The 137,145-nt window shown below is 40.8% G+C and overlaps 1 protein-coding gene across 4 annotated transcripts; it reads left to right on the top strand.

The window, feature by feature from the left end:
• The first annotated feature begins 43,090 nt into the window (after positions 1 to 43,090).
• Positions 43,091 to 133,875, top strand: EYA2 (EYA transcriptional coactivator and phosphatase 2). Of its 4 annotated transcripts, none has more exons than XM_042883705.1 (17): positions 43,091 to 43,159; positions 80,334 to 80,452; positions 82,276 to 82,320; positions 85,184 to 85,232; positions 85,834 to 85,976; positions 88,794 to 88,910; positions 102,688 to 102,755; positions 104,620 to 104,797; positions 106,381 to 106,508; positions 107,014 to 107,097; positions 119,758 to 119,847; positions 126,328 to 126,386; positions 127,932 to 128,092; positions 129,073 to 129,187; positions 129,803 to 129,924; positions 130,717 to 130,817; positions 133,370 to 133,875. In XM_042883705.1, the coding sequence occupies exons 2-17, from the start codon at positions 80,344 to 80,346 to the stop codon at positions 133,448 to 133,450; spliced, it is 1,650 nt and encodes a 549-aa protein (XP_042739639.1). In that variant the 5' UTR covers positions 43,091 to 43,159; positions 80,334 to 80,343; the 3' UTR covers positions 133,451 to 133,875. The 4 variants fall into 4 exon arrangements, with proteins under 4 accessions (XP_042739639.1, XP_042739638.1, XP_042739642.1 ...); XM_042883704.1 differs by lacking the exon at positions 43,091 to 43,159 and adding an exon at positions 43,822 to 43,867; XM_042883707.1 differs by lacking the exon at positions 43,091 to 43,159 and adding an exon at positions 55,031 to 55,051.
• Positions 133,876 to 137,145: the final 3,270 nt, after the last annotated feature.

The following is a 137,145-nucleotide window of genomic DNA, read 5'->3' as shown; positions in this document are numbered from 1 at the left end:
TTCTCTTCTCTTCTCTTCTCTTCTCTTCTCTTCTCTTCTCTTCTCTTTTCTCTTCTTTTCTTCCCTTTCTTTCTCTTCCTTTCTTTTCCTTATTTTATTTCTTACAACTTCCTGATCTTCCTTTCAAGCCCCCATTTGCACACAGCCGCTCAGCAGCCATTGCTGCTCAAGTCAATGGTGTTACACTCACAGAGCACAGAGAGTTCTGATCCCCAGGCTCTACATGAGCAACCTCCTTCCATACCAAGGCTTAGAAGCATGTGCTGAGTTGCAATGTTTTCCACATGTTCCCATCACTGTGCACCAAAGTGCTAATTTCTTAACACCTTTTTCTCCTTGGGATTTTTACAGGGTTACCAACCCCCCTGTACCTAAGTAGAAGAGCCCATCAGCCAACAAATCCACGCACCTTATTTTCATGGCTTCAGCTTCTCTCTTCATTCTTCATGTGAGCTCTGAGTGCAAATGTCAGAAACCTCAAGCTGATACATATGTTATTTCATCCAAAGTAAATGTGGGCACATTAGGGTTCTCTGATACTTTTATTTCTTAAATATATCAATACAAGCTAACTGTTGATGGTGCTGTCCAGAAATGAAAATAAGAAGCAAAAATAACCAAATAGCACAAATTATTTTGGGATAACATTTTTACAACTTGTGTTTACAATGTTTTGATAATCAATAGCGTGGAAGATATGACAAAGGATATCCAATGCATCCTCAAAGTGCAGCTGAACACCAAGTCTTCCCCCTCCACCAGAGGCTCAGAGCTAAAGCTCTCAGTAGTCTTAACAGCAGATTTCCAAGCCACTCTGGTGAAAGCAAAGAATTTTCTCGCATGTGCAAACATACCTGACAATTGGCATAATCCCAATGAACACACATTAGGTCAGTTGAAATATTCCAGTGTATTGACATTAATTCCACAGCTCAGGCCCAGGATCATGTTCTCATCCGTCTGAATAACAGAGCATTTAGATATTTCAAATGCAAGGACTTTCAGCTTCTATGTGGATGGAGGGGAGGAATCTAAGGGGGACAAAATTTTTCCTCATAGCATGCACTGCACTGATTTCCAACCCTTGGCAGCCATGAGCAAGACAAAGCCACTGCATAAACCTGGCCAAGACAAATCCATAAAACTTACACCATATATAGAGTCCCTCCACTGCATGGTGGCCTAATAGGCCCAGATAGTTTCTGCTATTCCAAACAGTTGAACTCCAGAGGTTTCCCAATAGGGTCTAATGGGGCCAGAAGCAGTGAGACTTTATTATGTAACAACCCACATTATTTAGGAAAAATCTGGAATACACTTCTTTATTTGGGTCTATTTGGTCAGGAAATACCTCCAGACAAATGTGATGACACAGGCATTTTTAATTTGCCATTTCACATTCATAGCAAATTAGGTGATTTTACTCGTTATTCCCTCCATTAAAAATGACAGGTTGCAAGGTTAGCAGTTTCCCTCAGAAGCTCTTGATGACATTGCAGACACACATAGAAAGCACAAGTACATCAGAACGAATTAGGATCACCTCTGCTGCCTATAATCCAAAACACTCCATGTGGTCTCTCTTAACATCAGCCCTCAGTGCCAGCACACTGGAGCAGCATGTGCAAGTGTTTGGAAGCAAGGAAAGGGAGAGGTCAAACCCTGCGTGCTCCGCACGATCAAATTTGTGGTATAAAACCAACAATTACCAGCCCAGCGGTGAGTGAACAACAAACGCCCTGTCTATTACCCAATTTAGAGTACCAGCACGATGCCCTCAGGACTCTCAGTCTTCAGTTATTTTTTGTAATGTATTTGGTAATGTGTCAAGTCTTAGTACCTGCTATCAGATGCGGTTGGGCTTCGCCCTCTGTGACACTAAAGTAGCTTTCATCTCAGAGTGGACACAGAAAAAGGACAGTGAAGTTGTTGAAGTACAGTTAAAGTACAGTTTGAGTCCAATAGGAAAAGATGTAGCAGAAATAAAGTTAGGTGCAAAACACTCAATCTTATCTGGATATCACCAAACTAACTCAACACAAACCCAAAGGAAGCATGGATAAAGGAAAAGGAAAAAGAAGACAGGAAAAAGTTTTCTGTACTATGAGGATTAGGAACTGAAATGAGGTCAGCAGAGAAACATGCGATTTTGATGGACTTTGGTCCAGATAATACGAAAAAAATGACAGAATATGTGGAGCTGAGTCATAAACAAGTTGAGAGCCAGGTGGACTCTAGGTAGCTACGGTGAATCTGGTACTGCGTGTTTTTGGCTGCGGGTTGAGTGATCAAAACAAGTGCCAGCAATGGGCCAGGTGAATGTGGTCAGTGTTCAGTCAGTGCACGGTCATTGGGTACGCTGATCGTTGCAGGTGCTGCTGGCTCACCAGCCTCAACCAGCAAAAAGCCTTCTCAGAATTCACTGCAATCTCAAAGAGGTGATACCACCATGGAAGCACCGTGTCCCCAGCACAGCACACCTCCCTGGCAGCCACTGTGCAGAGGAGAGCCGGGCATTTTGCAGACACTATCCCTCATGTGGGGTTTGCAGGGCAGAGAGGTGCGAGCACACTGTGCTTGCTTCTGCTGCTCCTAAGCTCAGAGTATTTCTTGTATTTATTTTTTCGAGCTTCAGATGAATAACCTTTGTTTTGAAGCAAGAAGTGCCAGCTGTATTTTCAGACATACCTGCCTGGCCGTGACCGTGCCTCGCCTTCCCAATCCCCCCTGCTTTGCTAATCAGCACACAGCAAGTACGCTCCGTTTAATTTGTCTGCACTATTGTGTTTTAAGTCCATGTTTAATTGCTGAGGAAACTTCTCTACCTAACAGTCAGAGGAGACTCTTTCTTTATGTTTCTTTTTGCTCAGAAGGGGCTGAAGCAGCAATCTTGACTTAAAGGCTGACTCTGATTGGAAAATAAACAACTATAAAGTACAATAAATCCCATTGAAGAGTCCAGTCAAAACATCCCAATGAACAGCTAATGCTCTGCTAACCAACTCCAGATGTCACTGCCTTGTCTGGCACTAATTGGTTGACTGGAGAGTAAAGTAACTGTGTAACCTGAAGGAAATCTCTACTTCTTGCACTCGGGATGAGTTGCTAAGGCAGAAAATGGTTCGGCTTTGTTGTGTTTCTCAATTTTCTAACCGCAGAGGCACTGCAGGCACCTGCACTTATCAGGAGCGCTGCTGACCCCCTTCCAGCAGCCAGGCACCTCCTTTTCCAAGCACTGCATTGAAAGTTCCTCTGGAGCTGACAGCCGGTGTTCCTTCACTCATAAACATCCCTGGGTTTATTTGTTTAACCAGAGGACATGCCCTAGCAGATGGCAGCAAGGTTCTTAGATAAAGGTAGCTGCAAATTCCAGTTGGAAACACGCGAAACACCAAAGAGCACCAAAAGAAGTAACTGCTTTCAAATATAATTTAAAAAAAAAAAACATTAAAAAAAATCAGAAGACTGGAGATGAGTTTGGAAATACAAAGTTGATTTGGAAAGCAAGATTCATCTGGTGCACCTGAATTCCTGCAGCCTGGAAATTCCATGTCTGCCTGCACAGCTCTGCATGGGCTGATGATACACAAGGTAACTAACCAGGATTTTCCAGTGACATTATTTTTAGGCATATTTGACAGGCTGATGTTTTAGAACCAATCCTATGCAATATTACAAAGCAACTATGTGCCTGGAAGGATCTCTGTTTTACCAGGACAGCTGTCAGTGCTGTGATTCTGCACACATTACTCAACATCACTTAACTTCAAAGACGTCTCGTTGGCTGCAGGAGCTACCATGCACTTAGCGCATAAAAAGACGTTCTGTGAAAGACATTCCTGAAAGTTAATTAAATTCTGAAAATTAAAAAAAAAAAAGCCTATCCATACTCCTTATCATTTTAGATTACCATGTGTAATCATTTTATCAAATAACATATCAACATGAATTTTAATAAGCACGTGTTGTTTGTACTTCATAAGAGCATTTTAGAACTATTTTGCACACCAAAATCTAAGCTCCTGCTGACTTGCATACAAATGGTTTTTGTAGTGCAAAGCCATTTTCTCAGTGGAGCACTGTACAGTGCAGCATCTGTCCAGACACATCCAGCCGTATCTTTCGTTCAGCATCTACAAGTGAATAACTCAGGATTTAAAATACAGTAGACGGTTGTGCAGAGCATGAACAATGAAAATTATATCCAGCCTTTAATCCAGGGGATTCTGGGCTGAGCTCAGCCTCTGTGGATATACTTATCCATTCTGCATTTAGTTCCACTTATTCCAAAACTGGATGTTCCCCCAGCAGCATCACATGGGAGCAGAAGTGGGATTAAGAAGCTTTCTCTCAATGTTTTGTTATTAGTATTATATATATGTAATATGCAGTCACATGTGCAACTGTGCTGCACAATCTTCAGCAAAGCAATTCATTTCTTTCAAGACACCAGAAAGTTTCACATTTCATGTATTGCCTTGATTTTGTTCTTGGGAGAGAAAGGATGGAAAAGAAGTGGGAAGTTATTTGAACTCCATACAATTGGAATCAGAACATTTTGCTAAGTCTTCATCCTTCAAAGCAGTGTGGAGGAGTATCTCTTGCCAGCAGGACCCCAAGTGCAGAACCAGCTCCTTCCCCAGGCCTCTGGTTCCGTGCTGCCAGAAGTGGATTTGGCTTTGGCAGTGGTGATACTATGGAGGGTTCTTCCGCTGTTGATGCGGGATAGATGTCAACACAAAGCTACCCTGTGGGTACACCTGGCTCCCACCAACAGCCTCACAAGAATGGGACATGGGTCCTCTGAGGACCATCCCCTCTGCTTGGCTTTTTCCTCTCAGTGCTCACCAGTAGAAATTGGATGCATAGCTTGAACAACAACGGGAATTTTTTAGGATGAAAGTACCAAATTTAACCAGGCAAATGTCAAACTGTTTGCTGCAGGGTTGGAGAATCACATTTTCAGTTCAATTTTATGGCAAAAGTTCCTACAAAGACAGTATGGGCTGTTGGGGAGAAAAAAAACCAAACTTACAGGAGTTAAAATTCTGTTTCCACTGAGTTGTGTTAATTAGGTAAAATGGATGCATTCTGAAATGGGTTCTTAACAGCAGTGCAGCGCATCAATGTTTACTGGCATTTAACATGGAATATCTCTTTATCTGTAACCACTTTAGACGGTCTTTAAAACTCTTTAAAAAAAAGACCCTTCAGATTTGGCAGCAGAGTCAACTGCTGAAAGAAACCGTTAACATTCAGTGAGTGGCATGTGGAGGAAACCCGGCAAAGTAAACTCAAGGGTTAATGAAAGTAAATGAGATAATCCTCATTGATCCCCCATAATCCCCACGGTCTGAGTGCAGCTGTCAATCACGGGGAGAAACTTTTTTCAAAGCTGTCCCTCTGCGAGTAGGTCATTCCAAGCTGCGTATACTTTATATACACACATATATTAAAACACACACACATATGCTGAACACATAACAAAAATCACAGCAGTGTAAATTCCAAAATGAAGGGGAAAATAAAGCATCACTAAAAAATATGGTGTGTAAATTTCAAAAATACAAAGTTCTTTCTAGCAGTTGAAATATACTCAAGCTGTCTGCTTCCCACGTAAGCCGGTAGCAAGTAATGGATCTATTGAACCTCTTCCCCCCAAAAGCAGAGAGACTGTTCCCATAAAATTACAACTTACCGTTAAACAGGTCGACCTAAAAAAATATGGTCTGGAGCATAACATAAATTATTTCAGTCCTTCTCCGAGCACTACTGACTTAAGAACTGCATTAAATCAAGTGACAGCATGCCAGGGGTTACAGGTCTGCTGCAGCATTCTCATGGGCACCGAGGTAGTGGGGCAGAGGGGAAAAGGCTTGATGGCTCTGCCCAGAACTGGGTGTGAAGGCAGCTGGGGCACCAGTCTCATCTAACTCACCTCACTTTGTTCTCTGCTGTCTGAGATGTGCTGTGTGCTGCTGGCAGAGCCTGGTGAGGAGGAATGTGCGGGAACAGGGCAGGAGCTGGCTGGGGAAATGGGTGACATGGGGATGTGAATGCAGAGGGGTAATGTTGGGACAGGAGCCCGGCAGGGTGACAAGGGCTGTGCAGCTCAGGCTTTGCCAAAAGGCACTGTTCTAAATGTGTGCTTGGTTTTGTGAGAACTGTGTTCAGGATGCTCAGTGGGTGGAGATGCTGTTCTGCATGACATCTTTAAGTTCCTGATCCTTCTGAGAGATTTCCATGTAGTGCTCTGCTTGATGTTATAGCAATCACCTACAGAGAAAGTCTGTAGGGTTCAAGAGAAAGACAATCTCTATAGAGTCCTCAAAACTGCCTGTAATAATGTTATTATACTCTGCAGAGGAAAAGGAAATTGTCTGTCAAAGGCCAGGAATAGAAATGCCTCACACTACCCAAAGGTACCTCTTGGCAGCCCGGGACAAGAGCCGTTTTCCACCTGTAAGCACTCAGAGCAAACCCTTCTGCCTCAGCCACCTCCTCCCAGCCGAGGCTGAGCGGAAACGTTCGCCCCGCTCAGCTCTGAGGTGAACCTGCTTGGTAGCACCTGGCCTGCAGCCAGGATTAACGTGTCAGCTCCACGTCTGTCAAGCTGTCACTTAAACATTTACTGAACTACTGACCACTTCTATTAAAAGACCATTAAACCGGGATTAAGCTTTTCCAGGGTTAAGCTGATGTAAAAATGCAAGGAATGTCACACTAAGGACTCATTTAGTTTGTAAACAGGCAGAAGGTTGAGGATAAAATGTTACGTATTTATTATATATGAGAATTTTGCATTCTCCCTTCTTGCAACTTCCTACACCCAGATCCCATTACTCAGTATCCTGACAGTTGCAGAGCATCACACAGTGATTTAGTTCAGTACAGCAGGTCAGTGCTGCTCTACCTGGAGGAGCTGTATCATAGCACAGGGAATGGCCACAGTTATCAACACAGCCTTAGGTCAGTGTGTAACCAGAGACCAACCGTGCCAAAAGGACAGGCTCAGCAGTAGGAGTGTCCTCAGCAGAGTGCAAATTTGGTTTGTAATGGTGTTTGCAGAGAGGAAGCTTGCGTATAGGCAAGGTGCTGCAGCTTCTTCCAGATTGCTTTATTATCTGAAAGTAAATCTTACAGGAAAAGATGCATAACCCTACAAATCATTGTTTTATCATCTACAGAGAGTGTTCACATAAGCACAAAGCCCTGGAGGACAGCATGACACCGTTCTCTACCCACAGTGAGGACAGATGCCCTGCCTTCTTGCCCCTGATCTGTGGGCTCACCGATGCTGTTCAAAACTGAGGCAGATATGTTTCTCCACCCAGGCCAACAAACATACACATATGCAGGATCAGAAAGCAATGTTTGGATTGTGCAAATCTAGTGGATCTGTAGATGGCATTTTTGAGAAATACATAAGACTACAAAGGGCTGCCCACAGATTACATGTGAGCTAAGTAAACAGTTCTACAGATAGTTGCAAACTAAAAATTTTAACAAGGAGAATCAGGAAGCTCACACAAATCCCAGTTATCCTTGCTAACATTTCATAGAATTATAGAGCCATTAAGGCTGGAAAACCCACTAACATCACCTAGTCCATCCATCAACCCTTCTCCATGTACCATAACCCGTGTTCCTCAGTGCCACATCCCCGTGGTTCTTGAACATCTCCAGGGACAGTGACTCCCCCACCTCTGTGGGCAGCTGTGCCACTGCATCACTGCTATTTCAGAGATTTTTTATTCTAATATCCAATCTAGACCTCCCCATTTAATGAGATTCCTCCCCTTTCACCTAGACGACCTCCTCTTCTAGCCTCTGTTGGCCACATTAAATATAATTTTACTTTCAGGAAGTATCTATGACACCTCCATCTGAAGCAGGGCTTCCAGTATTTACAGATATCAAAGAACTGGTCTTAATTTCATCTGATACTTTAAAAAGCCTTTTATTCTAAAATAAATTATTGAAATGTGGTATGGTAAAATGGGTTGCTCCAGTAATGGATTTACTGTGATGGTGCAATCAATTTCAGAGATTGCATTTCAGGAGAGGAACTATTCATCACTCTTCATGTCAGCGCAAGGTTTACCTTCACACTGCGGTCAGCCACCATAGTTTGCAGATACCAAGGGCAGAAGAGGATCTATGGCAGGAAAACTCTTTTTGGAGGCTTTATTTCCTGTTGTTGCTGATGTCAGAAGCTCAGGAGATTTCAGCATCATGGTTCCATCTGGGGAGACCCGTGCAGAGGGACCCATCCCTGTGCCATAGCAAGCATGCCTCAGCATCCTATTTACCTGCTCTCCCACCATTTAAATGCAGGCCTTGATCCATGTGTGCATACGCATTCACAGTCTTGTTATTCCCTCTTTCTCCTTGCTCCGTGCCCACCAGAACCCCTCCAGCCCTGCCTGGGCCACAGCCCATGGAGCCTCCATGAAGCACCACAGAACATCTCACCTGCAGGGTCCAGGGCCAGTGGTGCATCAACAAGTGGCGCATCTAAGCCTTGTGGCATGAAAAACATGAAAGCTATTCTTCCACCCTCATCTCTAACAAATCTTGTTCTTAGTTCCTAGAAAGCAAAGTCAGCTCCATAAATCAAGAAGTCTGTGGATTTGGGGTTTTACATTAACACCTTCATTCATACTTTACTGTGACCTCCTGGATTGGGGCGAGCTATTCTGCTGTGCTGGGAAATGGCAGCTCTGGAGCCAAACTTAGCACCTAGAAAATTTCCCTTGGCTCCTAGGTGCCATAATTTTAAACCTGACTCCCTGCTTAAAGACAAAGTCATGTCTACGTTTGATTTCAGGTGTTGCATACAATAATTTAAGAAGCTAAATGGGGATCTGGCAAGACTCTGACTGTGGAAGGGGTTGGAAAATGTTATTTGGAGCCAGAAATGCAGCTTTCTTGGCTATGGGCTGCACTGCCTACCAGCCTTAGCTTTGCATTTATTCTTTCACTGACCTACCCAAGAGATACAAACAGTGAAATTTTACTCAGCTGCAGAATCACCATCAATAAATACAGCTGGACTGGAATACTTAGTGAGGGCTGAAAAACTGGGCTTTTGACAGTTATTTCTTGTGCCATTTAAGACACTTAAAAATAACTGAAAAATCCCTGGAGTTCTAGAGCTCTCTTCCCGATCTATTTCACTGATTCCACTCCTTTTGCTCTGTTTCTTTCATATTAAGAATTATTTTACAACAATCAAAAGTTACAAAAGGCACTTTGCAACAGTTGAGCCCCAGCAAGAGAGCTACTGAGGATGTCAACCCACTGCCTGCAAAGGAAGGGCTCCTGGGAGAGCAGGGTCACCCAGAGGTAGCTAACCCTAGCTCTGGTCACAGCAAATGAGTATTTAAGTTTCTCTGCATGCCTCATTTGCATGTTTTCATATTGTTCCATTTACTGATGTCCAGCCCTCAGCTCACAGGCATCCGAACTCATTTCTTTGTTCCACCTCTTCTAGCAGACCCTTCCTGACCCAAACTGTTTCAGAGTCACCACACCTGGTGCTGACAGCACTTTGCCCAAACTGTCTCTGCAGAGGACAGAAAGATTCTGTCTCAGTGCCACAGACCCTTTCAGCCATCCCATACAGAACTTGTGCTTTCTTGAACAGCTGCCGTTGGCCACAGGGAGCCTATAGCAAAATAAATTCAGTTCTCAAGTCCTTAGTTGCTGTTTGGAGCTCTCAATTTTGCTTAGGGGTGAGATTAGGGTGCTGTATCTGTGCCAGTCTCATATTTTCTAGTATCAGCAGTTACACTTGAAGCATTAACTGGTCCAGAAGCACTTCCCCTTTTGCATAAAGCACTGATGAGAGCAGGTCAGCATAGCTCTGCAGTCACCAATATATGTACCTCCGCTTCTGAGGTGCTTTTGGGATGGGAGGTGCTGGAAGAGTGCAGAAAGAAGAGGCTACAACAAAAGGAGACTGAAACTATATCATAAATGAGACTCTTACCCAGAATTTCTAAACTCAAAATGGCAGTAATTCCAGTGGTAAATGAAGAAAGAGATCCAGCAATTCCCACTGCTCAAATAAGATGTAAGGACTTCAAGTTGTATAGGTTATATATATTAAAAAAAAAAAAAAAAAAACAACTACTTACAAAACTAACCATTGAGCCACAAAGGATTGTTCACATCACTGTTTTCTGTTGCTTAATTTAGAAATAGCAACAGACAGAAAACAAATTAAACCTGTAAAATTCTTGCAGCTTCATAATCAACAGTAAAAAGGGGCAGAAAAATAAATAAATAAATAAAGCCAGCCATTGAGCTGGTTTTATAACCTGCAGAAGCCAACATACACACATGACATAAACACATGTAAGCAGAATCAAACGCTGTTCAAGGAAGATTTAAGATCCACAGATCTAGGGTTACTATCTACCTATGGTGCAGTGTTCCTTGGGAGGGGGAGGTCTTGTGACCCCACACCTGGCTTACCAATGTGGGGATGAGATCCTTCACCTCTGCTCATCCCATAGCAAAACAGCAGTGCCTCCTGCTGTACTGCTGGCTGCATTTATTCCTGCACTTACAGCTTTCCTTGTCTGAATTCAGGCAGAAATAAAGGCACAGCTAACAAGGAGAGAAGTGAGGTGATTAACAGCAGGTGTGCAGCTGGGGTCAGCACCTTTGGAAGCTCCATCTGTGTCGCAGAGATGCACCTCTCAATGCAGCATGAGGCAGCAGTGGGGCTGTGCAGGCTGTGAAGGTGCCAGAAATACTCACAGGGTACTGTGTTCATAAACCAGTGCTTAATGTACTTCGGGGTGTGTTTAAGTGTCACAGAACCCACAGGGTTTCAGCCTCCCCTCTCTTTCTTTGACACATTTCAGCATTAATCTGCTGAAGCACCACGACCTTCTGCTGAGCAGACTTTCGCTTGTGTTGACCCATGACAAAGTGCTGCAGCTGGGGAATGCTGACTGTATCGCAGCCCATGTGAGTGCCAAGTCTGGCTTAATCCAAAAACAGCAGAAAAAGGAACTTGGGGTCAATTTTACTTGAGGAATGTGCCAAGCTTCCTGGAGGTCACAGTGAGAGAAAAAGCCCAATGTTTCACCTCTGAAATGGAGAGATAGGGAGGTTTTAAATCCCTCTGAGCCATCAGCCCACATAGCAGGTAGGCTGGCAAAATAAAAGCAGGATTGTCCCTGCTCTGGGCTGTGCTGGAGAGCCTGTCACCGGGAGGGCTCTTCCTCCCCCTCGGGCTGGCTGCATATCGGAGAGAAAATCTCTTTGAAAAACAACAAGCCCAAACTTTCAAAACAATCATTATGACAATGAAGAATAATAACGTTAAAGACTACTCTGCCACTGTGACTTCCACCCAGAAAGTTTCTCAAGGCTTTGTGGAGTTTATCAGATCTCAGCTCTGGGGGGAACACCACTACCACCCCCAACATGGTTGATCACTGTGGTGGGATGCAACCTCCGTGAGGCCTCCCCGGCTGCAGCATGAGGCAAAGGGCAGAATTCCCATTTCCAGGCAAGTTTTAGACAATCAGTGAACTTCACAGCATGTCAGAGAAACTTCTCTATCTTAAATTTGGAGAAACTGAGGCAGGAAGTGGAGATATGCTTTCTGAAGTTCACTCAGTGGAACTGAGGGAGTGCCGAGAATGAGGCTTAGCTAACCAAACCTCTTCAAATGGCTTCTTCTATCAGCTGAATGTCCCTCCTAGTCCTTTTCCATTAAGGTCTGAGGAACATCCTAATACTCCAGAAGGTAGAAAAAGGCATTTAAGCCCTGCTTATCAAGGAGCAGAGATGCCAAACAGTCTTCAGCGACAAAGCAGCAGGGGTTGTGGGGCTGTCCCATGCCAGGACCGGGTGCCACCACAGCACTTCTGTCCATCTCCAGAGCTCGTGCCATGTCCAGCTCAGTTGTGTAATCCCCTGTCATCAAGATTGCCAGGAAAAATGTGGTCTGTAAGATGTAATGCCAATGTTCCTGCAGTGATGAGCCCTAGAAAAGAGTGCCAGAATGAATGTTCTCTCTTCTGTAGCCAGAAGTTGTAGTTGGGCCTAGATGAGCTGTTGTGCAAGGCTCTGTGAGGATGGAGCTGATGAGAAGGTAAAAAAAAAAATCAAAGAGGTTTGGAGGCAAGGAGTTCACTGTGAACACTTCCAGAGTCACTCTGGATTTATTCTGAGGTAAATAAGAAAAAAAAATATCTTGTGCACATGCAGTCGAAGTGTTTGCAAAGCCTGAGCAGCAGGGGCAGTTTCCTCCTCTCCCCTCCTTAACCTTAAAATACCTCTTTTTTCTTCTTCATCCCCATTAGATGAAATCCACGTGCCAATTCAAACTCTTCTCAGAAACATTTTCCTCAGAAATTTTTCTGCTCCCTCTGCAGTCCAAAGAGAGCATCTTCTTCCAAGCATCTATGTAGACTGAGTCAAACATCTGAGTCAAACCTCGTTGGCAGTTTAAAAATCACAGCATAGAACTGGGGGATTCAAGGAGCTCTTTGTAGCTCTGTAACTGAATTCCTAGGGTGAGCAAATGCTGCACTTGGGCAGCCATGCAAAAATACCAATTTGCATTATTAAGGCAGTTTTCTTGAGCTTTGCTGACTGTCTTCTTTCAAAACTATTGTTGAGAGTTAGTAAAAGTAATCAGAAGAGCAGTTCTTCTGACATCAATTGGGAGGTGAGCATCTGACCTCCTTTCTGAAATTAGGAGGTTGATGCTTATTGTTTTCAAGAGGAAGATGTGGCCCATAGCACCTATCCACATTCCTATTGTAGGTATTTTGTACACAGTGGCAAGAAACACTTGAGGGGAAATATCCCACAAGGAACCTTTGAAGAAAGAGAATTTTGAATTCATTCAGGAAGAGTTTGTGAAGAAAACATGATGTGACGTTCCTGTGCAAAGCACCTAGTGCCAGGCTCAGCCATCTCACCTGTTCACCATTGTACTCACAAGTGACAGAAGGAACTGTAACCGTAAGGCTGCTACAAGACAGTTCAAAAATACAATCTGGAACACGCTGACTTAATTTTGTGATATGCTTTATCTGTTCACCTTCTTTTTGTTTAATTGTTTCTTACTTGCTTGTCGAACTAAAGCATCCCAGCTTCACTTCCCATGCCTCCAGTTAGATGAATTTTCTGGGGTTGTGAGTAGGTTCCTTAGTTTTTAACCATCATTAAGACAGGTTTGGGTATGATTGCAGAACCTCATGTTTCACACTGCACAGCCTTCCTGGCCGCTGCAAGCATCCCGGAGCCTCCCCACCCTGCAGAGCAGCAGCTTCCATACTAACCTGAGCAGGCTCTGCCAGACAGCCAACAGCTCAAACTTTCTATCATCTCTTGCATTTTTTTAAGATGAAATAGCCTGGTTTTGACTTTCTCTGCAGAAAAGACCCTTTCTAAATCTTTTTTCTTTCATATGTATTCTCAGCTTTGTGCCAGGATCTAATGAGACTCTGAACCGAAGCTGACATAGTCAGTCTCAGACAGAATAATCTCTTCTCACAGTGCACGTAAGTGCTTTTTGGACTGGTTTCCTTTCTCTCAGGCAATTATAGGTGATTTTAAAGAGACAGATGTTGTCAGATTTCTCCTTTGTCTGACAGGCTTTTTTTTTTTTTCTCCCCTTGGCTTTCTCTTTTCTGAATAATAATCAAAAGTTGGTATTTCTATGTGACTTCCCAAATTTCTGACCACGCTCACCGCAGGGTCACATTCCAGCACTAAATCCCAGCCATTTCCTGTTTTTCTGCCACAACTAGCAAACAAACACCCCCAGAAGATCAGCATTTCTAGGGAAGAGCTGTGGGTAGTCCACTTGGGAATGAATGCAGTTAAGAATAAGCTTATATTTATCTCTTCTTATGATAAAAGAACAAAGGTATTTTTCCCACTTAGCATACACTCAAGAACTACATCTAACTGAGCATTTTATTACAGCCTGATTGCCTGAAATATCCTTGGAAGGATAAATTTGCCTATTCCAGACCCTGTCAGGAGCTTGGCCATTGGAAGCAATGAAGATGCCCATTAGCCTTACACAGCTCTCCCCAGGCCGCTTGCTCCAGCTTCCTGCCCACCTTGGGGGTCCTTTAGTCTGTGCACTCCAGCGGTTTGAGCTGGGGAGCCAGGAGGCATGGAGCAGAGCAAAATAATCACTTTCTACAACTTGACAGCTGCCATGTTATTAATGCAGCCCCATCACCTCTGTATTCATCTTTCCTTCTCACGTGTTCTCTCTGTGAATAAATGAACAAATTCCTTCAATCAAAAATCTTTATCTCGTGTTGCACCAAAAAGAATAAGGCTATTACAGTTTTTCAGTAACCTAACAGTTTTTTGCAAAATTGTAAGTTTACTTTAGCCTGCTTTGTAGACGTACTGGTTCTAGGAAAGCCTGGTGGAATTGAAGTGGGGCCCAAAATTGAGAGCTTGAGCAAATGTTGGACAGCTGTGTGCATCCATCCAAAGTAAAACAGATACTGAATGTAGCTGCTTGGAAATGAGAATTTTCTGCTTCTGCTATGCTTGTCATATTGGAAGTTCTTGTTTTATTTATCAGTTTGGATGCACCTGACCTTGTCTGTTCCATCATTAAAACCTCCTTGTGTGGGGACAGCAGCTGGGCAACTGTCCCTCTCACAGTCTGGAGTGAAGCAATGAAATAACACAACAGGTTTGGAGATGTGTTTGTTTCAGACCTTGTTTAAATAAGAAGAAAGAAAAGAGCCCATTGAGGATAAATGCCCATCGTTCAGTGGAGGGCTCACTGTCCCTTCAGTCTGCCTGCAGAGATCTAGAGGCTATCTTCATTCCGTTTAAGTTATGAGAGACACAAAAGTCCACTGGATGCAAACACACCTGAGCACTGCAGACCTGCCCGCTCCTTCTGCTATTCTCTCTGTGTGACACAATCTGAGCAACACCACGTGTGGTCCTTGTCTTGCACACTGCCTTCCAGATGTACTTGACAGTGATATTAAGGACTTGACTTGCCTGTTTCTGTCCCTAGTAGGAACAACAGTGCTTGCTGCCCTACTGTGAGCCCAGTCCTTTGCACCAGGAAGTGTAAAATGCCTTTAAACCAGAGCAAGAAAAACCCACATTCACATCCCATGAATAAAAATGGAAATGTTGAGGAAACTGAGGATCAGACCTCTTGTGCTCACAACCACAGTAAATACTTCCCCACCTCCAAAATCATTTCTTGCTTCCTCTCTCTTTAAATCATCGATGTCACGGTGGAAAACAGAAAGGCTTTAAGTCCCTGAAAGCTCTTTCCTCTTTTTGCCTATCGTTTAATTAAATTATCCTATAATGAAATCTTTCCCTAATGAGTCAGTGTTTAATAATTTATTAGACACCAAAGCCCTGCTTGGAGTCTCATCAATTATGTATCACAGCACCAGGCACTTTCAAGCTCTTTCTTTTTTTTCATTTCTCACTCACTCACTTCACTAAAAGCCCCAGCCTTGCTGGGTTTCGGCACAGTTGCCCAGCCTCAGGGGTCAGCTTGCTGATACCTGCTTTGCTCAGAGCTCACCAACAGATGTGTGTGTGCATATGCTGGGTGTTCTAAAATTACACATGGCATCTGTTTGTGCACACATGTGCTAGGGCCTGAGTACATGTCTGTGAGCAAGAATATGTATATATCACTTTTTTAATGCAGATGGGCACATAGGTTCGTGTAGATATTTGTAGACTTGTAAAATCTGTGTATAGGTGTGTTTCTGTTAGCATTCGTGTACCTGCACCTATCAGGTGCTTTTACCTCCATGCAGCCGTTTAATTCCTGCCCACCTCAGTGTGCCAGCACTCCCTTCTAACTGCAGTAAAGGAGTCAGTCTTTTCTCATAGTCTTTTTCTGCTTTTGCTTAAAACAGTAGCGCATATATCCTGTAGGAATTGGTCAGGAAATATACATGTATGCTTTAAAGATAATTAATTTGTGTCTATGTAAGTGATGAAGAGAGTAGTACAAATACACATTGCTGCAGTCCTCACCAGCCTTCCCACAGTAATTTGAGAAAGGGGAGCTGACTTTTCACTGCATTTCCCATCTCAGCCACTATCAGCCCTCTGCCACCTACAGAGCACTAAGCCTTTGTTTTCGACCTGCCCTCTCAGTCACCTGGATGCAGTTCTTGGAATCAGCAGCTCTGTTGAATACCTGTACTGAGAGCATTTTGCCATAAAGACTTTTGTAAAGCATACTGCTTTAAAAAGCCAGTCTAGAGAATGGTTTCCCAAAGAAACTGCTGAGTTTGGAAGAGTTACTCTAAAACTTCACCCATTTGCTCCAGCTCATTTCATCAAGGCTGGGGCAAATTTTCTCAGTCACCACAGAAACACAGTTAGTTTAATCTCCATTTTGGGAGTGCAGATAATGCTCAATTGTTGCTAACTCACATGATGTCCTGGTGATGGTGATGTTGGTACCCAGGAGAGCTGCAGGGCCAGGGAGCACACACCAGTGGGATGCCACCAGCCACAGCAGAGCAGATGTCATGTTGTAGAGGTAAAGAGTTTTTCATTTTCATTTCCTGAGCAAAACAATGGGTAGTCCATACCTGAATTTAGACTTTCAGAAGTACCAGATTTATCCCATTTTAAGGTCTCCTACGTCTTAAGGCAGAGATTCTCAAGCTGCTGGAAGTCTGCTTCTTCTGTTGAAAATTATGCTCTTACAGTGGCTAGTTTGGGGACCAAGAAATAAGACAGTGGAGAAACGCTGGTGCTGACTTCATTTCACAAGGGTCAAATTCTGACTTTGAGTCACTTTCCAGCTATTCCAAGAAAGAAATCAAGACCCACAGGACATGCACTGGATCACTGCATGCTCTCAGTAACCAGATTCAGATTGAGCAGGAGGAACCTGGGCACAAGGGATCCCTATGCCTCCTCTGGGCAGCCAGCACAGCTTTAGCCCAGCCTGGTGTTGTTCCACTTTCTGGGTCCAGGTGCTCCTGTCTCTGTTGACACCACACAGGGTTGGCATTGGTCCACTCTGCTCCTGCTGGCTGCTACCAATGCTTCCAAGAACAGGGAAATCACACTAATTCCCATGCTCATGCATTTGCATTTTGAATACTTAACTAGACACATGTGCATGGGAAACATTTTTTGTTGAACAGTTTATACCCCAAAGCACAAAATTTGACTTTCCTTGTAATGATCTCATCAAGCAATTCTAAAGGAGTTATTAGCTGTAACGTTCTCATCAAGACTCAAAAATCTGCTATGGTTATAGAAGCTCTTTCGTTAGTTCAGATTGTTTCCTTCAAAGTGAACACTTCCCCAAACCCATAGAAAGAGATTTCGTAGCAGACACAATAATATGCATTTTTCCAAACATATGATGATTTTTTTCTTATTTCTTTTTCATTCTTTGTTCTTTTCAGAAAAAGGCGTGCAGCCTTCCTAAACAACCCCATACTGGCATTCTTATGTTGCTCATCAATAAATATTCTGTGTCAATAGGCCATTAACTATTAATCCCAGTGCTGGCCACTTGAGAACTTTACATCAACATTGTTATTTTACACATTGCTTCTCATCTTATTAAGTGATTTGCTCATATGGACACAAGAACAATCTCACAAACGAGCTCAGGTCAATAATACACAGGACTCCACCTCTGACAAGAAGAGGGAGAATAACACGAAAATGAATATGTCTGGGGCTATGATGGGTATTTATTTACATTGAGAAGAAAGAGAACACTCTCTAGAAGAGCTTACTGCATTACCTAAGCTGAACTTCCAACATATGTTCACTCTCAGCCACATTCAAGCTTCATTTTTTTATCCTTTAAGAAAATTTGGTGTTAGTGAAAGATACCAGACTGACGAGCAGAGCACAGCACTCACAGCACAGACTTCTGCCCAAGCAAACTTCTCTCAGGCTCAGCTCTCTGCTGTTCCTACATGTAGACAGATGATTTCCAGGCTGAAAATCGAGCTCACTGATCCAACACTACAAGGCTGTCAAAGTGTATCACTTCCAGGAATGCCTTCTCTAGAATAACTGAGAAAACCAGGGGAGGGCTTCGTAGTTTTGATTCTCAACCTTTTCTTCAACAGCACCTTGCAGGTAGAATGTAAGAAATGCAAAAAGCAGGAGCAGTGCTTGATTTTAGTAGTGAAAAACGGTGCATCAATATTCAGCGTTTGTGGAAATGAACTCAAAATGCTGAACACTGTTCCTCCCAAGAAATTCCCTCCAAGGACCTAATTTATGATGTTCAATCAAACCCTGACCTGTTGATTTTAACCTGATTCTTCTGTAAGTTACCCTAGAAATATTTAGATTCCCCAGCTGGCTTTTCTCTTCCTTCCAAGTAACTGTTGCACAAGCCCACAGTGCTACTGCAAGCAATTACTCAACTGGACAAACTAAGAAATACAATATCCTGTATCCAGCTACTAGAGATGTCCCTACAGTATTCCTCAGGCTGTTATAGAAGGTGGCTGACAAAGTTTTGAAAAGTCTTATTACTGACATATATAGTGAGATTGAAGGGGAAAAATGCTCACTTCTTGCTTTAGCTCTAGCAAAGAAATAGAAGTAAATGGGTAAGCAAGGGACAGATTTGCAGTGGGTGTCAGGAGCATGCAGCAATGCAGTAGCCAGACAAGCACACACACACACATAATCGAATAATATTGAAGTGGCAAGTGCTATTCTGCAATTGCATGGCTCTAATTCCTGGCATTTGGCTGGCTGGAGTTCATCAGGAATTGCTGTGTCTTCGATGGACAGAAATAAAGACAGTGCAACAGCTGTGCTGCCTGGCAAACTGCACAATATTAAGCCTTTATGGCTCTCTGGTTTAATTCCCACTAGCAACCACCCTATTATCCATAGTCGAGACAGGTTAGCACCTGCTAAAAGCAATTTCTCATAAATTAGTTCATGTCAGCTTTTGAATGGCTGCTACTTAAGCCTGAGGTCTGCCCATGGCATGCACAGCCACTCCTCCTCGTACAGATGGCCATGGTCCCACAGCTGTGCATTGCAGTGGGGCTGCCCGAGGAACAATTAGGGCAGTGTGTGAGGGTGCCGGGTTGTGTGGGGTGCCGACATGGGGACCCACACTTGTGCTGGGCAGATGGCTGATGCGCTCCTTCCCTTTGGGGTATTGTGAGGGCTTGGAGGAGGAGGAGAACATGATGTTACTGTTCGTATCTGATCCTGGGAATCCCTTCAGGAGATGGGCCAGCAGGGCAGCTCACTGAAAGAGGCAGAGCCCCATGCCCTGCTCTAAATCCCTCAGCAGCCAATGGGAACCATTGCACTTTGCTCTGGAAAAGGTGTCTTCCATCAGGAGTCAGAACGTCTGTGGCTCAGAACTGACTGATGCGCAAATTCTCACACAGGTCAGTCAGGTACACACGGAGCACTGGCCATTATTTTTACATACCATATTTCCAATGCAATGCTTGGGCTCTACTGAGCATCTCAGACTAGATTCAGCTGTAAGTTGCTGCCACTGTGAAGATAAGGATGGTCCTTGAGAGCCAAGTGTGAATCACACCTATAAGGATTCAGGTTCCTCTCCAAATTCTGTTGTCACTCAGCTGCTGGTTGCGCCCAATCTGCATGCATCCCCAGGAAGCCTACAGAGTGACATGAACACCCATGAGTGATAGCTTTGCAGGCTGAGCCACTGCCATTGACCTTGACACAATCGAGATGTTTCCAGGGCTGCACACACAGATGGAACATTTCCTTGACACAGACAGACCTTACATTACATGGAGTCCGGCAGGTCACTGTAAGTGCTTTGAATCAATAAGGCATCTCATGAGAGCCTGTGCAGCCCCTGAACTGGAACGAAATCTGATCTCAAAGCTCAATGTGTTACAACAATTTTTCAACTGCATTGAAAACAAGGGGCTTCAGGGCAAGCAGTCGTCTCTCCTGAGGAAATAGCTAGAAAAGGATGAGGTTTACGCAAGGCGTGATCAGCATCATCAAGCTATTATGTGAAAAGACCATTTGGAAAAGATCAAAAGTAACAGTTGTGAATGGGGAGTGGCAACAAACATGATGCTGGTTTGTTGACCAACAGTGGTCAGAGCACAATGATAGCAGGACACGTTTGCTGGTTGTGGAGATTTCACATCTACTGCAGGTGTCACACTGCAGACCACGTGTCTTCATATGTGCTACTGAGCCCCCATCCTTGCCTTCCTCCAGACAAAGCCCCATCCCAAAGGCTCTGGTCCCAAACAGCCTGCCAGCACACCTATTTTTACTCATTTTGTCACTCCAGATTTCCTTCTTTGCAGATGGGTTTGTTACTGCCTCGGTTTTCATCTCCAGAGAAAAATTTTCTCCATTTTAACTTACTTAAAGTTAATTATTCTCTATTTTTTGTTCTTCTATTCTTCTATCCTTTTCTATTCTTTATGCTTCTATTTTTATTGTAACACAGCTCCTTCTTTGGCTGTTGGAGAGTGTAGCTAATATTGCTCAAAGTCTTAGGTTTCCACCTGAAGGGAGGCTGAGCAGACCTTGTATCCTTCCCCAGGGGTGAGGAGAAGGCAATGTATTTTTCCAGGAAAAACATGAACAGGAACTGTGCTGAACATTTTCAAACTGACATTTAGCTAAGAACCAAACTGGACTAATCAGTGGTAATTCTGTAGATAAGAGCAGGAAGACCCTGGCTTGTGGCACTAGAAAGGGTTAAAACAAAGAGGAAAACTTACTAGAGCCAACTTCATCTGTCATAGGCAAGCTGATTACAATCAATAGACACTTAATGGTCTCTCAGAGTCCCAGCTGGGCAATCAGCAATAGCATTAAGCAAAGACGTGCTGTAAGCCCGCTTCTTCAGTGGAAGTGACAGAAGAGAGAAATAAGAAACCAAATTGTATTTTTAGATCCAAATTCTTTTCTCATTAATACTGCATGAATTCTACTGCCACTGCTAAAAACTGAACACGTGTCACAGAGTTTTTCGTTTCTTTCTGCAATTTTCTTTTTTTTTTCAATTAAGATAAATTTTTTCTTGGTTTCAAACTGTAATAAAACCTGCTGAATTCAGGAGGTAAATGCAAGTGTCAGCAACAGAGAGAGTGGCTGTTGGAGAATTCCTCTAACAATGAAATAAACCAAAAATAATTATTTTGAATGCCCCGACTTCATCATGACTCAGATTTTCACTTTCTCACTCCTAAAATACAGCAGGCCTTATCCCAGACTTTCTAAAATCATTAAAGTCGTTAAAAATAATGGGAAAAAAAAGGAATTTTTTCTGTATATCACTTATTTTGTTCATGTTATAATTCCTGAATGAGAATATATTAATCTGAGATAAGTTCTCTGTTTCATTAAGTAAGTATGACACTGCTGCATTAGGAATGACAGTATTATACAGTGGCTGTCTTTACAGTGAGCTCAGAACACTTTTCTTGGGAGCTGGAGTAACTCCACTGTCCTGCACAAATTTAGTTGATTGTCCTATTTTTTTCCCACAGTTTGTGACCTGCTATTGGGCAAGTCTTGACCCGCAATTTTGTATAAAATAAAGACTAAAAATGGGGATTATATTCCCAATAATACACTTTAAACCTGCACTGCTACTGATTTTCTTATCTTTGATCTACAGCATAAAGTAATTTAAAATCTGTCCCAAGCAAGCTTAGTTTCAAAACATTTTAGCTATTGAACTGGTGGTGAGCTCTGAAAAGCAGGAACAACAACTCACCAGTAAATACCTAGTAAATCACTTTATCTGAAATAGCTGTCAGTGAGTTAGAGGCCGTGTTTCTCTGCAAAATCTTATCTAAGAAAGAGGTCTTTATAATGGCTTTATTAAATACCGTAGAAAATGGAGAGTCCTCCAAACTGACGGGCCACAAACAGACATTGGGTGCCAGGCCACTGATGCAATTCTGTTTGACAGTATGGGTTGCTGCAATTCTTCTAGCCATTGCATTTCTCCTCTAAAACCCCTTTGCTTCCTCTGCCATAATGAGTTTTGCAAATAAGCATAAAAGATGGCACTGAAACAGCTTCTAACATATTGACTGTGTTAACCAGGTCTGCCTAGAAATGTTTTAGGTATGAAAGTGATATCAAAAGCAATCCTGAATGCTGCCCCCTTGCTCTTAATTGATTTACATATGAGTTTATATGATTCCAATTTGATAAACATTACATGAAATGCAGAAGGATTCATAGGAAAGATTTTTACAGATCTCCATCTGCTCCTCATTTATCAGCAGAGTCAGAGATCAGACAGAAGCCCAGAAGGAGAGGCAGTGAAGGACCAGGAGATCCAGGGTCAGAAGTACTGAGCATCAGATCAAGTTTATAATTTCTGATAGGCTGTTCTCGAAGGTTTCTCTGCTTCCCAGTACAACAGACATGGGAAAACTGGAACAAGTCTGGCAAAGGGCAGCAAGTATGATTGAGGGAGTGGAGCATCTCACTTATTAAAAGAGGCTGAGAGCTGGGGCTGCTTGTCATGGTGAAAAGAAGACTCCTGGGGGAGTGGCCAAACACTGACCCAGCTTTCCCAGAGAGAACTGTGAGTCTTCCATCCTTGAAGATGCTCAAAACTCAACTGGATGTGGCCTTGGGCAACCTGCTTTGGGCAGGCCCGCTCTGAGCAGGGTCTGAGCTAGGCAATCCCCTGACATCCCTTTCAACCTCACAGTCTCATGATTCTGTCATACAGTTGGGGTCTCAGCAGCAGCAAGTAGCCATGTTACTTTGACTTATTCCATCTGAAAGGATGGACTGTAGCAAGACACTGAAGGCAGAAGATAGAAGTGCTTTTTGTTACGTTCTTGAGTCTCCAGATCTACGTGATGGTACTGAAAATACGTTGATAAATTATCAGTTGTTCCTAACTGTTAAACACAGTGACAGCATGATAGAGAAGAATTTTCATTCTAAGCATGCTATGGGTGTCTGTATGCTAATGACGATAACCTTCATCTGGGTATAATTGCCATTATTAATACTAATGTGAATGAAACATTAATTCTTGTTAAGAGATTAAGCTACGAAATGGTTTCAGAGCAGAATTGCTACAATAAAAGCACTTGGGTTATTTCTTTGTAGCTCAAAGTCTCACAGAAGTACAGAAACATATCTTATGGCTTTACAAATCTGTGATAATTTCCTTCAACTTTTACTTTTATTGCCTTGTCATTAAATTCACATTGAGTTCTTAAAACAAAAATGTTTAAAACAGATGTGGCTATTAAAGTTACAATATGAATTTTACAACCCTAAATTTTATGACACTGAAAAAAAATTTCAGCCACCAAAGTCAGAGACAAGAACAGACGCAGAAGGCAATTCTGAATGTGACAGATTTCTGTAATTACCAAAAACTTAAGCTAACATAACGCACAAAGAATGTGCTGTGGAAGTCGGTGCTCAGAAAGCAAACAACTGAAAACAATCATGAATCACCAAAATTGAATAGCAAACAAACAAGAAAAACAGCAAAGGGGAAAGGTCTTAGTAGTACTTTGGTTCTTTACAATTTTGCTCTGCGGATGTGCTGTCCCGATCTAGCTAGTTTGCAGCTCAGTGATCTACACAACGGCTTTGAAGCAGCCCTAAGGCAAAGATTCATTCTACCAAAAACAATAATTTTCATTATGTTTTTGAGAAGAGATTACAGATCCATCTAAGCTTACTATCTAAAAGAATACAGCAGCTGACTTTTGTTTCACCAGAAGTCCCACTGTGTAGAGAAACAGATAGAAACATAGACATAGTCTCTTTATGTCTTAAAATAATTCGTATCAAGAGTAGGAATAATCCCTTGCAGCATATTATTCCACACGTCTTTTCTGATCGTGCACATGACTGGCTCCATGCTATTCCTCACTTCCTGGATTTGGGTTTGTGTGCCACCACCCTTCACCAGCATGCACATATTTCATTCGTTCCTTGTGAGCAGAAAACTTGTTGAATCTTTAGTGGGGTTACACCATGGCTATCCCAAGTGTGAGAGGTAGAGAACTGACTTTAGATTTGTTTTTTATTTTCTCTTTCTCACAAGTTTCCATCAATTTTCCAGTATTATAGATCTCTAATGCTTTGATCCTCCTTGCAACTGTATTTTACTATTTTCCAAGGTGATTCATACCAATAATCGTTTGCTAAATTTAAAATCTACATATTTCAGATATTGTCTGGCCAACTATCTTACAAGAAAATGTCTATAATCTAGTTAAAAACCTGTCCTCTCTTTGTAGTTTAATCATAGTAGTAGTTCTTCATATATCAGATATGTAATCAATTTCAGCATTTAGAAGGTTTGAATCTCATGCTCAAGGAAACAAGATTCTAGATCAAAATAGCCTCCAGTGAGACCAAATCAACTCCCTGCATGCTGTGACTCCTTACATCAGAGAGAACATCGTGAAGTTTGCCTGTTGGGTTTCTGTGGGATATGTGTTTGAAATTAGACCACCTGTCTAATTCATACAATCAAGTGGCTGTATTTATTTTCAGTGTTTAATTGGATCAGTGTTTTTCTTTGCTCTGGTCTCCGCTGGCTGTATCTGAAGAGCAGCAGACAAATCCTCGCACCATGCTGCTCCAGCTCTCCTGGAAGACTTCTGCTTCTGTTTCACTGAGGACTGACTTTCCAGCCTTGTGCTGGTTTTTGATTTCACTGCTTTTTCTCTCATGCACTTCACAGTTTTACTTCAGTAACAACTCGTGCTTGCTGTTCCCACAGTATGAAGCTCATCTTAGAGAATGCAGCCCTGTCATTCAGCCACATTATTACGTACACTGTTGGCTGCAGCAGAGCAAACCCTTTGCCTCTTGTCTTTCGGCTGCCTCAAGCTACAGCTCCTCTTCACCAGAGGCCACATTACCTCACGGCTTCGGCAGCCCGTCCTGTGATCTTCCCCCTTCCCTCGGGACTGATCTCAGTGCTGGCCAGGTAACTTTCCATATTAGCAGCTAATCTCTCTGTTCCCATATGGCTGGGGTCAGTCATCATTTCCATGACTTATTTGTTTCAATATCCGTATAAAGTGAGGAAGTCCTTGGCATCAAGTAGCTTTAAATGATGTCAGGGGTCAGCAGAGTCTTTGTTCCTGCACCGTAAATGTTCCCCCATGCCTGCTCTCACATCCCAACACTGCCCTGTAGCAAACAAGGGGGTAGCACAGGTGTCCTTCCTCCTCATTTAATTTATTGCAGACTTTATTATATTCATGGCAGTTCAGTTAAAAATAACATGTTCCTTTTTCTATCAGCCAAGCTATAGGTGCTTGAGAAACCTGTAAGCTGGGAGGGCACTTTGTAGGGTTTGCTGATAAAATACAGCCTGTGCCTTCAGCATCACAGTGTCAGCAAATCTTAAATGTGTCTCAAAATTCGTATCAGCCATGAAGGGGCACAGAGGCAAAAAAGGGGAAAATAGATATCTAATAGGATCTTATAATAAACCGGTGATCTGAGTTGACCAAAAGCAGAAGCTCAACTTCATAACAGAGCGTATTCATCTCTGTCTGATGGCTGTCAGTCCATTTTGCTCAGGCCTATTGAACTTTGTTTATTTTAAACTTATTTTCCTAAAATCCTTCCCTCATTGCTGCGATTGGTGTAAGATCTACTCACAAGGATGCCTTTACAAATCAGGAGTATACATGTCAGCAGCTTGGCTCCTCTGTCATCTAGATATGTTTGGAGTAGGACTGGATATTTCTTTGATTAATGTTAATGCTTGATTAGGATGCTAATACTAATCATGGGTAGAAGCAAGCCATCACATAGGAGAAAGCATTATTTGATACAATTAGATACTGACAAAAGAACACAATCTAACAGGCTTCTTAATACTTTTTGTAAGTTATTGTAGCTAATCTATATGCAACTTGGATGCTATAGCATAACACTAGTATTACTAAAAAAGTCAGAAATCTCTCTTTTGTTAAGAGGTTTAAACGAGATGATCTTTGAGGTCCCTTCCAATCCAAGCCATTCTGATTCTATGTTATATGAAGTCACATATATGCTGAAAATCTTAAATGGCCTCTGGACATCTACAAGTCTAGCTATAGCATGCAGCTTCAGAGAAAGTATTTCTTCCTTGAAAGTATCACCATCAGCTCCCATTCACAAATAGTTTGGACATGATACAGCAGTGACACTGCTTCAAATGACACATCCCCCAAATTTTGCAGATGTGCTACATAACTGGCTGCTACCCAAGAAGCAATACACTCTGCTTGGAGCAGTGAAAATAGCTTTAGTCGAGAAATCCAGAGTGCCTCCTCCCTAGAGCTGCAGAAAGCACTGATCTGCACATTTTCATCTACAACAAGAAAAGACGGGGCATCATCTACAGTAATACCAGCTGGAGAATCCTCCAGTGCTTGCTTTTATGTTTGGAGAAGAAGACATATTGGAATAAATTCCACCTGTTCCTTCAGTTCAAGTTCAAGAGGAAATTGAGGCTCTTCTGGTCACAGGACTATGGTCTGTGAAAGTTCTTCATTGCATTAGGCAGATCAAAAAGCATTGCCACTTAGATCCCAACATGCTCACCAACATAGGTGATGGCTCTGAAGCTTAGGAATATGGTGGAGATAGCAATCTCACACATCTTTCACTGAGAATTTCTTGCGCCATCCCTTTCTTAGTAAGAAAATGAAGCTCAGTTCTGTCTGGGCCTTTTGCCTAGCTCTATATTTTGCTTAGCTCTAACTCATGAAATTCAATAATGCTAGTCTGCAAATAGTCACTGGAGACTTGAGGAAGCTAAGCAGCTATCTTCTCTATTTAGTTGTAAAAGGGAGCTAATAACATGATTGACTATTGCAGCATTAATGCAAAGATGATGTAATTGACTTTAGGAAGCATTCAGATATGATGGTGCTGCCACTGCGGAAATGTACACAAGTAAATTAAGTTTATATTCCAGCAGCATTTGAATAATGTGCAGTACAAAACATTTGGGACCTCGTATTAAAAAGGGATATAACAATTCCGAATAGCCAGTGAGCATGCAGTGCATGAGGCATTACAGTGTAATACAATTATGATTTAAGTGAATCAAGTAAATAAAAAGAGGGTTCAATTAAACTTACAATCTTTACTCTCCACTGTTGCATTTTCTGAGTTCTTCATCTTTAATTAACTATTCCAACATAATTTGTGAAGTGTAAATTAAGTTTTGTGCGTACTTTAATAACTTAAGTGAACGTGCACGCAGGTACTACTAGATAGTGTCTGTTATCCTAAAACTTTTATCAAAGCTATATTAGAACACATCAGAGAAAGTGGAGGTACATGTGAAATGCAGGGAAAAACATGCATCCATTTCTTGCAACAGCAGTGGTTTTGAGAAACACCTTTAGGCCTCGGCTCTGCTTCAAAATTCACATTGAACAGCTCTCGAGTTTTACTCAGCTTCCATGGTTTAAATGCACTCATATAAAATGCATGCAGGAAAACTTGATAGTGTATGAAACTAATCTGGTTTCACGTTCTGTCATGGCCTCCAAGCATCACTCTGCAGAAAGATTTGTGTACCTATGGTCCATTCTTGTGTTGCACCACTGAGCAAAGGCTGGGAGTTTAGACACACAGTGATTTCATTATGACAATTTAAGCCAAGTTTAACCTATGGATTTGGGCCTTGTATTCTGCAGCTGAGTGATAATCAGAGTAGACACCCTCTCATACAAGAATTGGAAAACACTCTTAGAAGACCTTGAGAAATGAAATACAGAACAGTAAATGATGTCTTTCTCAAATCATCTCCAATATGGAATTAACACCGCAGTGCACCAGAAATCAAAACTGTCTGCATAAAGATTGTCAGTCTGATTTGGGATAAGGCCTTCCTGGAGTATTTAGTCTCTCTTAGAATCCCTTCATATATCAAAATGTATGCATGTTAGAAGTAAATATAGTTTAATTAGAGTCCAGTTGGTAACTTGTTTGTTGTGTATTGTATGTGAGTTATTTCAGACCTGTATCTTCATCTCACTGTAGGTTCTGTAGGTTTAAGTCAGACCTTATCAATATTCGCAATACCCCACTCTGTTAACAAGTTTAAGCAGGTGAATTTAGTGACCTTGGATATGAATAGCAGAATCTTCAGTTTGTTCATTCTCCATTGTTTTGACTCGTTCAGGCTAACAGAAGTAAAACTCAGTAAAAACTTATTTTTGGCACGAGAAGCAGTGGTTCTGACCGAATATAGGAAAACAGTGGATTGACTAAAAGAGTTCCATTATTACATGGTCATTTTGAATGTTGAACTTCACTTTCAGCCAAAGAACATGCTAAAGAAAATAAAGCTTGAATATATTGTTTCCACATTTGCAAACCACTAACATAAGAATATTTTTGAGCATCCTAAATATTCAGCATTTTTGGCTATGACTTTATCTCAGTCACCATCTCCAATGCCAGGTTTATTTTTAAAGGGCAGCCCAGTTCCTGCTCCTTCAGGTTTAAGCAGACAGCTGTTTTGTTTTGCTCTTCCCATGCTATGAAAAATCTGTCATTTGGTATTTAATTCTAGCACCTAAGTGGCTCTCCTGAGACAGCAGAGGAGCCTCTGACAAATATGAACCCATCAAGATCCCCAAGTAGGTTTAAAAAAACCCAAAGTGAAGGCTAAAGCAAAACAGCAGGTCAGGAAGCTCAAAGGCTTGTAGCATTGATTTCTTTGGCACAAAAAACACTGCATTAGTCCAGTCCATACTCTGGTTTAAATGGAATTATCCTGAGGTAAAAATAAAGGAATGTGGTGGTGAATTAAGCTCATTGTCTAGATTTAATACAAAGCTGAGATGAAGACGTGGGGCTGCTTGTGATGCAAGGTGTAAATGAACAACACGCGTGAGCAAGGTTTGATCTGTTCCTTATGGTGCTCACTAAACTTTATGTCAGGTATTCATCAGCTCCCAAGGCCACTCAGGACTCATCTGTTTTGTAACAAAAAGGTTTGGCTGTTACATTAGGATCTTACAAAACAATTGGAGCCAAATGGTATGGTAAGGCTCCACCATTTCTCTGCTGGAATCTGGAAGAAGCTACATCTAATTGAGAGTGGTTAGAGCTTGTATTTGTCAGTGTGTACTTCAGACAATTTACTGTCTTTTCATCTAACCCTTTCACGTGGCTGCCCAACACTGCTTCTCATTTTTTCACCCTTTGTGAAGGTTTAAGGGCTGGAAGTCTGCTGCTGCTGCTTCCCCTATCCTTCCTATCCAAAGCAAGAGCTGTTACCCTGCCCCAAATAATCTGTAAAAAGCAGGGGTTGGCTGACCAGTCACACAGCCATATTTCAGGCAGGGAGAGGCTGCGTGGAGATACCAGGAAGAGGAAAGGACACAGGGTGCTGAGAGAGAGAGGAAGATGAGCAGCTCATCCATCTTGCACCTAACACGGCTTTCAGCAAATATCACCCCATTGTGCTTTATCTCCCGCAGATAACTGATGGCAGGTGACTTAGCCTGACTTCAGGCCACTTCAGAATGAATGAGGAGAGGCTCAGGACCACAACATCATTTACAGGAGCACCGAGTACATCGGGCAGCAGTGTGAGCCAGGGGCATCAGACCGTCTGCGTGTCCTGGACTTGTAGGAATTTGTACTTGTAGGAGCAAGGTCTGTCAGTTAGACTCACACATCTGTGAGCTTTCATGCACATGAACCACTTTTGAAGAGGAATTCGTAAGACAGATAGGGATGAGACCAACTATCTGCTGGAATATGCAGTGTTTTTGCCCAAGTGTTGTGACATCTGAAGTTCTCCTTAAAGAAACACTTTTAATATCGTGTCAGTAGATGATGAGATATGATCTAATTTGAAATACAAGTATACTGAAAATGACAGTTAGGAGGATGATCTAAACCCTTAAAGGCTGAAAGAGCACATCAGTGCTGCTTCAGACACCAGCTCACGTTTTCTTATATACAAGGATCCTCCTTACGATGCTGGAGCTGCAGCTGGGGTGTAAATGAGACTCCCAGAGGTGCAAGTGGCACTTCTCAAGGCTGCTGCCTGCCTTTACAGGATACCTCTTCTGGAGATTTCCATATCTCGCTACAATCTGGCTGAGTTTTAAACAGAAACTTAGCTGCAAAGGGGCTTCTCACTGTGTTTCACAATACTTGGCACTGACTGCTCCAACAGTGAGCACACACACCCTAAGAAAAACACAAGTTCAGCCATAATTTCCTGTCTTTCTGTTTCTGCTTTTCAGGGTTATGCATACCATTACCTAGAACTTAGCAGTGTTGTGAAAGACACTAACCAAGCGTAATGACTTTGGGAATTCGCCTCACTTCAAAAACCTTCCACTCCCTGTTATTTTATAGGCACCAGAAGCAAAAATTCTTCAAATAGACAGCAGCAGTGTGATCTGTCTTTGAGTTCCCATTGTCAAATGCAGGAGGCATTTGCTGGGTAGCTCTCAAAGCCTGCATGCCACAAGATTTAACCAGAGAAATTCAAGTTCATGCCCTCTTCTGCAAGAGGTATATTCCCCAATAGGGCCGGGCAAACCTCCAGAGAAAACTCATCACTGCTGTGAAGCAAAAGTAAGATGCCAAATGCTTTAATGCTGGAAATGTCCCCACACTCCTTCCTCCTGGGCTTCCTGGTGGCTTCTGGCCACAGCCCTTGCTCGGGCATTTACAAAGCATGGGGCACTGCAATGGGGCACCAGTTCTTTCAGTATCGCCTGTTTGGCAGCAGCCCAGGCAAAGCCCCTTGGTGAGTCTTCCAGAAACTCTGAAAGATCCCCCATAATTGACAAAAATTGTAATAAGTATTCTTAGTTTTATGTTCTTCTGTTAGACAAATAGCTTTCATTTGGATATATCTGTTTAATTAAGGGACAGGTTTATTTGAAAAGCCCATTGTATTCCACAAATAATGCTAATGTTATACCAGTCCAACTAGAAAAACTATCAACTACAAAGGCAGAGAAGAGAGAGATTCTGTTATTTTTGCTCAACTAAACCAGCACTTCTCTAAAAATGGCCCCCTGGAAACTGACAGCTAATGAATGAGAAAAGTATAAGCAGTAAAATAATACCCAAATAATATGAAAATCTCTTCGGCAACAATAAAAATGAATGTCAAGATTGATAACGTTCAATGCCAATAATGAGCAAAGTATGCTTCTTTTTAAAGGAAAAACATCTGCTCTTTTATTTTTTCCTGAACACTGTGACTATAGTTGGCTTTGCCTGGGTAGGCAGAAAAGGTTTCATTGCTCTGGTAATGCCTTCATTTTCCTGCTGACCCCTTGGATCATTTAATTGAGCTCCTTTTAAAGCCAGCATGTAGGTAAACTGCATGCATAATTAGCCAGCTGGGTTCCTTGCCAAGAGTGTGTCATTTAGTATCTGTGAGTGCCAACAGGGTCAGGCATGACACATGGTGCATTTCTGAAAAGCAAACAACCTTAAGGTCTTGTCCATAAAACATGGAACAAGTTTCAGGACTGTATTGGGCTCTTTCAGCAGTTTCTCATGCATGACCAGAGGTGTGGATTTTATGTGCAACTCATAAAGAAAACTCTCCAATTTGCACGCCACAAGCACTAGCAGGTGATGGCTTAGAGTAGCAGAGGAGGTGAAAAAAGTTTGGCAAAGACATTAAACTGCGTGTGCATGTAAAGAATACACTTTTCCATTTAGTGCAGGCATCAACTGCCATGTGATGACTTAAGTAACTAAACAGCAGGTTTGAAACCTGGTCAGCTTCATAACCCAGCAGGACTGCCTCAGTCCTTTGGGAAATCAAATTTTAGCAGTCTGCTTAGAAATGCATTTTTATTTGCATGAAGTGCTCCAGGAGGATGCGCCTTTTGCTGTCAGTGCAACAGCAGCAATTTGCACAAGCATCAGAGTTAATGGTGCCCTGGCCATGAGGTTGCTGGCACAAGACCCTGCATGGATTTTGTAGAAGGGTGTGTGTAAATGAACTCCAGGCATCTCTGCAGCCACTTGAAAAGCACTCCTAGTAACAGAGCTGCAGAACGTGTTTCTCCCTTTCCTGGAAATTATCAGTCACTATAGGGTCTGAAGCAATGACACACACTGAGATTTATCTGAAACTGCTGAATACAGAGACTGTTTCCTGACCACAGTAGAATAATTTAATGCATTGTTGTTACTCTAGCACTTCCATCATGTCACTCTTAATCCAAATATCTGCCTTTCCCTTAGTTCATTTCCTTCCAAAATCCATATGAGACCCATGTACGTGATAAAGTGTTACCTGCCTGTGCACAGTGAGAAGCCATCAGACAAGGGCTGCTTCGAGGGCTTCCATTCCCGTCGGTTCATAGAAGCATAAAATCAGTAAGGTTGGAAAAGACCTCTAAGACCATCTACTCCAGCCATCCACTACCACTAATGTTGCCCACTAAACCATGTTCCTTAGTACCATATCTGCTCTGGGCTAGCTGTGCCTGCCCCCCCCAAAAGCTGTCTGCTCCATGCAGGCAATTGCCAAGTCCATTGTAGTTAAACGCTTGTTCTGATAGGAAGGACTCACACTTCATGCGAGAAATAGAGCACACAAAGCACTCTGAAGGATGGTAATTAAGAAAGATGGTGATATTCATACCCCAGCTGTGACAGATGCAAAGCCAAGCCCCTGATGGGGATCTCAGGGCAGTTCGGTACTCACTGGGCACCCAGACAGCACCTCTCACTGCCTCACAGGATCTGTAAAAACATACACCAAATACCTGGGCACTGCCAAAGAATGCAGGCAGATGGGGAGCAGGGGATGTTTACAGGATGTCAGTATCCCAAGACACCCACACTACCACTCATAGCTGACACTTCCTCACTGCAGACACACTGGCCAATGCTTTTATTTGCAGAACTACTGGCAAACTTGCAGGTTCAAATTTTATAGCTGCCAGATCTGCTAAACTAGAACTGTTGTTTCTTTATATTTCTTAATATTTGAATCTTTTAGAATCTCACATCCAAGTTTTCTGCACAGGGATAGTTGGTTACTCCCAGCGTGCTTGCTTATGTGAGGTATGTGGAAATGCTGATCAGTTTATCAGTTCCAGAAGATGGAGATTATGAAGAACATTGGGTGCTATGAGACTCTCAGCACTCATAAGTTTTTGATGTTTTGAGCAGCGGAGTTTTCACCACATCCACTGGAGACCACTCCACAACAGGTCCCTGTGTACTCCTGTTGCTGTTACTCAGCAGTTTTGTATTTTCCCTACAGAACCACTCCTTTCGTATCATTCTTGACATCCCACCCAGAGGAAAACCAAAGTATGGAGATTTCTCAATTCTCCATAGCATACAGGGTTATGAGATTAATATGTTTATGTGGTCCACTTAAGATTATCACATGATTGTCTTCAGGAAATGAAAGGGGCCAATTTTTCACATTTTCAAGCATATACCAATAATTATTTAAATTAAAAAATAAAATTAAAAAAACATAACTCTCCAATCTTCTTGTTTAACAAAGAAGATATTGTTTGGAAGATAGAAAATAAATTAATTTTCTACTATGACCTCATTAAAATTGGATTTAAGTTTCAACCCAAAAGAACTGTAGAACAACACCAGTCTCTTGCCCTTGAATCTCCATCTATTGAAGCTGCTCTATTAATTACGCTCCCTGCCAGAAAGCATATTTTGACTGGCCTGTGAGCTGAGCAGACAGTCTCTCCCCAGAAGCTTACATGAGGGCCATTTCCTTGTTCATTTCATCTTAGCAAAGAGGGTGTTTCCAACCATATCATTTTAAATCAAAGTGCTCTTGACTCAGACACGATTGTTCACATTGATGGACAGATGGGGATTTGATCCCAACCCAAAGAAACAAAAGAGTGAAAAGGGCAGTGCCTCTCTTATCTGCAGTGAATGAACAAGATAAGCCATAACCTGTTTTCTTCTCACCATACAACAAATCCAGTGTGTGCTCTCAGCACTGCCATAGATTCTCGTCTTGTAATTTTTAGAGCAAGACATATACAGCCTGAGGGAACAAATTACTCTTCTGTATTCAGCATGCTTCAGTGCCTTCAGAGGGCTGTGCTTGAGAAATACACTTATTTGCTCAGCAGAAAAAGCCTTAGAAAACAAAGGAGAGGGCTCTCTGTGATGAAAGTCAAGTTCATCCCAAAATCAACAAAAGGAAGCAGTTTGGGAAGCTGGACATGCTCTGGTGGAAAATTGTCAGGACTCAAGCTTATTTTCAAAGTGGCACTGTGGATTGAATTGTTTTTGTGCACTATCTCGAAGTACTGCTGTCTGAAAGGAGTTGAAATCAGCAGGACTCGGCACCATGCACGTGAATTTTACCATTGGGAACCTGAGCAGAGAACAGAGAAGCTCTTCTCGTCCCACTTCGGTCTGTTAAAATCTCAGCTCTTTGGGAAGGCACTATTCTCTCATGTGAGCGTACAGGAGAACGAAATCTCAAATGCTACTGAAACAGAAACACCAACCATAGATGTGGGTCTCTACGAATGAGACAGAGAAGCTTACTGTCTGATACCCTCCTGCAGCTGTGTCAACTGCCTGTGCAATAAATCACAAGAGTGTAGGCCTCTGCTTCATCGCAAAACAGTGACATTAGTTTAATAATCATGCGATTTTTCAAGTTATGAATGCTGAGAGATTTGAGAATTCTACTCAGTACGCACTGAGTTCTGAGGATTCTGAGCTACAAAAGCAGTGAAACTGGAAAGTTACCCTACCATTAAAAAAAAAAGAGGGAAAAGGGAAAGAAAGAAAACAGATTTTTGTGTAATAGCCTCTCTTCTGAAACAAAAAAGAAACCCACAAACAATAAATTTATTTTTACAGAGCTAGGAAATGGGCCTCTTTTTATATTGAACATTTGAAAAATCACATCAAATGCTCCATTTGAATTTACTTTTCCCCATGCATTTGCTACATAAAGATCTCTGTAGAAGTGGAAATGCCAAACACAGAAAATGTTTCGATTTCTCTGACTGCAGCACTTCACTAAGCAGCCTGTCGTACTTTTTTGCAATAAAGCACTTTTCAGTGTTACTCTTTTTGAGGAAACTTACATGCAATTGTCTTTGCAATAACTTTTTTTAGGAAAAGTCAAATTACAAAACAGATCCTTCTGGATGTTAATAATAAAATTGCTTTACCTGGAGAATGTAAATGGTATTTATCTTCCCCCTCTCTTTGTTGAAAATATCTGATTTGAATGCTATTTGGGGGTAAGGAATCTTCTCTTTTTATACAATTGAAATATTCCTATGCATGTAATTCCCACATTCAGAAGTCCAAACTACAGTTTAGTTTTTGATGTGTTTGTCTGTCAAGCCAAGTACGCAGAAACATATACAGACATTAAGTGTTATTTTAACATACCTACAGTTGCATACACAACACCGATCCTTTCATTTGTCAGACAAGTGCAATGCTTTGCAATTCTGAAAATCTAATTCACATCCAAATTCCACCATTTCCTTACTAACAATTGTAACAACAAAACAAAACAAAACAAAAAAGTTTATTTATACAGTGCCAATTTACAAAGCCTCAAAAACAAACAAAAAGAAAAGATTATATGCACTCCCTGCAATTAATTTGATTGTGTCTGGTCTGGAAGTAAATTCCCCTGATACTTCAGTTTTATGATGGTGTGATGTAGTGGTAAATCTGGGCCATACTGATGATCTAAATCAGAATAACCGGCATGTTTTTCATTTCAGAAGCAAAGAAAGTTTGCCAGTTTCAGCACTTCCTGGCCGCCAAGAACATTTACTGAAAATCAGTGGTCTGTCCAAAATCTAATGTGAGCAGGAGTCATAGTGCAGCTGTTCAGAATCTATACTGTTTCCTAGGCAAAGTTTCTAAGCCCTTTCAGTCCTTTAGTGTAATAAAAATGATTAATAGCCTTGAACACTGTGAACCAAGTGTTTTGAAGTGTAACCTGCTACTTGTAATGTACTCAGTATTTCTGGTCTGTATTGTAGGGGCATACAGGGCCTCTGGAAGCTGATGTTAAAACTGGCAGCCCTTGAAATGAATGAGGAAAGGCCCATGAATTCTGATGGCAAAATCATTTTCACCCAAACAGAGGCATTATTTTCTATCAGTTCATACAGGCAAAACATAAGTGAGAGTAAATACATACAAATAGATATTTAGAAAAATAGGGTAGCAATACAGATATCACAAACCAGCAGATGATCCATCTCGCTCGTTACGAGAACTTGCTGTAAAAAGGATCTCAACTTGTGGAGAAGTGCCAGTTCTTCTCAGAGACTGCATACACCACAGGGAGCCTTAGAAGCCCAATATAACAAGTTTTTCCACATGGACTTTCTCAGGTGGACTTGACAATCTTTGTAGATCCCCTTCAAAGGAACTACTCTATACTTCTGCCCCTTTCAGGTAAAGTCTCAGCTGTAAGTATGACCCTTAGAGCTGGTTTGCTTGATGTCAAGAGTCTGTAGATTCACTCAGACTACAGTATCCAATGAACCACAATAAAATGCTGGTGACAAGACACTGGGTACCTGATGTGGGCAATGGCACAGGTTCTGCTGGGTGTCTGGTTTGCACAAAGCCAGCCTCCAGCTGCTGTGCACCTGATCCCCAGCTCTGTGCTCAGAGGCTGCAGTTGTGCAAACCTTTCTGAGGAGCTGGACTCACACCTAAGTTGTCAGTGAGCTCCTCATTTGACCCAGCTTGTTTTCTCATGCTCCATACCAAACTCGAACAAACAAAATGAAGAAGTTGCAAGTCACCTTTTTCCAACTATTGGTACAGACCTGAATTTACCAAGAAGCCTTAATTGCTCTGAGCAGCCATATGGAACCCCCTGGCCCAACTCAGCTCCAGAACCCCCATCTAATTCCTAGACTGTGGATGCCTGTCCAGCCTGTCTCTTGGGTAGGTATATATCTAGATCATTTCCAGTCTTCTCCCTGATCCCTTCTGGTTTTGCTCCTGATAAGGCTCCCTGTAAGGTCCCTGGAGCTGATTCCTCATCCCTTGTGTCTGGGACACTTCAATGGGCTCCTCTATTAATACCTGTCACTGCCTGTGCTGGGTCACACTTGGTTCCTGGATCATCTGTCCTTAGGAAGTTGTTGGTATTCACTGATCCCTGAAATACATGGGCCATAGTCATAATGTGGGTGTAAGTGGAAAGCCATCAACAAAATACAACTGGATTGAATCTCTGCTGCTGCTTTGGCATCCCTACTGCTTGCATTTCTCCATCTGATTGTTGGATGTAATAGAATCTCAGCAAAGCACGACAAGGAACACTTAATTAAAATTTACAGAGAGGTGATGTGCTAAACTCTTACAAAACCTCTTATTCTAAATTTACTGGCCTTATATGCAATATTATTTTGGAGACAGCATACTGTATTCATTATATTTTTCAAGTGATGTAAACAAGGCAGTAGATGTACTCAAATTGCCACAAGCCAGATGGAGATCTTACCATACTACTTCCCACAGTTTGAAATAACTGTATGAAAACCCCAAGTTATTTTGTTTCTTACACAGCAGATGAGCAAACCTCCTCCTAGTGAATGCTGGGCTGTGCCACAGACAGCAAGCACTTGTCTGTCCTCTGCCTATGGGCATAAAGGGCAACTGCCTGCCTGAGCATCCACTGCACAACTGCACAACAGTGAGAAAAAGGTGCACACAGACTGAAAGTAAAAGCTAGATCATAAAAGGTCACATTTTTTGAGCATAAGGGAACACTTTAGTCTAATTATCTTCTTGAGCACAAAATGAATAGGAAACATTTTAACAGTCAGTTTTTAAAAGAATTATTCTAGGTAAATTGATCTGCAGAGAATTGCTCCCAAAACTATAAATCATATTGATTTATTTGCTTTATACTTCCAAAGGGTGACCAATGAGTTATCAAAAGGGAGCATGGAGCCCTCGGTCGTACTGACTGAGGATGTGCCTTGTTCCTGCCTTTAGCGTGGACTAGCAAGATGCAAATTATCTCAGTCATAATCAGCAAATGAACTATAGTGTTTCTTCTTCACCAAAAAAACAACATGAGAGTAGACTGTTGGCAATTTGCTTGCACTATCAGACTAGATGTGAATTTCTTAATTTTCAGTGTATTTATATGACAGCTAGGAAAAAGCATTTGTTCTTTCAACTTGGGGTGGATCTTTACACTCTGCAATCATGTGCATTCAGTAAATGTAGTAAGGTGGTATGCTAGAAGCATATTTCCTTTCATACTTTCCAGTTCTTCAACATGTATCATTAGTTTGTTAAACAAATCTAGAAGTCCAATCAATGCTATTGGTGGGGAAAGCAGCAAAAACTCTTTTGCACCTATTCTCATTTAAAACATTTAAGTCAAATTTTGGAGCATTATTTAAATATTAATTATTTCAATTAGAAAGTTTTGAGGCAGGCAGATTGGCCGATCTGAACAAGAGCAATTAGTTTGGCAGAATTGACTCATGGTCATTCTACCTGACAGCATTCCCTTTGGTGGGAATGTAACTCTTACTGTGAAAATGTTGTACTAAGCAAGCCTTAGTTCCGCTCGTAAATCAGTTCGATGAAAGGTCTGAAAGCCTGTTTCTATGCTGTAGTTAAATTACATTGAAAGTACAACTGAATTTGTCCCTAGTTTTTCCATCAAGTATAATGTGACTTAAAAGTTAGCTTCTTGAACAGCAGTAGATTGAATTTAAGTAAACGTTCTCCAAGTTTAAAATAAAACATTAAAGTATTGGTCTTGCATAATAATATGGTCTGATTCCAAGCAGAGGCAGGCACATTAAGAAAGTTCCAGAGTCTTCCATTCAGATTACTAAAACGAAACTCCTCCTTGTAGTCAGAATCAGACGCAAAGTTGGAAGCAAGATAGCTTTTGGTTCATGAGTCAAAAAAAACCCAAAATATTTGGCAATTCCAGAGAAAGCATGAAGTGGAAGACTCCCAGCAGGCTGGTCGACCCCTCTGTACCAGTGGTGCTGCTGTCCCAGGGAGGACTCAGATGCTTTTGCATCAGAAGTTAACCAGTGCCTAACCTGGGGCCCTCTCAACATTGATTTTTTGGCTTACTGTAATATCATCTACCTGGAGGCAGATGAAACATTATATGGGTCAGAAGTAATTCTTGTGATGTCCCAGAATTACATTTTGCCTCATGTGTGCTGCTCTGATCATACAGAAACAGACAACAGCGTATGAGTAGGTTTGCCAGTCCATGGAATTCACCTGTCCTCCCCAAGGAGGAAGCTGATATCAACGAACTTTCGAAATGTTAAAAAAAGTTAGCAGCCTCTGAGAGAACTGCAGAAATACCTTCCATTTTCAAAGGGCAACCAGCCATGCTCCTTCCTTTTGGACCACAAACACATCCTAGTTTTCAAAGGGAGCATTCTTTTGTTAAAAAGTAACACAAATTTTCTTCATCTGACTTACAATGCATGTATTGATTATGGTTGAAATCTGGCCATTTTCCAGCTCTGCTTTAGCACCAAAAAATACACTGGTGTAGCTCCTCTCCCAGCGGATCAATGTCTAAACTCCTAGTGATTTTTTATTACTGGTAATTGAAATAACATATCAAATCTTAAAAATATTTCTCTACCTCTGTCCCAGGTCAGGTTTTCAGATTTCTGCTGCAGACCATAACTCCTGCCAGCAGAGCCATGGCCTTTTCCCACAGTCAGAACAGGGCTCATAGCAGCATGTGCTGCAGTGAGTCAGCAGGAAGCGAACAGTTCTTGCATATAATGCTCCAATCCCAGCTCGTAAGGAAGCCCAACTCTGACATTGTCTCTCCCACTGCTATTTAAAGAGCTTGTGGAGAAAAAGACCAAAATGTTCACCAAAATGTTCAATTTTAATACCTTGTCATGCAAACTAATTGTAATCACAGATGATACTGTTTTCATTTCTGTTTTCAGGGATGACTGTCCGCTGCAAGGAATGGCAGCCCCCCACCCTGCAATAAATCATATGTTTTGTAGTGGATGTGCTATTTGTAACAGTGCATTGTCTTCAGAGTACTAATCTTTTTTCTGCTAAAGTAGGGACGAAGCAGGAAGGATAGAGTGGAGACAACTTTTGTTTCTACAGGAGAAATTCCAAGCAAAATAGTGGGATGGTTTAGAAAAAAAGTAAAAAAATCTGTTGGTTTTTTTTTTCATTTCAGGTCAGTAATGGAAATTAATTAACAAAGCCCATCTGTAGGTGGTACAAAGGGCCAAATCTTCAGCTAACGAAAGCTACCACTTTTAAAAACCAGAAAGAGGAAGGGGACATAAAACTGGAAAACAAACAGGAGCATTTGATGACTTAGCGGTGAAAAGATCAGGCACTCCTCAGTTGCAGAGTTATATTTTTGTGCATCGTGTCAATGATTGGAAACCATATGTTTTAGACCAGCTTCAATAGTATCAGTAGCTGCAGTCCTCCTCTCGGATTACTTTTTACTGCCTGCCTAATTTTGAGCTATAATAGCTAACTTGCACTTTGTTTATTGCTTACAAATGTTCTGAATTTTGATAAAGCAGGTTAGACAACGCATATTGGTTCATCACCAGTACTAAAGACCCAACTAGCAATTTGTTTAACATTATGGCCTATGACTTTGCAAATAAATATTTCTTAGGAAAAAAAAAAAAAACAGGAAAAATGTTACACTGGCTCACAGCACAGAATACAAGATGTTAGCACTGCATCCTTCATGCAGCTCTTGTGTCATCCCCAGAAGAACCCACCCTCCTAGGTGCAGAACCTTTTGGTATCACCAACACAACCAAACAGAGCACTGTTACCCCTCCCCACGTAATGCTCCTGTTAAGCAGCCAGCCCCCAGTTAAGCACTTCCTCATACTGAGCTGTATTAAAATAATGATTCAAGTCTTTCCAGAGTCAGACCATTAGTACACTGCAGGATTTTGACACTAATACATGAAATAGCTCTTTAAAAGTCATTCTGTTTATCTGTACAGAGAAGATTCAAAATAGTCTCCAGCCTGTGTCATTCACGCTCTTGTTTACGTGAGGACGGGGTACCTCTCTGTTTTTAAAGCACTGCATAAATTAATGATGTTCTAACAATAACAGCGGCAGAAGTTCTGGGCCTTTACCAGAAAGGAAGCAACCATTAGCCCTGAGAATGAAAATTCCCTGCAGTCCACAAAATAATGTGTTAGGAAGTGGGGTTGCCAACTTTCGCAATTTTGCTGAAAGTCTTCTTAAGCGTGAGGGTTTGTGTTCAGAAAGACTGAGCTCTGGCATCGTGTTTTGATGCAAGACTCTCAGTTTGAGAAGACAAGTGAGTTATTCAGCACTGTGGGTGCAAAGATAAATTGAAAACATGAACCCATGGACCAGAGAATAATTAGCAAGAGCCCAGAATGCGTTGCTTCTAAAATCTTACACTTGGTAAAAGAACTTTGTGATGCTCCGGGTCTGACTTGGGGTGTTTCTATGCTGGAGGTTAATAATATTCAGTACCCAGTAAACCCTTTATACCTTTTTGAAGGCTCCTCACCTAGGTTTGTGTCAGAGAGTGGCATGAAATCTCAAGTGCCAGAGAGCCTGCTGTAGGCCAAAACGCTGACCTGCTTTTGATTTGTGCTGGTGTAACCATGTTCATTCCCTACTATGAGGTGGACAGCAAAAAGTGGAATAACTTCCTCAAGGAACACACTGTGTACAGAATCAGCCCGCTGACTGGGAGCATTTCCATTTGATGAATACCTGGCCTTTCTCCAGTTTCTGTATTTGTTCATTATATGGCACGTGGGAAGAAGCACTGGGGGGACTCCAACCCATAATCTCATCCATGGGGCAGAAAACAGCTTGTTTCCCTGCCTTTCTATATCACCTTTAAGATCTACAGGCATTTTGCTGGTTACTAGCAATGATGAAAATACTTAGAATTCCTAATTGAAAGTATATCCTTTATCTTCCTCTTTGCACCCTTTTCCCACTGCACCCTTATCTGTTTTTCTAAATATTGCATACAATGTTTTTGGTAAACAGAAAGGATTTTAGAGTAGACAAATAATGTTTGCCCACAGGCTCAGAAAAGCTGTTTCTGGCATCAATTCACAAGTTGCAAAAATTACTTACGCTGAAAGGGACAAGGAGTGTCTTTCTGTGTGCAGGGTGCTGTGCAAACAATGAGGTCCTGGTCTCTGCCTTTCTGTGGCATTACCACAAACAATAGTAATTCTTAAATACCTGCCTGGCTTTAAGCACTTAAGTAAATAATGGTATTGATTGTTACAGGACTATTCACATGCATAAAACTAAGCATATATTTAAATATATTGTGAAATCAGGGGTTGAGTGAATTTTGCATGCAAGGCATTTTTAAATGATTAGTATATAGGAACTTGTTAAGACCAGCTACAAAAGAAGCTAATGTGGCAATCAGTTTTCTGGGCAGAGCTGGGGGAAAAGGAAGAGATTTTTTTTCAAGACAGATCCTGAGAGACCCAAATTCTTACTTGTGCCTCAGAGACTCCTCACCAGCACCATGATTAGAAAAAAGGAAGCAAGGAGGTCCGCTGAACCCATGATCCCTGAGAGTTTAATGTGAGAGCGGTGTAAGCTCAGTGCTGTAGATAAGCCATGGGGAAATCACAGGGTTACAGCTGAGAACTGATGGGGAATAACAACTGAAAGAGCTTTGGTTTTTCTAGGCCTGCAGGAGGTAGTTCATGCTAGGAAGCTTGCCAGCTCCACATTGATGCTGGGAGCTTTGTCTCCTCAGGACTGCAGGAACACACTTTGCAGTCAAACTGATCTGAGAGATTTTGATAGTAAAAACAGCTGTCTCGTTGCAATGATGTTTTTGTTCCATTGTCAAAATTTTGAGTTAAATCCATGAGTGGGCTGCAGCTTGTTCAAACCCTGAACTCAACACCCTTTGTGTTCCTTTGGCTTTTCCACCACGGTTCCTGGGATCTCCCCTTCCTGAGGAAAGGGCTAGGTGTAATAAAAGCTGTCAGGGCAAGGACTGGAGGCTCTCCTCCGCTGCAGAGCCAGAACAGGAGAGACGCAGCCCCAAACTGCTGGAAAGGGGGGAGGAAAGAGGAAGAGCAGGGTGCAGAAGCAAAACACCCCGATGCCGCCGTGGCCAGGCTGCTTCCCCAGCGAGCAGGTACGCTGGTGGGCAGGGGTGGATGTGTGCTACCTGTGTGCTGGGACGAGGCGAAGCACAAAGACAAACTTTGTGCTCTTCGGCTTTTCTGCCTCCATATGGCCACGGATGCAGCCTGGCTTCCGCGGGGATGTTGGAGGGAGAAGCAGGATGGCATGAGGTGTGGGGGTTCAGCCCTGGGGACCAGGAGCTGTGCAATGCCCGAGTCAGTGAGAGCAGAGGAATGCCTTGTGTGAGTGAGGCTGCTCCTGCAGCTCTGCATGTCTTGTGGTAGTGTGTGTAAAAGAAATAAACTTCTCCGAAATATTCTTTTAAAATTGACATTTAAAAATTGACACAGGAGATAAGGTTGTGTTCAAACACCCACGTTTTAAACCAAGAATCTCTCTTAAAAACATAGCTAAAAGTAGGTTCAGAGCATTAATCCAGATAAAGCCGAAAGCACATTGAGGGAGTACCTGCTACTAAATGAAAGCACGGCCCAGCAAGTTAGAAAGCGCGGGGGAGCGCCGAGCACAGCAGGCACAGCAGCGGACTCGCTCAGGGGGACGCTTTGGTGACCACAACGAGAGACTGCCCCGCTCTCCGGCCGGGCCCCGCGGCGTGCGGGAGCCGCTGGAAGCTCCTCCTCCGCCGGGCCGGGCTGTAGCGAGCGGCGGGACAGCTCCGAGGGCGCACGCTGCGAGGCGGCGCGGCCCCACGCGTGCGGTAGGTGCGGGGCGGGACGGCCGCCTGCGGGGCCGTGCGGGGCTATGCGGGGCTATGCGGGGCCGTGTGGGGCCGTCGGAGCGGTGCGGGGCTGCCCTGAGGCGGGCTCGCTGCGGGGAAGCAACAGGTCGGGCTCGCTGGGGACGGACCGTCGCGAGGTCACGCACCGCGGGGAAGCGCAGCAGGGAGGGGTGGGCGCAGCGCGGGGTGCGGAGCCGCCGCCCCGCTCCGCTCCTATGCGCGGGCATGCGCGCCTGCCTCGCACATGCTCACTGCGCTCGCGGCGGGCGCGCACACTCCGCAGCGCTGCGGCTCCGGTGAGTACGGGCGGGGAACGACAGTCCGCTGCCCTCCCCGCGCCCGCGGAGGGGCTGCAGGCGGCGGGGTCCCGTGCGCGGCGGCCCGCGGAGATCCCGCGTCCCCGGCCGGTGCGGAGCGGAGCGGGACCCGGAGCGGAGCGCAGCGCCTGTCCCGGCACCGCCGCTTCCCGCGGGTGCGCTGCAGGGCGAATCGCGGCACCGCCTCGGGGTCCTACGGGCGCGGCTGCGGCGGGGTTAATTGGTGCGGTTATTTGATGCGCTGCGGACCGTCCGGCTTACCTTAAACCGGCTTCGGTTAGCTATTCTATTGCGAACTGAAATGTGCGTTTAAATAAAGTTAGTTATGCTCCTTTTTTGCAATTGCTACTGTGAGGGAAATTTCTCGGGTGATTGATGCTCTTGAAGTACACTTTTTGGAGCGTTAAGTTGTGCCCGAGCGCAGCGAACAGCCTCTAACGGAAATTAGCGATGGGACACAACTCCTGTTTTCGGACGTTTCGAACGGTACTTTGTTTTGCAGGGTGAAATTTTAGTTGTTAAATGCGTATGGTTAACCAATAAAAATTTAATCAATTTTATTAACGGGAATTTTGTTCAGCACGGTGTCAAATTCACGCATCCCTTGACTTTGTTCGGGGCAGTTGCAGGAATATCGCATTGTTTAATCCTTCTTGTGGACTTCGGGATTTACTGAGAGCTCCTCTGTCTGCACTGCTCTCTCCCAGGAGGTTTTCCCCGAAAACATTGGGAAAGCACGGCAAAATGCTTTCTGCCCACTCTGCTTGCGTTAGGGGTATCTGGTCCCTAAAAGCTGGGATGTATCTTAACTTACAGCTTGTGTGTATAAGCTGATGTTTTGTAGCTTCTTTCATGCATCCCACGTTGCATTGTGGTTTGTGTTACACGTTACTACATACAAGATAATTTTTCTCCTTGCCCATTTTGCTTTGAATAAACTGTTTCTTCTCTTATGCAAACCTGAATTCTTATTTCTGTCTTGAAATGTAAGTCTCAAATATTGTGGGCTCAAATATTACATACATAAATAGGAAAGGCTTACTGTACAAATACGCTGAAAACAATTAGTGCTTACAGCTTTGGAAACATTCCAAAACCTTTAAAAATATATGTTGAAAATTCACTTCCAATGATGCTACAGCAAATAACTTGATTTTACTCTAATTTGCATCTTACAAAAAAAAAAAAAAAAAAAAAAAAAAGAAAGAAAGAAGGAAAGAAAGAAAGAAAGAAAAAAACTTCCTGTGTGATGCAAAATTAAATTAAGTTTTTGAGTCAAATCATCCAGCCAATTCTCATATCTCTGTCTCTTTTATGTCCCCAACCATCAGGTCAAAACATTTGGCCTAATAATAAGTGTGTAGTCTTTTGGTTTGAGGCCACCATTCTATTTTGCTTTGCTTTGTTCAGCTTGCTCCCCTCAGCTCACTTTCTGTCCAGCACTACGTACAGACTCGATTCCCACGCCTCGCTAATGGTATCACCAGCATTTGGCTGAAAGGTTTGAAATGGGCTCCTGTTTCAAATATCTCACAACCTTGGCAGTATTAAATTTCATTAGAAAAGCTTCATTAGGGAGAAATAAATATGTTGTTGGTAATTCCCCCTTCATCAGTGAGTCCCACGTTCAGTGTTCAGTGTACAGACGGAGCTCGGTTGTACAAAGGGATCTGACTCACGTATTCATGTGAAGACCATGACCTCACAATGCCGTTTCGAGAAATGGCCAATGTGATGGATTATTTCTGAAAATGAAAATAGTTTAACTGAAAATCCTGCAAATGTTGGTGGTACGTTAAGACTCAAGCCAGTGAAGTGCCCTGCTGAAGTCACTGCGTTTGTGTCGGTGTGTGTAGGTACATGCTGCTGAGAAAGAAAACAATTAAAGAAGTCAGTAATTTTCTGCTGTCTTCCCGAGTGTTATTTATGACGTGTAGTAGTAAAGCAGCTATTCTGAATTCAGCTATAATTCTCGTCAGTAAGATTTGTTTCTTCTGTGCCAAATTTTGCAGTAACCAGATGGCTTTAAGGTGTCTTCAGCTGGAAAGCAAGCAAGAACAGTGCTGAAGACTAATTATTCCTTGCAGTAAATTTCTTCTGTAATAAATTCACAGGTTGTTAGACTTAATCTGTGGAAATGATTGTTAAGATTACTTGTGCAGTGAAAAATGCTTTTAAAATTTTGTTCCTAAAAAAAAAGTTCTTAGAATGCCAGGAAAATGTTTGAGTTAACTTTGCCTCGTTGTAGTAACTTTTATTAGGGATGATCTCTTAAGTTGCAAATTCAAATCCTTTTCATAAACCATGGAACTCTGCAGTTTTAACATGATATATCCCATAAGTTGAGGGCTTATTTTCTAGATTAAGTGGGAAAATTTGTACGGCCCTTTCTGATGGATCATTACTGCATGCACGAGTATTATTCACAGCAACAGCGGTATTGCTGTACTAACAATTGAGTTCTTTTCATTACATTTCACATTGTACTACACAGGACAGAAAATAGTTACACCAAAGAGGAAAAGGTAGAAGTGAGCAAAACTTTCCTTCACTTTTCTAACGAAAAGCCAGAAAGACCATCTTGACTGGGGCTGTTTTTACAGGGTCTCATCAAAAAACAATTGTTCGCAGCAGCCCAATTCTTAAAACAATTCTTCATCCTTATTTGCAGATCTTAACTCAAGTAAGGATGTTTAACAAACAGCCCATTTTAATCAGGTGAGGATAAGCCCCTCAATTAGAAGCAAATAGTTGTGTACCTTGGTTTTGTCTTTGGGGCCTGGAGGTGTTGCCATTTGCCAGTAGATTTGGTGCTGCCAAAGTGTTGAATCAGGAGAGATGAGAAAACAGGAATAAGGATGTAGGACTGTGCAGTCACCTTGTAAAATATTTTTGATCACAGTGTTCAAAACCAGACCCCATTTCCTTCTTTGGCAAGAAGTTGATTTACTGCTGAAAAAGAGGGAGAGGAAAATTGGATTCAAAACAGTGACTGTCACCACATCAACAGTTCCAGTGAATGTGTCACAGAATGAATATTTAATTTAAATTAATTAAACTTGTTTTCAGTAGCTGTTCCTGGTAGGACTTTAAGTGTATTTAAATTACTTCAAAAGTACCTAAAATGAGAAGAAAAGGAATACATGGGCATAATCCTTCCCATTTAAAATTGTTTGTCTGCAGCTGCTTAAGTCCTAGCATTAGAAGTCACCTATAAACATGTTTATTTAGCATCAGTGTTATCTGTTAGATTGTACATGGTTCATTAACATGGAGAGAATACGTTTTGTTTAATAGAGTGTGGGAGCTGCCAGAGGTCAGAAGAGGTTGTTTGCCTGAAGTCGAGATGGCATCTTGGCTTTGCTCTCATTCTGTTTGTCACCTCTGCCGTCTCCGGGAAATGCTTCATTAGGGCAGTTGTGTTAAGGTGTTTTCCCTCGTGTTTAAGTGCAGAGGCTCCATAGAAAGCCAGAAGTATGCTGCCAGGCATGGTAAGGCTCATGGGGAATTTTAAGGAAAGTTTGTTGTAATTTGTGGAGGATTGGCTTAGAGGGAGTTGAATTAAGAAAAAAACACTAGAAAGAAAAGAGCCGTAAGGGAGAGGGGAGCCTGGAACGTTGCTGTAGGGGCAGAAAGCAGCATAGCCATGAATTGTATTTTATACAATTATAGAAACAGGGAGATGGGGGTTTGGTTTGGTGTCTTAAAAAATTCAGAATGTTTTGTGTGCTGTTGAATTACTTTTTGCCACTGTTGTTGTGGTTGGGTCACGTCCGGACTGAAGATGGCTGTAGCTGGTGGTGATGCTGAGCTGAGAACCAACAGGTGAGCTGCTGCCTCCGGCTGCAGGGACGGAGCACGACTGGGCCCTTTCTGTCTCCTCTGAAACTTGCTGGGTGCTGTCCGCTCCTGCTTCTCTGAACAGTGTGCTTGGAAATGCAGAGCAGTACTGGAGACACTGGAAATACCTTGTATAGGAACGGCCACGGCTTCATGTTTGAAAAGGTTATTTCAATTGCTTGAATGCTGCTTATGTATAGATGCTAGCAGCCATGCACTGCATGCAGTATGCTGGGGGAGAGGTGCACGTGTGCATTTTTTACTGGAGCTTTTTGAAAATGTTTGAGGTGAATTTCTCACCTAAAATGGAATGGGGGTTGCTTGGGATTTTTTTTTTTTTTTTTTTTGCTTTGGAGGGAAAAAATGGTACATTTAATTTCAGCTAGAAAAACAGAAAATTGAATTCCATGATTTTTTATCAGATAAGGACCCTTAGCAGATCATAACCAAAAGGCATCAAATAAAATGGACATACAGTTCATGTATAGATCCAAGTGGCTGTAGAAGATGCAATATGAATTTTTTTTTTTCAAAAGCAGAACCGTAAAAGCAGGTTAAAAAATTAAACTGAACTTCAGTGTTGGTTATAAGTTGTTACTGAAATACATCGACGGTCTGATATTGTTGGTTTTGTTTTTGTTTAAAGCCAGCCAAAGCATCTATTTCTAAAGAGTAGTAGGTGCTCTCAAATGGCTAGAGGGAAAACAAAAACAACTGCTATATTGAGGAGGGGAATGTCTGGTGTAGGGTTTTTTCCTTGAATTATATTCAACGCGTACTTGCTCTGTTCTGTATTTTTAAGAAATTATGTGGACAGCAATTTTGTTTCTTTACCAAGGCAGTGAAAACACCAAGAATCCTTTTTATAATTTGGAAAGAATGTCAAAAGAATGAAGTAGTTAAACCTAAGTGTATTAGATCATACGCTCTAAATGCATAAATAAGCATAACTGCAATCACAGAAACCAATGTTAAAACCACCAGGAAAACTCACCCACAAACCCTAATGACTTAAAGGGAATGACCTCAGCCATTGTGAAATTTGTGCCTATTTGTTGACTGACATTTTTTGTAGAAGCAGATTGCGTGTTTCACTGGGGTGTGGGATTTTGTTGTTTGAAAGACTGCTGTTGTGTTGTGTTTTTTTTGTTGCTGCCAGGTTTGAATAGAAAGAGCGAAAACAGGATTGAGGCAGGGAGAGGCAGCCTGTGCTTTGGGCCTCAGCAATTTGAAAAGCAGGTGAAGGGTTGTTATTGGTGGACAGAGACTGGTAGGAATTTATAGAAGTTTGTTTTTCAGATGTTAGAAACTTCTTTGATGATAGTCCATTTCTAACTTATTCCCAAGTGGTTTTCTCTTAAGGAAATGAAAGTTTAAGGTATTTGATTACAAACCTAAGATCTTTTCATGTCCATGTCTTTGCGTGAGTGCTGCATGAAATACCGGTGTCATTCATCTCCTCTCTGCTTTTTTGAGAGGAAATTGATGCATAGTAGAACCTCAACTTGCCATTGCTGTGACACGAGCTAATAATTCAGCAAAACTGAAGCCTTCCATTATTCCAACAGCAAAAAAATTCTATGGGGTTGTTTTTAAATTAGCCAGCACTACAGACTGCAAGCCTGGTCAGAGCCAAGTTGCTCTGCAGAAATGGTTCCTCTCTGCTAGCTCTTCCTGTGGGCTCCTACTTTTCTGGGCTGCGGTAATTAAAGAAAGCTCAAGTTTAATTGTACCTCCTTAGCTGCACAGACAGTTTTAAGAAAACTGGTATTTTTATACTTTTTGATGCCTAACTCCAGACGTTTGGTCTTATGGTGCAGAAATCCTCATTTGCCATCCTTGCTTTTCAGAAGGAAAACCACCCAGCTAAACAGATAAATAAAAATGCTAAATAAGAAGAACAGTTTGGGACTAGTCAGCCCAGATGGTAATTAGTTAACCCACGGAGAACTAATGCCTCGCTCTGTGCTGAAGAGAGCGACTTCACAGACCAACTCAAGCGGGGTAGGAAAGAGTTGTATTTCTAAACAAAGGCAAGAGGACGTGGGGAAAATTTCTTAAACTCAGCAAATGCCTTAAAAAGTGGAAATGCTTCTAGGATTACTCAAGCATCCACAAGAAACAGTGAGGGGAAAGTGAAGCAAGGCATCTGAAATTTCTTGTTTTTTAAGTAGGTTGAGTAAGCAAAGTGTTCTCAGGGCCCCTGTTATTTACAGCTTAGTCCGTGCACCACGCAGAGATCCTCATCAGCTGTCTTAAAGGCAAGTTTCGCATCTATTGCAAGTTCTATCTTTTGATGAAATGCTTGATTCAGTTTTTTGCCGTTTCATTGTCCTACAACTGCTTTGAAATAACTTTGATCAGTTTTGAATATAGATCTGTATCACCAGTTCTGATTCCCCTTGCGACTGTGCTTCTGTACTGGATTGCCATCATTAGAGTTTAATTGTAACTCCCTAACGATTATTTAAGATTTTAATTAAAGTCCAGATGTACTTACAAAATGCTTCACTTCCAGTAAATACTGATCGTGTTAACTTCAGCTGAAGCACTGCTATGCAAATGCATTTTTCTTTCAATTTTTGTGGCTGAAACAGCTGAAATATTTTAGGTTTTTTTAGAATTGAGCAATAGTTTTTATTTGAAAAGAGATGTTGTTTATCCATCCTTTATCAAACTAAAAAGCACAGGTTTTTTTGATGACATATAATACTTTTGTAAGTAAAGCCTTTGAACATTTTATTGGCTGTGTCCAAATTTTTCTTTTTTAAAAATATGTACTATTTGGTTTTATAAAACTTTTTTTTTTTAATTTATTAAACTCTTTTGTAAAGTGCCAAATTGATACTCCACCTCTCCACTGAGATGTAGAATTAGGAGTGAGTCAGCTTTAATGCTTGTAGCAAAATAAATCATCTCTTTCACTGTGCTTAACTGTGGGCAAATATATGCTAGATCTGGTCCTGATCTCCCTGGTTTTCAGTCATCTCATTTAAATAAGGAATGTCCCCTATTGAGAGGGAACAGTTTTAAATCTTCTGTATCTGTTGCATAAGTGTATTTTTTTAAAACCTTTCCAGTTGTAAAGGCTGTCAGTGCAAGTCAGACTGACTTCTCTAGCGTCCAAGCCTTGCAAAACAGGAGCAGGAATTGCCATGTCTCTGTGCTATCTGCACTCACAGGCCTTATTAGCAACTTGGCAAAGGTCTTTTGCAGCAGTTAGCAAAAGTGAAGAAATCCAGATCCAGTGGAAGCCGTACAGCTCCCCAGGCAGGAGGTGCCGCAGCCCTGGCCGTAACAGCAGATGGAACCTCCTGCACAGAGAGACCTTTGCAGTGATTTGATTCCATCCAACATCTTCTATGACCTAATGCTCCTGGGGGTGTTGGTGGAGCTATCTCTTTAGCAGCAAAATAAGGCAGGCACCAGTTATTTTTATTTGCTGCTATAAAATAAGCAAGATTCTAATTCTGTTTAATGTTTGTAGACTGTTGTGTAAATGTCTGCTTTAGAGGAATCTAGTTTGTAATAAAATTCAGTACTCTTTGAATAAAAATCAAACTTAGGTTTCTGACCTAAAACACACCATCCTTCAGCAGTGCTACAAATATGTGTACAAGGCAGTGCAAGGCTCTGCTGTTCAGAAACTTTGACAGACGTTTGCTGTCTCTCCTTAAAATGAATTTCCCTCTTCACTGCTTCTGCACCTGAAAATTTTAGGCGGTAATTTGAAAAAATCCATATTTACCTTTAACATATGATTTAATTTTGTTTGTTTGGCAACCATTCCTCCTGTTTGCTGCAGCAGATTCGGATAATTTGAGAAAGAGAAATGACTGGGATGAGAGACTAGGGAAACAAGCTGAGTTTTCTATAAAATATTTGAGATCTTGTAAAACTTATGAGCTGGATTTGAGACAACACTTACATCCCCCTGCAAGGTTGGGGGTAAGGGGTGGAGACGATGGTTTAGAATAGAAAGTAATAAAGGATGCTACTGCTGGAAGTAGGATGCGTTGATGTTAGAATCGGGTGTTTTCCTTCCTACATACTAGTACTGCTTCTTCCCCCTATCCTTGCTGCCACAAATCAGGATTATTCAATCACGACGGCAGTTTATCTGTTTGCAAAGTGGGATGGTTGCTTAACAGTGCACAGAAGCATCGTGCCCTGGTTTAGGATAGGAAGTGGAAAACGAATATTATTTTGAACTTGAACTTTGTGAGCAGGCAGAAAGTAATTATCAGAGCTGGAACTCCCCCGGGAGAAGCAGGGGAGTGATGCACCGCACTTGTAAGAAGCGCTGTGGGATCTTAAATATCTCGTCGTCTTTAATGCTTTGGTTTTATATTTCTGCTTTTTAATTGATCTTCCACTCCTCATTTTTTTCTTTGGCAAATGGTGGAAGAGACAATTGCATATAGACTTGGTGTTCTGTATTTATTAATAGATGCTGCTTCCTTTCTCTTGCTGATAGGGCAGGGCTGATTTTACATCTTGGTCTTGGTGCTGCTTTCAGTTGTAAAAGGAATTCTTTCACTACCTGGGTTATTTAATAGGCTACTGATGGTTAAGAGCATGTAACTGTGAAGCCATTGAATTACAAGTTCTGAGTGAGCCACTCATGTATAACATTATTTATAAATCATAGAAGTTTATCTGTGTTGTAAAATACGAAACAGTGTCAGTCTGCAGTTATGAAGTTAATATTGTGAGTATCACCTTCTTAGTAAGCACATAGCTATTAAAATACTACTGTGAGCTCTTTGTAGAAAAAAAGAGAAAAAGAAAAAAGGCAAATTTCTGTCTTCATTGGTTTTTCACTATTTATTTATTGTTGTATTGCTGTGACTTCAGCAAACTATGACCTAAGGTTATTTTTTTTTGCTGCTTCTTCACAAGTTCCTCAACAAAGAACATCACCATTTCACATTTCCTTACAGACTGTACAGTACCTTCTGTAGACACTGAAAGTATTGTTCTGTATTAAGTTAGATAATTAAACAACAAAGGAAAAAGATTTTTGCTAACTTTTTTAATGTGATGCTTCTAACTATCAAATAGGATATTTTGTTCTTGGGAAGGAGATTCATCTTTAAAAGATAATATTCATTTTTAATATAAATACAGGAAATAAAATATGTTCCTTATGGTACTTCAACATGGTGTCTCTTTGATGAAGTCTGCAACACTATTTTACTTCTTTATTAACAGAGTTTGGGGATTTTTATTTTTGAGTTTTAAGGCTAGCAAAATTAAGTCACTTAAAAAACTGGGGGATGATTTATTGTAGCACAGTAGGAGAAATTCGTCTTGAGATTTTAATATCTTCCACCTGGTATAGAAATAAAAAGAAAGTAGTCTTTAGCTGGTGACTAATTTGTCACTAATACTCAGGGGTTCCTTCATTACAACGCAAAGATGTCAGTTTTGAGAGAAACATACGGTAAAAGAGCCGAGTGCAACTTCCTGTAGCAGACACTTCGAAAAAGGAGAAAAATAAAGGTCTGGAAAGCAGCTGAAGCTGTGTGAAGGAAGGCTCTAAAGCTATCAATCAGGGCAAAACGATTGGGGAAGGATTTTACCTGAAGGCTACAGAGGTATTCATTAGGACATGTTCAAGGAGGAAAGTCACTCGATATGGCTCCAGAGGAGGAGCCCTGGCAAGAAGTAATGCCCTGACTGACGTTCAGTTCTCCCCAAAGTGCACGTACTGCATTCTGAGGAGGAACTGTATTGTCGTGTTGTTCAGTTTCTTTTTTTAAAGGCACTGCTTACTGATGTCTTTTATACTTTGTCACGGTGTTCAATGACTTGCACCCAAGACGTAGCACAGTTTAAAAGAATACTGCTAGAGAATATCTGCATCTACTGACAGCTCAACCCCAATGACTAAGCATCTCTGTTACATCAGTCTCAACAAGTCCTTTTTGCCAGCAGAGAACAATTCTGGTGTCCAGAAATTTGCATGTCTGGTGTCATCCCTCTGCTGCAATAACAAATCCTTGGTTGAGTTCCCATCTTTCCAGAACTGTGGTTTCATGACAGTGTAAGTAAGGAAGGGGGACTGTGAGCAGCCGCAGTACTAGGAGAGAGTGCTCCTCTGTGCTCGCATCGTGTTAAAACACAGAAAAACAAGAATGAGAAAGCTGGATAGAAGACATGTACTTAACAACCAGCTTTAGAAACAGGACATAGGCAATTGGCTGTGGCAGCGAACTGTGCAGCTGTGCCAGCGAGCTCTGCTGTGTGTGTTTTACCAGTGCAAGTGTTGCAATAACGGTCTGGTTTCCACTACAGGACTGGATGCTCTCATATGCAGCAGCAGCTCTGCTTCTCTAAGGCTTTCTGTTTTATTCTTCCCCTGCATTTAATCCAAACGAACAGCTCGCTCAGGGAGCTGTGGGCTGGCTCTGTGCTTGGCAATTGTCTATGACAGAAGCAGCAATTCAGTGTCAGGACTGCAGCAAGTTAGGCGTAGGAAGCAGTGGTGAATGCTGCACCAGGAGGCATACGTGTAAGAAGCAATATTCATGACCACTTTGTGGTAACAGTGTTCAAGCAGCAGTGGAAGCCCTGCTGTCCTGCAGCTCCCACGCGGTGTTCACACAGTTCTCTGTTTCTTGCTGGAGATTGAGCTTTAATAGTAGCTGTTCTGCAACTATTTGGAGACTTGTATTTTGTCAGGAGCAGATTATTGGAAAGAAATGATTGATTTTGCTATGTTTCTTCCAGTTTTAATATATTCGTCACTCAGATCATGAGGAAGTAAGGCACGGGTGACCAAGAAACGTTTCTGTACGCAGGGTGGGCGCTGGCCCTGTCCATGGGCGGTGCCTCCTGTCAGGAGCGCCGCGCCGTTCCTCCTCCCGCGCTCACCACAGCGCTGTTTCCCGCCCTTTTTCTCCCGTCCTGCGGGGGTTGTTGCTGGTTTGAGGTGGCGACAGGGAGGGAAAGAGAAGGCTGACAAAGGAGGCTGCTCTGCTTCTCCTGTGTCCCACCTGAGGTAAGAGGCGACGGAACCTAAAATTAGGTCCCACCTTCTCAGAAGTCTCTGAGCTAATGCCCAACATCCCGTGGGCACGGTGGTCCTGCTCAGAAAATTGGACCTGTGCTTTCCTGATCTGTAGGCACTGGATCCTTTAAGTGACCGTTTCTACGAGGGGTGCTTTTTCCAGGTGAATGAGAAGGGCGAGGATCCTGCTCTTTGCAAAGGAAGAGGGTTTACGTTGAGAGGGATCTTGGTGAAAGCTTAACTTGTAGCATGTGAAGATGACCAAGTGGTGTTAGCATGTCAGCAGGTGTTAAGAGACCCAGCTGCTGTGTTGGCAAACTAACATTTTTGGAGTCTTCTCTCTTTTTCTCAAGAGCCTTACATTCACGCTTTCATCCAGGGAAGTAAGTTAGAAAAGTTGTTTGAATGGCAGTGGGTTCAGGAGAGAGCTTTAAGTAAGCATTCTTACACTTATTCTGGCAAGCCAAACTCTTGCCCAAAATATTGTCTGCCATTCCACAGACAGACTGGTTGTCTTTTGTTAATTGTGCAGTGGGCCTTTAATTCTACGCTAAACAAAACCTGCTAGTCTTGTGTTATCCTTCTTGCAGCCAATTCTCTTTTGCTCAACACCTCAAGCAGAACTTGGTTTGAAATCCAATCTAGCGAGGTGCTGCCTCCCATGGCAGACATGCTATTAAGGGCCACAGATGTCTCCTTAATGAAAGGGTTTTGTTGTGCCAACACGATGCTCTCTCTCTTTCCTCAAATGGATGCTTTCTGTGTTTGGTGCAAATACCATTACCAGAAGAAACAGTATGGAACTTGCAATCTTGTGGTCACTGGAACATGAACTTCTGAGATTTTTCTTGGCATCTACTCCTAAAGGGTAATGCATATTGGGCTTTTTTTCAGAGTTACTGAAAATCAGGCCTTAAGTTTTATCTGGTTGGTCTTTTGTTTTTGTTTTTTTGTAGTGCCTCAAATGGTTTATACACTCTAATGACCTCTGACCTCAGTAGGTACAGCTTGTATTATAATCCACAAATCAAATATTAGTAAAGAAGAAATAACAGGGATGTGACTTGTGGAAGCATTTTTCAGATGGTCCCTGACAGTGATTGATGAAGAGGTTGGATGTTTGCATATGAAAAAGGGAAGCCAAAATTTGACTGCTTTAACATGCAAGTTTACTGAATATAGGTAAGCTTTGCACTAAGATCTTAGCCTAAAAGTTACTCAGCTATCCCTGACACTGTAAATTTGAAGATTTCCAGGCTCATTTAAGTGCTGTCAACCAAGCCTTGTGTTCAATCCTAACCACTTTTCACTTCTGTTAGGAAGGCCTGAAATCATGAGACCTTGGAAAAGAAACTGTATTATCCTGACACGAGTTTAAAAGAAATATTTCTTCCAGATTGTAAATGTCCAAAATATGCTGCTCAAATTTGTTCTGTTCAGTGTTAATGTACAATGGTGAAGGTAAGTGGCTGTAAAGTCAGTTTTCATGTTTAATTAGTTGTGCGTGTGATTCATGTAGTCTTTTATTCTCATTCCAATTTCATGCCAGCCTTGTGTTTTTATATTGCTATGAGTTTGTATTTCAAGGTAATACTTGTAGAATGATGGCTCTCAGCTTTCATGGACATCCTAAGTATATTTTTGATCTGAGGATTTTAGCTCTACAGATATTGACAAGTAAGTTGTTTTTTTTTATATACAGAAGAGATGTGATCCAGTTGTCTTTAACAATGCATGTAATCTCACAAGAGGAAAACCCTATTCTTATCCATTAAAAGCTCTACAGTTAAAGAACTGTGTGGTGAAAAACTGCCAAGATTTCTTCTTTAAAATAAAGATGACAATGGCCACTTGCCTGATGAGGAAATCTTTTTCTGCACCCTTCTATGTAGCAGCTGAGCTGATGGAAGTCTAGCTGTTGGCAGCATCTAAGATGAGATGCTTACAAGTACTCTGTAGCCAGCCACTATCTTCACTGATACTGAACACCCGTGAGCAATCCCCACTAATTCCTGTTTCATTTTCTTGATATCTAGTAGAGCTTTTTGGCTCTAAGTGCATTAGTCAACTGCTAAGGTGAATGCATGACCTGAAGTAAACCTGCAAAGTAGTTATGTCCCCCTGCAGAAAGGACTGAGGTACAAATACCCAACATAGATTCAAGAATCGCTGACTCAAAGTCTGCATGTTTCCAGGGAAGTAAAAGCAGCTATCACTTAAGTAGAGAAGTGATTTAGTTACAGTGTCCTACTTGAATGGTCATTAGACCATTAGAATGCATTAGAATGGTCACCTTGTGAGCAGTGAGGCTGTCTCTATTAGCAGTTGTGTTAGTAGACTGCAGGTATGGTATCAAGACTGGATTAAGTTCAGAGCTGCCATGACATCAAAAGGGGTGACCTCAACCTTGCTGTGTTTGTTTCTCCTTCCCTGTGCTGGTGTACCGATCATGCTGTGAGGCAGAGCAGCTCACTGATCTAGCTGCAAAGAAAACCAGGAAAAAAGCCAGCTGCTCTTCTGGCTGACAATGGATTCATGCGGCTGCAGAAGTCTGCAGGAGCCTGTGTCTGAAGAAAGGAGAAACTAGTGTTGTATCTTTGGTCAGATGCAAGATCTTTGGTTTTTACAGTTACTTGAAGCTGGGCAAATGCTGAGATGAATGATAGTGCAGTTTCGCTGCTACCCTTGATAACTGAACTTCAAGGCAAACAGTTTGGGAAGTAAATGAATTTACAAAGTGTAGTCAGCTTAACTGATGAGGATTAATCAGTTTGATGCTTTAGTATATAAATAAATATAGATAATGATGTAATAATATGTTAATATATAAACTTACATTACTTACCCGGCTTGGATTTCTAATGTACGAAGTCCTGTTCTGTTCCTTCTCCCTGAGAACACCTTTGGGCAGATGTTTTTGAAATGTGCATCTTGGCATATCCCAGAGGAGATTCTGAGCAAGATGTGAAAGTTACCACTGCTTTCTTTGAAGAGAAGCTGGAGGAAGGTCATGTTTACATGTTGAAATTATAAAAGCATTTGCTGCAGCAGGAAGAAGACAGGTATGATTCCCTCCAGGCACAGGCTGAGAGAAAAAATTTCAGTGGATAATAGTAAATAGAAGGATCCTGATTTCATTCCTGTTTGGGATCTTATCAGAAGTGCCTTCCTCAAAGTCCCACACATCTTAGTAGAACAGCAGTGAGAATTAGGAGTCCTTAATTCCTGTGTTTCTGAAATCGCTGGTGCTTTGGATGCTTAAAAACCTCACTGAAATGAGCTATAGCAATCCCATTTTTGGTTGCAATTTATACAACTTGGAAATTATATTTTTAAATTAGGATTAATTTTCCCACCAAGTGAGGTTGACTGACTAGCTACTTTAATTACTGAATATAGGTTACATATCTACAAGAAAAACTTCTCTCTGACAAAAGCATATTATGTCTTGGCTCTTAATAATAACCAGCTCAACTTTAATTTCACAGCTTGCTGCCAACAGCTGCCTTACTAAGACATAGTACTCATATTAAATGAAATTTCATGAAAAAAAAGAAAAAGGAAAACTCAGTTCCAGCTGGATTGAAAATGCAGTTGGAGCTCTTCTATCCTGCGTATAAAGCTGCCATCCGCGTAAACATTCCAAATTACTTTTTCATTTTTAATAATGAGGATCAGACCTTTTCTTATTATTGAGGCCAGTGTAAGATATTAGAAGCATACAATTTCATTCAGAATCCATTAGTTATTGGATCCTGTCCAAAGTTAAGTATTTGAAGTGTTTTGGGAGAAACTCACCTTTTAGTTTCAAGATTTTTGACAACCTACTTGTAAGAAAACCCTGAAACGAGCAGACCACTCCAGTCCTGCTTGGTAGCTCTCGGATGCATTAATTACATCATTTTCTCTTGGAGCTGCTGCTCATGTATTGTTGAAAGCCCTGCAGCTGATGAGTGCTTGCCCAAACTACCAACAGGAATCTCAGTTAAATTATCGTGCAGCCTCTCTGCACATGGAAAAGATTAATTCTCGTAGCCACAAACAGAATGAACACTTTGTACTTACAATCATAATGTAAGTTTGTGCTGAAGTACAGTGACAGTAACCAATTCCGTCCCAATAAATTCACAGTTCTTCTAATCGTGTGTTTTAACAGCATCTTGATCCCAAAAGGATCAAAGAAGCTTTGTTTAGCTTTAGGTCCCATCCCTCGTAGTTCTTCCTCTCCCTTTGCTCCCCATGAGCTCAAAAAAAACATAGATGAGATGAAACTCAACCATTGTCGTATAGTCCTCAGCAGGGAAGGGCACTTTGCAAAACCACAGAAAGGAATATTTAGCCAATAGAAATGACAGGAAGTGTTGTGGGCAGACAGAGCACAAACATTAGAGCCTGCTTTGGCAGAAGTCAATATCAACCTGTCTAAACTGCCGTAAAGTTCTTAAGTGATGGTAAAGGCATTGAAAGTTAAAAATTCAACATGTTTAACAGTTGCACTGTACCTGCAGCAGTGTCTGTTTGCTACTGTATGGGAAGGTTCGTTGAAGGCTCTCTGATCTTTACCAAACGTGGCTAAGAGTTCAAACAGCAGCATTAGCTCAAGGCATTGGAGTCAAGAAGTATGGAAAGGAGTGTCTGATGAAGCAGTATGCAATATGTAGTAAAGGTGCCAACAGTGGCTGCATTTTGCCCTCAGGTAGATGAATAATGCTCACGAGAAGCATTACTGCCCTGTAACTGAGCTTTTGCTAAAGTTAATTTTGTCCCCAGACCTCTGCAAAGGCCTCTTGTCCATTGTTGCATGTGCTGAGATGTTGTGTAACATGATGTAGTCCCTGAGCACTGTCAGGATTGATCTCCCAGTAGTTTCCAGTGTTGTAGGATGGCATTAAAACACAGGACAAGGTTTCTGAAAATTAGAGGGGACAAAACAAGCTTTACTGAAACTACTTTGAAAGCTGTTTCATGCTTCAGGTGACATTTGGTGGCTGTTGTACTGCAGCAGCAGAGAAGGACCCAGCCCCATACTGTATGGAACTGAAGCACTGCCTGCCTCAGAGTATTCATTTCTGGTGACTTCAGGAAAGTGTGTGGAAAAACAGGGTATGCACAAGATACAAAATTGCCATGGACAGGTAATGATTGTGTTACTAAGTAAGCCAAAGATTTGTTTTTTGCCTGCTTTGAGGCAGCTCAGTAATTCCTCACTGCTGAAACATTCTACTCCATAACCTAGAAATCCTGCTTCTGATTAAACAAATCTCTTTTTCAATATGAATCTTGGGCTGAGTGGCTGCAATTTTCACCATCATAAATGTTTTCCAGTTCCGTCTCAGACCAGTACAATGAAATAATTATTAGTTGCACTTATGCACGTATATCCATCAGAATTAGCAATTATTTAGGGGGGAAAAAAAAAAAAAAAATTTGAAATGCTGAAAAAAGCCCTGTATGCTATTAGAGAAAATCCTTTCCTGGTATTAGTCTTGCTTTAAGATGCCTTTTTCTAACATTATTGTCACCTTGAACTGTGCTTTGTTTGCTTGTTTACTTCTGTCTGGATTCTATGAAGCAGAGATTAGAGCCAATACTTAAAGCAGCATTTATTACCAGCAAAAGAAGCAGAAAGTGCTGGGGAGAGAAGAGAATGTGAACATGATTTTATATTCAAAAACATGTTTCTGGCTTGGGTTTTTTTGGAAAGGGAAGGTCCAAAAAAGTGTATTGCAAAGACAGCATTACTTAATGTCTTTGTAGATGAGCATGGCAGAATAAAATACACATCTTTTCATATATCTTGGAAATATTTTTTAAAAAGATTGAGTATCTAAAACTATTCCCAACTCTAGTATTTTCTCCCACATCTAACATAAAGTGCAAACCTATTTCTGACATTTGATCTATACTGTCCATAGGTCTTTTATATACACAGAGGGATTTACTGCTATGTAATCAAGCTCCTGAAGAAAAACGTTGTCCTTTTATTCACAAGGGATGACTGTAATAAATTAAAATGGTTTCCCATTAGCTTTCCCTACTTAGCTGAACCACTTAAAATTACTTTGGACTTTGCCCTTGTCTGACCTCCTCACCTTTGCTCAAACATTTCTGTTTCCAGGAGTGCAGCAATGGTCCTAGAGCCTCACTTCTCTGAATAGTTGCAAATCATTTCAGTCTGGAAGCAAAGCACCAAGGTGGAGCCCATTTGGAGTTAGAAGAAATGTTTAATGGTTTTAAAAGCCTAATGCCCTGTCTAACTTGAAGACAGTCTGTGGTATCATAGGTTGCTGTTTGTATTAAGAGATGATTGTGGTTTGCATGTGCATGCATATTTTTCAGTAAGACTGTGTTAGCAAAATGAAGGTAGGTTTGGGCATTATTTATTTAATTACTTCTTCAAGATTTCTTTGGCAATAATGGCTTTACCAGCTTTTAGACAAGACTTTAGAATAGCCATGAGCAAAACTGAGGGTTGTTTGAGCACAGATGTACATATAAAAAAGCATATGTAAGGCACTGTTCCTTTGCCTATTAAATGCAACTAGAATTGTATTGATTTACAAAACAAATTGCTTGTCTGTAGCATTTGTTCTGTCAAACATTCAACTATAGTTTTATAATTGATGGTATGTAAAAGTTAAATTGCACACACATTAATCAGCTGTGCTCAAGTTAACAAAATACATGCAGTTCAATTCTGAATTGTCAGTTTTAGTTATGAAATGAATTTTTTTACTAAGTCCCAAGTCTTGTGTCCTCCTGTCTGTTGCTTTTCTTTGTATTCATTTTCTAAATTCAGTTTTTGCACTTCTTACTGGTTTGGAATAGTAACTTCAAGGTGATTCAAGATGGTCTCAGTGCAGTGTTGCAATGTGAAGAGCCATAAAGATGTTGCTCTTGCAAAAGTGGGACAAATGTCTGACTTCAGAGGCACCACTGGTGGAGAGTCCCCCCAGGTCACCATGAGTACGCACTCCCTGATAGATGGTGTGCTTATTAATGCTTACAAATTAATGGTTTATTTTATAGACAATGAAATTGGATAGAACTCCAGCTGTGTCTCAGCCACCCATGTCAGAGACAAGTAAATACATTAGGGAGAGAGCTAACCAAACATTTCAGAAATCAGTGTGCTTATGGAAAGTAGTAACTGAAAAACAAGCTCAAATGGCACTCAGCAAAGGTATGGTGCAGTAGCCTAGTTTTATAGGAATTGCTAGATAACGTCAGTCCAAATGTTTCAGGAAAAGATCCAAAACTGTCCTTTTCTGTGCTGTTCCAGTTCTGAAATACTTTTGTTAAGTGAGGGCTAACTTGTCAGAACAGAAGGAACAACTTGGCTGGTTGCAGTGAAGATCTCACATCTCAAATATTTTCAGCTATCTGTGATTATTCCACATAGGTAAAAATAACTCATAGTCTGCATAAACTTGAACAAACACAGGGAAACCACAAGCTGACTGCAAATGTTGCTTGAAGAAGAAAACCATACCCTGTGTGTCATTGATCAAAGTCATCTAATCACAGCTGAGGGCAATTTAGTATTAGCAGTGTTGTCTGGTCAAGAGGATGCTGGGACCAGGTGGGGCAGTGTGCGGTGGTCATATGTTAGTCTTAGGTACATTGTGCGACGTGGGGAATATCTGCATAGGAAATGTGAAAAAAATGCTAATATTTCTGAGACTATTTTTAGAATCTCTATTAATGTGTCTTGGGCTGTTGGGGTGCCAAGGGCAATATTGTGAGCAGTTGAGAAAAGGAAATATGTTCCCTAGTTTTTGCAGTTTCTAATGCACGCTTGAATCCTGGGAGGAAAGAAGACTTAGCAGGGTGTTTGACCACCGAGGCTTGTTTCCGTTCCAAAGCAAACTCTGGGCTTTTTGCATACGAACATATGCAAGATTCATAATCTGGCACTGTATTATTTGTGTGCATACATAACCTGCAATTTATTAAAGATATCCTTGCTGCAGCTCTCTGCCTCTGCACCATCTGGGAAAGATGCAGAGATGAGAATGTTCTTAGCAATTGCAAGAGATTTTCTACAAAACCACTGGCTTGCAAGAGCTTATCACTGGTGAAAGAAGCATCTCCGGCATTTCATAAATCATCAACATTACTCACATGCTGTTTGGAGATTTGTATCATTAGCAAATTAATCATATTTAGGAACACTCCCATAGCAGCGTTGGATGAGAAGCCATGCAATGCCTTCTGCCAAATAAACTGCAGAAAGTGGGACCTGGGGGATGAAATGTGGGGAGGAGAAGCCAAAGCACAGCTTTCATATTACCTCAGTGTTATCCCTGATAGCAGTCTTTAAAAATATTTAAACAAAATAACAGCAAAGATCTTGTCTAGGAGCTTGACTTATGCTATAGGCAGAACATGATGGAGAAATGATTTCTGGTTTTGACAGGGAGCATCCACAAAAGTTTACTCGTTTGCCTTCCAAGTCTGTAACCTCTCTACTGTGGCTCAGCCTTGAAGTACGAACACCCACCAGACTGCTGTCATGTAAGGAAGAACGGGGATGCTAGGAGTTGCAATTTTTTTATGAACCAAAGGGAAATCTCATTATGGAGTGAGATCTAAACCTGAAGTTCTGCCTACTTGAGGACTCTTAACTAAAACCATAGTGCTTTTCTTGTTAGAAAAACCAAAAGTTTTGGTGTAACTGAAGATAATTTTGCCAGCCTGTTTAGAATTTAATCTGTACACTCATTCTTAGAGACACCCCGTGTTCATTGTTTTCCCTGTGAATTCACTGAACTTCAGTTTTGAATTCTAAATTCAAATTCCCTTGGTAGCTTTTCCCATGAATTATACTCTACAATACATACTTGGGTAAAAGTTGCCATACAGCAAAGGATCGTATTTATTCCACTGCTTCTCTGATGTAATCTTTCCCCTTCAAAAAAACAAACAAACATAAACCACATGTTAAAACAAACACAAACAAGTGCTGAATTGTGCCACTTTTTAATCACTGGACGTTACCTGCAAATTTAGTGCTACAGCAATACAAAAAGACCAACAGAACCAGCTGGATATTTGATAACTGGTTTATGCATAGCCTTTCTTTGGCTTTTTCTTTTGGCCTTGGAATGCACTAGGAAGCATTGCAGCTAACTTCAGCAGCCAGGAGACAGGAGGGTGTACTTCAGATCTTGCCATACATTGCATTAGTCCACAGACCACCACTATGTTTTGGTACTGCAGCATAAGACAGGTAACGGCCATTAGCGACTAAACTGACTGTGTCAACTGTCTGTGTTTCAAACCAGCTGTGAAACTGGTCTGCTAAGTTCTTCTGCTATGTCAGTGGATGCCAGCAACTTTCAATTTAAAATGCTTTTTAATGCTTTGTATGGCACTGGATACATTATATAGAGCTGAATTATAAACTACTTTTCAAAATATCCATGATTCAGCTGCTTGTATGGAAAAATGTATACTCAGCTTTTGAGAAAAACCTTGACTCTTAGAGCTCTCAGGGTCAGGCTCTTCCTCTAAAAACTTAGTTTTTTGCTTAAGGTACGTGTGCATACTTTTCAAGATATTTGTCCCATACATTTACTGGCAAAGTGGTATGTGACAAGACTAGAAAATAGCTGCCTTTTTTTATTAGGCTTTATTAACTGTTTCTCTGATGAGCCAGAAATTTGAGTTCTTCTGGATAATCCCACGATAGAGGAAAATAGATGGAATGTAGTTCTTTCAGAAGCGCATTTTGTTTGTATGGTTTTTGTTTGTTTATTTTTGTGTTCTCCATTTCACAGAAAGGAATAGAGATTGTATTTTTCAGTTAGTGTTCCTTAGCATTTCAATAGGTTCTTCTCATGCCCATGCTTCAGATTTTTTTTGACTTTTTTCTTAGGTTCTTCTGTTTTTCTGTTTTCTTGCTGATTTTGTGTCTCTAAGCTTCCACTGCCCTGACATACCCACATGTATAAAGAAAGTAATTCAGGAACCACGTTAGAAGTGAGAGATGCAGGATATTGAGACATTAGGTGATCCCCAATGCTACTTTGTGAAGAGAAGCCAAATGAAGGGAAGCTGGTTCTCTAATTGTGGCATTTGAATTCCGTGCTTAAAATTGCAGCTAAACTGAGTAAATTCAGTTTCTGGGCTCCTAAAAATTAAAAACCAGCAAGGAAATACACAAACTGTCTTTGTGATGACAGCCTGTAAAACCAGCAGCTGTACAGGGGTTAGCAGATTGGTTATGCTTAAAGTGAACCATGGCAAGACATGTGCTAACAGAAGATGCACAACATACCTAGCACCTATTGCTTGAGGGTTAAAACAGACCAACTGGAGTAAAACGACTGGGAAAGAAGAGTTATGCAGCCAAATGTGAATGAAAGAGAGAATTTAGGCCAAATGTGAATTAAAGTGAGAATGTAGGCATGCAGAAGTTGGGTGTGGGAAAGAGATGCTATGTGGTCTAGGAGAAAATAGGAATGTGAGACTTAAGCTCCTGTTCTGTACTGACAACTGCAGGCAGTGTCTGCACTCTCCATTAGAAGAGTGGAGAAACGCTGTCAAGTGGTCAGAAAAAGTCAAAGATACGCTGCTTTCTTGGCATTTTAGTAGGTGTACAACTGATCTTCTGACTTGGATTTCTATATAGCTTTCTCTTTTACCTCTTTGTGCTGATTTAACAGTGTAACCAGTTATCTTCATGATTCTGAGCTCAGCTTGCTCAGAAGTGGAAAAATGCAGTATTCTCTCCTATACAAAAGTAAATAGAGGTAGGCAGATTAAATACAAATCATCTCTGTAAAATACTCTCCTAACAGGAAACCTGTGACTGACTGAAGCTGAATGCAAGTCTTCCTAATGAGAGCTCTAACCATGGGGTCATGGCATCAAATCGGTCATTTCTGACAAAGCAATTTGAGGGATAAAGAAGAAAAAACAGTCTTTTACTCCAATTTTTGTTTTGCAGAAATTAAATTAAAAACCTGAAATCAGACATATTTTACTGTTTCCTTGCATTTCACTGGAATTAACAGGAACTCTTTCCTTCTGGGAAGAAGGAGTAGAGATGGCAACTGTACTTCTTTTGGAAAACCAAGCACTGCATACGGATATTTTGCACGGCAGTTGATTTTTGGTAGCTCATGTTGCAGTAGCCATTGCAAACAACGAGGGTCAGCAGGTATATCTGTGCACATTGCTAATGAGTCAATTGGTTTTATTTGTGTCATCCTGCAGTAGCCCAAAGAAATAAATTTTTGTTGGTTGTAGAAATTATTCCATAAAAGTGTCAGAGAGAAACTGTGCCACAGGCGATGAGCTGAAGTTAATCCAGTGTCAGGAAATGCATCAGCATTGAACTAGGTTGTCGAGTTGCTCTTCTGGGCTGTGAAAGGGCAAGGGCCTTTGAAGTCTTGTGTGTGTGGGAGAATATTGCCTTCTAGCTAAGGATATTGCAGATCAAGTCTGAGTTTTAGGCCTAAGGCAGCCGTCACCTTCGTAATGTCATACGTAAGCGTCTTCTCAAATATCCAAGAAGAAAAAGTTGACTTTTGATTGCAGCTGGATTTCCTAATCTGTAATGACAATACTTTCTGAGATTATTTGCATGAACTCAAGGTAGCTGCCATTTTCTCTACTTGCAAGAAATTTTCCTGAGCTGCTTTGCAGTCCTGAAAATGAAGCCATCATCCTGACACTCTTGTGTTTGTGGCAGTCCCCTGTTTTGGCCTGGTGCTTGAGCAGCTTCGGAGGTGCTGAGCTGCAGAATGGCTCCCCTAAGAGCTGGACTGTGGTGATCCTGAGTTGAGTGGTGTGTGACATGGTAGGAAGAGAACTGCTCTTCGCTGAGGCAATCTCGACTTTAAGGTGCTAGTTTTGTGACTGAAGCTGTAAATATCTTCCTGTAAAAGATACCATGGTCTGTGGTCATTTAATGTTGTCCTCAGATTTCAGATTTGACAGTTCTGTTTGGAGAACTTGCAGCCCCCTGGGAAAAGGTTGGGTAATAGCAATTAGATCCTCATTTTTTAATTTTTTTTTCAGTTTGTTTTTTGAAGGGGAAGGAAAAAAAGGGCAAGGTCAAGTTTTCACCCTTAAACCCAGTCTTTCCTTTCATTTGTGCCAAGTGAGTTGCAACACAAGGCTGTAACTTTTATACCTCCTCATGCAAACCCTATGGATATCCCATTAGGAGTGCTTGTATGTATTATTTATGAAAAGTGCATTGTTACTACTGAGGATCAGATAAGTAGCTTGAAGACTATTGTCTGCTTTGAATGTTCTTTTAGGTTTTAGTACTAGCCAGACTGTCAAAAACTCTTAATACATCACACACAGTTCTGACTTCTAACTAGAGATTGTCTGCCTGGAGCAAGTAATCTGCTATTTGAGAACAGGGTGCTTGTAGAGTTTTAAAATTTGGGAGAATTTGATGTAGGGTGTGCTAATAGGGATGAGTTTAAAAACTTAACTAGAAGCAGTTGAAAAAATGCTGCTGTTACATGGCTGTCTATTCTTCACCTGTGTGAAATAAGATGGTGGCATCTGTTCAGTTGCAGGCAGATAGATGACCACATCACAGTTCATCAGACCCTTGTACAGAGCACAGGAAATCAGCCCGTGCTCTTTCAGTTCAAGCTGGGAGTGGAAGAGGGAATGGAGAAGAAAACTTGCATTTCTCTTCTCCATTCTATCTGTATTAAAGAACAAAGAAAAAAATGCATACACATCTCTTTCCAGAGCACTGCTGCTCCAGCCTCACCAATTAGGAGCAAATTTCTTCTTAGGAAAGTGTAACTGAGAAGTACTGGAAAGAGAAGTGTGTTGAGACAGATGTGTTCTTGTATGGAAAATGCATTTTTTTTTTTAATTCAGCATAACTTGCAGTTGTGCGCAGAGGTGCTCCTTGATAGTAGGTACCTGATGGGTTCTGTGGACTCAGTTTGGTGTGATGGACATATGAAAGGCACTGTTATATTACCTTTGGCCCCTGCTACTGCCCTTAATTTTGACATGCCATTGTAAAAACCTTTAGTAGGTGCTAGATCAAGTAAGTGGTTAGCTGATTGGCATCTTTGTTCCAGCAATGAAACTGTGGTCTTTTTCATCACTTTTCCACTTACTGCTCTGTATGCTGTTTATGGCAGTGAAGGCAAACCTTTTCAGTGTGTCTGCCAGGTTTATTTTAAAGATCATGGTGTTTGGTGCCAACTCTTGTCTCTCCTGGTGCCAGACTTGGCTCTAGCCACAGCTGTTTGACATTGTTAGGCTTCTTCAACAGTTGGATTACATCATGGTGAAAGGAGGAACAGGGATTTTTAAAAATTCCAGTTATTCAAATGCAGTTGTCACAGGGGGAAAAACAAAGCGGAAAACAAAACTCCTGCAGTTCAAATGTCAGTGTCCCTCTGTACTTTGGCAAGACATTTGAAGCCTGCTTAGCATCATATAATGGCACTTTCAGGAAGTGCTTTTCTTTATCAGATCAGACTCTGCAAATTAAAACAAGGATGTTTGTGTGAATGGCATTGGGCTGATGCACTTCTCGTTTGGTGTTTTCATTTCTATACTGCCCTGCAGTCTGTCAGTTACCAAATGGCAGGATCACTGAAACGTTCTCCTTAGCCCTTCCTTGTCTGATAATCACCTGTGGTCATTCCTGTAAAAACCTGTCTCATCTTCAAAATAAACCTGATGCTAGCAGCTTTCTGATCTTGAACCCACCTTAGCTTTCACTTTAATGTATTGTCACACCAGAACTTGTGAAGTTAGACCTCAGCCCACCTGAACCCTCAAAGTGTCCCATTTCTAGGCTATTATTTTAGTCTGACTCACAAATACCCACAGAAGCAGGCTATTAATTGAATGAATATTAAGGAAAACACTTGTGAACATGTGCTCCAAGTAGTTTCTTCTCTGCTTAGCTGTTTTCGCACTGTTAGCGAGTGTGAGTGACAAACTTAAGTGAAGTTTTTTAGTCCAGTGTTGCTTTTTATGAGTCTTTTTTTCTAACATGCCCAAGATATGCAACTGTTAGCTTGCATTACTTCACTCACTACTGTTGTACTGTGGCTCTTTAAAACAAGTCTCTTGGTTTTTATCTAGAAACTGTCATCAGTCTGCTAATTCAAAAAAGTGTTTTACAACATTCCGGTGAGTGATATAGATACAAAATTTACAATTTGTTTATTTTTTGTCATTTTTTGTAACTGACTTCCATTACAAAAAGAAGCGTTTACCAGCAGAGAAACTTCTACACATTTCACACAGATTCCTGAAGAACTTAATATAAACAATAATATTTTCTTGTGTTTTTAAAAACATAGGAGCTCAGTGCTCCTAAAGAAGTGTATCTGATATGCATAAATAGTTGCCAGTAATGACTGCATAAACCTTTCTTAAAATTTAGTGGTGTGATACTCTGTCTTCCAAGACCACCCTCTGCTCGTTCTAAACAAAGATATAGGATTGTGACTAAGTGAAAGTTACAAGTTTATACATTTATTTCAACACAATATTTACTAAATCCAGATCAGTAATGAGACCTGCTCCAAGTCCGAACAAGTAAAGTGTATCCAAGTAGAGGTAGAGTTCATAATTCAAGGGCAATTAAAGCCTTGCAGCTTCAGGGTCAAGTGGTCCTGGATAACCACTTACAAGGACTACTCGGAAGGAATACCTCCTATTTTACATTGGCCCATGATGTCAGAAGCCAATGATGGTGGTATGGCTGTAGAGGTTGGGCCTTTCCACCAATATTTCAGTTTGTTGCTGTGTGACAGATGGGGCAGAGCGGCAGTCTGACAAAATGGTGTCTGACTTGGAAGTACGTATGAAGCAAAGGTGTGTCACTGGATTCCTCCACGCGAAAAAAATGGCACCCGCTGGCATTGTTGAATGTCTGTGGAGACCAAACGGAGGGTGTGAGCACAGTGAGCTGGTGGGTGGTGCATTTCAGCGGCGGTGGCAGCGATGTGAAAGACAAGCCATGTTCTGGGCAGCCTTGCACAGCTGTCACACCACAAAATGAAGAGCATCTCAATCAGCTCATCCATGCATATCGATGGATTACAACCAGGGAACTGGGTGTGGAGCTGAGTATTGGCTTCAGTGCGTTAGAAGCGATGGTAGCAGTGTGGGAATGTTGCAAAGTTTGTGCCAGGTGGGTCACACGAATGCTCGCATAGGAACAAGAATAACACCACATGCAAGTTTGTCAGGACCTACTGAGCCAACACAAGGCTGACGATGACGATTTCCTGAATTGCAGCACTGCTGGTGATGAGCCATAGTGCCACCACTATGAGCTGGAATCAAAACGGCAGTCCATGCAGTGGAGACATGAATTCAGAGCCTTCAGTGGGTAAAGTAATGTGCGCTGTCTTTGGGATAGGAAAGAGGTGATCTTTTAGGATTTCCTGGAACCTGGACAAACCTTCAATTGACTGCTGCATTGAATGCTGACTAAGGTGAAGGCTCAACCTTCCAGAATCAGGCCAGAGAAGAAGACTGTCATTCTCTTGCACCAATGACCATAATTCACATTGCATCAACAGGGAGAGCAAGGTTGGAGTTTGAAGGGTGTTTTTCTTTAGTGAGAATGTACAGGCCTCTTGACTTCATTATTTAATGTTCAGTCCCAATTTTGCAGAATTGGGACACAAGAGTCCTTCCCAGTCATGCCATGCTGAGCTTTGGGAATTCATTGCATTGGCAGGCAAAATGTGCTTAGACCAGTTGACAGAGCTTGCATCCCATTGCCACCACAGATATGTTAAATCAGCAATTACTCAGGAACTTAAAACTCTGATTTATTGATACGTTAGAGAGGACCACTTCAAAAAAACCCTAAACATAGAAAAAAAAAAATCCCCTTCCCTCTGCCTGACCCTAAATCAGAAGTCTATCAGGCAGAGAGGAGCAACTAGAGAAGCCAAAGTGGGGTGTTAATTTTCTTTATTTCTTATGCATAATAATGGGCTACCACAATGATTTTTTTTTTTTTTAATTTTTAAGTACAAGGAGCCAGGGGAGGCTGCTTAGATTCCAGACTTTGAGACCAAGCCAAAAGAGAAGGAAGTTTTCAGGCATGTTGTTACATTTTCCACTACTTCCAGTTTCTTAAGAGAGTGTCCTGAGTTCTAGAGAGTCCACACACTTTGTTGCATTTTATTTTGATATGTAGAAGATCAGTTACATTTGGGACAGCGAGGCTGGCATTTGTGTTTTCCCTCATCAAGATAGTTGAGAAATAGAGGAAATATACCTTGAATCTTTTGTACACTTAAGCTTTTTTTGCTTGTAAATCCTTGAGAATGATGTGCAGACAGACAAGATAGTCTTCCCTTCCCCAACCAGGGGTAAGAAAGTCCCAGAGAAAGAGCTTTCAGCCTTTTACGTGTGCAGCAGACATTTCTCTTCATGTCTTCTCTGGTCTCTGCTTCTGGAGCAACGTTGACCTGAGGGATTTAATCAAGGAGAAGGTACGTCATTCTCACTCCAGCCTCACCTGTACTGTTATGCTAGAGTTTTTCCTCACATCCAAGGTCCCTTTGCTAACGTACATTTCATAGTTCTTTTTCCCATAGCTTTTTTTGAATTATTATTCCCTGAATGTCACTCTTTTATAGGCTGACAATAGAGGTGATGACACAAGCCTGTTATAAAGGGGCAGCCTTACCTTTCTCACTGAGTTGTTGGAGTCAGTGCAGGACTTTGACAGATTTAAAGAGTAAATCAAAAGGGTGAAGAAATTCTCATAGTCTGGGAATGGAGAATTTTTGGATCAAAAATGAGTGAGAGAACATGCCCTGAAGGACAGCTCTCATGCCTCACCTCTTTCTTGGCTGTCTTGTGTTCCGGATAGTCATTCATCAGCATGGGTACTGGTACTGCAATAATGTAACAAGTTTTACCTGAAAATTTTAAAGCACTTTCCAGTGCCTAAAAAGGGCTTAAATGAAAGCTTTCTCACTCTTTCAGAAGCCATGATACAGTCCTGAGCATCTTGTCCAAACTGTTAGTCGTAGATCCTCCTTCAACAACAGCACATCTCTCCCTAGTGGGTGTCAGAGCCAGCCATGTGGCACTGTGCACCCTCATGCCTCACTGTGCTGCTGCGTGCAGGGACTGCTGTCAGCTCCCCTCTACCCTCCCTTAAGCAGCGGAAGAAAAAGTGAGTTTTCTACTGAAGTTCAGTTCTCATCAAGATAGGGTGGAAGGGTCTGAGTGGGGCACATGGCTCAAAGTGGGTTGTTTGCAGTAAGAAGCCTGTACAAATGAAGATGTTGCTCTGTAACTCATGAATGTGTTCAGCCAGCAGCCATAGCAGCTCTCTGCTATTTCAGGCCTGTTTGGCTACTGCTTTAGTGTGCTGTTTTCACAGCTCATTCCCTCCTGAGCCCTCTATGACTTGTGATAACATTTTATTTTATTTTATTTTATTTTGTCTCATCCTGATTCACTGACTGTATGTATTCACACAAAGTATTATCTGGCAATACTTTCTCCTAGACTGTGCTGTTATTTGGCCACTGGGATCCAGGTGGGTGCACCCAGGGTGTCACAGGTAGGAATAGGATAAGTAACAAGAATAAGGGATAAAAGTAACAAGAGGACTCCAAAGCAAAAAACATTCTTGTGCACTCTGTAACAGAAGGCAGCGTGTTTCAGCATGAATATCAAAGTTATCAGCGGTTATTTCATTCCAAATCTCCTTGTTTTTCTCTAAAGCATACTTTCATAATTTAGTTTTAAGTACATTCTTAGCCCTTAAGAGTCTGAAGAGAAGTGATAAGAGGCACAGTTCTTTGGAGTGAAAAGAGATGCATATGTTGTAACAAATAAGTCTAACAAGCCAGGCCCCTGCTGCAACCTGTCTGTGGAGCCATGAAGCAGTCCTTTGGTGTGATGGGTCTTGGGTGTGCAGCTGGAGCGGCCTGCGTGGATTTCTGCAGCCATGAGCAGCACCAGTGGCCAGTGGTATCTGAGTAGGAAGAGGCGTTTTGTAATTGTGAATGTCCAAGAGAAATGTAGAAATTGGGAGGGATTTTATGCACTTGTGTCTATGTGTATTTACATATATCTGTACATATATACATGCAAGCAAATTTAATTTTCAAGTGACTCCATGTTATAATCTTGAAGTGTTTCTTTACCTGCCTAGCTTTTATATTTGGTATTTAATTGTCTGCAACAAGAGAGTGGAGCTGTTCTTTGGCAGACAGTGAGGTCTTTTGCAGATGTTGCTCCATTTAGCAAACAGGTTCTCTAGGCAAGAAAGGCATTCTGAAAAATTAGACTTCCTCATTTTGACTTATTCAGAGTGAAATTCTGCTATTGAAATTAAAAAAAAAACAAAACCATAACAGTGACTCACAGCAATTATATAATGTATTTCCTGGTTAGGCTGCCAAATTGAAAGTCTGTGGTGCAAACCCCATCACTTTGAATTTTCAAGTTACTTTTCAGACTGTGCCTTCATAGGAAACAGTGGTGAAGGTAGCTAGCCTTGTGTGTTTGTATGTGTTCTGATGCCCTTTCAAGTGCTTCTAGCCACATTTACCTTGGAGTGATCAACCAGAAAATGCTGGTGCTTCCCCTGGTCTATCTTCTTTCAATCTCATCCTGGGTTAATTGCAGGAAGTGCGGGGGGATCACAGCCCTGCCTGCTCCCTTTCTTCTCAGCACTGCTCTGTGGCTGCAGCCTGGGGGCTGGGGAAAAAGCACCCACAGAAGGGAGTAGTACAGAAGCCTTGCTAGGAGTAGGAAGAACATATATTGATATGAAGACAGCAAGCTTTGTTTAAATCAACAGGTCTGAGACAAGAAACAGCATGTCTTCAAAAAGAAAAAGGGTAGTAATAGAAAAGCACTCTGTAATAGCAGGTGAAGAAGCCTGGTGAAGCAAGCCAACACTTCCTGAAATTCAGGACATCCAGGGAAATGAGACATGCAATTATTTTTGCCAGTCTCAAGCACTCAAAAACCATAAGGCAGGCATCCTTTGAAAACAGATGAAGTTGACTCAAAATTCACGTGATAGGGTTTTTCATCAGTTTTTTACTCAGTGAGTTGGAGCAAGACCAGAGACTTCCAATGGAAGTGAAATTTTACTCAGAAAGACTTGTTGCCTTAAAAAATAAAAAAGTGGAGAAAGAGTTTAGAGCTGTTGGCATACTTTGTTATGTTTAAACAACAGCGATTTCAGAACTGTGACAGAAATGGTCTCCTTTGTGATCTCTTTTCTCAGCTACTAAAACTGTTTAGAATTAACATAATAGTAAAAAAAAAAAGGAATTTGGAAATTTTAATTTTAATCCAAACCAATATTTTTCTTAGGTGAATAATTTTAGATATACACGGAATTATTGTGGAAAAGGGCTGTTTGTGGGAGGACAGTTTCTCCTTGTGATTTTTTTTCTTAATTGCATTACTGAATTAACAAGCCTAATAGTTATATAGGACTTGGGTGACTCTTGAAATGAGAGCCGAAAAAGGTTGGTTTTTTTTGTTTGCTTGCTTAAACTGAAGCAATATGTGCTTATCTCTGATACTTTATTAGAGTTTAGCTTGTATGAGTGTGGCGAGCTACTCCAGCGCTGGGCTAAAGAAAAGGTACATTTCAGAAGGCCAACAGTGAGATTTTGAGGTGGAGTGATGTATGTACAGAAGAGCAGTGATGAGTGATGTAAGCAAGCATAGCTGGAGAGCATTGCACTTCATTTTTCATTTCAGATGTGTTTTGTCCATTGCCTGTCTTATCAAAAAGTTTTTCTGCTGTTCCTTTTGTTCTAATTCATACCCTGAGATACTCAGTGCTAGTGAATAATGTACTTATGCATCCCCACCCACAGATGCTGTTCTACTGCAAGTCGTCTTATTTTTTGTGTCTGCAATGGGCTGGGCAATGATAAAACCAGACATCACTACTGCTTTTATTGTCCGATTATAGCAGCAAAAGGTATCTCTCAGGAGTATCAACAGCCCGAGGCACACTGCCCTGCAGGTCACCTTGAAAGGATGTCTTGTCATCAGGACTGTACTGTCAGTCTTGTACATAAGCATTAATGCCAACTCAGGTTTAACTTTGTGTCTGTTCAGCCTTTCCTGCATACATCTACCAGCTGTACTCGTGAATGAGCTAAGATTCATCATGAAAGAGAAAACAGTGTAGTGGTTTTCGCCTGCTGAAGCATTTTTGAGTTCTGGAAGTGTGAGGAACAAAGGATCTATTATAGATAGAGAGAAGGCTCCAAACAGTGTGAGAAGGAATGCACTGACAGAAGAAACAAAAGTAGCTTCCCTGAAATACAAGGGTGGATGTAGCCAAAATCTTCAGTGTGGGAGATTCCCTTTGTTGTACTACCTGGAAGGTGACAGTGAGGTAATAATGTTTTCCCTGCTTATGAATAATTTGGTTTTTTGTATGTGAGAGCAGGATGAAACAGGGAATGCAATTATTCAATGTGTAAAACTTAATTCCCAGAGAAAATTAATGAGGCATAGTGGGTGCTTTTGAAAATTTGACCCAAGGAAAAAGGAACCATCAACAACGAATCTTATAGTACTTCTTATCTTCTTAGCGAAGGTTGACAAACATGTAGGATTGGGACTTTTTTTGTTGTCTGTTTTTGTTTTTTTGTTTCTCTGAATCAGAGGGAATGAGGAAGATGGCATCTCACTGTTTTGCAGCTATATTTTGGTAATTCACTCTGAAACAAAGTGGAAAATCAGACTTTTTTATGATGAGAAGCACTGGGGTTGTAAAGTTGAAGCTTTCTGCTTAGTCATCTGCACTTTTTTTTTTTTTTTTTTAAGAATAAAGGTGAAAGCAGTTGTTCAAATAATGAAAACCAGATAAAGTCATGGAAGCAAGACAAAAAGGCAACTCTTGTAATTAGGCTGAAGTATGTCTCTAGTCCTTCTCTTTCCAACAAAGCTAACGCTGAGGGCTTGGCTTGTACCAGTCCTGCCTTGGGCTCTGTGCTGGCACATACACATGTTTGGGAAGATTTAGTGTTTGAGCTTGTATTTGGCCGCTACCCAGATCAGTAAAAATTGAGATCATCACATCGGGTTGTTTCAGGGAGAATCATTTCTAGATTTGCTTCTCCCCTTGTGAAAAAACTTTTAAGTATCTTATCTTTCCCAGTGTAGGATCAGAGTTTTTCCTAAGGGCAGGAGTTTGTTGTGGAGTAACCACACCACCATGGTGGTTACCTGTTTCAACCTTTCAAAAGATAATCCATCAGGCTGCTATCTGGTTCTCAGCACAATCAGCACCCAGAGGGCCTTGTTTACTCAGTCTCCATGCTGGTTCTGCTTTGGTGTTGCATTTACTCCTATCTTTGAGTGCTGTGCTGGGAAGCCCTGGGATTGCTCACTGTATTGATCTTCAACTCATGTTTGATGGCCTTGAGCTGGGGACTGGCATCACTGCCTTCAGAACTTCATTGTAAAAGAAAGTGTGATTTGTAAATTATCCCGACACCTTCACCAAAAAATTGAAACTTTGAAATGTTTAATTTGGCATTCCTATCTTCAGAATGATGGAAAATGGTTTTCTTTTTTATTCATAAACATCACTAAAGAGAAAAGTCTCTGTTCTTGGCAGAGGTTTGTGGGCCAACTCTAAGGGCAAAATACTGCTTTTTGAGTAGGGGATTCTAATGGAAAAGCTGAGCATCAAATTCACACAAGGTTCTTCTTAATTATAGAAGCCAAAAGCTCTTCCAGATGTCTGTCAGCCCAGCTTGCTAGATGCTGCCATCACTGGTTTTAATAAAAGCTCATATTCAGCAAATTTACTACTGATTTACTGTATATAACTTTAGCCAGAAAATGTTTTTGCTCTAAAAAGCAAACAAAGACCTGATATTTTCGTCAGCTGTGCTCCAGCATGTCATTTATTATGCTAAATCCTATCCAGGATCCATTACTTTATTAAAGATTTTCAGTTGATTGCCATCATTAAAACCGGAATTTCGGGAACTCCTGTGTAGAAGTACGTAAGCAAGAAATACATATCACCAAATCGGTAATGGTGCATGCAGAACAGGCAAAGCCACTCACAGAGCAAACACGTACATGACATGCACAGCCAGACAGGGTTTTCTGTGGAGAGCTACCCGTTTGTACATGCAGCTAATGCGTGCTCTAAAGAAAAATGGGAGCTGAGAGGGGGGAAAAGAGAAAGAAAGGAAAATGTTAAAAAAAACAAATGAGCCTTTGCATTCAAAAGTGAACAGAACAAAACCAAGAGAGTAGCTAATGAAATCTCTGAACAATGATGTAATTAAAGTGCATTAATCATTATAAAATATCATTTCCCTTTTAACATCTGCTTCCATTCACTTGGCAACAGTCTGGTCAGTGTCATGAATGATGGGGTTTGAGATTGTGTTGAAGGGCACGTGTTATCTGAGAAACAATGTAGAACATCCCTAGCTTGACAGGATTTGGGATGGCAGTGCTTTTCCTCCTGTCAGGTAACAGTGTTAAGGAAATAAAGAAAAAATTAGACATTGTTTACAGTGGAAAAGAAAACCCAATATAAAATGTAACCCTGCTTTTTCAGCAGTGCAAGCAAAAATTTAATTTTGGTGCCAAAGGATTTGAAGAAAGCAAGCAACTCGTTCTTGCCTCTAGAGAAATGAGGACCACCACATCCTTCCTGACTCCTTTCTCTCTTGCAGCCTGGCTGTGCAGTCAAAAGAGAGAGATTAACCATTTTAGGAGAAAATCTCCTTTTCCTCTGGCATAGGCAAAGTGTGCAGAAGGGCTGCAGCCATTTCTTATTGCCTGTCAGCCTGGCTTGAGGCTGCCTGCAGATCAGACTCACATGTGCTTCAGTGAAGTCCCTGCCTGCACTTGTTCCACTGCTGTTAGGACTGAGTAGAATTTCTGACGGGCTATGTTTTGTTTAGGATTAGGTGAGGGGAGTCCTGAATTCCTGCTTTAGCTCTGCTGTTAGGCTGCGTCTTAGGATGGTATTTTTAAAGCTGGGGACTGTTTTTGTGTCCTTGTTCAAATCTAAAGCCTCATTGCATTTTCATACATTTGGTAACATGGACAGTGGTTGCAGGTGTCCCCTTTGCATCTGCATTCATACTTCTGTCTTGCTTAATCTTAGTGTCTGCATCTGCAGAGCTTACAGGACATATCTGAAGGTGAAGCACTTTGAGGTCCTCTGGCAACAAAGATCCAGCTATAAGGCACCACTGTTTTTAAGCTAATATAGGGGACAGCAATTAGGGAGTAGAGATCCTGAGTACTGCATTCCTACCCAGTTTCATTCACCACTGACTTCAGATCTCCTTCATGGCATGTAATCAGGCAGCCCTGAACAACCTCTGGATTTGATGCTGCACTGATGGCAGAAATGCATATGCCCACATGGGCTTCTAAGGGAGGTAGACAGAGAGATTCCAGACTCTGTTTGGAGAAAGGCAGGGGCTGTGCACGTTGTTCATGGCTATGCCACTGTGTTCTCCTTTTCTGGCAATTCTGCAAATTCCCAACAGATGGATGTGTGTTTTTCCAGGCAGTGTCTTCCCAGCTGTTAGGTGGAAAAGTGAAAATGAATTCAGCTTTGGTCCTTGCTGTTTAATTACAGATGAAACATTTCACCTCATTTGTGCCTATTGATAACAATAATGATAACCCTTCGTCACACAAACCTGTAGTCTTTATAAAAGTGATTAGAGAAATTCAGATAAAATGATGCAATTTGTTCTGTTTCTTAAAGGTGGTAGTTAGTCATAGATGAGTATTAAAAGAGAAAAACTAAGACAAATGTCCTTGCTTCTCACAGAGCTGCCTAGATCAGTACTGCGGAAGCCTAATGTCAGGAATTCAGATTTCTATGCTGCTGTCCTTAATGCAATGACGCCTCTGGTGTGCTGTGCAGTATATGCTGTGTGCTGCTTCTGGGCTGTTGCTGTGCCACCTGCTGCCTTTAGGGACCAGCTCAGCGATGCCCCTGCCTGAGGACCAGGTGTGCAGCTCCTTGTGCAGGCATGTCTGGCGCTGACAGAAAGGGCAGTCCATGCCGGCTGCTGCCAGGCACCTCACGTTTCTCACCTCCATATCCCCTCTCTTCCATTTACCCCCCCTACTCCAATAGCACAGTTCTGCTTCTGGGGACCTGTTTGATGTGGCTCTGAAATGTGAAAAGAACATTGCACTTTCAAACCCTTTTCTTTTCGTCATTTGTTTAGGACTTGACCAAAAAGCTGTGCTGGTATTCTGGTGTAGTCTTAGAAAATTCAGATAAGTTTCTATAGCATAGTGTGTGGGGCTGTTTGCTTTTGTTTGTTTTTTAGAAAAAAGAAAGAAAACTAGCAACTGCAGCTTTAGATTTCCTTTGGTTGGTGAATCTTTATAGTTTTATCTGCAGTCACTGGATGCTTAGGGAACAGGGGTGCAACAGTGTGGGAGTAAATGTGCTTAGGAAAGCTGCCTTGCTTAAACACTGTCTTCAGGTATCTGACAGAGCTCACAGTTTCCTTACTGTGCTCACGTAGATGTCTTTACCCAACCTTGCAAACATATGCATACACGTCTTAATGATTGGTCTTGGTGCCCGTCTAAAACATTAAACACTTGAAGGGGAACAAGCAGCTCTATTTTAAGCAGGTTCCTTTGAAGCCCCTTTCTGAAAAGCCAGGCAGGTGGAGTTGGGCATGTTTATTGAAAGTTGAGGTATTTGTACGAATAGACATATTCATGTGGTGTGTAAGATCTGAAATAACAATTTATTCACTCTTTTGTCTGAACTGTTTGTGTGATGTGTAGAGTGTAGGCCTTCATTGCCTAAACACAATCATATCCAGTAGGTACCAGGATTAGCCCAAACACCTGAACCTCTCCTGTCACCAGTACTAACCTTCTTAGTATTTCGTAAGAATATGCAGTGCTGCTTACTGCCCTCAGCTTCTTTTTCAGCTCTTAGTCTGTTCTGGAGGCTCACTGGATGCTGGTGTGTAAATCCTTGTGCTGGTAGCATGGAAGAGATAAGGAAATTTAATTTTTGGGTGGCAAAATCCAGGAAGAAAGGGAAAGCATTAATCAGGGGGGTGTAATCTCCAAGGAAACAAGTACCTCATTTCAATTCAGCATTTACCTTTGATGAAAACTTTACTGAATGTTATTATGTGGAATTTATATGAAGCCTGGGTTTAGGTAACCAACTTTAATATTTATACTCTTAGGGAAAAAAACCTGAATCATTAGTAAGCATGCATAATTAATGAATAAATTATATTTTTCCTTTGTTTTCCTTTAGGTATAAGGAAATGCTAGATCTAGTGATATCACCCAGCCTGACTGTAAATAGAGAGTGCCCTGACAGACTGAAGCTTAACCTTACTAACATTTATGCCACGGCTCCAGATGACATAGAAGGTAGGCTACTTCTTTTGTTTACTGCTTATTTGCTTTGGCATTATGTGTATGTATATAAAATAAGGGAGATGGCCACACACAGGGCTTCTGCTTCTAACAGTTAGTTCTATTGCATAGTGAGCAATTGGGGTTTTTGTTTGAGAATATTTGTAGTCACTCCAGTTGTGGCTGAACCCTTCAAAAATAATTTGAATGCAAACAGAGTTGAAATGTTTTACATAAACAGAGATCTGTGTATTGTGGGTGTAAACATATGCACACACTTGTAGATCTGTTCACTGGAATAAGTGCAAGTATAAAACGTGCTTTGTGTAGGGCTGGTACTTTTGGTTTAGACCCTACTAGAGCCCCAGCCCCAGGGGTGGCTGTACTACTGCTTGTGGAGTGTGGCTCACAGGGGCTCCCAGGCCCAACAGCACACTGTGTAGCCAAAAAATATTTTGCCAAAGCAGCCCTGTGCCCCAGTTTGTATCACTCTGAGATCATTGCTGTCATCTCCAAATGGTTTGTCCTGCTGATGTCTGGTCTGAAGTTTCACATTTGGCAGGTACCAAGGATAAATTCTGTCAGTGGTTGAAGCTCTGATGGAAATCTATCTGTCCTTCTCCTCTTCCTCCTCTTCCTTCCCCCCATCATACTGTTTAAGAGAAGGAAACAGAAGAATGTTAAATCTGCTAAAAAAATTATTGGCAAGTGATGCAGCTGAACTAGTTCTTGCTAGTACAATCCCAGCTATTGTTTGCTGCGGTCAGAATCTGTCAGCCTTCCTGTTGGAGGGGAGTTAGCAAAAGGCACTGACTATTATGTAGTGGTAATATGTTTAACCCTTAATTTATAGACTCTTAAAAGCCAAGAAGAAGTTTTGCTTGACTGTATGCTAAGGCATTAGAAATCGTGTGATTAAAACACAAACATCAGGATTACCTATTTACAGGAGCAGTCAAAGGGATAACAATCTAAAGGAAACATCCTTTTAAACATATGTGTTTGCAGAAAAGATTAGTGCTAGAAATGATTTTAAAATACATCATTTTGTAAACGCCTTGGTGCAGGAACTGTTTTTTATATTGTGCAATATAAATATAAGCCAACAGAGCACCTGTACCACAAAACGCCAATATGCCAGTGACAGCTCATGTTGATAAGTTTCTTACAGAAATATTACTTTTGATTTTTGTTTTACAGGTTGATCCCTTGTTATGCCATAATTATGTTCCTTTAATTGAAAATACCTCTTGTTAATTTGGTGAACAGGAAAATACTTGTGTTTTTGTCAGTCCATACTGCCTGAGCTCTTAGTGCAATGAATGCAGATGAATATATGCACCATATTACACATAGTTTTAATTTTAGCAACTGTAGTTGCAGTGTCAGATGTGTACTTCATCGTGTCAATGGATCTTATGAAATCTGCAACTATATCACTATAACTTTCAAACACACATTCTGCCTGTAGCTCTACACATTTGGGTAGGAGCAAACAGCTTTAACCTGTACTTTCGACAGTGAAAGTGCAGCATACTGCATACTCGTACACAGTGAATCCCTGTTTGCTATTTATTCTATGTTTACCAGTTTCAAAACTAAAAGAAAAAGTAATCTGAAATACAGTATTTTTTAAGTAGAAAAGCCATTAAACTTGTGCTCTAACTGCCCTTCTGTTTTTCAAATATGGAATATGAATGAAATGAATTAAAATGCTAATACATGTATGTAATTCTCTAATACAATTCTGTTGGGTGATAAGGGACAGATTGATAGAAATTGTATAGTTTTTGTTTTAAGAATCTAAAAATCTAATTGCCTAAACAATTTTCTTTCAGGTAAGTCAAAGCAATCTTTTCATTGCGAGTATCAAGGCGAGTCAGGTAAGCTTGTCTTTGGGTTTAAAAGCAGTCTTTTTTTCTATACCTGCTATTCCTGTACCTGTATATGTGTTTGTATATGTATATGCATTTATATAACACGGTCCTTTACTTTGCTTTACTCTGATATATATATACATATTTTAAATAAAATATCTGCCTCTTGCTGTGGAAATAGGTTTGTATTAGCCACATTCTAAAGGAACAAGGGCAGGGGTGCTGCTGGGCTTTAGTTTTGTCAGGTTTTTCTGGAATGTAAGAGCATAGAGAATTCTTTATGGTTTTGTTCCAGTCACTGCCCACAGAGTGAGGTGGGGTGATAGGGTTCACAGTTCTTGCCCTTGCAGCTGATGTGCCGTCCTCCTGCCTGAGCTTCCTCTGTGAATGGATTGGTGTGCAGAGCAGGTAGTGCAGAGGGCCCTGGAAGAAGACCCAAGGGGACTGTGGATGTGATCCTTATCATTCTGTAGGGTTTTGGGGATCAGCCTGAGGGAGAGCTCTTGCGGAACTGGGGAACAGCTTGGGAGAAGTGGGATCAGAAAAGCCAGGCTTGAATTTGTTGTGCAGATGGGTACAATAAAAAGGGTATGGCACAGAATAGTACTTCAGGGAAGTGAGAGCAAAGAGGGGGTGATAAAAGTGTATTTTATCACAGTGGCTGTATTGGGATGAGTTTTTGTTTTTAATACCCAGCAAGGAGAAGAGGGTGAAGCAGGCATCCAGCATGGTTCTAGGAAAGACATTACAGTTCAGCACATAGGCTTGTGAGCAGATGAGGTCTGTTTGCAGCACAGATAGATGTACTCGAGTTACATTTTTCCCTTAGCAGCAGCAGAGTGTAGTCATTCCCAGCTCTGAAATGTATTCCCCTGGTCATCAGTGCCTTTATTGCCAAAGCCGTTTTTCCTAAAGTAACTCAGTGCTGCAGTAACATTTCTGATCTGTTCTAACTAAAAGTGTAGTTATTAAACACTACAGTTATCCCAGAGAAGAGAGAAAGGAGTACATGATATTCTTTTAAATTTTGTTAATTATCTCTGAAGATGGCTAGGTTCATGACAAAAGGGTCTCCTTTTTGAAGGAAGTGTGTGTTCTAGGTATTTTAATCTTTTAAGGAAATACAATTGTTTCTTATAAAATGCAGCTCTTTTTTAAACTATTATTATTAGATATAGGAGACAATATACAAATTAACATTCTAAAAAAAATTATTGTAATTCGTTTGTTGTTGCTGTTAAGACTCATGTACCTCCATAGGGGTTTTTCCGTTTATTTGCTCTCATAAATCAGCAAGGATGAAAACAGACTTTTAATACAAATTACTTTTTGAAAAAATATATCAGATTGAATACCTCTCTTAAAAAATATATTAGTGGTATTGTTGTGTTATGATGTAGAATGATAAAGCCATGCAAAATATTGTGAAAAAAGAGTTGTTGAAGAAAGAACATTTATAAAAGAGTGTTAAAACGGAAGGAATGAATATTTCATATTCAAGCAGTCAAATCATTTTGGAAATTCTCTGCAGATTTATGGCATAACAAGTTACTCAGACCCATAGGACTATTTGCATTTATTTAGACCTTACATATATTTGCATATTTCATTAAATAAACCACACTTTAAATGTTTAATTTGCCAACTTACAAACTGCTGAACAAACGAAGTGATTCTGTTTTGAAAACTTTGAACTGAGGATAACGCATCTGTAGCATGGTGGCTATGTCCATGACGATGCATGGGACAGCACTGTGGATGTTTCCTGCCTGGTGATGGCAATGTGCAGCACTGGGGACGCTGCAGGACTCTGCCTTTCCACTCAGCCTGTGCTCCTGTTTTGGAGAGATCTGCCCAACGTTGGGTATTATTTCCTATCACATGTAACAAACTGCATGATAAATGTGGAGGGTGGTGGTGCTACAGTCAGCAGAGAATGGGATGGTTGATGTTCTTCTCCCTGGAGAAACTGCATGCAATTAGTCTGATGTGCTGATTGATACAGACAGCAGATAGAGAGGCTGGGTGTGCAGTGCCTAATATCATTATTAATAATTGTGAAGGTGTGTTGGCATTTATACTGCTGTAATAACACTGACTCCAACCAGGGTCAGAGAATCACAAATTGAACGGCATAATGATGGCAGTCTGCGTAATACTTATGGTGGCATTTAAATGCAGTATTTTCAGTACAATTTGCAGGGAACTTACAGGTTTTAATTTAGATTATTTTAATGAAATTAAGCATAAATATTTCTCCAGATAAAAATGGGGCACTTTTTTCTTTGCTGATATTGCAGGACTGTTTGATACATTGGCAAGCATCTTGCACATTTTACTTGTTTGATATATTTTCTACTGGTTTCATTTACTGTTTTTGATTATTGCCAAATCAGTAAGGTAGATTATAGTTAATGCAAAAAATCAGGGCTGATAATTAAAAGTGATAAACTTCTTTATTTTGTTTGTCTTTGCATGTTTTAGCATTTTATTATTTTAAAGAAAGTGAGTCACAGTTTAGGACAGTGTCAAAAAAAGTCAAATCAATGTAGTTATCACTGTAGTTGCCTTTATAGCTTTTAATGTATGATTCATCCTACCAAAGCCCAACTTCATGATTCACGTCAGTTGTATGAGAAGAAGAAAATAGCAACTCAGTAAATTAGTAGTACCATCAGTTAAATAAAATTGTATTTATTTGTTGTTAAGTATGTAATAGCTTTATCTTTTTCATCTCTTTGGAGATTCACTCCAAAACAGTATCTCCTAATTGTTTTTCTCAAACCAGCAATTGTAAAAACAGTGGTATCATCTTGGCTGTAGAAATGAACATCATGAAACTCTAAGACCCTTTAATTTTGTTTTCCAGGCAACAGCAAAGCAGCACCGCAGTGTCCTCTCCATCTCTACTCAACAAAGTGAGTGTTCCTGCCAAGTGCTGTCATTTAAAAACCATATTTTGCAAAACAGACGTCTTATGTGGACTTCTGTCACCTTAAAAAGCACTTGTCTTAAGCCTATCCACCTGTTCCTCTGTATGTCTCAGGCCCAGTGAAGAAATAGTCCCTAATCTTGCTAAATATGGAATGAAAGTTTCGAGGTAGCATGTGCTGTATGTTTGTACCCGTGGGAATCCAAACATTATCACTTTGAATGTTGCTTTGTTTATTAGTGATCAAGAGGAATACATAAAAATGTCAGAGGTTTCTCATGATGTGTTGTTTGGCAAACTCAAAATGAAACACAATAATCAGAGTATTGAGGTTTTTTTAACCTGCACGTATTTTGCACTGCCCTAAATTTCCTATGCATGTAGGCACCTTAATCTTAATAATTTATATCAGGAGCTATACACTAAAAGAAACTTTTGCCCCAGCCTAGTAAATTCTGAGCTCCCAAAATACTCACCATCATAGTTGGATTGTGCTTTATCAAAATATCTAGAAATGTTTTCCATGTGCTCTAGAAGATTGTGCAGTAACTTTTGTCTTAGACCTTCTGTTTTCTTGTTCTCAATAGACATTATCCCCATATAGTGACAGTCCAGTCTTTCCCAACAATGGCAACATATGGACAGACTCAGTACAGTGCAGGAATCCAACAGGCTGCTGCATACACTTCCTACCCTCCTCCAGCGCAGCCCTATGGCATACCTTCCTACAGTAAGTACCCTGATGTCACGTTACCTTTGAGTGTGTCTTCTTCCTTTTGCTCCTAGAAAAACTTATTTGAAGACTTAAGGTTTAGAATGAAAAGTTATTTCTATACTGGGAGTGTTCACTTCTTAGTCTTGAAGGAGAAGCTGACTGTTAAAAATGGTAGGATTACTTTGAGCTGTCAACTCCTTATATCCTGGGATACGGTCTTACAAACTACTTAAGGTTGGTGAGTAATTGGATAGGAAACAGTATGAAAAAGTCAGGTTCAGTAGGATGTTCCACTTATGAGCAGGAACTGTGACTGTTGCCATGACTCAGTACAATGCGGTGAATATGCTACTTAGGTAAAGTTCGTTTTGCCTTCTTTGATTTCTCCTGGGGTTTCCATAATAAAAGCTACTTTAGGAAAAAAATTCTGTATGCTATTACAGAAAATCTGGAACACAAAGCAAAGTAGGGCATTGGTGAAAAGCTACAGAGTACTTTGGTTTTGGAAGACTGTTTGTGTGTAAATGAATGGTTGTTAGCAATAAGTGCCATGAAAATTTCTAACCCTGGTCAACTTCTGTTCCCTACACCAGCCTCACAAGCAGCTGTGGGGAGATGGTGCTGGGCTGGGAGCAGCTGGAAGATTCGGGCAGAGAACTAACTGAAAACCAGCACTCCTAATGGTGGAAAGCCTGGCAAATCAAGTGTTAAATGTCTTCAAGCTGTACATGGAAATAGCATGCTGTTGAGGCAATTGGGAAGTTCTTTCCACTCCTGAAGACCAAAGGGATACTGCTCTTGCTTAGGCACAGTTCTTTAACAGAAAGTTTTGAGGCTCCTCATTCCGAGCTGATCTCATGAGTGCTGAGTATTGCAGCTTCATAGTTCTGTTTCTGCTGCTGGTTTCTCTCACACTCTTAAACACCTTCATTTGCTTGGCAAACGCAGTATCCTTTCCCAACAAGATTTTATACAGCCTTTGATAACACTTTTCCTGAAGGGAAATTCAATGCAATAGTCTGGAAGGTCAGGGAAATAGTCTTGGCAGAGATGAAGGTCTACCAGGATGATGAGAGGAATGTTTTGAGACCCTTTCCTGGAGCTACTTGTGTGTTTGCATCAGCTGGCTGATTTCCAAGACAAACTCTGAACAGTTGTCCTGTTAGAGCAGGTGAAAGTAGAGCCATTTGCTACTGCCTTGAGTCTTTAGGGCATACATGTGTCAGGCCCATATGCTGCTTATAAATCCTGTGGATGACCTCTTAGCATCCTTGAGCAGTGGTTTCCCTCCCCCATCCCATACACCCTCTCTAAGATACTCAGCACAGCATATGAAAAACTCCACCTGGCTGACAACCAAGAACAATGAAGCAGTATTGTTTTTAGGCACAAAAATAAAACTCAGCCAGTTTCTAGACAAAACAGAACATTGTGTGGAAATTAATTTGGTGCTAAGTTATTTCACTGTCTGACAACAATTTTAGACTTCCAAAAAGGCCCATTCGCTGAAGATTAATTGTAGCTAGGGTAGATGGAGTGCTTGCATGTAGAGTGCTGCTGTAATTGAAAAACATGGGATGTTATGAAAAGAGGCTTCTCTGCACACACTCGCAAATCCCTTTACTTCCCTAGCAGTTATGGACCCGGACGCCTGCACTAACACATGTTCACTCACTGTCCAAACAAACTTCCTGCATTTCACAATACAGCATTGTCATATTGATGCTAACTTGTACTCAGAATGTATTGCAGCTATTCTCACCTAAAGCTTAAAGAAGTAGTTTTATTAGAGAAGATATTATCTGGGGGAAACTATTCCCAACCTGAGCAAATGCAGACTTACTGCTTCTAAGAGTCATTAAGCTAGAAAACAGCATGTTTGGTGAAAGGCACATGAATTCGACTTGTCTTTTGGCAAGTTTGTTTGTAAGTGCTAACAGACAGCAACAGCCTGGCAAGTGCATAAATGCAAGCCCAGAATGTCAACAGGCTTTGTTTAGCTCTAGTGCTCTCATACTCAGGATGTGTCCATGGCTTTTTTTTGTTTTGTGCAAATAGGTATGCAAAGAAGGAGGAGGATCACACCCAAGGGCTCATAATAAGACGCACCTTTCAGCTGTTTATATTAACAATACAGCTGTAGAATCTTGGCAGCATCTCTGAATAAAATATCAGCCCCTTTTACTATCAGCAAGGGTTTCATCAAAGCTTGAATCAGCAAGTGCTGCTCCAGTAAACTGTCAGTTTAATTGCCTGATTTTAGTAATGAAAATATTTTGTGGCTTCAGGACTTATATTTACTGTTCCTGAACTGGAAGTTATATCTAAGTGAGTAAATGATAACCCTCCTGTATGACCTGCTAATAAATACTTAATTACCAAACCTGAAACTATAATGGAAGTAAAAAATACGTCTACTGAGAACAGAAGTCTTGAGGTTCATTTGCTGCAGCTCCTGTTGCTTTGTTAATCATTGCTTGCACCTGATAACTGTTCAGGAAGGTCTTGAGTCAATGAGTTTAACACCAAAACAAAACTGTTTTCCATAAATAGTTTTTGAAAACAATGTTATTTGTGTTTGCTTCTGTATCTCAAGCAAAGTTCATTCAGGACATGAATGAATACAGGATGCAGCTCACTCAAATACTATTTGTGGTGAATGCATTTGATTTGTATTACTTGAGAGCTCTTTGAGGATAATCTAAAAAAAAATTGTAAAGTGTAGGTTAAAATCTAGCTGAAATATTGTGAATTCCTAATCTTTCTTTTTTATAACTTTACGTGACAAAATACACATTCTGCTCTTGGTTCCTGCATTGTGCTCCTCCAAAGGCATCAAAACAGAGGACAGCCTGAGCCATTCCCCAGGACAGAGTGGGTTTCTTAGTTATGGATCCAGTTTCAGTACCACAGCTGCTGGACAAGCACCATATACCTACCAGATGCATGGTAAGTACAGCTTGCTGCTTTGTGGGCTGCATTGTGAGAGGTCAAAATAACACACTCCTTGTTAGATCAGGTCTTCTTTTGCAATTACGATAAAAAGATTAGTAATAGACAGATAGGGTAGAGGAGAAAGTAAGATTTTAGAGGCCTGTTGTGCTTATCATGGAATTAATTTCTGGCAAAAGTACTGGATTTAGCACTGAGGCACCCTAGCAAAACTTTGCATATGAGCAATTTAAGCTTTGCCTTTCAGCAGAAACTGTTGTGTTTAATACATTTACCTTTTTTAACTTATAAAGTACCAATACCACTGAACAACAGCTACCAGCTGAAGTAAAATTCTGAAAAGTAGAGCTGAAAGCAGCTGCTTTTTCCCTGAGGTTCCTGAGTAAAGAATTAAAAGTTTAGAGTAACTGTTTTACTATTGTCAAAATATTATCTGATACATAATAGTGAACTGGATTTCCTTATGTCTTCAGTGACACTGCCTTCTGCTTGGAGCTTTGTAACACTTTGTTTTGTTCCACAACCAAGAAGGTCAAAATATACTTGGTTCCTAAAAGTAAAGCTTATTTTCAGTCATTCAATTTCAGAAGCTGAAATCACCAGATTCTATGACTCTCAGTGTTGATTTGCCAGAGAAGTCATGGAAGAATTTAAAGCTGAAAAAAAGAAAATTGGGAAGTAAACTAAAATATTGGAAGTTCACTTGTGATTCCTTTTAACCCATTTTTTAGCATGGAATTGCATTTCTTTGAGTATTTTAATGTGGCTTGTCAGAAAGAGAGGTTTTGTTTTCTTAAGTGTTATAACATGCTATTTTCTCCATCGTGTCTTGTTCCTGATCTTCATGAATTACGTTTATTTATTTATTTGTTTATTTATTTTTCTGGAACTTGCTGAGTCATTAAGTGTGAATTGGAGGGGCAGTGTTCAAATCTGCATATACTCTGTTAATCTCAACATAAAAATACCTGTCCAGGAAATTCTTCAGGCAGTGATGACCAACTCTAATGCAATGATGGCAGATGAGAGGAACCACAGGATAACCATTTCAGCTTTATCAATCGTTCCACACACAAAATGAATTAGTATCTTCAGAGGAAAGAATGTTTTAGAAAGTTAAAAATTGTCCATCTTAGGACTGTTGAGTGGGAAGGGTCAATCACACAGGCTATACCGTGCCCTTTACGGCTGTGGCTAAATGTATGCAGACTCAGCAGTGTGATCTTTCTGACAGGCTGATTCACAAGAAAAAAAACCCACAGAGCTATGATTTTCTACATCTTGACTTCTACAGACTTCATCCATCCTAGCTCAAATAGGACTTTGGTTTTTGCTTTCTGTTTCACTCCTCAAACGTCTCAGTCTTCTCTTGAGATTGTGTTTCATTGTCAGCAGTGGAAGTCCTCTCTCGTTGGTGAAACTGGCTTGCATCACCAGCAATGGTAGATGCTGGAGTTGGATGGCTTGTTTGCTGCTTTGTCAGTGGGCTGAAGTGTTGTGTATGCACCCACCTTGTGCCTCCTGACTAACCACGGTGTGATTAGGTGCTAATGATTTTTGCACCACTGTTGACTCAGCATTGGCGTTTTCTTTTCCTGCCATGGAAGGTCAGTGTATTCCATCTATGTTTCTATTGGTTGTGTTTTCCCAGAATGCAGCTCCCACATGTGCTTTGTGTTAGCTTAGAAGAATCTGAGCTATTTGGGAAGGCAAACTCTGGACTCATTTGGGACTGAAGTTTTTAAGATGGCCCCTTTGTTCAATTAAGAGGTTTAGACAAACAAGTTTTGTTTAATCAGCACTTGAAAATGTTACACTTGTAAGGAATACTGACAATCTAGAATGTTGTACCAAAACAGGCCGGAAAAGACTTTATGCAGAAGTGTATGAGCATGAATGTGCCCAAGGTGCTTTCAGGTAATGTTTTCTAAGGTGATGCTACTGTGTTAGAATAAATTCACTTCTTTTCATTCAGATTTTTATGCTAGACAGATCATTTCAGCCAGCTCACTAAGCTGTCAACACAAAAGGAAAACTGCTTCTGCATGTGGCAGGTGCTTACTCCAAGGCAAAAGGAGCAGAAGTAAATGTATCTTCCTGTTGTAAACAAATATTTCCACTCTTCTCCTTGCTCATGAAGGGAACAGTCTGAAGCTCCCTGACCATGCAGTTTATTTACCCTGTTGAGTGCTGGTGAAAGGTTTGAGTGAGAAGCTGGGAGCCTTCCTGTGCTGAGTGCTACTGAGGAATGTGCACTCTGTGCTTTCCCACGCTGGAGCACCTGGGGGCAGGGAGGCAGTTCTTCCATCTTAATCCAATCGAGCAACTCTCCGTGCCACCCAAGCTCCAGGACTATTGGGACTTCTGTCAGGTTCACATCAGTCTTGTTGGCCACCCCATTAGTGACCCCAGGCATGGATTTTGGCTGATGAGATTAAACAGCTGAAGGTGCAAATTTGTATTTAAATACTTTTATGAAATCAAATTTCAGGAGGACTTTAAGAGTCGAGCTCTTAACCCTCACTTCAAGGATAAAATACTTATTACACAAAATAGAGAAGAGATCTTGAAGAGTCTGACAAGTGCAATGGGTCAACAGGGAAGGACATCGCCATGAATTTCTGCTGCTTAGTTTTGCATTTTAGTGTGAGAGAAAAAAACGTTTTTTTTCGAGCTAGCTCTGTGAGCACTGTAAGTTTGTAATACCTCAAGTACTTAACCAAAATAGCTTTGGACTACTGTTGGCTTCTCTTGAACATCAGCTCCCAAAGCAGCATAGTGAAGTTGACTGCAGGCAGGCGTGGGTGGTCAGGCCATGAGTCTGGAGCAGCTTGTGCAGACTGTGCAAATCCTCACAGTCCCCTAGCTCATGAATTACATGGCCAGGAAATAGGTGTGTTATGCCAATCACCAAGGAATAATGACCTTTTGGATGACAAATATTTTGTCTCATAAGGCTCTAGGACAAATGTTCTCCTTCAGTACATGCCCAGGTAGTTGGAGCTGTTTGGTTTGCTCTCACATTTCTTTGGAACCAACACAAGCTCTGGCTGGGATATAAGTGTTAGGTTGAAGCCTCACCTCCCTGATGGCTCTTTTGGCACTTCTGAAGCCAGATTTCCTCAAGTCTGTTGATTTTCTCCACAAACACAGATATTGCAGATGCAGTGAGGTAGTGTTCAGCTTTTCGTTTTTAACTGCAGTTACCAACTGTATTCTGGATCTTGAGCAAGAACAGAATCCACTGAAAAGCAATAAGGAGGATAAAACATTCTTTCAGTTACTAAGTGGTAAAGAAAAAAAAAGCAAAACTATTTTACAGACAGCCAGAAGGGGAAATCTATTTTCATGCTTTCCTAGCATGAAAATAAATTAAATGTGGAAGGGCTTATAAGCCAAATAGCTAGTGCAGTATGTCACACACATATATAATACAAAAAATGAGGTTGGCAAGTTCTATATCTGCCAGAAAAGACATGAAACTATAGCACAAAGGTACTATAGATTGAAATAATGATTTTAATTTCCATGTAACACAGTGGATATGATAGTATTTTGACAAACTGAGTAACATTCAAATAGACTGAAATGTAGTATTACTTATTCTGAAGGACTGACTTTATTCTCTTGTTTTTTAATCAGTGCTGTATGCAGTGTTGACTCAGGTCATTACTGTATTTACAAAACTAATTTGTTGTAATGAAGATATTTGATACATGCATGTGACCAGTTCAGGGAGGCAACTCATTTTTAGAGCTGTGAATGGGAAGAGAAGGTAACAGCTTGCATTACTTTTCTGTCTTTGGTGCAGAAAAAATGTAATACTCTGGGTTAAAAAAAAAGCTGCTTCAGGTCTGTGCTGTTTCCTAACGGATCCTTATACAAGTATGCAACTGCAGTACTGACTCCCCAGAGAACACCATAGTCTACATATCAGAAATATGTTTGCTTCTTAACATATATTTTTCAACATTCACATGTTCTTGCAATTTAGCAGATTAGTGAGCTGTTCAGAGTTTTGGTAAAATTATTATTCAGTCATAAAAATAGCATATGAGACACGAAGGTTCTATTCGACCTCTGCCCCATGGAGCTTACCATTGAAACTGGCAATTGAGGAAACTGCTTCTTGTTGTGGAAAGCTCTTCAGAAGCTAATGAAGCCACCCTGTTTGCTGGCTTCTCTGCAAGACTTGAGTTGCAGCAAGGCAAGCAATTACACTTGAATTCTGCCAAGCATAGTCATACCCAAATGATTCCGTTCCTCAAAGAAGAATCGGGTCGTCTTCCAATCTGAGAGATTTCAGATTGAATCTCTGATGTGCTTCTCTTTGTCTGCAATACCATGCCTATTAGAGTTCATTAAGATCAGTAAAACCATCTACATTTCATGATAATTAATAATTATAAAATTTTTCATCCATCCAAGTAGGCAGTCAGAGCATTAAATGAATGTTTTAATTAAAATACGTTGATTTGGGAGGGAAAGGCTTGTTTGTTTTCTTTTGGAGTGTTTTTGTTGTTTCTTTTACAACCTCAGAGTTCTTGTTTATCTGTTCACACTCCAGACATCAGATTGTATTTTGCTGTGCATTTTACATATTACCTAGTTTTGCAGCACTCCTTCTATTTTGCTTGATTACTGGACGTGTTTCTTGATACTGCAAACAGTTGCTTTGGATTTGTGCAGGCAGTAGATGCTACATCCATTCTTGCTGGTAATTAGCATCATCCCTCATCCCTCTCCTTGCTGCTTCTCTTCTGATGTGTTGATCTTCCTTGGATCTGTCCCTTGGATTGTGAATGAAGAGAAAACTAAAGTTATAGTCCTGCGAATGTTAGCACTGATGACCTTCTGTTCACTTGGAAAAATACTTTGGATTTCACATTAGTGTAACAGAATGGATTCTGATCCTGTGTAGGAGCAAATGCACTGTCAAATGTATAAGGAAATATGTGGAATGTAATAAACATCATTTAATCAGCTATGTGAAATACTAAGAGAAAGCTGTGCTGGCACATTAGCTAACATAGAGAACCATAAGCTATGTAGAGAGAGCAATGGCAGCCAACTTATAGCGTATTTCCTGCAGTCACATGAGCTTGTGTTACCCCCTTATTGCACATCAGGCCATCTCTTCTCAGCTTGTCATTAATTCCTAGACAATGCCTTGCTCTTCAGTTATTATTGCTAAAATGACAGCTGGAATGAAACTATGAAATTGCACAACAGTTAAAACTATGCAGATACTGTTGTTGGGCAGGAAAAGATTTGACCATTTTTTTTGTAGCCAAATTCATCTACCCACAAAATACTTTTTACATTACAAAGGAAAATTCAGTTACGTAACTGGGATAACTTTCCTTTGCCAAGGAATTGCAAAGCAGTATTGAGTTCAGTGCAGACATAAATTTGGGGCCAAGGACCTACGCAGTGAAATTCCTTGCTACTGCTGAGCATTTGTTTTCTTTGTAGAGTCCATTCTGATCAGCTGTCAAATAATGAATGAATAGAAAGTGTCATATCTTGTGCAATACTGATTTGAAATGAGCTATCTATATATGTTGCTTACGTTTGTGGAATGAATTGCTTATGCTTCAGACAAAGTAAAATCAGGCTATTTAATTGATTGAAATGTTCCATTATGCTGAAAACATTCTGGCACTTGTTAGTATCTGGATAATGTTTTCAAAGGGGTGCCTGAATTTCTTGCAATTGTGTGCCAGTTTGTTACATATTTAAATATGAGCCCATAAATATCTATTTGGCATGAATAGTTAGCTCTACATGCATGAATTTTGCAAAGGAAGTGGCATGTTTTATTTTAAGCCTGATTTTTTTAGTATTTGGTGATGAAATGTATGAGAAAAGCAAATTTCAACTTACACTTCAGAAATACGGACCATGGTTTGTTACACAGATAGTGAATCCATCTGAAGTCACAGAAAATAAAGGACAGGGAGAGAATGCTTTCAGCGAACTGTAACTCAAATGTCTTAGGTTCATAAAATTAAAACCTCAGTAGAAAATGAGTGGCCTCGTTCAAAAGCTTCTGCTTCACAGATGGTTTGCATTAGTTGCAGTCTAAAACTGTGGCAGAAAAGCTGTCCACCACTCCATGGTGAGTTCAGCAGGGAGAGGCCTCTCTTCAAGAGAGGTCAGACCTCACTTTTTACAGTGTAAATACAAGTTTTCCCAGAATAACAGCACAGTCACCCTTTCAAAGATTTCTAAACACGAGGGGCTGACCATGCTACATTTATTTTGTTTTAAAACCAACCATCTTACAGGAGAGGGAACTCATAGGGAGAAGCAAAGGTGTTGACAGTGATGCACTACAAGCTGCAAGGATCTGTGCTACTGCTATCCAAGGAGAGAACCCTGCTTTAGCTTTTCCCGTTTCCTGCTTTTTTGGTGCTTCTATTTGGAAAACTTATTGTCACTGACATTAAAATATATTCATAGGTCCTTGTTAAGTAAGAAAGGACTTGGAAAGGGGATATGGGAGTTTCAGAGGAATAACAGAAAAGGAGTATTTTGAAATACCAGCTTTGAAAATATTTAGGAATAACTTTTTCCTCAATGTGAAGAGCAGTGTGGGAGGAAATCCTGAGAGTTCTGTTTGTTTTTTTAGGAGACGACTAAATAAGGTAGGGGAGAGTAATGGTGGGACTGGATGGAGAAAAGTACAGCTCGCGATGATGAGGAGCTGGGTATTAATAGAGAATAAAGGAATGAATCATGTTTTCCTAGCCTGTTTTTTTTACTATTTTGGCAACATTTGTGGAGGTAATTTCAAATACTCAAAATGGTTGATCACAGAATCATAGAATCATAGAATCACAAAAACACTACAGCCAAACAATACACTGAAATACCTTTACATGAGACGATGCTAAGATTCCTGTTGAGACTTCATTGATAAGCCAGATGCATACATACATTTTAAAGGAAACAGTGCATCTTTGCTATATGAGATTTTGAATCACAGCTTGACATCTCGAGTGATAGAACTATATGGATGATAGCAGATGAGAAAAGGGGAACATTGTTTCACAATGTAGAGGCATATATTTACAGTGAACATTTAAAATTTAAAATAATTCTATAATTTCAGAATTCTATTGTTCTCTTTCATATAGATGCAACATCAACATAGAAGTAGTCACGTTAAAGAGATTCTTGGATGCTGTGAAGACTTCTGTTTATGGATTGTATTTTGTTCATTTTTGTAGGTTAAAAGAAAATTTGTAAGATGGCAACAGCTTGGGAAATTACAAACTTGGCCTTGATTATTCATTTATGGTGCAGTTGGCATAGAATATGCTAAAGTGTTATAGAAGCTTCACTGAAGAATTGATTTGGTATAGCTAATAATGTTTTGAAAATATGTAAAAGGCAATAGAAGAGCTAATATAAAATTACATAGAAAATTTTGCATCAAGAAAAATCATACTTGCATAGTCAAACACACTTGAAAGTTGGGAAAGATGTGATTCCTGGTACTTGTGCAGCAATTGTACTGCTTTTTGGTGTATCTCATTTCCAAGCACTGTGTAAGATAATGCTGCAAATGAAAAAATAGAATGCAGTCATAAAATCAAAGAGAATGATGATGTTTGTGGATAAATAAGTCTGACTCTGCTGCAGTTAGCACAGGCTTTGCAAATTAGGAGTTTCTTAGCTGCTGTGCTGGCATCAAATAACCCTCTTGCATGTTTTTGTGCTTTTTTTTTTTGATACTCAGTTTGGATAAATTTTCTATTTACATTGGCAGGGCTCAAATACTGAAACTTCTGTTCTACAATACTGTGACATGTAGGACTTTCCTTTTTCATCTTGCCCAGTTATCTGTCAGTGGGTTTGAAGCAGTGTCATGCCCTGGATCAGACTGCATAAGAACGAAGCTTTAATCTTCGGTGGCCCTGGAGTCCCCAGGATAAAGTCAGTCTTCTTGGTTATTTTGGTGTGGCTTTTTTTTTTTAAACAAGTGTTTTTTCAGAAACAATATCATTGTTTCAAGGATGTTCATTTTTTCTTAATCCCAAAATGTTTCCCTGCGATTTGCTTTTGAGGACAATCCAATGTGATTTCTTTCTGTAGCTGCATCATCATTTGATTAGAGTGATTGAAAGGAACACTTTCTTCAAAAAATAATAAAATTGAGTTGCTTTCCCAGGCCTCAAATCCGGAGAGTGAGTATAAACCATCCCAGCACTTTCAACACTGTTGTTGAGCTGGATTGATCTCAACAGGTGACCAGGCTCAAAAGTATGGTAAAAGCCAGGTCTGTACAACTGGCCTGGTTTTCACTTGTTAAAGTTCTTTGAGGCTCTGGGGGTTGAACACTCCCAGAAGCAGGGAGCAGGGAAAGAGCTTTGACTCAGAAAACCTGTACTGTGCAGTATGTTCTGTATCACCACTGAAAGTGCCCACAAACACCTGGTCAGACTAGCAGGAGTGAATGGGATTGCAGTGGGAGACAAATGGACGTATTTTAAGTGGGTTGCATGTCAGGGGGTAATATCTGCAGAAGGTGTCTGTATGCTTCTGGGAGCAATATCCTTTAATAGACACTGCTGATGTCAAGTGCTATAATGTGGTAGAACCATGCCTTCATCTAGGTTAATACAGTGTGCTTTTCCCTATACTGTCTGAGCCCTTTCAGACAGAAATACAAGACCGTTTTTGGTTCCTTATGCCTAATGGCAAACAGTTGAGCAGTATGCTGCAAAGTACATGTGGGTTGAGTTTTTATTCTCCTTTAACAGGTCAGATAGTCTTGAAATACCTCCACAGCTGACAGCCGTGCAACATTTTACGAGCTTTCTTGCCCAGTAAATGCAGGCAGATGTTGTTGGATTTGGAACATTACAAGGCACTGGAGTATAGCTGGTGGGAGGTAATTTTGAGGAGTGCTTAACCTCTGGCTAAAAAAGTAGCAGCTTGGAGAATGCAGTATTTACTGCAGGAAACATTAGCTTGTCAAAAGAGGTAAAGTACTGCAAAGAACCTTTTTGAATGACCATGCAAATCTTCATCCAGATGTGTTTCGTAGCATAGAGTAATGCATGTTCCTCTGGGAGTTAGACTAAGGCCTTTCCTTGTATCATTTGTAGTCAACACTGTTTCCTGTAGGAAAACAGCTTGCTAACCTAAGAATATACAAACAATTATAGGCAGGCTTGTGAAATATCATGCAAATCAACTGAACCCCGTAAGCATTCATATTATTAGTTCTCAATAATCAAATAATCCTTTGAGAGCTACCTAAAACCACTGTGTCTGCAAATCTTTGAGTTAGAGGAAGCACTTCAATCTAAATGTTGTTGTTCTATTTCACCCTTCTGATGACAGGGCCTTCTGACCTGTGTAATGCAAGAACACAAACCTAATTTTCAAAGTTGGCCATGGTATTGATCTGAACTATACCACTGATCCACTCTATCTCTGTAATCACAACTTCCTAAGACACAGATATTCTTGTGTTGTACTGTGTATTCATAAGCTGAAATAAAACATTTTTTAGCAATGCAAGAGCTATAGTTCTGAAGATAGTAAAAATAACTGAATATCCCCTTGTTTTCTTTACATATCCTTGTGTGAAAGAAAGAGAAAAAAGAAATGCATCTTGTAACTGCAGTGGTGGAAAGAGCAAAGGGAAGAGACTGAGCAGAGAAGCTGGTGTGAATATTGTTGCAGGAGCAATGCACACATCATTGAATTACTCTTGACCATGTTATGGACTTTAAAATACTTGAATTAAAATGGGAAGGAAGGAGACATAGCAAATGAAATCCATGTGTATGAATATATAACATCAATCAGCTCACAAAGAGTTTCTCTATAAATATTGCCCTTGGACACTGATATAGAGAAAGGCCACATCTACTTATCAAGGAGAAGCCATGGCACTGAATATGTACAGCATATGCATGGCTTTTATGTGGTGTTTTTTCATGCAAGTGTGTTTGTGATACCCATACTTTAAAGGGAACGTTTTCAGTACCATACATCTGAAGAGCTATTCTCCAGAATCCAGATTGTTTTATTACCAGCTAAATGTTCTTTAAGCTACCTGTGAATGAGGGCATTGTGACATTTAGCAACTGGTGTGATTGAACGCAGATGTGAACCATATTCCATATGGAGAAGATCCAAAAGGAGAGATTGCAGGCTTGTTTCCGATTTGCAAGCAGGAATTTAAATGCAATTACTCAATATTGAACTACCAAGATAGATAAAAACAAGTTGGTTGCTTGCACATCTACAGTATTGCAAATGTAAAATCAGCTGCAGTTTGAAACAGTGTGCCTTATTCAGAAGTCAGGAAAATATATACCATATATATATGTATGTAATGCCAATATATTTGGAAGTGAAAGTCCTGTGATAATGGAAAGTAAGCATTCAGAAATGGGAAGGGGCAAGGCATTTATTACATTGCTTACTCAGTGGCTTCCTAGAATTGCTCCACTGCAAAGAACCACACTTTTCTGATGCTATTCCTGCACATCTCTGAACATTACATGTGCTATTATCATAGAATCATTTGAGTTGGAAGGGACCCTTAAAGATCATCTAGTCCAACCCCTCTGCAGGGAACAGTGGGACTTCTACAGCTAGATCAGTTGCTCGAAGCCTGGTCCAGCCTGACTTTGAATGCCTCCAGGTCATTCACCAGATCTCTGGGCAACTTGTGCGAGTGCCTCATACCCCTAATTTTAAAAAACCTCTTCCTTATGTTCAATCTAAATCTCCCCTCTTTTATTTTGAAAGCATTTCCCCTTGTCCAATCACAACACACCCTGCTAAAGATTCTGTCTTTAGCACTTTATAAAAATGGCTAAATGGGGAATAGGGATAATAGCTAACATCAGGATGCAAGGTTTGTTGATAATTTTCCAGTGCTACTTTACGGATGCAAAACTGAAATTGCATGCAGCAGGCTCATTTTATTACTGGAATTTTTATTTCTGTCAACGATTTAGGGAGGAAAAAGCAAAAGCTTGGAGCCAGTTTTGATGTATGTATGTTATGTATGGCTCAAATTTGGAAGGCTTTTCACAGTAACTAAATGGTGAGTCTCATTCTCTGCCTTTTGTTAGATGATAAAGGAGGTTTTATCCTTATCTTCATTGCCTGTTGTTTGTTTTCTTTCCATCTGAATGGATTTTTCATCATTGAAAATCTCGTCTCTCCAGAATGTCTAGCCTGTAAAGTCAAGCAGAGACTTAGCTATCATTCCTATCGGATGATTCTAGTCCTCATAAGCATTGGTGTTGAGTGCAGTTAAAATGAAATATTTTTGAACCTGAACTTTCAAGAACAGTTTTTTTCCATGCTGATAATTGATTTTTCCCATTAAATTTTCATCCTTATTCAGCTAACAAGAACTTCTGAATTTTTACCAGCTTTGTTTCCCTGGTTGCCCAAGGTTATTTATCTGTACCTATTCTGCTATAACAGGGCTGATCTGCAAAAAAATACTGAGCTTAGCCTCTCTCAGAGTATTCCTGGGGTATTAGAGGGGGACATTGCCTTCTCCTAATGCAGTGGAGGAGGAGAAAATAAAACAGGACTGTTTGATCTCAGTTCAGACAAATGATAGTGAATGGATACTCCTGATTGGTGAGGATATGTCAGGGGACAGAAGTGAAAAACCTGATTTGCTAAAACCTGTTCCCAGGCCAGCTGAACTTAAGGTTTTGGGAAAATGTCAGGCTTAAACACTTTCAAAAGTACTCTACAAAACCAGAGTGCAAAATCCACTATGTGGGATCTAGTCACTGTGCACTGTGAGAAGCTGTGGAGCGTGAGTCAATCTCCATCCTCTCACCTCTGTGTTTTTTACCCTTTTCTTTCTGCTCACACACCTGTGTGTGTGCAGACACACTTGGGTTGCATTGCTGGAAGCTCAAAGCAAGTTCATTCCTACGGTGCAGGTCTCTCCTTCTTTTCATAATTCCCTCTAATCATTTGGAATCCAGGAAGCTGTGGTATCATGTGCAGGTAGCACAGCAATAAACATGTTCTCATCACAATTTACACATAAAGCGTGAGTCCCTTGAGGTAACTCTTTCCTCTCTTGACAGCTTTAATAAAGGATGATGGATTGTTATTAAATGACAGTTGAGGAAGATCAAAAATCCCCCCCTGCTTTGTTTTAAATGCTGGTGTACAAGAGCTGTCTGTGTTCTGTGAAAGTTGTTTCTGCCTGTAAGCACTGGGGCTCTATTACTCCCCTTCACAGTGGCGAGAAATGCATAGCTACCACAGGAATATATTCCTCCTGCTGTGTGCTCGTTGCTTTTTACAAAATACAGAAAAGCAAATCCTAGCATGGGTGGAGGTGGGGAAATGCCAGTAGCTGGATGTGATCCCGTTGTCAGGATGCCGCTCTGGGTGTTCTCAGCATATGGGCTGTGCAGAGGAGGAGGATTGGGCACTGTGCTGGCTTTCCTCCCAGAGCTGCCTCTGAGGGTTGAATGCCATGGGATGGTATGCCCCGAACCCACCTGCACTGGCTCAGCTCTCCCCAGCCAGTATGCAAAGGAGGCCTTAGGGACCCAGCAGTCACCTGCACCCTCTTTCTCCTTCTCGGTTACAAGTGGCAGCAAATTAGTTTTGGAAGGCAGTCTTCTTCCCTCCTGTTTCTTTTTGGTGTGAGATTTATTTATTACTGCGTGTGCTTTGTAGTTGCACTTGGCAGAGTGGAGTTTGTTCAGCTGTCCATTCCCTAGCTAATCTGGTGTCTTAAAATAAAAACAAGCAAGTGGATCTCTAGAGAAAGGATGCCACATGAAGACATGGAGGAATACATGTGGCTAACACAGCACTGCTCAAAATCATTTTTAGGGTAAGAAGAAAAAAAGGCTCAGTACCTGATGGGGCTTTTTCTGATGTTTCCTCAAAGTGACAAAATGAAGCCTAGACAAGACTTCATTGTGGCCATACAGCAACAAAATCATACCTCTTTCACCGAATTTAGGTAACTGTGGAAGCAAGAACATGTGAATACCCTTTGGTGTCCAGGACCTTGCATTAGGATGGAGTACAGCGTTGTCCAGCTTTCTCCTCTTGTACATGAATAGCTTGTCTTCTGGAGCAAACAGCACTGTAGACACCAGAAGAAGACTTCTGGTATAGATTGTTATCGCCTCACTTGATCTCAGAAGGAAGTTTTCCACCCATGAGAAGAGAGAAATTTTAAAATAGAAAATAGCCTAGACTGGAGTTAAATCAGGGCTAGGACTTGCTGGAGGAATGAGATTCAGCCGATAAGAAGATCTCAGTAATCTGGCAAAGCAGGACTGTCCGTACAGAACCTTTCTGAACCTTTACTTCTCCACCCATAAAATTCTTGTAGTAATGCTTCACCCAGCTAAGTAATCTTGGCTGGACATTAGATATTTCATTGGGAAGTAACTATGTAAAAAAAAATTGCCTGTCCATCCTTTCTCTTCCTAGTATCCAAGGATGAAGCAATGTTTTTGCTCTCTGCGGTGGCATAGAAACCTGACTGAATTTTAAACTTGAGTTGAATCCTTGTTTTCCAGCTTTGTTTCCCAGCTCCATAAATGTTTGTTTCAGTGTATTTAATTGTTGTCTTTGTATGTCTTTCAGTAAGCAGACCCCAGTCTTAACACTTATGTCAGCCATAGTTTGTGATATGCTTTTTTTTCTAGGTACTTTATTAGAAAATCTTCATTTAACAATATTCTATTGTTTTGATTACTACTGTGTGTTATGAGTGTGATATTCTTTCCCTTAGGCACAACAGGGATTTACCAGGGAGCCAATGGCCTGGCAAATTCTGCTGGATTCAGTGCTGTGCATCAGGTATATCTCAGCATTTATTATTGGCAACCTTGTCAACCAATTTAAACACCTAGAATACTGGCAGATCAGAGAGATTATCCTGGTGTTTACATATAATTAAGAAAAGTTCTACTGTGTGTTTTACCTAGCACCATTTTGGTGTACGTGAGTGGTATGGCCATTTGTTGAACTGTTGTATCTTCATTAGCTTTAAAACGTGTATCAAAATACAAAGAGAGAATGCAGTCCTTGAAGGACTCTTGGCAGTCTCTATGCATCTGCACAGCGATGCTGAAAGTTTCATCACTCCTCTGCCATCTTGCAACTTTCAGATATGTTTTCCAGAGCAGAGCACTTCCCTTTTAGGATCTTATCCTCTGCTATCTTGGCACTGTGTAATAAATAGGAACATATTGGAAGAGGTGTTGGCAGGCACCGAATACTGAGCCATCTGAGCTGTCTCTGTGCTTCCTTCTTTGAGAGTACACCTGTCTGTAGGCTTCATGCTTCAGATACCTTGAGAAATGTGTGTGTATAAATAAACAGCATGCATATATGCACAAGACAGATGTTTTTGCAGTAATAGATGACTTTTCTTGATTGGACTGAACAAATGAGTACACTATCCCCCAAAATGTTTTCAGTTAGCCATGGAGTAATAATTTCAATTACTTGTCAACAAGATGGTTGTTATGTCTCATATTTCAAATGACAACAGTGGGCAATTTCATTATTACTTCAGTTTTGGCTAAAAACATGGTCAATAAATGCTGAAATAAGCGCACTTGATTCAAGTATAGAGCTTACCTGCACAATGAGAAATAAGTGTGTTGTTTTCATCATTTTGTGATATTCTTAAGGAGAAAACAATGGAACTTCTCACTTCTTTTTCAGCTTAATATTTATTTTAATCACTTGAGTCATTTCTATTCTTGAGAGCTCCCTGGTGACTGAGAGCTAATGAAATAGCTGTGCCACAGACAAAAATGTAAGCAGTTAAAAAGGAAAGGGCTTTTAGTGTTTCTAAATACTATTTATTATTTAATTATTTAATTTTATTTAAGACCAGATACTAATTACCATTTCTGGGGAAACAAAAACCTTTTGTTGAAGGACAATCCCCAGAGCACGAATACAGTTCTACGCCTGAAAAAGCAAATAAGTGAACAAGACCAGGAGTTCTGATGATGAACAAAAGAAACAAATGAAATTTTTTATATTTTAATTACCCAGATATAAGTTTTCTAATCTGTTTCCATATCTTACTTCCCACAAAGAAGAACACATGGACAGGGTGTTACAAATTTGTTTGGGATCCTTAACATCAAGACAAAGAGTATCATCATATCCCAGCTTTCCAAGTTCACTTGCCCCTTGTGATTTCAGTACAGTTTTCTACAGAGAATATCATTCTGGCATTTAGATCTTGCAGAGGCAGTAGGACAGTCTCATGTGTGAGCATTTCTGCAAAGCAATTGTTAGATTCATTTCTTTTTTTATATCCCATTCTAAAAGCTGATCAGAAAATGCTGCTGATCACAGCAAAATGCAACCTACTTTATTTCTGTATAGAATTGTTGAGCCCTGCAATGCAAGATGTGTCAGCACTGATAAATCAAATCCTATAGAAAAAGCAGAAATTGCCTGATATCTGACCTCATGTTGAGGTCAGCCAATCTTAATAAAGTAGGAATATATCTGGGAGGAGCATAAATGTAATTTCTTAAGTGAACAAAACATAGTTCTTTAGCAAAAATATTCCTGAGCCAGGGCTTGCTGCATGTGTAGATAACATTGACTTGCTGTGTGTGTGATGCCTTACTCATTTATTTATAAGATAAAACTGGTGATACACAGAAATTACATGTTTCTTTTTCCCTCAAAGGAATATTCATCATACCCAACCTTTCCTCAAAGCCAGTATTCACAGTATTACAGCTCCTCCTACAACTCTCCCTACATGTCCACAAACAGCATCAGCCCTTCAGCCATCCCAACCTCCACTTATTCTCTGCAGGAGTCTTCTCACAACATCACCAGTCAGAGCACAGAATCGCTGTCTGGTGAGTGCTTTTCTTTTGTTTTCAGTTTGCAGTGCCTGCCCTCCATAGACATAAGTACTGTAACCTTACTGTTGGATGTTTTGAATGTTTTTTTAGTACCTATATTTACACTGAGAAATCAGATTTCCTAGCATGTGACAGTTCTGCTCATGACAGTTTTGGGAAGAGGTCAGAAAACACAGCCTCTGTAAGACTATCCTGTGTCGTTTTCATGAGGACGCACAGTTTGATCCTTCTAAAGGTAGTACAGAAAGATAAAATAGTTACATGCAAAAGCCAGATCAATCCTTAGTGTTAATATATGTAGAAGTACGTTCAAAACAAGTGGCCATGCTCTGAAAAAGCCCCAGTTTCCTCAGTACCCCACATCTCTGTCAAAGTTTCTGTTCACTTCTAACAATCTATAATATATGCATTCATAAATAAGTACATAAAGTTTCTCTTAAAAAAAATCCACACAAACTGTTTGTCTAAGTTAAAAGTTCAAGACAAAGTCTGTGTAGAAAGACTTAAGAAGTGGTGGCCTCTCTTTGAGCACTTAATTCTTAAAGTCTCATGGCTTAAATGGTTTGTGGAATTACTGACCGATTATGATCCTTCAATGCACTGTTCAAGAAAAATCTTCAAATATCACTTCCCTACTAAAGTTTTCATTGGCATGCAATAACAGTTATATAGAACGCCACATAATTTGAGGATGATCACAGTATACGCCCATTGTAGGTCTGCTGACTTATGGAACAAATCTGAACATCTGTGGTTGCTCTGAAAGAAAAATAAACTATTACTGGTTGTTAAAAAGAAGCAGTCACAGATTGCTCTAAAAGCAGTTGGAGGATTTTCTGTTCCTTAGATCTTATCTCAGCTTTTTTGGGAAAGTGATTTCATAAAAGGCTTGTTAGGCACAATCCAAGCTTCTCTGAAGAAGAATATGGTTATTCAAGGAAGCTGGAGAGGCCACAGCTTAGCAAGGTGAAAAGAAAAATATGTTTGAAAAGGATTTGTAATGTAAGGTAAGTGAAATCTGGGCAGGTTTATGAAACTCAAGCCATCCAAAACAAAAACATCATACAGGGAAGTTCACCTTTGACTGCCTCTGCTCAGTTATTTCTAAACTGGTGAAATGGAATATGGCTAAACAGACTATACATATATTTTATAAATATAAGGTGATATTGAAAGTATCTTTTCAATCCTGAGCATTTATCAAATTTAAAAAAAAAAAGACATTTTTGCATATGTTTGATGTACTTTTCTCCTGCATTTCTAATTTTTCTCAAGCAAAGGGCGGAGAGGGGAATAAATTTTAAAAAGTTTTGTTTTTTTAATGAAGAATGGGATTACGTTTTGAACTGTCACATCTACTTTTTTTCCTACACACATTCGGTGTTTTCTGAAATTGTTGCAACATCTTAGAAGTTTTAAATTATTTTTCTAACTTTGTCAGCTTTTGACATGAAAAAATTAAGATCTTCTGAGAGTGTTTTCATAGCAATCCTGGTGCTCTCCACTAAGCGGTTTCCTGCTTTAGTTATAATGAATGCAAAATTTAATTTTAAATTTATATTTAATTCTCCCAATAGGAGAATATGGAACAACCCCAGCAAAAGATATAGAAACAGACAGACATCACAGAGGGTCGGATGGCAAGGTACGAGCCCGATCAAAAAGAAGCAACGATCCTTCCCCCACTGCTGACAGTGAGATTGAGGTAATAAAATTAACTCGCATTCCCTTAGTAAATCCTGCAAGAGAAACAGTTGCATCTATCAGCAAACCCCGTCAGCAAACTAGTGAATTGTAAGAGCCAGAATAGCATTAGCAATATAATTGGAGCCTTTTATTGTGGGTAGTCAAAATAATTGCTCAGTTTCTGTATTATTAGCATCTCCAATTCTTCTTTGTATGTGTATATGCAAAAAACTTGTTTTTTGTAAGCCTGCTTACAAAATGCGTCATCCGTCTTAACATGCAATGAGGAATTTCTGTAGCTGTTAGGAAAGCAAACTCTCTGGGTGATCAGCAGAAACGTAGTTTCACATTTCTTGATCTGTTTTTTTGCCTGCTTTCACAAAGCATCTGCAATCAATGTGCTACATGGGCGTGAGATCTTAAAAAGTTGTAGTCCACTTGGACATATTTCCTGACTGAACAAATTCTTGCAATTGCATAATGTGTAACTGTATTTCTCTTTTCCACCCTGTCTGTCATCACAGCGTGTATTTGTGTGGGATCTGGATGAGACGATAATTATTTTTCACTCCTTACTCACGGGAACCTTTGCATCCAGATATGGGAAGGTAAAACCTAATTTTTTTAACATTACCTCTTGTGTAGCCAGATTGCATCAGGAACTGCGGTGGCAGTTAATAAGACAGATTTTCAAACAAATGCTGCTGATTTTATTCAGATACATTTGTATAAATATGTCCTGTGGTATTTTCTTCTAACAGGAGTATTTAATTTACCTTCCTTTTATGTTGCAATTAGCTCCTTGTTTTTAAAGGCTTGTATTGTTTGGCTACAGCTAAATAGGACATCAGGATGTGCTTTGACTGTCTTTCTTCTGCAAGGAAGAGCCTATCTAGCTGGTACAGGGCAGTAACTGGCCTGAATGAGGTAATGTTTTCTGTTAAACCGGTGTTTTCTTTTGAATCTCAGGTAACTGTTTTTAAGAAAGATCTTGTGTTAGTCAGTGTAGGTTGCTATGGAGAACATTGACTCCTCTTCCTGCACGGCTGCTGAAGCACATATTTTTAAGAGGCTTTAGGAACAATATCTTTAACTATCCTAACTTCAGATACCCTCTTTGAAATACTGGCAATTACATTTTTTGAGGCAACATTCTGTGTATGAACAGACTGAATTTGGCTGCTCAGAAGAAAATGCTTGGTCTTTAATTTAGTACCATGTGCTTCAATTTCTTCCTAAGGCAGCTTTTTATGATAAACACTTAAGTCACTTGGAATTACAGAATGTCAAACACTTTTAAATGGGCAGGAAAAAAGACAATATCATTACCTAATTAAAGGTGGATGACCTAGTTGGCAGCTGTTTCCACACATGGCTTTGAACAGTCAACTTCATCAGGAGACTGGAAAATAACCCAGCTTCTCTCTAGAAAGCAGAAATATGATTTGACATCATTTCATAGCTTTACCAGCTGTACTTGTTTTACGACAGTTATAACAAGCTGAATGTGTAATTAGCAAGATAGATTTATTGTTTGCTGTTAGATGTGCACAGTTGTAAAGGATATAAAATGGTGTTTGTGGTGTGGAAGTCTACTGCAGCACTTGGAATGCTGCTAACACTTCTAGCAGCACCCTCTGAAAACCAAGTACGTGTTTCCAAGCAGGGATTTATTCAGACCCATGTTGTACAAGGTAATTGAAGCGGTTACTTTTCCCAGGGAACGTAATGAATGAGGCTGTCTGAGGTATACATGTGCAAGCTCAAACCTACTGCCTGCAAAAAATAGAAAGAATTAGGCAAGATCAGGAAATATAAACTTACGTGGTGTAGACCTGCTATGTGGTCATACTTAGGATTGAGTAAGGGCTGCAAATAGCATACGGAGAATTCCTTAACCGTAGGAGTATGTTCAGTCCTAGCATAAAACCTCTGAAGCAGTTCTCTTCATCAGCTGCTCCTGCTCTAGCTTAGGGAATGGGGGGTTGGTTTCTTCTGCATGGGGGTAGACGATGGACCAAGGGATGTGGCAGACTTGCAGAGGTGAGAAGCCACCACCACAGTGCCTGTGAGCTCTTGCTCATTTCTGTAGCAAACAATTTGGAGATGAAGTGGGGTCAGGGAGTGGAGCCAGAGAAGATTTATCCAAAGCACTTAGCAGTGTGTGAGATGTTCCCACCGGCCATGAGAGTATATTAGGCAAAGGCAGAGCACCTGTGGGCAGCAGCCTACAACACAGAATTGGGAGAGAAAAGCACAAGAAAATGGAAAATTGCGACCTTCTGTTCAGAAAGGCCTCTACGGCCACAAAACAACAAACCTGTGTTGGCTGTTGCCTTTATACAAATGTAAAGAAAGGTACAAACAGATTTTTCTTTTTTTCTTCTCTTTTTTTCTTTTTTTTTAATGAGTGAATCACCTCTTCTATTAAGCTACAACAAGCTCTTTGAGAGCCTACAGTAGGATTTTTTCATAGTTCTTCATTTGTTTCATCAATATTAGATTCCACAGAGCTTTTCTATAAGATAATGGTTCTGTTATAAAAGTATTATAGGCTAATGGTTTTGATCCAAAGACAAATAGAGACTTCAGTGGGCTTTGGAACAGACCTTAAACCAGGTGGGAAATAGAGCATGCTCAGACAGGCTGTCCTGGGAATCATTAAATAGCATCACAATTCAGAAATGTTAGTGAGGTGAACTGTGAAGTAGAAGTGAAGCTCTGAGCCAGGAGTTACTGGTGTTTCAGTACCTTGTGCATGAATAGTGTAGGAAATGTTAATCGCAAAATAAATTATCAGTGCCTAAAATTGCCATGTTTACCTATAATTGACCATCAAAGATTCACATGCCTGTGGTTAGACATGCACATGCTTTGAATTTAATCTCACACCTGATGGCCTTCCTCAAGAAAATGTGCCGGCTTCTATGATATTCACCATTCCTGGACCAACACTGTCTTAGTATCATCCTGTTGGCTGTGCTGCTGTAACTGATGTGCAGGCATGCCAAAAATTGGAGTACAGTGTTTTAAAGTTGAAAAATAACACTTCACTCCGGGGTGATTTTTCCAGGGAGAGGACAGAAATGGAAGGAAGAATATCAACCTAGATGCAGAGATCTGGGACTAAATTCCTGTGTTGTTTAGCTACAAAATCAGGATGCTTCTGCATGTTCTTCCTTCCTTGGTGGCGACAGTAGAGAGCTGTCAAAAAAAAAAAAAAAAAAGATTCTGAGAAAAAAGAAAGAATAAAAAGGAAGTGAGGGGAAGATTTCATAAAAGAATTATTCATGCTCCACTGCAAGTTTTCTGACTTGATTTCATGTGAAAATTCTCTTAATGTCTGGTATAAAACTCAGCTAGTGAAATCTCTGTGGTCCATGCCATAGGTGAAGGCCCTTCAGAGCATGAACAGTTGGTCTCGGGTGTTTAGAAAATACTTTGCAAACTGCATAAACAGAGGTTAAGGCACAAAAAAAATTTCTCAAGGTTGAAGCATGAATGAATGGCCCAGCCTGTTTTGCTCCTCTTGGTGCCCTCTGTCAAAACCTTTTGCTCCATCCTATGGATAAGTCATCAGACATTTGGTCTCAATGTCTTTCCCATATGGGCACTGCACTGTAGCCTTTATTGTGGTAGTCAGAGTGGCCTACAAATTCACATCTCCCTTTGCCTTCTTGCCCACAGTGTGTACCTGCACAAACACATGGAGTCACTGTCTAATTGACTGGGGCAGCCAGGCTGTCAGACCTGAGGAAATCTCTCCACCCCTTTCTTAGCAGGAGGCCATCTGAGAAAGAAAAGGGGCAAAAAAACTTCCATAGCCAATTAACCCTGGATATTATGTTCAGGAAGGTTTAGAAACCTGTTCTGCCGGCTTCTGATCATTGTATGGGTGCTGAATATTTACCAAGTGCCTGGAGACCACAACAGATATAAACCATCATTATGCCTTAATGTGCCATCTACCCAGCCCTTTCAGTCCCCAGACATGTATAGAGTTCCCACTCAGCAGGAAGGTGGCTGCAGTCTTTACTGTGTCTGCAAAGATCTGCCTGACATATCACTAATGAAATACAGTGGGAAAAAATGGATCACATGAGTTGGGTAAATGTCAAAGGGCTTTGATCTCTTGTTTGGGGCAGCTAGACACAGTACAGAAGGACTCTTTTGGTACAATTAATTCAGACACAATAAAAAGATACTGCAAGCACACCTGTGCCAAGTAAGTGAGTCTATTCCCTTCTCCTTGATTAAGATCTTTACAAGGTAGTTCTATAATCAGTGTTGACAAAGCATTAAAAAATGTTTGCATCACTTTCAAAGAAATTTAAATAGGATATTGCAGATTAATTCTCTTGCTTTTCACAGGACTTGTATGAAGAAGAAAAGAGGCATGAGGTGCTTCATGTTTCCTAGCTGAGGGGTGTGTGTGAGGCTAGTAGTTTCAGTATTTTGTACTGATCCCAGGATGCGCCTTTTTTGTTCTGAGCTGGCACACTCCTTGATAAATTACGACACCAGGATTTTAGTATCAAAATGCAGTTGAAGTCAAGTCTACTGTTAAAATTCATCCTTTCAAGCAATAGTTACCCTGAAATCCTGGAACTAAATGGAACAAATATGAAGGACTAAATAGCTGAATTGCTGGATCTTTACCAGGATTTTGACTATGTCTGCTAGCACTCGGGAGTTAAGATTTATAAAATTCCCTGTAAGATGCATAACAGTTTTTGAGATTATTCATTATTGAATTGGCTCATATTAAGAAAAACATGCTACAAAAAATAATAGAGCACATTATGTCCCAATTTTAGCTTAGAATAATGCAAAGTCATGTTCAAGATTTTAGTTAAGTGAAGGTGTTTGGACTGGCTGTATTATACCGTTTCCCTGTGAGACTAGCTGTGTGGTTGCTTTGCCTAGAGTAGCTGCTGTTTGCCTTGGAGTTGCTGTACACTTGATTGATGTAAAGGCCATTTGTCTAAGCATTAATTTGCACTGCAGAAGTGGCAACCATAGATTTTTCCAAGTTCTAAGCAGCTAGGTGGAAAAGTGTGGTAGAGGTGTTTCAGTGTGGTAGAGACAGGGCACACGTAGATGTTTCCAGCCATACAAACACAGGCTCTGCCTGTCTGATGAGGGATTTGCAGTGGCATGAGTATGCTAAGGACTAAGAAGGAGTCCTCCAGTGGCAGTTGGGCCTCAAGACCTGGATAGAGTAACAAAAGTTGCTGCTTGGCCCAGCTGAGCACAGGACCTAAGAACAGTGCTCTTCCATTTCAAATGAACGTCGTATCTGCAGTGCTCTGAACTGGACTGCCTCATTCTCAACATGAGATAATGTAGATTTAAGAAACCTTAGGAACAGATGTGATGTAGATCTAAGAAACCTTAACCTTCAAAAGTTTCATAGGCAGTTACTTGTTCTTACAAAAAGTTTTCGTTTAAGAGAATTATCATTACCAATGTAAAGAAAAAAATATCATTGAGAAGTTATTGCTTGGCTCTTGTTGAGGTGCTCTAAAAAACAGAGTTGATTTATTTATTTGTTCCTTTTTTACCCACTTTCACTGATTGCTTCAAGTAGCTTGTACTTTTCCCTGCATTGTTCTCTCACAGGATCATAAAGGCAGAACCTGATTGAAACACCATAGGGATTTAATCAAATCTGATGGTGATTCATGCTTCTAATGGCCAAATCTGTCCTTTACTACTTTACAAACTGAGAAGGAATAAAACTACATTTTATTGCTTGGCCGTTAAAAACTATTTGTAGAAGTTGCTAAGGTTCAAATCAAAAGCACCCTCCCTTGAGAACTATTAGTTAATTCAAAGTGCCACGGTGTTGCTTTTTTTCTTCTTCTCTCACTTGAGATGTGGCCTTATATCACTATTGCTGTTCAAACATCTGAGAGTTTTCCATTCCTTTGACAAACATGAGCCAAAGTGCTTAAGGACATCTGTTTATTTTATTTCTTTAATGAGAAAACCTTCCAATTTCTTACTGGCTCAGCTGTGTTTATTTACATTTTGTTAGTCATGTGTGTGGGGCACCTAGGGATGTTAAAAACCTGCAGAGGCCTGTATGGAGGGCTGCTAGCAGGCATCCTGGTCAGAAAGGCAGAACAAACCCTTCCTAAGGAAAACACAGTCCTTGGAACTCCATAAAATAGATTTTCAAAACAAACAGAGCCTAATTCACCCAGTAGATCATGGATTAAGTCAAGATGAATACAATTTGGAAAGGATTTTCTGAGGAAGTTGGAGATTTTTTTACCCACTGGAGGCTAAACCTTGTATTTAATGCCTTTTTAAGTTAAATTAAAAAAGCGTTCAATCACTGCAGGTAATAAAAAGGTCTGATACTTTAGACATGCTGCTATATCAATTATTATTTCATTATTGGAGAGAAGGGAGTAAATAATTCCAGCCATTTGATTATTTCAAATGTGTATTTCAGGAGCAAACATCTGTGTTTATCATCTGTACTGGCTCAAGCAGCAGCAGAAATGGCAAAACCAGACCTAGGACAGCTTAGATGCTGGGCATGAGAGATGCTCTGAGCTCATGTGGATGTAACCTCTTGTACTAGAGCTTAGATGAACCGAGGGCTTCCTAAGCAAAATGCATGTGCAGCATTTGGAAGTATTAAAGGATTATTTCTGACATAAAATCTATGGGTTAAATTGTCAAGCAAGCGCAAGTAAAGGGAACTTGCTTTCTAGTATCACTGAATCAGGCTTTTGATTTTAAAGGTGAAGAATATTAAAAGAAAAAAAACCAAAAAAACAAAAAAAAAAAACCACAAAGGGACATAATTTGGATTAAGAAGTTGCATGTGAGGATTACACACCACCATATGTTTGCACCATGCTTTCGAGGAGTTTTGTATTTTTCATAGAGCTATCAAGAGCTCACATAGAAATACAGTGATTTTCCTGTGAGTAGAGCAAGGCAGTGAAGATGTGTATGGTGTAAATTCCATCCCTTTTTTGGCATTCATGCCCTACCTGATAAAAAGGAATTACTTGTGGACTTCTGTTTGTGAATGTTCCCTGTAACTGTTGTGCTTTAACACTGATAGACAGCTAAGTACCATACACCAACATTCTCACTCCCCTTCCCTAACAGCTGCTAGTTAACTCCATCCCAAACAGTACAATTAGTAAATAAAAATAGCTTCCATTTGTTTTCAAGCATTATGACCCAGCTTTTAAAATGTATTTAAGTACTGCATTCCCACAGGGCTGGACTCAGTTTCAGAACTCATTGGTTCAGATGCTGGATAAATTAGAGTAGTTATTACTGCTTGTCCCTAAGCATAGTTCATTTAGAGAACCTTTTCAACCTCCTTGTGCTTCTTGAATGTGAGGATTTAATTCCTGACATTCACATTTGCTTATTGTAGTAGTTTCCAAGGAATAGTACCTCTCCATTTCAGAACAGATATATGCCAGCAGAAGCACAATCCTGTAGTAAATAGTAAGAAATACCTTGAAAGTGTCCCCCAAATAACAGCAATGGTGAATATGCAAAAGTACCTGAAGAAAGGAGTCCAGTTGACTTTTGCTTTCTGTCTAGCGTGGATCTGTCACAAGATTGCACTGTGATGACTAGAGACTATTCCTGTAAATTCAGTAGATTGTCTGATAAACCTTGGTATGGTAAAGTTTAGGTCATAGGATATGTCTTCATTTTGGGGGCCAAAAAGTTTAGAGCTTGAAAATTAGAAAACTGGGCGGTAAGAACCATCCTTTGTCAAAAAGTTTGAAGTGTTGTCCCTTCCAGAAGTACTTGAGTACTTAAAACAACTGTTCTCACAAATACACGCTCTTTCACTTGAAAAACTCTGAAAAGCTGAGTCCAGCAGTAATCTGCTTTTATTAAATAAAAGACAAACAAAACTAAGCTAGTTAAGTTTAGTAAAAGAGCTAAATGTGTTCCTATCCTCAAAGAGCCATAGACTTAAACTAGAACTGATGCACAAGGTTAATATTCCTGTTTTATGGGAAAGCCTGGTTCACGTCTCAAATTCTGATCAAGGTATAAAATGTTACAGCCAAAGAATGATTATTCTTGCAGGCTCTCTTTGTTGAAACATGTGGCCCAGGCACTTGTTCCTTTGCTTTTTTTTATTGTTATTATTTTTATACAACCATGCTGGTCCATTTTTCGGGAGTTTCCAAGTAATTAAATTCAATTAAAACTATTAAATTCTTTCTTTTGGTGACAACTTCATTATTAACAGCTAACCACAAGGATGAGATTTAACTTAGAAAAGCCCTTGATTGTATACTAATCCGTCTCTCACCTCTGGCTGACACCTGTGGCAGATAAACCCTACAGAATAGGAGTCTGATGAATACTCTTAATTAATACTTTCTTCCTTGTAGAAAAGTAATTATTTGCTCATGGCATAAACAGGTATTTGGCAGGGATTTAAAGAGACTGATTGGTTTTAAATAGAAAGGCTTTGTTTTGTTGGTTTTTTTTTTTTGTTTTTTTTTTTTTTTTAGGGTGGGGAAAGGGAGGCCTGAATTCAAGTTCTGCGTTCAGGATGACTTTGTCCTCGCATTTTGAGTGTCGGCTTAATTGGCACGTTACTAAATAGGAGCAGACTCAGACAACAAGCTGATTTGTTATCTGTCTCATAGGAACGAGCTTTGCCCCTTTGCTAATGGCCTGCAAGTCTGAACAGTGTCTGAACAGGGTACCTGTAAGGCAGAGGCTTGAAAATGGCTGATTTGGAGCCAGGATTGGGGGTGAGAGCGACTTGCAGTTGAGAGATTGCCAGAGATAATTCTGCGTCTCGCTTCCTCTCAAAATTACGCTCTACAAGAGGGCAGAGCTGGCTGTGGACATACAGCCAATGGATTAGTACTAGCTGCAGGTGTTAACAAATACATGTCTTTTTAATGCATACTTTAAGGCAAGTATAAGTAGTTTATGAAAAATCCAGCTAAGTGTTTCAGGAGCAGTGTTAAGAAGGCCTTGAAACCAAGCCATATGGGAGGATGCTGACAGTGCAGTTTGAAGTGTAGCTAATGGACTTTTTGTAGGTAATGCTACTGTAGTATTGAAAATATAGTAACACAGGCTTCTGTGTTTAGCCCTTGAGTAAGAAGTGTCCAGGGCTCTACACAGTGCATGCTGCAAAATGTTCACAGCTATTTGTACTCTCATTAGATAGATTAAAGCTAATTTGAATGGGTCTAGACATCCTGTGTTCCCTTTGTTTTGCTGCAGTACAGGGTAATCTGAGTTTCACATGGCATGAGCAGTCCTTTCTTCCAACTTCAATCCTCTGCTTGTTCCATGCTCATCTCCAGTCTTTGTGGAAGTCATCTTTAGGCAAGGACAGACTGAAGGCTGCTCATCAGGCTGCCTTCAGCCACCTTCTGTGTCATACTGTTACTCAAAATGAGGAGAGAAAATCAAAGCAGAAACTGAAATGAACTTTAGGATGAGATTAGTATGTAGGACATATGTGAAATAGAACTGCAATTTTAACATGGAATGCAGATCTCTGAAGTAGTTCAGAGAGGAGCAGTGCATGCAACTAGCCAAGTTAAAAATGATATTCAGAAAAAAATTACCAGCTCATGCTATTGAAAGAAAACAGTTGAGAGATTGGTCAGATGATCTCCAGAGGTCCCTTCCAATCCCAACAATTCTGTGAAAACATGAATGGACATTTTTGCCTTCCCCTGTGGAGTGTATCACAGTCTGTTTTCCATGTTTTCCTCTAGCAAGGCTAGCTGTTGAAAGGGCAGAAAAACTTCTCCTAGGCAAGCAGATACAGGGCTGGGTTTCAGCTGTGCCTCACTTTCAGTAGAAGTTATCTTGTTCACAGTGTTGTCAGTGGTAGACAATAGCACCCCAGTCTCTGTCACATCTGTGACAGACAAAACAGGGAGACACGTCCAAGGATGCTCTTTACAGCAACCATACTTGATCAAAAAGGATAAAAAAAAAAAGCATGTCATCTTCTTTGTACATTTTGATACTTATGAAAAGATGTCAGGGGCTTTTTACCCTTCATCTCCTTCAAGAAGAACAGAAATGGGCAACTGTGAAACTGCTATCCTTGTTCATTAAAAGTGTGTGTTGAGGAGAGAAATCCCAAGGTCTTTGGGAACAAATACTTTGAAATGAATACTGCTGCTGTGATGCTTATTTCAGCCAGCTGGTGGGAAGAAGTCTATTAAGGCTGTGTGTTGTCAAGCCAGGAGCTGAGCTCTGCTGGAGTGCCTGGTTTGTCATGTCTGAGGACCAGAGGGAAGCACCAAATGTAATCTGTAGGGCTGTTTATTTTCAGTGCTGAAGGAAGTTCCAGCAGCATGCACTGCAGAGGTGACACGCACAGAAATACTGTGCTACTGGAGGTTTTATTTACAAAAGGAGTCTTTTGCCTGTTTTCTGTCCTGGCCTCTCATTGTCCTTGTTTGTGAAAGCAGGACTCATAGATGAGCAAAGGGTAGAACTTTGCTCTTCTAATGTTACTGACCAAGTACTCAGGGCTGAGTTTTTAAATGAATCTGTTTTCACTGTAAAAAGTGGTTCCTGGAGGAAATTTGATTTCAAGCTGTCTGCAGTTCTTTTGTCCTTGGGCTTCTCATGCCTCAGAAAACATTGGCTACATCTGTTACTGAGGAAGTTTGTTCCCAGGGCTCCAGGGTGCACTTTTCCTATGGCAGGACTTGTTAGCAGGGGCCATCGATAAGGATGCAGCAATTTTACATTGCTCTGCTAACCTCACACTGCTCTAATACTGGCATTAGCAGTCTGGAAGGGCATCCCCTGCAGTACAGCAACGTTTGTTAGTCTTGCAGGGTTTCTACGCTCAGGAAGAGTTCTTCATTAACATCTTCAGAAAAGAAATAATCGTAATTGTCTTTTCAAATCATGCAGCATACAGAGAATTTTGACAACACATTAATTGATACATTTTTGTCATTTTTGTGCTTGCTCATCAATCTGATTCTCCTGTTTATTTGCATTTAAATGGCAAGCTGAAGGAAGGGACTGTGCCTTTCCTCTTTGTGGGTACAAACTCAAGCACAGTGGGGTTCAGAGCTGGAACTACTGCTTCTAGATGCAACAGTAATGCAAGTGAATAACTGCTAGTGGAACCCTAGCCTGGTGCCTCTAGACACCTATGTCTTACTGGAGTGCTGATTTGCCTTTTAACTTTATCAGCCTGAGACTTGGAAGTATGCCTTGTTATAGAGGAAATATCCATACTGTGAGAGCACTGATGCCAAATAATTTCCCCAAACGACTTCCCCTCTGGGTGGTAAAGTACATTTTTCTGTTTTATTTTCATTCCATTATATTCTCTATCTCAAGAGAAAGATATATATATATATTTCCCCTCTCATCTACACTTAAATTTCCATATTGTTTAGTTTAAGAGAAAGTAACTTCATACACTGTGGAAATGTTTCCTATTCTCTGATAGTGATTAATAGCAACAAATCTAAAGACAAAACATAAAGAATAAATGACAGATACCAACAAATGGGACTTCCTTAAAAAGGTTTAAAGGCTAATGATCCCTGAAATGTATAAAAATAAATTGCTTCATTAAAAACTATTTTACAAAATCATTTCTTTTTAGCAGCATATTTTCTTCAGAACAGTTCCCCTGTGTAACTGCATCTGGGTAGTAAAATTTGATTCAGTGCTGTTCACGTGGACCCACATAGGGTTAGATGCCCTAATTGTGCCTTGTCCCTGTGCCTCGTCAGAGGAGCCGGAGAGGGCTTAACATTAGGCATGTTCAAGGTAAGGCTGTTGCAGTTTCCTTTTTGCCCAGAGGTGAGAGTGCCCTTCTTTCAAAGGCAGCAAGAAACATGTTTAAACATGAGTAACTGGGCTTTTCTTTAGATGGGCACAGTGCTTGTGAGTCATACGCATGGCTCAAACCACAGCCACTCTGCTCTAATTAAAGAGAACTACACCAGGAATGCGTAATAATTAGGTTAGCATGTAATACACCATCCATGTCAACAGCATCTGCCGCAAAGGTTGATTGAAATGTCCTCATCCTCCAAACACTCTGCTGCCTCTAGAGCTCCTCAACTAATTAATTACTATCCTGTCCTACAATAGCACTACTCCACAGAAATCTGCAGAAAATTAGAGCAAAGACTACATATAAATCTGCCCCGTTTTAGCATGGCTTGTAACATCAATGGGAGAAAACCACCCTCATAAACATAAAGATGAGAGATGCCTGTCCTAATGAAGATGAATTACAAATAAAAGCCTGTTGTGGGAATGCTGTTTTTTCAAGTTGTCTGTTGTTTAAACAGACACAATACTTTTTAGCTGAGTGCTTAGCCATAGACCATTATTGCTTGAATTTTTGAAGTGTTTAATGAATAAGAAAATGTTCTGCTAGAAATATAGTTTGCCTCAGAACTTTTCTATGCTTTTGCTATCAGTTTAGGAAGAAGGTCAGTTGTTCAGGGGAGAGACGTGGAAAAGTGACTGAGACTCATGCAATATTGTAGTGCAGCAGGCTGGGTACAGCAGATCACATGATTGTATTTCAGAGTGACAAATCTCCAGGGCTGTATCCAGTGCCCACTGAGCATCTTTGAAGCAGTAAGTCAAGAGTTGTAGGAGCCCCATGGCTGCTGTCCCCATCCAAGAGGGGACGGGACCGAGAGCTTTACTGGCCAAACGGAGTCAGTCTGGTTGGCTTGGTCTGATTGCACCTTTTAGAGAAAAAGACTTAAGGTTTGAACTCCTGAGTTTTGGTTTCAGATTCTGCTCACCATGGTGCTGCTTGATGTTAGAAGTCTGTGTTCACGTGTTAAGAAAAATGCTGGCGTCTTATGGATGGCTTGAGGGACAGAGTCAAGGAAGGGGCACCCTTTGCAGGCTCTGTTGCTCATAACTATTCCCTTGCCACTCAGCACTGATGCTATTGGAAACCAATTCTTGGTCTAACCTACTGAAACAGTTCTTAAACAGCCTTGAGTGTTTAAATGTCCTTGTTAAACTCACCTGCATGAGCAGGCTGAAAAGTGTGAGATTAATCATATACATCCTTAAAAGAATAGAATCTGATTACATAGGAGAGCAAAAGAAAGGACAGGAAAATCATGCTAAGATACAGTTGGGAAATGAAATTATTGTAATGAACATATCTTCAGAAACAGGAATGTATAGATCTCGTGTTTGTCTGAGATCTCCCACCTCCCAGAAAAGAAATAGATGTAAATGGAAAAAAAAACGTGATTCTCCTCCAACAGGACACGACAACATCTGTGCGGATAGGTCTTATGATGGAAGAAATGATCTTCAACCTTGCAGATACACATCTGTTCTTTAATGACCTGGAGGTATGTAGCTGCTTATTTTATTTAGCATCTCTCTTTCTAATCATTTGCATCTGATCTACAAACTTGCTTTTCTGGCCAAGAAACTTTCAATATTGACCCCTAAGAAATGGTCCTTAGATGGTTATATTGAAAGCATGCTATACTATGTCCCTTTGACATCTTCATTCTGTTAAGGATTTTTTTTCTAAATACGTACTAACAATGATGGCTTTTGGCAGTTTTACTAAATCTAATAAAGAGGACATTACTGCTGCTTCTCTAGAAATTTGCTATCTAATAATTTTATTAAGCTAAATTAGCATACATCCTATGGAGCAGTTAGCAATTAGCTGCAATCCAATGCAGAGGTTTTAAACGTGTTCTCTGTTCTGCACACACAGATGGAGCAGGAGGTCTGCTCAAGCACAGGAATACTGCAGGATGAAATTATATGAGATGAGTTTCTACATGAAAGACTGAAAGGGAAAACTCTTCCCTGTCTGCAGTATGGTTAAATCTGACTAAGCATGTCTTATACAAATATAAAGTCTTATAAAAAGTGAAAATCCTTTTGAATGTACAGTAAAATCCAACCAAAGTCATGCAAGCAAAATTCTGTCACTAGCTGAGAAGCAGCTGTACAGTGCTGATGAAAAGCTGTTTGCATTTGGAATCAGTAGAAATGGTCTGAATGAGTCATCTACAAAGTGTGTAGGGTGGGTTTGAGCTGTAGGTACCTTGGAGTCTGGGGAGAAAGATCTGGCACCCCTTGGCAGGCTCCTGTGGTCTTTACTTCAAAAAGGAGGATTTTATTCATTTTTTTTCCTGTGGTGGATAAAATGGGAGAACTTTTCCTGTACTTGGTGTGTCCAGTGGGGACTTCTGATTTCTAAGCTGCCTGACAGCACTGTGTGCTCAGCACGCTGTGGGAGATGCATCCTTTCCTGGCACCCACTTTATTATGACCTGGGATTTCATTTACTGAGAATTATCTGAATTGACAGATTTTTCCTCTTTCAGCTCTTTTTTTAAAAAGAGGAGTTTGTGAAGAGGGTGCAGGAAGTGGAAAGTGAAGTCTGTCTCCAAGGATAAAAGAATAGAGAAATGCTGTTTGGAAGTCAAAGGTTCTGCTTAGGCAGCAATAATATTTAATAGAATCATAGAATATCCGAAGTTGGATGGATTTCACAAGGATCAAAGGGTCCAACTTCCAGATCCACACAGGCCCCTTGAAAATCAATCCTTGTTTCTGAGAGCATTGTCCAAATGCTTTGCCAACCCTGGCAGCTTGTTGCTTGACCACTGCCCTGGGAAGCCTGTTCCATTCAAAGCCAGTATTTTTCACCCATGAGATCTCAACGTACGGTGTCACAAAGCTCTTTATCTTGCAGAAAGCCACATGGAAACCCTCTGTCCATCTAGAGTTCTGCCCTCTTGGCAAAACTTTTTGACAAGTTTTCCCCTTGCTTAACATCTTACCACTCTAAAACATGGAACAAGCTAGCAAATTGTCCAGCCTCAGTTAAATTCTGCACTTTCATCAGTCAGTAACAGCTTCTAGCAGCCTCCTTAGGTCAGATTTGTCTTCCATGGCCTCTTAAGTTCTTCAACCATTACAGTAGAGCTAAGTTTTTAGCTTAAAAGAAGTCTTTTTTTTTTTCATTTGTAATTCCTAGATATTAAGGAAGCCAAAGCTGAACAAAAATCACTCAGAGATGGGACTCTGTCATTCCAGCAGGACCACAGAACTGAGTAAGAGCTAGTCTGGTAAAAAGCTGAAGTTTAGCATGGCTTCTCCAAGTAGAAGTCAGCCTTCTACAAAATATCTGGGCTTCATCTCCAATGTAGGAAGAGAGATAGATGCTGCAAGACATACCTGTTCAGCAAAATATTAGAAAGATTGCCTCTAAGTAGCTTGGGCTACAAAGATGCTAAGTAAAAACATTTATTTTCCTAGTGATATTTGTTTGCTACATTAAGAGAAAAAAATCTTGCTGATTTTTTTGGGCTATCTTATCATCTTACCTTCTTTTATTAAAAAAAAAATTGAGAAACACAAAGTTGGCAGCTGGACTTGGATGGCTCAAAGCCATGAAAAACTTTAGAAATTTCAAAAACAAGTAGGGTTCCAGTTAGCCAGAGCAGAAACAAGCAAAGAGAGAACAGAGCATTGTGAGACAGCTTTTTCTTCAGCATGCATGAAACAAACCAAAGATTTTTTCAAACCAAAACCAGACCAAGGTGTTTTGGTTTTAACTGAATGTTTTCAGTAATGAACATGGAAGATGAGGGAGAATTCAAGAGAAGTGAATGTTCTTTACATATGATACTTTCCAGTAAATTAAGCCATTTAAGTTTGGAAGATTTTGCAACAGACATCCCTCCCTGTTCATTAGCCATCCAATTCTTTCAGTGTTGGATGGTAAGCTAAAGTCAAGCTTGAGTATTCACAAAGTGATATTTAATGACTGTGCATTAGCAAGTATTGGGTTTGAAAAAGACATAGTGAATGATGCTTTAAAAAAAAAAAAGACGATGAAAAAGAGGAGGAACACGCAGAGAAGCTGATTCAGGTCTAGACCCACAGGGCTTACCGTATACATCAGCACCATCATGTGGTATAACACTGAGCTGTGCAGTACAAAACAAGCTACAGCCACAGAGGGCTGCAACTGTTTCTGGCTGTATTCTGGGTTGGGTCAAGGTGCAAGAAGCTGTGGCTGATAAAGTGGTAGGATAGTTACACTGTTCAAGCATAAAACAAGATTACTTCGTCAGGAAATGTTAACCACAGCAAAATATTTCTCTGACATAAATCCATAGCCTACTTCAGGCATTCTGGGAGGGCCCAGCAAGCCTGGAGGGAGCAGATTTCTTCTATAGTACCACGCCATCGTCTTGTCCAAAATACTAAGCTGCCCTTTGCTTTGCTGTTCTTGCCTTGAAAACAAACAAAATCAAGAGGATGAGTTATTCCCACTGATGCAGACCGTCAACTCAGCAGATGACAGAAGAGTAAATAGAAGGCTTTTTCAGAGCTTACTTCTTTAAAACTGTGCCAAATGGGTGCAAGAAATCAGACAGCTTTTAGTCTGCCCCTCTGCCCTGTTGTCACCCTTACCATGAACGTGATCCACACTCAGTGCCATCCTACTACCTGGCACTCTGTTGTTTGTCAGGAGTTTATGTGTTCTCGGGGTTTTCCTGGAGAGGATTCAGGCAACTGGATGCTTTGCCTAGAAGCATTTTGCCTGCTATGCCAGAGAACAAGAATCTTGATGAACCAGCAGATCCATTCAAATGAACTGCTAAACTCACCCTGTCTTGTTGCTGCACTCTAGCAGAGGCACCAGTTTCTTATAGGATTCACTCCAGGCCTCAGGCTGTCATCTGTCCTCAGGGCAGGTGGGTGAATGGAGAAGCCCTAGGTCTAGACTCTTACTGAACACTTCAGGTCTTCTTCTAGAAAGATTGTTTATGAGTTAACTCTCAAATAGCAGAATTTAGAAGCTGGACTTCTTTCAAGCTGTTTCAGGTTGGTGGGCTAAGGTTGATACTTGTTGAAGCCCAGTTTGTTGGTGTGGCTGCTTTGAAACAGAGAATCAGGGCAGCAAACTTTGACAAGGGTGCTTAAGGCACGCTATGACACAAGTGTTGTCCCATGCTGGAGACTGTTAGCAGCACAATGCAGACAAGCAAGAACCTGCGTTTGCTGAGCCATGTTTTCAAATTGTAAATGTGGGTTTTTCCTGCACTAATTCACCTACTCACATCGCACTTAGGTGCTTTTTGGCCACATCACCTCTGCTTGCAGTTGGAACAGTGCAGACATACAGATGCCTATGGTCTACAAACAGGCCATGCAAAGTGTTGCCTACAAAGGGCTCTGATCACACTGCAGAATGGATGGGCAAATACTCATGTGGAAGGAAGTACTCTCACTCTTTGTTCACTTTTGAGAAATCATGGAGAATAGGAACTGCCCAAGATTACAGATCAGAGAGAAGCTAAAATATGGACATTCAGCATTATATCTTTTCCCCCTAGACTCCTTTTGTTCAGAGTGCAATACTGGCTAAAAAATAGTGCATTTCACTCTCAGTCCCTCTGGAGATATTATTGCCTAGCTCTCTGAAATAAACAGGTGTGAAAAACAAGGTGGACCAACAAAGGGATGAGGAACTAACAAGTGAGGGGGTTAGCATGCTTACAGATTACTGCCTTTCAGAGCCGTCCCTGGAGGTTTCATGTTCTGGGAACTGTTAACTCTCACCCTCAATCTTAAAAAGGGATGCAAGCTTAACAGATTCACTAGATGAATCCACTAGCTGTTTTTTAAGGATTATCTAACACACTTCTGATACACAGATGGACAACGTCCGTGCTGAGAGACATACATTGAGAACATTCATAAGTGGTAACTGAGTTTCTCTGTGCATCCTTGGGAACAGCTTGTATTTCACAAGGAGGCAGCAGAGGCTTTCTCTGAGCCTGCAGTACAATGTTAGAGCTGTGTTAGCCCACGTTCAAGGTTTTAATCCCACCTGGAGACAGGTCATGTATCACAGGCCGGCCTAGAGATGTCACAGCAGAAAAAACAGTTCAATTCCAGAAGCTAGGAGGAGTGGCTGAGGAATCACACATTTGGCTCAGTTACAGGCTGCACATGCCACAGATCACGTACCTCTGAGATCCTAGAATATTATTTTTAAAAGCCAGCAGATGTGGAAACTGGGATTTCCAGTTTCCATTGCAGACTTCATTTAGACAACCTGGACCTTCTTTTCAGCAGCCCAGATATCCTGCCCTGGTTCCCCACTCACTAAGATTTCAAGGAAATTCTGCAAGAATGAAAAATTAGTCTTGTAACCGAGTAGTAAAACATGGTCCACATTCTTGCTTTAACCAGCTTCCCCATGTTTTACCCAGTAACTTGATAGGCTCAGCCAGTGGACTATGAGGTAGCGTCTCACCAAGTGTCATGCTATTTTATGAAGTCAGAAATGTGATAGCTACTATTGTCACACTTCAGTGTACAGAACAATTCATTCACAAATGAGAAAAACAGATCCCTCCACACATACCTTTCCCCTGACTTAATGCCCTGTATCACACAAGTGAACCAGAGTGGACTGCATCAATATTATCCCAGCATGGCTCACAACAGCTAAAGGGAGGGGGAGGTTAAAAACTGACAGTGGATGAAGGAGAGAGAGGTGCCAGCAGAAGTCTGCTATTCAGCTGCTTGGCTCCACTTACACAAAACACACACCTCAGCAATACACTGATGAAGGGAACTAAAGAGACCAGAACAAGATAAAAGTGGATGGGTTTTGGAGAATTACCTAGAGTAAATGCTGTCGTTATTATGGACAAGAGCCATCCATGACATTTCACCACTGAAATCAACACTGGTTACTTGTTTGGGGGATTTTGTCCTTTTTGAAAGGGCTAGTTTAAAATAATTCATAAAGCCCATAATTGTGTGGGAAGATAATACAGTACAAACTGTGTGCTTTGCACACAAATATTACAAAATACTGACATTGGAAAGGATAACTCTACCTGCAATTTTTCTGACTCTGAAGAAGATTCCTTTTATCAACCATGCTTTTGCTTTTTCTGGTTGAGTCAACCAGAACAAAGCATAGTGTTTGCCAGCTTGAAGGTTTTCTGTTTTGTCCTTACCAACAAGGATTACAGAGAAAGTAGATTAAGGTGGCAGGAGGGAGCTTACTGATTTCTCTCTAATGATGATGCTAACACTAGGAAAGAAATCACAAAAATAACAAGTTTTTAAGGCACAATTCAAACAGTGAAGAATTTTGGAAGATACAGAATACATATTTCATGCAGGCTGAGCTCCAAGTATATATTCTGGTTGTATTTCCTGGGCATCGATTTCCTCCCTCTTGACACATCGTTCCTTTAGTGTGTTTGTGGCATGGAGCTATGAAAGAGTGCCTTCTTCAGTGCTTCAGCACAGCTTCCCTGTGCACCAAAGGAAGCTGAACTCTCTCAGTGTGCACTGGAAAAACACCAGCAGGACAGACGTATCTGGAAATTTCAGATCTTCTCTCCCTGTAATTAAGTGAGCATACGCCTCCTGTCCAAAGCAATATTTTCACGAGGGGAGAGGCTGACAAATCTGCACTTATCATGTACACAGAGTTTACGGAATACAGTTTTCCTGCCTAAAGCACAAGCATCCTCTATCCCTTCTGTCTGCTTAAGAAGGAGTTCACTTGCTATACTACACAAGAACTGCTATGTCTTTAGATAAGAGCTGGCCTCGTACACCACACACACAATAAGATTTACACAAGTGCTGTGTAGCACTTGTAGCAATTAACTGACTACGCTATGCTAGACAGTATTGGCAACATGGAAGATTTTATCTTAGCGTTATCCTTAAAGTAATTTTTCATCCTATGGAACATTTTATTTTTTTCCCAAAACATTTATTTACTGATTATTTCTTTTTTTTCATCTACTCCTCAGGACTGTGACCAGATCCACATAGATGATGTCTCATCAGATGATAATGGACAAGATCTAAGGTATGGGATCTCCAGGCTGGAAGCTGCAGGTCAGGTAGTCCTCAGCTGTTTGAAAATAGCAGGAGGTTGGACAGTGATACAGAGAAATCTTTCTTGGCTATGTATCTTCTCTGCTCCCTGGCTGCATGCTGTCTGCAATTGTTAAACACAGGAAGAGCACAGAGTTCTTGTTCACACGCTTATATGCCTGTACCTACTGCAAAGCCCTGACCTTGCTGAGTTTCAAGTCATTCTAGGGAATGTTTAAAATCAGATTGAACTTCAGTCTAACTGCACCTGTTTCTGACATGATTTAGCCAGCCAGCTGGCACAGGTGTTCCCAAATCATTTCAAAACCAGTTTGAAAGGTTTCCCACTGCCCAACCGGAATGAATGGGCTTTCTAGTAAAGACTGTGGACCTTGCTAGGCCAGATCCTCGTCAGTTATAAACACGTACCAGAACTGTACCAAATATTATTATCACCTGTTAATCATATCCATAAAAACTATTTCCATTTACCTTAACGTTGCTTGCAGAGTAATTTGCCATTGGTGCAAAAATAAGATACGCAGAACTCATACAAGGCTGAATGCAAACGTTTTAAAATAACAAGAGCCAGTACTGCCTCTTTGCATGTCCCCCCAGTCCTTTTCTCAGGGAATTGATCCACCTGATTCACCTCAGTGCTGAAGAAATGCTTGCACTGATTCAAAGAAAGGCACGTCAAGGAAGACTCAAGACAGGAACAAGTGCCTTGTCACAGATCAGAGGATTACTGCATTCCAAGATATTTAGAGTGTTGTGGAACTGTCACTGGTCCCCATCCATTGTCGTAATTATTCAGGAGTTGCTTTGAAGTATTGTTTTTTAATTTGTTTAAAAAGCATTATACGTTGCAGGCATTTAAGAGTTAGGTAATTTCTTAATATTTTTATTCCTTGATTAATGTTTTCAGAGCAGTATAGCCAAGCAGTCAGCAAGGTAGCATCAGAATTTTGTTCCCTTAAGATTTTAATATTTCTGCAGTTACCTTAGCTGCCTGGATAAGAGGCAGCTGAGGATTTTCAGTGACCTGAGGACAGTCAGATGTTTTGTAGTCTAGTGAACCTCAGGACTGGCAGGAAGCACTAAACCTATGCTGTGTTTACAGTAAGAATTGTTTATTTTTTTTTTTAATCTGTGCAAGTAGCCCTGTTTTCAGATGTTAATGTCTGAATGGGATCATGGGTCTGGCAGCCTGCTTGATTCTTTAGCCTGGAAATAAATCATTCAAGTAAAATAAAAATAACAGGCCACAAATACACTTTTAGATCTTTTGGGTATCCTAGTTGCAGACACAAGAATTACACATTGCAGTGTAGCATTAGGCAGGGTGGCACACACGTTTCTGGGGCTTGAGTGATAGCAGACAGCAGTGATGAATTCCACTGTTGGGCAGCTTGTCCCGTGTACATCTGTGCTGCTACTCGTCTCCATATTTCTTTCCAATTGTTTCCACTCACTGCTGGTGCTGCATAGACTGTAATTATAATGGCCTCTCCTCTCCCCTTCTTCCTTCTTCTAGCACGTATAACTTCTCTGCAGATGGCTTTCACAGTTCAGCTGCCAGTGCAAATCTATGTCTGGGCTCAGGCGTTCATGGGGGAGTTGACTGGATGAGGAAATTAGCATTCCGCTACCGCCGGGTGAAAGAGATGTACAACACCTACAAAAACAATGTTGGGGGTAAGTATCTGCTGTCAGGCAGTAAGTGTGCCTTTTCAACCTCTCAAACCCTTCTGACCCTGCTAGGAATATGCTGCAGAGGAGGAGTAGAGAGCATAATGATAACAACACTGAGCTGAACAAGACTTTCAGCAGTCATTCTGTACGGGATTTGCAAGAGCTGTGCTGAAATACTTGGTTTAGTAAATGGAGGATTCAAATCTGAATGTGGAACTGTATTTGGTCATTTGTTTCGCAGAGAACAACCTTTTCAAATCTTCCAAAATGCCTAGTAAGCAAGCAAACAGTTCAAAACTCAGTAGACTGCTTTCTTCCACAGAAGAACGTATGGCTGAGTTTCATCTGAAGGCATTCTTGAATGCCTACTATCTCCCCTAAAACAATATCGGAAGATACCATGATGCCCTCAGATTTTTCGTCTCAGCTCGTTCCAGGCAATTCTTCCAAGAGATTGCTTTGCTTCTATTTTAGAACATCAGTGGCAGGTCTCTGAGTAGAAAGAGAAAGAAGTAAATCTAAGAATATCACCACAGACCTGTTTCATTTTTGGAGAAATGCCCTACCCGCATGTACTGGAAATGGTGCACAGCTTTTCAGGAAGAAAAAGGACCTTCTTGGCTCCAGGCTTCTCTTAGCTCAAGCCACCAACCCCTGCGCAGAACTCTTTTGTCCTCTTGCCCATTTCCATATGAGCTTTGTGCTGACTCCAAGAAGGATGTTTTAACATGGGCCTGCAGAGTGCAGGTGACCGATACCATTCCTTTAGAGAGGAAGGAAGCTGATCTCCAGTTGCACAGCAGTGTGTTGCAGTCAGGGCTTGTGTACCTTGAGGCAAAGGAAAGCAACCTGCACCAGTGACAGGAGAAGGGCACTGGAAGGGGCAGGACTCAGAACACAGTGAGGGGCCCTTTGGCATACTTACATACAAAAGCACTCAGCTCCCTTTCTGTGCTGCCGCAAAGATGTTTCCCTGCTTACAGGTTTAATAGGAGCTCCTAAGAGGGAAACCTGGCTGCAATTAAGAGCAGAACTGGAAGCGCTGACTGATCTCTGGCTCACACATGCTCTGAAGGCGCTGAATTTGATACATTCCCGGTAAGAGCAGCTAACACAACTGCCTACAGGCTTGATCCAGGATCTCCTTTACTTTCCATTTTCCCCTTCTTCTAAACAAATTGAGACACATATATAGGACTTTGCTGGCCAAACCTGTGGGAGGCCTGTCTGCATATGTTTGTCAGACTTGTATTATTAAGGGTTGGGGGTCACTTGAGATGATGAACTGAGATGAAAAAAAAAAAAAAAAAGCAACCACTTTTTTCTTACCTTTCCTTGCCTACCTCATCTGCAGTACACCTTTCACATGCAGAGATTTGCAAGAGAGTAGGAAAGGGCCTTTTAATCCCTGAAGACATTCACTCAAGCAAAGCATGAACATTGCCTACATGGTGTTGAGGTTCCTGCAAAATAGATCCTGTCATGTGTACAGTAAGGCTGCATCACTACTGCTGGATTATGTTTGGGCTTTTTTCATTCTACTGAGTTTATAAGGAAATGTTATCAATACTCTCAGGCTACAAACCTCTAGGTACTTAATCCCCCAGTGGCTTGGGAACTTCCAGTTGCAAGAAGTGCGTTCTTCTTGCCGTTGTTCAGTTTGAGGTAAGAAAAAGAAATAGATTGCCACCTTTGCTGACTTTTGTTTCCTAGGCCTAACTGTGTAAATGTGTTGGTAACCACAACTCAGCTGATACCAGCTCTAGCAAAAGTGCTTCTCTATGGACTAGGCACTGTCTTCCCAATCGAGAACATTTACAGTGCAACAAAAACAGGTAAGAACAAAGTAACTAAGGCTTCACCAAAAGACTGATTGAACTTTTATCCCTAATTCAGGGACATCCACTCAACCCAACTGCAACAAATAACTAAAATAACAAATATGAACTTTAGCTTAAGATTCATGTTAACATCAGACCTGTGATTTGCATGCTAACAACCCACACTTAAGCTAGTACAGACCACAGAAAAAAAAAAAAAGCCATGTGTCTCTATGGGAAAGTAAGCCTGAAAAATACCCACCTTATGGAGCAGCATTTCGAATGTGCAGCTGCACCTTGCTAGGAGGGGGACAGTGTGGTTGGACCTCTTACAGAAACATGGTTTGGATCCTGTTACTTGCAGAGTCAAGTGCTGAGTGAGTTTTAGAAAAGCTGTGAGAGGAATAAATATTGACAGAGTTGGCTTGGGGCTTTTGTTTTCTGTCCCTTCTGGTATGACTTGGTTTGAATCTTTGAGGCTTGTATTTTCACGTTCACTTCTGCAACCAGAATGAATAGAATAGGGCAACTCGATACAATGAGTGTTACATCACTCTACCAACTGCCAGTCTAAGCCGTGCAAAGTCACAAAGCTCATGGAAAATTGGCAGCACCTGGAATTCTCCAACTGTTAAAGGTCTCATAGCTTCCAAGAGAGAATCCATCTGAGATGAAGATCCAGTTGGGATCTTTAAAAAAGTGGGGAATGCAGCAAGTAGTTTATGACATCAGTTCCAGAATGCGAATATCAGCCCCAATTACTTCATGCATCCAGATAAAATATATGTCTTCTCTTCTGTTGCTCAGGAAAAGAGAGCTGTTTTGAAAGAATAATGCAAAGGTTTGGAAGGAAAGCTGTGTACATTGTAATAGGAGATGGTGTTGAAGAGGAACAGGGAGCAAAAAAGGTACAGTCTGTGGATGCCATCTTGGATTCTTCCAAGCTTACATTTCAATCGCTGTTTCTCTGCTCACACATTTAATGAAGCTCCTTCCATTTGAAACAGTTTAGAATTAGACTCAATTCTTAACATGCAAAATACTTAATCTTATGAGCAATTTCTTACTGTAAATTCCCTCATCTTGGCAGTCAGTGAAATTTTTCAGATAGTTTCTCTATCACATGTTCCAGGAATCATTCTTGCTTAATAAAGATCACTTTAAAACACATGAAAAGGAAAACTCCAGTATGTGGTTTCAGACAAGTAAGTAGAGTTAATTTTTGATCTATAAATGGTTTGGGTTTGGTGATAATAGCCTGCTGCTTCTGACAGCCCAGTGCCATACTTTAAAGGTAGTGGGTCAGTGAACATGACTGCATCAAAGGCTGCTGGGCTCTCTGGTAATATGAGGATGGGGGAAGGTTCAGCAGTCTGGTATAGGCAGGATTTCAAGGACCCTCTTGCTTGTGCCTCCTGGTCTAAGCAGCTCTCCCATTTGCAGAGCACATTCTTTGCTGGGCTGTCACCTCCTGTGATTGATGACAATCATTAGCTAAGGCTTCTACACCTGAGCTTTATCAAAAAAAAGAAGAAAGGGAGGCAGGAGGAGGGCATGCAGAGAGTCTTTGACTGTTCTGCCGACAGCACTGATAATATCTCTTTGGTGAGTCATTTTTCCTCACCTGTCTGATGAGTGATAAATCTGTAAACACTGAACAACAGGATTGGCCAAGAGGCCCAAGTTTTCTTCTCTTTAAAGAACGAAAAATAGATAATTTAATGGATGAGGTTTAATAACAACCATAGGAAGGGAAAGAAGAAGGAAATAATTCTTCCCCTTAACGTGAAATTGCAGATCAATAGATTCCAATCACTTCAGATGTCTGTGTTTGCTCGCTGTCTCTACCCACACTGATGAATAGCTCGAAGGAAACACTGGTTTACTCACAGGCAACATACCAGAGGGAAACTTGAGTTGTATTTAAACATCAGGGGAGCGTCAACAGACATGCTGTAAAATAAACATCTGGGAACACTGGAGGTTTTTTTTTTTACATTGGTAGGTACACTTGGAAAAGGATTTTCTCCCATCATCAGAATCGTCTGTCTAGGAAGGACACGTTCTCTAAAGCTTTTTCAAAGTTTTCTATCCAGAAGTAGTATGATTACAGTGATAAACTCAGAAGCTATTCCCACACTGAGAAGATAACAAGCTTTGCCAGTTAGGCCTTTGTGTACCTTTGCTACTGCATAGTTATTACTGACTGCACAGATAATGGTGCTTTGGGAAGCTATGAAGATCACAACGTTGTTATAAAATCCAAGGGCAAGTAGGAGCTGTGTGCTTTTGACCTAAAGTAAAAATGTTCAAATTGTTTTGGATAAGGAACAAAATACCTCAGACCATAAGCTGACCTAGAAAAATTGAATTTAACATTTAAAAGCAAGGTCTAACTGTTTTGAGGTTCTCGGGATTTAAGCTATTGGTAATGATTACAGAACACTGCTGCCTGAACTGTAGTTTCAGAGTAGTACTGGGACTTTACCAGCTTACAGTTTTCATCTTAGATCCGTGTTTCACAATGCTTATGATGCAAGCTTTGTTTTCCTGGAGCATATTTGCAGTTTGCAACAGGTGAATCAAGACATTACAATGAAGATACAGTGGGTCACAGTGCCCACATTTTGTCCAGATGCCAGGGTGCCAGGTGGCACTGAGTAGACCTTGGCAATTTGTATAAATGACTTTACATTCATCACCATTAACATGAACTGTAAAACAGGGAGGCAGAAGTAGAAATGATAGTCTTTAAAAATGGGAATTGAAAGACCCTCTGGAGGACAGATTGTCATATAAGCCTATTGCATCTTTTCCCAATGCACTAAATGCACAATTGATGTGAGCAGTCCCTGTCTTTCTAGGAAAAGCAGCATGACCTATTGTTCCAGTTAATTTGGAAAAAGAATTAATTGTTTGAAAGCATTTTGACACTATGTTATTATATTTTTGCTTCCATTTCTGTAAGTCTTGATAACTTGATTTTACTTCACTTGACTGCAAAGTGCTGGCAACAGCTTTCACTGGTGGCAAATAGGACAACTTTGAGCCTCATGCTATAGGATGGGATTATGATGCTTTCTGGAGAGAGAAAGGTTATTGTGTAGCTTGATACTGTGGGCAAACCTCACTAAGTGGCAAGAAAATTGCTTCTAGGAGTGCTGAAATTCTAGAAACAGGAAGAAAAAGAGGGTAAATTTAATGGTCTGCTCATACCTGCATCATGTCCCAGTTTGTGGCAGATCTCTTTCCTTTCTGCATAGTAGAAATGTATCAACAACAGAAACTTCCTACACCCTTCCCTGCTCTGTGAGTCTCCTTGCCTGTAACACCATGCAGCCTGGTGGCCCAAAGCTCTCTTCCTGAGGGCGCAAACTCAAACTAAGAAACTTATTTTCATCTCAGAATTAAACAAAACAGAAAACAAACAAACAAAAAACCTCTTTTGGTTTTGCTCTAGCACAACATGCCATTCTGGAGAATCTCTTGTCATGCTGACCTGGAAGCTCTTCGGCACGCCTTGGAACTTGAATATTTGTAGCAGACCCCAACATCTTAGCACTGTGAGGGCTTCACTCAAACTGTTACATCGGTTCCACCTATTCCTCAGCATTTTCTTGTTAAAAAAATCCCACAGCAACTGCAGTTTTTCTTTTTTTGAAGGAGAACCCTTTCAGTGGAAGCCTCTAAGAACTTGCAGCCAAAGAACATTCTATCGAGTCCTTCCTTTGAACAGAGGAAGAGCCTTCAGATAACTCTGGGGATCCTGCAGTTACATGCTTAAGCTGGGTGCATAGAGCTGTAACTGCCCTGTGGCCATCAACGAGAGCCCCCAGAAGCCTTGGGTCTGCTTGTCAGTTTTCTTGCTTTTGAAAGGGGAAGAGGAAACACTCAAGACTGTGAGCGTACTCTGCACATAATACATCATATTACGTTGGACCTTCTGCAAATAAGAGTGAAACTGTTGATTTTTTGTTCTGTTTGTATTTTTTTTTAATTTATGAACTAATCTCATTACTCTGGTATTAAGCTCTGTACCTGTGTTTTTAATCTGGCTTTTTGGGGTGGGTGGGTGGGGAAAGTCCTGCCATTCTAAATTAAGAATTCATTCTTCCGGGACAGTATCTGGAGAAAATCACATTGTGTACATTTATAAAAAGGACACATGGGACTGTTGGTAAGAACCATAGCTGCGTTTTTAAATCTGACATGGATGGTCTGTGGATTGTGCATGTGTCTACATGGTGCCTTATGCTGCCATCTCAGTTTGGATGAGAAAAAAGTACCCTGTGATGAGTGAAAGGCGTTAAATAAAAAAACAAAAAGTTCACATTTGGGGGACTAGATTACCTGCCTTCTCTTCTCTCCAGCCACTTCTCTCCAGCACATCCAGTGGTGCATGGAGTACACACTCCCTGTCTCAAGGCAGAGTTGGACTAGAAGTGCTCTGAGCACAGCCTGCCCTGTCCTGCTTGTTGGTGGGGCAAAGAGTGGCTCTGTCCTCTGAGAGAGAACACAGACATTCAGAACCAACTTGTCTTGCAAAAGAAGATACAGGGTAAACAAATATTGCAGGTGTGCGTATTTATTTTTATGTAAATGAATATATCTGCAAGCAAGCTTCAGCTTTAGGACTTCTGCTGAACTGCACAGTTAATTCCTGCTGTCAGAATATTTCAGCTCTTTGGGTTTGGTTAGGTCTCTGATTCGCATTCAAAACTACTCTCTCCTGCTTGCACCAAACAACCTCAGAAGGATCACAGCCTTATTGGAGCAAGATGTTAGGGGGAGAGAAGCAGAAGTAATACAATCTCCTTACCTATCGCGTGAATCGAGATCGAGCATACAGGCATCATACACGTTAAGAGACCTACGTGAGTGCTACACAAGTCTGAGTCGAGACTCCTAAGTTCTGCGAACACTTACATCAGGAAGCTGATTGATTGCTAGATCTGAGGGGATTTTCCACAGGACTGAGAGAGAGAATCTCACCTCAGGATTTGGCTCAAAAATTAGCAGCTATGCAGCACCTTTAAAATACATCAGCCACATTTGTCAGCAACAGGCGCAAACAAAGCCATCCTGTAAGTGCATGCTGTGGAGGCATTTGCAAAAAATGCTCTTTAGGCTGAGTACAGCACAAAAACAACACAAAACAAATTACAGGGTGATTTCTCTAGCAAAGCTGTTGCTTGTCTCAGTGCTGCCAAGAGGGAAATCCAGCAGAATTTCTCCCTTGAGCTTTTCCAGCTGCATGAATGTCCCAGGTAGGAAGTTCTATTACAAGTCAAAGGAATCAAACTCAATGGAGAACTGACAGATGCTGGCAAGATAAGCACACCAACAAATAAAGCCTCAGAAACAAATGCCAGGAATGGCAGACTTGTGAGAAAGCAAGACATCAGCTTTTAGCACCCTGTCAATCAGCTAATCGCTCTTGCTTGATATTCCAAATCTAACATCTGCCTTATTTGTGTCAAGAGCACTGATTTTTCCCCCTGGGGCTTCATAGATTTTGCTTTCTGGATGCATTTAGAGATTCCCCAGTCAAACACTCTTGTTCCTACCTCCAGACTTCTTGGCAGGATTTGCTCTCAGTGCCTGCTGGTGCTCCACTTCCCATTACTGTAACTGAGTTCTCCGTTTTTTCCCAGCTAATGATTTTCACTTACCCACAGTTAACAGCTGATCAGGGCCCTGCATGCCAGCATTAGGAGTGCCTGTTTGTCAGGCTGTGCCGCTCCCTGCCAGTGCCAGCAGCAGGTGTTGGTCTCTCTAAAGCAGCAGGATCAAGGTTCACTGTTGCAGAGAATCTGATGGCAGGAAGGTATCTGTAACGGCTTTTTTACACATGAACACACGTGGAAAACACACACACACACACAGGCTTTGCTCAGCATTGTTACCTCCCTGTGAACACGTCCGTAACAGCTTTTCACTCATGAAATACACAAGGCCTGAGAGAACACACGCACTTAGCTCAGCATTTTCACCTGTTTCAGTGTGTTTGCACACAAAGTCACAGCATAAAGCCCTTGCTCAGTCACATCATCAACCAGATCTGAAATAACAGAATACAGTTTTGTCACATAACCACAGAACTGCCAAGAAAATTGTTGCAAAAATGTACTTCACTGCTGGGGGTGGAAGAGCACGTTGTAATTATTTTACCAGTTTCCGGTACTGCATTTTTTCCTTGCAAGATCTCACGTTTAACCACAAGAGGGCAGCTGGGCTTCACCATAAGCCTCCTCTGCGCAGCTGAACAACAAACCCTGGTTTGGTGCAGTCCGTCTCAGAACCCTGGAGTCACTGCCATCTTACCCGGTGTGAGCTAAACAATGCTTAGCATTTCACCATTTTCCTTAGGAGATACGACTGGACAGATGGAGCAAGCATAGTGGAGCTGACAGACTGGACAATGAGCAAGCACAAGGGCAGTATAACAATAACTTACAAAAGGAAGGAGAACAGAAATCTCATTGTTTCCAAAATACCTCCAGTGGAGGTGCAGCCGTATGATTGCTTTTAAAAATTATCTTCTATAATTTACACAAAGCAAGAGTAATCATTCAGAAGGACTGTGGTGGCATGGCTCCATGTCTCTGTGTAAAGGACAGCAAAAAAAGCACATTTAGCAGGATGCGAATTAGCCTAGACTGAGCACACCTTGTGAACTGATCCAACGCTGCCAAGGAGGATGAGAGCCTTGGACTCTGGAAGGACTGCTATGGTAAGCTCCATCCGGACCATTTGGGGACTAAAGCACAGCCTCAGAGCATCCTGAATGCTGCATTAGCACGTACTTTCTGAACAGTGGAGGACTCCTGGAGCTGCATTAAAGCTAGGAAAATATTGCCACCTCTTGGTAAAGTTTTGGATTCAACTGGCACTGATAACACCAGCATCAGTCTCCCCTTGAGTGAAGGCTCAAGTGTGAATGGAAGATCACAGTACAGAAATTTCTAAGCTCACGCTCTAAGAAAAGATAAATGTTGTCCCCCAAACCAGAGAAACCAGCAGTAATGCACGCACGTGCCTCTTAGGTTATAGCAGAAGATAGAAAACCCGAGGCGCACCCACTGCTTGCAGCTGATGGGTGAAGTTTTCCCAAGATAACACATGACCCCAGAGGCTTCTCATTAGTCACACTGCACTCTGCCCCCCGCAGCTGAAGACCTAAAGATCAGCATCACCCCCTGCAGTCACCACAATCCAAGCAAAGCCCCTGCAGGC

Source organism: Lagopus leucura, unplaced genomic scaffold (assembly GCF_019238085.1).
Source record: "Lagopus leucura isolate 7727_CA_CO unplaced genomic scaffold, USGS_WTPT01 Super-Scaffold_100039, whole genome shotgun sequence".
Taxonomy (NCBI): Eukaryota; Metazoa; Chordata; class Aves; order Galliformes; family Phasianidae; genus Lagopus; species Lagopus leucura.
Note: the sequence above shows the minus strand (reverse complement) of the source record. Positions and strands in the feature narration are given on the sequence as shown.

Excerpts from the sequence above, each read along its gene's own strand:
- EYA2 (XM_042883705.1), top strand. The coding sequence starts at position 80,344 with ATGCTAGATCTAGTGATATCACCCAGCCTGACTGTAAATAGAGAGTGC. Across the intron at positions 85,977-88,793 it reads CTATGGCATACCTTCCTACA|GCATCAAAACAGAGGACAGC; the intron begins GTAAGTACCCTG and ends GCTCCTCCAAAG. Across the intron at positions 106,509-107,013 it reads CTGCTGACAGTGAGATTGAG|CGTGTATTTGTGTGGGATCT; the intron begins GTAATAAAATTA and ends CTGTCATCACAG.